The sequence below is a fragment of the Engystomops pustulosus genome, chromosome 9 (assembly GCF_040894005.1).
Source record: "Engystomops pustulosus chromosome 9, aEngPut4.maternal, whole genome shotgun sequence".
Classification (NCBI taxonomy): domain Eukaryota; kingdom Metazoa; phylum Chordata; class Amphibia; order Anura; family Leptodactylidae; genus Engystomops; species Engystomops pustulosus.
In genome coordinates, this window is record NC_092419.1 from 108,111,052 (window position 1) to 108,255,230 (window position 144,179).

The 144,179-nt window shown below is 46.1% G+C and overlaps 4 protein-coding genes across 10 annotated transcripts in view; 3 read left to right on the plus strand and 1 right to left on the minus strand.

Moving 5' to 3' along the window:
• Nucleotides 1-15,917: 15,917 nt before the first annotated feature.
• ABCA2 (ATP binding cassette subfamily A member 2) lies at nt 15,918-94,579 on the plus strand. Its single transcript, XM_072125475.1, has 48 exons — nt 15,918-16,224; nt 30,951-31,044; nt 36,627-36,738; nt 38,943-39,106; nt 39,307-39,428; nt 54,782-54,889; nt 56,724-56,906; nt 56,995-57,213; nt 57,506-57,840; nt 59,508-59,667; nt 62,015-62,143; nt 62,359-62,526; nt 62,614-62,710; nt 64,035-64,208; nt 64,534-64,636; nt 64,740-64,854; nt 64,941-65,131; nt 65,799-65,949; nt 66,518-66,722; nt 67,805-67,969; nt 68,062-68,242; nt 68,382-68,594; nt 71,001-71,197; nt 71,277-71,447; nt 71,547-71,713; nt 71,982-72,102; nt 72,183-72,458; nt 72,903-73,109; nt 74,177-74,279; nt 75,644-75,969; nt 81,029-81,245; nt 81,323-81,428; nt 81,502-81,674; nt 81,765-81,939; nt 88,189-88,304; nt 88,413-88,560; nt 88,635-88,758; nt 89,709-89,841; nt 90,411-90,531; nt 90,940-91,118; nt 91,222-91,363; nt 91,451-91,585; nt 91,687-91,790; nt 92,202-92,294; nt 92,420-92,522; nt 92,683-92,820; nt 93,247-93,453; nt 93,824-94,579. The coding sequence occupies exons 1-48, from the start codon at nt 16,159-16,161 to the stop codon at nt 93,857-93,859; spliced, it is 7,473 nt and encodes a 2,490-aa protein (XP_071981576.1). The 5' UTR covers nt 15,918-16,158; the 3' UTR covers nt 93,860-94,579.
• Nucleotides 94,580-97,464: 2,885 nt separating this feature from the next.
• On the plus strand, nt 97,465-112,744 carry CLIC3 (chloride intracellular channel 3). Its single transcript, XM_072125493.1, has 6 exons — nt 97,465-97,717; nt 108,514-108,623; nt 109,617-109,742; nt 109,942-110,048; nt 111,679-111,854; nt 112,078-112,744. Exons 1-6 carry the CDS (start codon nt 97,682-97,684, stop codon nt 112,237-112,239), a joined length of 717 nt encoding a protein of 238 aa, XP_071981594.1. The 5' UTR covers nt 97,465-97,681; the 3' UTR covers nt 112,240-112,744.
• PAXX (PAXX non-homologous end joining factor) lies at nt 112,727-122,478 on the minus strand. Its single transcript, XM_072125494.1, has 7 exons — nt 122,104-122,478; nt 120,322-120,382; nt 120,082-120,128; nt 119,795-119,985; nt 119,397-119,471; nt 119,023-119,116; nt 112,727-114,941 (listed from the first exon to the last, which is right to left on the minus strand). Exons 1-7 carry the CDS (start codon nt 122,202-122,204, stop codon nt 114,902-114,904), a joined length of 609 nt encoding a protein of 202 aa, XP_071981595.1. The 5' UTR covers nt 122,205-122,478; the 3' UTR covers nt 112,727-114,901.
• The window catches only part of LOC140077893 (uncharacterized), a 39,969-nt gene continuing 9,966 nt past the window's right edge, over nt 114,177-144,179 (plus strand). For 4 of the 7 annotated variants that reach the window (XM_072125483.1, XM_072125488.1, XM_072125489.1 and 1 more), the window contains exons 1-6: nt 114,177-114,262; nt 114,854-114,958; nt 123,731-123,955; nt 130,286-130,466; nt 139,519-139,750; nt 139,962-140,056. In XM_072125483.1, the coding sequence (XP_071981584.1) occupies nt 123,738-123,955; nt 130,286-130,466; nt 139,519-139,750; nt 139,962-140,056 (726 nt within the window). In that variant the 5' untranslated portion in view covers nt 114,177-114,262; nt 114,854-114,958; nt 123,731-123,737. Of the gene's footprint in view, nt 114,263-114,853; nt 114,959-122,026; nt 122,085-122,330; nt 122,494-122,608; nt 123,024-123,730; nt 123,956-130,285; nt 130,467-139,518; nt 139,751-139,961; nt 140,057-144,179 lie in introns of those variants that run through there. The other 3 variants (XM_072125486.1, XM_072125485.1, XM_072125484.1) reach the window with 3 other exon arrangements.

Consider the following 144,179-nt stretch of genomic DNA (forward strand, 5'->3'; position numbering starts at 1 on the left):
GAGCACAGCAGTGTGAGGTCTGATTACACATCTCTCCAGGGACAATACATAACACTGGCTGCAGAGAGCACAGAGAACAGCAGTGTGAGGTCTGATTACACATCTCTCCAGGGACAATACATAACACTGGCTGCAGAGAGCACAGAGCACAGCAGTGTGAGGTCTGATTACACATCTCTCCAGGGACAATACATAACACTGGCTGCAGAGAGAACAGAGCACAGCAGTGAGAGGTCTGATTACACATCTCTCCAGGGACAATACATAACGCTGGCTGCAGAGAGCACAGAGCACAGCAGTGTGAGGTCTGATTACACATCTCTCCAGGGACAGTACATAACACTGGCTGCAGAGAGCACAGAGCACAGCAGTGTGAGGTCTGATTACACATCTCTCCAGGGACAATACATAACACTGGCTGCAGAGAGCACAGAGCACAGCAGTGTGAGGTCTGATTACACATCTCTCCAGGGACATTACATAACACTGGCTGCAGAGAGCACAGAGCACAACAGTGTGAGGTCTGATTACACATCTCTCCAGGGACAATACATAACACTGGCTGCAGAGAGCACAGAGAACAGCAGTGTGAGGTCTGATTACACATCTCTCCAGGGACAATACATAACACTGGCTGCAGAGAGCACAGAGCACAGCAGTGTGAGGTCTGATTACACATCTCTCCAGGGACAATACATAACACTGGCTGCAGAGAGCACAGAGCACAGCAGTGTGAGGTCTGATTACACATCTCTCCAGGGACAATACATAACACTGGCTGCAGAGAGAACAGAGCACAGCAGTGAGAGGTCTGATTACACATCTCTCCAGGGACAATACATAACGCTGGCTGCAGAGAGCACAGAGCACAGCAGTGTGAGGTCTGATTACACATCTCTCCAGGGACAGTACATAACACTGGCTGCAGAGAGCACAGAGCACAGCAGTGTGAGGTCTGATTACACATCTCTCCAGGGACAATACATAACACTGGCTGCAGAGAGCACAGAGCACAGCAGTGTGAGGTCTGATTACCCATATCTCCAGGGACAATACATAACACTCGCTGCAGAGAGCACAGAGCACAGCAGTGTGAGGTCTGATTACACATCTCTCCAGGGACATTACATAACACTGGCTGCAGAGAGCACAGAGCACAGCAGTGTGAGGTCTGATTACACATCTCTCCAGGGACAATACATAACACTGGCTGCAGAGAGCACAGAGCACAGCAGTGTGAGGTCTGATTACACATCTCTCCAGGGACAATACATAACACTGGCTGCAGAGAGCACAGAGCACAGCAGTGTGAGGTCTGATTACACATCTCTCCAGGGACAATACATAACACTGGCTGCAGAGAGAACAGAGCACAGCAGTGAGAGGTCTGATTACACATCTCTCCAGGGACAATACATAACGCTGGCTGCAGAGAGCACAGAGCACAGCAGTGTGAGGTCTGATTACACATCTCTCCAGGGACAGTACATAACACTGGCTGCAGAGAGCACAGAGCACAGCAGTGTGAGGTCTGATTACACATCTCTCCAGGGACAATACATAACACTGGCTGCAGAGAGCACAGAGCACAGCAGTGTGAGGTCTGATTACACATCTCTCCAGGAACATTACATAACACTGGCTGCAGAGAGCACAGAGCACAACAGTGTGAGGTCTGATTACACATCTCTCCAGGGACAATACATAACACTGGCTGCAGAGAGCACAGAGAACAGCAGTGTGAGGTCTGATTACACATCTCTCCAGGGACAATACATAACACTGGCTGCAGAGAGCACAGAGCACAGCAGTGTGAGGTCTGATTACACATCTCTCCAGGGACAATACATAACACTGGCTGCAGAGAGCACAGAGCACAGCAGTGTGAGGTCTGATTACACATCTCTCCAGGGACAATACATAACACTGGCTGCAGAGAGAACAGAGCACAGCAGTGAGAGGTCTGATTACACATCTCTCCAGGGACAATACATAACGCTGGCTGCAGAGAGCACAGAGCACAGCAGTGTGAGGTCTGATTACACATCTCTCCAGGGACAGTACATAACACTGGCTGCAGAAAGCACAGAGCACAGCAGTGTGAGGTCTGATATCACATCTCTCCAGGGACAATACATAACACTGGCTGCAGAGAGCACAGAGCACAGCAGTGTGAGGTATGATTACACATCTCTCCACGGACAATACATAACACTGGCTGCAGAGAGCACAGAGCACAGCAGTGTGAGGTATGATTACACATCTGTCCAGGGACAATGCATAACACTGGCTGCAGAGAGCACAGAGCACAGCAGTGTGAGGTCTGATTACACATCTCTCCAGGGACAATACATAACACTGGCTGCAGAGAGCACAGAGCACAGCAGTGTGAGGTATGATTACACATCTCTCCAGGGACAATACATAACACTGGCTGCAGAGAGCACAGAGCACAGCAGTGTGAGGTCTGATTACACATCTCTCCAGGGACAGTACATAACACCAGCTGCAGAGAGCACAGAGCACAGCAGTGTTGCTTTTGCTTTTCTCACAGCTGGGTGCTGAAAATAACAACAGAAACATCCAAGGAAAGTCTACGTCTAGAATAAATGGTAACAGCCATAGCACACAATCTGATGTACATCCCCTTTAAGAGATGCATTTGCATGGCTTTGATGTGGTGGTGTATGCGCCCCTGCACGGTGCCCTACTGACCTCCAGGTGCTGGCTGTGGTTGGCATCTGTCACATAAACAGGAAATATAAAGTAGGTTATAGAGGGCGACAGCGCTGCTCCAGTAGGTGGGTGACAACTCGGGGACTTCCATGACCCACAACAGGAGACAATGAGCCAAGGAAGAAGCGGCTGAGCTCACAGCAGCCCCTGATATCATTGTATAACTCCCATCATCTGCAGTCCCACTCCTGCTCCAGTCACAGAAAACAGTCACTGAGGGGGTGGGGGTGGGGGGCAAACTACGTCCCCTAGTGGCCTAGCAGAGCTCGTGCAGTGCACTGTGTCTTGAGGTTTCCCAATTCACAAGACATCGCCTAGTGCAAGGGGAAACTTCTCAGAATGCAAATCATCAAACCCAACAAGGATTTCATCATGGCATTTGTACACCGCACCCCTGAAATACTCTGTGCTGCTGGGAGCATTAGTCTCTGTGACTCTTCCAGTCTCTGTATCTCTGGTACAACCTGCTGATGTCTCTCTGTGACTCTTCCAGTCTCTGTATCTCTGGTACAACCTGCTGATGTCTCTCTGTGACTCTTCCAGTCTCTGTATCTCTGGTACAACCTGCTGATGTCTCTCTGTGACTCTTCCAGTCTCTGTATCTCTGGTACAACCTGCTGATGTCTCTCTGTGACTCTTCCAGTCTCTGTATCTCTGGTACAACCTGCTGATGTCTCTCTGTGACTCTTCCAGTCTCTGTATCTCTGGTACAACCTGCTGATGTCTCTCTGTGACTCTTCCAGTCTCTGTATCTCTGGTACAACCTGCTGATGTCTCTCTGTGACTCTTCCAGTCTCTGTATCTCTGGTACAACCTGCTGATGTCTCTCTGTGACTCTTCCAGTCTCTGTATCTCTGGTACAACCTGCTGATGTCTCTCTGTGACTCTTCCAGTCTCTGTATCTCTGGTACAACCTGCTGATGTCTCTCTGTGACTCTTCCAGTCTCTGTATCTCTGGTACAACCTGCTGATGTCTCTGTGACTCTTCCAGTCTCTGTATCTCTGGTACAACCTGCTGATGTCTCTGTGACTCTTCCAGTCTGAGTATCTCTGGCTCCCAGCGGTAGATACAAATTCCAACAGCGTTACGTGATGAGCGTTTCCACGGCGCGGGATTACTTCCAAGGTGGTTTAAAATACAATTTATTAGCTTAAAACATGTGATAATAAAAAACAAATAAAGATAATTTCTCAGAACTACGCGTTTCGCGCTCGGACGGAGCACTTCATCTGGTTCATCTTCAGGGTCAAAAGTCTGAATTCTTCCCGGCTGCGGATGTTGGTCCTAGAAATGGGTCACGGATAGAGATGAGCGAGTATACTTGTCTGAGCTTGATGCTCGTCCAAGTATTAGAGTACTCGAAACGACTCGTTACTCGGACGAGTATCTCGCCGGCTCGAGATCGAGCATTTAGTTAACGAAACACAGTGAAGAATACAATGAAAACAAGTGAACACAGGATCATTTAAGTGAAGAACACATTGCAGATGTTCCGTACATCTGCTAACTTATCGGAAGACACAGGCGCCGCACGGTGTTCTTCACCATACAACCATGTTTTTTAAGTCAGTACAACACAACCTTGATCACATTCCTTCCCACAAGTCACATCACCAAAACATTCCTCTTCAGGTTATGAAAGGATCAAATCCTCATTGATTGAAATGTGTTATGTTTCACAATCAAGATAATGAAAAGAAATGGCCTCAGAGAATTTCAGCTCTAAAGATCATGGAAATTTCTAGAAAGTTCGGCACTGAATTACATAATTCATGTTACTCTTCCATATCAGGGCCTGCTGTCTACTTTATGTACACTAGATGGCAGCAATAACTGCATCCAGAATAATGAGGACAGAGAGTAATAGATTGTATCCCCCTGTACAGTCTCCTCTCCCCGGGGTGTAATGGCTGATAACAGAGAGTAATAGATTGTATCCCCCCCCTGTACAGTCTCCTCTCCCCGGGGTGTAATGGCTGATAACAGAGAGTAATAGATTGTATCCCCCCCCCCCCCTGTACAGTCTCCTCTCCCCGGGATGTAATGGCTGATAACAGAGAGTAATAGATTGTATCCCCCCTGTACAGTCTCCTCTCCCCAGGATGTAATGGCTGATAACAGAGAGTAATAGATTGTACCCCCCCTGTACAGTCTCCTCTCCCCGGGGTGTAATGGCTGATAACAGAGAGTAATAGATTGTATCCCCCTGTACAGTCTCCTCTCCCCAGGATGTAATGGCTGATAACAGAGAGTAATAGATTGTATCCCCCTGTACAGTCTCCTATCCCCGGGATGTAATGGCTGGTAACAGAGAGTAATAGATTGTATCCCCCCCTGTACAGTCTTCTCTCCCCGGGGTGTAATGGCTGATAACAGAGAGTAATAGATTGTATCCCCCCCTGTACAGTCTCCTCTCCCCGGGTGTAGTGGCTGATAACAGAGAGTAATAGATTGTATTCCCCCCCCGGTACAGTCTCCTCTCCCCAGGATGTAATGGCTGATAACAGAGAGTAATAGATTGTATCCCCCTGTACAGTCTCCTCTCCCCGGGATGTAATGGCTGATAACAGAGAGTAATAGATTGTATCCCCCTGTACAGTCTCCTCTCCCCGGGATGTAATGGCTGATAACAGAGAGTAATGGATTGTATCCCCCCCTGTACAGTCTCCTCTCCCCGGGATGTAATGGCTGATAACAGAGAGTAATAGATTGTATCCCCCCTGTACAGTCTCCTCTCCCCGGGATGTAATGGCTGATAACAGAGAGTAATAGATTGTATCCCCCCCCTGTACAGTCTCCTCTCCCTGGGATGTAATGGCTGATAACAGAGAGTAATAGATTGTATCCCCCCCCCCTGTACAGTCCCCTCTCCCCGGGATGTAATGGCTGATAACAGAGAGTAATAGATTGTATCCCCCCTGTACAGTCTCCTCTCCCCAGGATGTAATGGCTGATAACAGAGAGTAATAGATTGTATCCCCCCCCCCTGTACAGTCTCCTCTCCCCGGGATGTAATGGCTGATAACAGAGAGTAATAGATTGTATCCCCCCTGTACAGTCTCCTCTCCCCGGGTGTAGTGGCTGATAACAGAGAGTAATAGATTGTATCCCTCCCCTGTACAGTCTCCTCTCCCCAGGATGTAATGGCTGATAACAGAGAGTAATAGATTGTATCCCCCTGTACAGTCTCCTCTCCCCGGGATGTAATGGCTGATAACAGAGAGTAATAGATTGTATCCCCCCTGTACAGTCTCCTCTCCCCGGGATGTAATGGCTGATAACAGAGAGTAATAGATTGTATCCCCCCCCTGTACAGTCTCCTCTCCCTGGGATGTAATGGCTGATAACAGAGAGTAATAGATTGTATCCCCCCCCCCCTGTACAGTCCCCTCTCCCCGGGATGTAATGGCTGATAACAGAGAGTAATAGATTGTATCCCCCCTGTACAGTCTCCTCTCCCCAGGATGTAATGGCTGATAACAGAGAGTAATAGATTGTATCCCGCCCTGTACAGTCTTCCCTCCCCGGGGTGTAATGGCTGATAACAGAGAGTAATAGATTGTATCCCCCCCCCTGTACAGTCTCCTCTCCCCGGGATGTAATGGCTGATAACAGAGAGTAATAGATTGTATCCCCCCTGTACAGTCTCCTCTCCCCGGGTGTAGTGGCTGATAACAGAGAGTAATAGATTGTATCCCTCCCCTGTACAGTCTCCTCTCCCCAGGATGTAATGGCTGATAACAGAGAGTAATAGATTGTATCCCCCTGTACAGTCTCCTCTCCCCGGGATGTAATGGCTGATAACAGAGAGTAATAGATTGTATCCCCCTGTACAGTCTCCTCTCCCCGGGATGTAATGGCTGATAACAGAGAGTAATAGATTGTATCCCCCCTGTACAGTCTCCTCTCCCCGGGGTGTAATGGCTGATAACAGAGAGTAATAGATTGTATCCCCCCCTGTACAGTCTCCTCTCCCCGGGGTGTAATGGCTGATAACAGAGAGTAATAGATTGTATCCCCCTGTACAGTCTCCTCTTCCCGGGGTGTAATGGCTGATAACAGAGAGTAATAGATTGTATCCCCCTGTACAGTCTCCTCTCCCCGGGGTGTAACGGCTGATGACAGAGAGTAATAGATTGTATCCCCCCCTGTACAGTCTCCTCTCCCCGGGGTGTAATGGCTGATAACAGAGAGTAATAGATTGTATCCCCCCCCCTGTACAGTCTCCTCTCCCCGGGATGTAATGGCTGATAACAGAGAGTAATAGATTGTATCCCCCCTGTACAGTCTCCTCTCCCCGGGATGTAATGGCTGATAACAGAGAGTAATAGATTGTATCCCCCCTGTACAGTCTCCTCTCCCCAGGATGTAATGGCTGATAACAGAGAGTAATAGATTGTATCCCCCTGTACAGTCTCCTCTCCCCGGGATGTAATGGCTGATAACTGAGAGTAATAGATTGTATCCCCCCCTGTACAGTCTCCTCTCCCCGGGATGTAATGGCTGATAACAGAGAGTAATAGATTGTATCCCCCCCCCCCCCTGTACAGTCTCCTCTCCCCGGGGTGTAATGGCTGATAACAGAGAGTAATAGATTGTATCCCCCCCTGTACAGTCTCCTCTCCCCGGGATGTAATGGCTGATAACAGAGAGTAATAGATTGTACCCCCCTGTACAGTCTCCTCTCCCCGGGGTGTAATGGCTGATAACAGAGAGTAATAGATTGTATCCCCCTGTACAGTCTCCTCTCCCCGGGGTGTAATGGCTGATAACAGAGAGTAATAGATTGTATCCCCCCTGTACAGTCTCCTCTCCCCGGGGTGTAATGGCTGATAACAGAGAGTAATAGATTGTATACCCCCTGTACAGTCTCCTCTCCCCGGGGTGTAATGGCTGATAACAGAGAGTAATAGATTGTATCCCCCTGTACAGTCTCCTCTCCCCAGGATGTAATGGCTGATAACAGAGAGTAATAGATTGTATCCCCCCCTGTACAGTCTCCCCTCCCTGGGATGTAATGGCTGATAACAGAGAGTAATAGATTGTATCCCCCCTGTACAGTCTCCCCTCCCCGGGATGTAATGGCTGATAACAGAGAGTAATAGATTGTATCCCCCCTGTACAGTCTCCTCTCCCTGGGATGTAATGGCTGATAACAGAGAGTAATAGATTGTATCCCCCCCCCTGTACAGTCTCCTCTCCCTGGGATGTAATGGCTGATAACAGAGAGTAATAGATTGTATCCCCCCCTGTACAGTCTCCTCTCCCTGGGATGTAATGGCTGATAACAGAGAGTAATAGATTGTATCCCCCCCCCTGTACAGTCTCCTCTCCCTGGGATGTAATGGCTGATAACAGAGAGTAATAGATTGTATCCCCCTGTACAGTCTCCTCTCCCCGGGATGTAATGGCTGATAACAGAGAGTAATAGATTGTATCCCCCCCCTGTACAGTCTCCTCTCCCCGGGATGTAATGGCTGATAACAGAGAGTAATAGATTGTATTCCCCCTGTACAGTCTCCTCTCCCTGGGATGTAATGGCTGATAACAGAGAGTAATAGATTGTATCCCCCCCCTGTACAGTCTCCTCTCCCTGGGATGTAATGGCTGATAACAGAGAGCAATAGATTGTATCCCCCCTGTACAGTCTTTTCTCCCCAGGATGAAAAGGCTGATAACAGAGAGCAATAGATTGTATCCCCCTGTAAAATTTCCTCTTCCTGGGATGAAATGGCTGATAACAGAGAGTAATAGAAGGTATTCCCCTGGGTGCAGTATTGTACCCTTGTGATGAGGTTCTTGCCTTGTCCCTGTCTCTGGCCTGGTGCGTCTTCTTTGCATGCTGATTGGCTGGCTCATTAACATGCAGCAGAGGTTGGGCACTACCTGCCTTTATTTGCATATGAGACCAAAGTCCTGTCACCATGGAGCTGCACTCACATAACCCTCTCCTGAAACCCTCTGTGCTGCTGAGGACCCTGCTATTTCTCTTGTTAGCCACTTCACTCCATTGCCCTCCCCTTATCATGAGATAATGGGGACACATCAGTGTTCTTACAAGATTAACACAGTGTACTCCTGAAATACTCTGTGCTGCTGGGAATACCTCAAAACTGCACTAGAATCAAATGTGGTGCCAAAAACAACAGCATTTTCCTCTCACCACCTCTCCTCTACTCTCATCAGCATTGTCCCCCCACCACCTCTAATCTACACTCAGCAGCATTGTCCCCTCACCACCTCTCCTCTACTCTCATCAGCATTGTCCTCTCACCACCTCCCCTCCACTCTCATCAGCATTGTCCCCCCACCACCTCCCCTCTACTCTCATCAGCATTGTCTTCTCACCACCTCTCCTCTACTCTCATCAGCATTGTCCCCTCACCACCTCTCCTCTACTCTCATCAGCATTATCCCCTTACCACCTCCCCTTTACTCTTATCAGCATTGTCCTCTCACCATCTACCCTCTACTCTCATCAGCATTGTCCCCTCACCACCTCTCCTCTACTCTCATCAGCATTGTCCCCTCACCACCTCTCCTCTACTCTCATCAGCATTGTCTCCTTACCACCTCCCCTCTACTCTTATCAGCATTGTCCTCTCACCATCTACCCTCTACTCTCATCAGCATTGTCCCCTCACCAGCTCTCCTCTAATCTAATCAGCATTGTCCCCTCACCACCTCCCATCTACTCTCATCAGCATTGTCCTCTCACCACCTCCCTTCTACTCTCATCAGCATTGTCCCCTCACCACCTCTCCTCTACTCTCATCAGCATTGTCCTCTCACCACCTCTCCTCTACTCTCATCAGCATTGTCCCCTCACCACCTCTCCTCTACTCTCATCAGCATTGTCCCCTTACCACCTCCCCTCTACTCTTATCAGCATTGTCCTCTCACCATCTACCCTCTACTCTCATCAGCATTGTCCCTTCACCACCTCTCCTCTACTCTCATCAACATTGTCCCCTCACCACCTCTCCTCTACTCTCATCAGCATTGTCCCCTTACCACCTCCCCTCTACTCTTATCAGCATTGTCCTCTCACCATCTACCTTCCACTCTCATCAGCATTGTCCCCTCACCAGCTCTCCTCTACTCTCATCAGCATTGCCCCTCACCACCTCTCCTCTACTCTCATCAGCATTGTCCCCTCACCACCTCCCCTCTACTCTCATCAGCATTGTCCCCTCACCACCTCCCCTCTACTCTCATCAGCATTGCCCCTCACCACCTCTCCTCTACTCTCATCAGCATTGTCCCCCCATCACCTACCCTCTACTCTCATCAGCATTGTCCCCTCAGCACCTACCCTCTACTCTCATCAGCATTGTCCCCTCACCACTTCCCCTCTACTCTCATCAGCATTTCCTCTCACCACCTCCCCTCTACTCTCATCAGCATTGTCCTCTCACCACCTCCCCTATACTCTTATCAGCATTGTCCTCTCACCACCTGTCCTCTAATCTCAGCAGCATTGTCCCCTCAACACCTCCTCTCATCAATATTGTCCCCTCACCACTTCCCATCTACTGTCAGCAGCATTGTCCCCTCACCACCTCTCCTCTAGTCTCAGCAGCATTGTCCCCTCACCAACTCTCCTCTACTCTCATCAGCATTGTCCCCTCACCACCTCTCCTCTAGTCTCAGCAGCATTGTACCCTCACCACCTCTCCTCTTGTCTCAGCAGCATTATCCCCTCACCACCTCTCCTCTAGTCTCAGCAGCATTGTCCCCTCACCACCTCCCCTATACACTCATCAGCATTGTCCCCTCACCACCTCTCCTCTAGTCTCATCAGCATTGCTCATCACCTCAGCTCTACTCTCATTAGCTTTGTCCACTCATCACCTCCCCTCTACTCTCAGCAGCATTGTCCACTCATCACCTCCACTCTTTTTCCTCTACTCTCAGCAGCATTGTCCCCTCAGCACCTGCCCTGTACTCTAAGCATCATTGTGCCCACACCACCTCCCCTCTACTCTCATAAGTAATCTCCCGTCAGCACCTCCCTTCTACTCTCAGCAGGATTGTCCCCTCACCACCTCTCCTCTACTCTCTGCAGCATTGTCCCCTCACCACCTCCCCTCTACTCTCATCACCATTGTCCCCTCATCACCTCTCCTCTACTCTCAGCCGCATTGTCTCCTCACCACCTCTCCTCTACTCTCATCAGCTTTGTCCCCTCAGCACCTCCCTTCTACTCTCAGCAGCATTGTCCCCTCACCACCTCCCCTCTACTATCAGCAGCATTGTCCCCTCACCACCTCCCCTCTAGTTTAAGCAGCATTGTCCCCTCACCAACTCTCCTCTACTCTTATCAGCATTGTCCTCTCACCACCTCCCCTCTACTCTCAGCAGCATTGTCCCCACACCACCTCCCCTCTACTCTCATCAGCATTGTCCCCTCACCACCTCTCCTCTAGTTTCAGCAGCATTGTCCCCTCACCACCTCCTCTCATCAGAATTGTCCCCTCACCACCTCCCCTCTACTGTCAGCAGCATTGTCCCCTCACCACCTCTCCTCTACTCTCAGTAGCATTGTCCCCTCACCAACTCTCCTCTACTCTCATCAGCATTGTCCCCTCACCACCTCTCCTCTAGTCTCAGCAGCATTGTTCCCTCACCACCTCTCCTCTTGTCTCAGCAGCATTATCCCCTCACCACCTCTCCTCTACTCTCATTAGCATTTTCCCCTCACCACCTCCCATCTACTCTCATCAGCATTGTCCCCTCACTATCTACCCTCTACTCTCATCAGCATTGTCCCCTCATCACCTCCCCCCTACGCTCATCAGCATTGTCCCATCACCACCTCTCTTCTACTCTCATGAGTATTGTCCCCTCATCAACTACCCTCTACTCTCATCAGCATTGTCCCCTCACCACATATTTTCTACTCTCATCAGTATTGTCGCCTCACCACCTCTCCTCCAGTCTCATCAGCATTGTCCACTCATCACCTCCCCTCTACTCTCATCAGCTTTGTCCACTCACCACCTCCCCTCTACTTTCAGCAGCAATGTCCACTCATCACCTCCCCTCTATTCTCAGCATCATTGTCCCCACACCACCTCCCCTCTTTTTCCTCTACTCTCAGCAGCATTGTCCCCTCAGCACCTGCCCTGTATTCTAAGCATCATTGTGCCCACACCACCTCCCCTCTACTCTCATAAGCAATCTCCCGTCAGCACCTCCCTTCTACTCTCAGCAGCATTGTCACCTCACCACCTCCCCTCTAGTTTCAGCAGCATTGTCCACTCACCACCCCCCCTCTAGTTTCAGCAGCATTGTTTCCTCACCAACTCTCCTCTACTCTCATCACCATTGTCCCCTCACCACCTCTCCTCTACCCTCAGCAGCACTGTCCCCTCATCACCTCCCCTCTAGTTTCAGCAGCATTGTTCCCTCACCAACTCTCCTCTGCTCTCATCACCATTGTCCCCTCACCACCTCTCCTCTACCCTCAGCAGCACTGTCCCCTCATCACCTCTCCTCTACTCTCATCAGCATGGTCCCCTCAGCACCTCCCTTCTACTCTCAGCAGCATTATCCACTCACCACCTCTCCACTACTCTCATCAGCATTGTCCTCTTACCATCTCTCCTCTACTCTTATCAGCATTGCCCCTCACCACCTCCCCTCTACTCTCATCAGCATTGTCCCCTCACCACATATTTTCTACTCTCATCAGTATTGTCGCCTCACCACCTCTCCTCTACTCTCAGCAGCATTGTCCTCTCACCACCTCTCCTCTACTCTCTGCAGCATTGTCCCCTCAGCACCTCCCTTCTACTCTCATCAGCATTTTCCCCTCACCACCTCCCATCTACTCTCATCAGAATTGTCCCCTCACCATCTACCCTCTACTCTCATCAGCATTGTCCCCTCATCACCTCTCCTCTACTCTCAGCAGCATTGTCTCCTCTCCACCTCTTCTATACTCTCATCAGCATTGTTCCCTCACCACCTCCCCTCTACTCTCATCAGCATTGTCCCCTCACCACCTCCCCTCTACTCTCATCAGCATTGTCCCCTCACCACATCCCCCCTACTCTCACCAGCATTGTCCCATCACCACCTCTCTTCTACTCTCATGAGTATTGTCCCCTCATCACCTACCCTCTACTCTCATCAGCATTGTCCCTTCACCACATATTTTCTACTCTCATCAGTATTGTCGCCTCACCACCTCTCCTCTAGTCTCAGCAGCATTGTCCCCTCACCACGTCTCCTCTAGTCTCAGCAGCATTGTCCCCTCACCTCCTCTCCTCTACTCTCATCAGAATTGTCCACTCATCACCTCTCCTCTTTTTCCTCTACTCTCAGCATTATTGTCCCCTCAGCACCTGCCCTCTACTCTAAGCATCATTGTCCCTACACCACCTCCCCTCTACTCTCATCAGCAATCTCCCCTCAGCACCTCCCTTCTACTCCCATTAGCATTTTCCCCTCACCACCTCCCATCTACTCTTATCAGCATTGTCCCCTCACCATCTACCCTCTACTTTCATCAGCATTGTCACCTCATCACCTCTCCTCTACTCTCAGCAGCATTGTCTCCTCTCCTCCTCTTCTATACGCTCATCAGCATTGTTCCCTCACCACATCCCATCTACTCTCATCAGCATTGTCCCCTCACCACCTCCCCTCTACGCTCATCAGCATTGTTCCCTCACCACCTCCCATCTACTCTCATCACCATTGTCCCCTCACCACCTCCCCTCTACGCTCATCAGCATTGTCCCCTCACCACCTCCCATCTACTCTCATCAGCATTGTCCCCTCACCATCTACCCTCTACTCTCATCAGCATTGTCACCTCATCACCTCTCCTCTACTCTCATCAGCATTGTCCCCTCACCATCTACCCTCTACTCTCATCAGCATTGTCACCTCATCACCTCTCCTCTACTCTCAGCAGCATTGTCTCCTCTCCTCCTCTTCTATATGCTCATCAGCATTGTTCCCTCACCACCTCCCATCTACTCTAATCACCATTGTCCCCTCACCACCTCCCCTCTACGCTCATCAGCATTGTCCCCTCACCACCTCCCCTCTATGCTCATCAGCATTGTCCCCTCACCACCTCTCTTCTACTCTCATCAGTATTGCTAAGCTGTGTATCTAATCCTATCCTGTGTGATACTGTCTTCTGAGCTGTGTATCTAATCCTATCCTGTGTGATACTGTCTGCTGCGCTGTGTATCTAATCCTATCCTGTGTGATACGGTCTACTTAGCAATGTATCTAATCCTATCCTGTGTGATACGGTCTACTTAGCAATGTATCTAATACTATCCTGTGTGATACTGTCTATTTAGTGGTTTAGTTAACCTATCCTGTGTGATACTGTGTGATACTTTGCGATGTATCTAATCCTATCCTATTCGATACTGTCTACATAGCGGGATATCTAATCCTATCCTGTGTGATACTGACTGCTGAGCTGTGTATCTAATCCTATCCTGTGTGATACTGTCTGCTGAGCTGTGTATCTAATCCCATCATGTGTGATACTGTCTGCTGAGCTGTGTATCTAATCCTATCCTGTGTGATACTGCCTGCTGAGCTGTGTATCTAATCCTATCCTGTGTGATACTGTCTGCTGAGCAGTGTATCTAATCCTATCCTGTGGGTTACTGTCTGCTGAGCTGTCTATCTAATCCTATCCTGTGTGATACTGACTGCTGAGCTGTGTATCTAATCCTATCCTGTGTGATACTGTCTGCTGCGCTGTGTATCTAATCCTATCCTGTGTGATACTGTCTGCTGAGCTCTGTATCTAATCCTATCCTGTGTGATACTGTCTGCTGAGCTATGTATCTAATCCCATCCTGTGTGATACTGTCTGCTGAGCTGTGTATCTAATCCTATCCTGTGTGATACTGCCTGCTGAGCTGTGTATCTAATCCTATCCTGTGTGATACTGCCTGCTGAGCTGTGTATCTAATCCTATCCTGTGTGATACTGTCTTCTGAGCTGTGTATCTAATCCTATCCTGTGTGATACTGTCTGCTGCGCTGTGTATCTAATCCTATCCTGTGTGATACGGTCTACTTAGCAATGTATCTAATACTATCCTGTGTGATACTGTCTATTTAGTGGTTTAGTTAACCTATCCTGTGTGATACTGTGTGATACTTTGCGATGTATCTAATCCTATCCTATTCGATACTGTCTACATAGCGGGATATCTAATCCTATCCTGTGTGATACTGACTGCTGAGCTGTGTATCTAATCCCATCATGTGTGATACTGTCTGCTGAGCTGTGTATCTAATCCTATCCTGTGTGATACTGCCTGCTGAGCTGTGTATCTAATCCTATCCTGTGTGATACTGTCTGCTGAGCAGTGTATCTAATCCTATCCTGTGGGTTACTGTCTGCTGAGCTGTCTATCTAATCCTATCCTGTGTGATACTGTCTGCTGAGCTATGTATCTAATCCCATCCTGTGTGATACTGTCTGCTGAGCTGTGTATCTAATCCTATCCTGTGTGATACTGCCTGCTTAGCTGTGTATCTAATCCTATCCTGTGTGATACTGCCTGCTGAGCTGTGTATCTAATCCTATCCTGTGTGATACTGTCTTCTGAGCTGTGTATCTAATCCTATCCTGTGTGACACTGTCTGCTGCGCTGTGTATCTAATCCTATCCTGTGTGATACGGTCTACTTAGCAATGTATCTAATACTATCCTGTGTGATACTGCCTGCTGATCTGTGTATCTAATCCTATCCTGTGTGATACGGTCTACTTAGCAATGTATCTAATACTATCCTGTGTGATACTGTCTATTTAGTGGTTTAGTTAACCTATCCTGTGTGATACTGTGTGATACTTTGCGATGTATCTAATCCTATCCTATTCGATACTATCCACATAGCGGGATATCTAATCCTATTCTGTGTGATACTTTGTACTTAGTGTTGTATCTAATCCTATCCTGTGTGATACTTGTATCTAATCCCATCCTGTGTGATACTGTCTAGTTGCCGGTGTATCTAATCCCGTGCTGTATACTTCTTTTAGTATGACTGGATGAGTCTCTGTGGATGATCCTGTGACATGGTGACTGCAGAGGTAACAGCTGTCTGGTGAATGTGCGCCTGCCCCTTTAAGAGTGGGCGGGGCCATGTCAGGCTGGCAGGGGCTGTAACTCAATGCAGTAGAGGAGGAGGAGGCTGCAGGGAGATGATAACACAGCTGATTGCTGGGCAGCCGCAGACCCAGAGCCTGTGCCAGGGCCAGGCGGCACCGCTGGGGGCCCTGACCCGCTCACACCATACATTATTGCTTCATTGTGTCATGTATGTGAGGTCAGCGCCATGGATGGGGTCCTGCACGTCCCCCGCCTCTGAATAACCCCAGGCTGTAAGGGAGAAGACCCCCAGGGGGTCCCGGCGGGTGCAGACCATGGGCTTCCTGCACCAGCTGCACCTTTTGCTCTGGAAAAATGTCTCCCTGAAGCGGCGGAGCCCGGTGAGTAATGATAACCTTTATTTATATAGCACCAACATATTCTGTAGCGTTGTACACACACTGGGGGATGAGCCTGCAGAGGTGAGGGGTGACCCCAGAGGTGAGCGGTGACCCCAGAGGGCACCGGATGGGGTGATAGCTGTGGGTAACCGGCAGGGCCCACCGTGTGATGCATACAGGCACCGTCCAGGGGGGCGGCAGTGGCCTCCACTTACCCCAGGGGCTACTGCCGCCCGAGGCATAGCACCCGCCACCTCCTGCACTCTGCCCGCCACTTCCTGCTCTGTCCATGGTGTCACTTACCTGCTACTCACCTGTCACTGACCCCACACTGCACTCTCCCGCTGCCCCCCTGTCTCTGCTCTTATTCTGCTTCAGTGTTTTCACTGCACTTAAATCCCCATCCTGACATCTCTTACCACGCACTCTCTTTAACCCTTAATTTCTCTTTTACCCGCAATCTCTGCCCCCACTTTGTTGGGTCTAACACTTCACTCTCTGCTTGACCCTCACTGTCTCTTACCCAGCACTCTCTGCCTCACTCTGCTGTCTCTTACCCAGCACTCTCTGCCTCACTCTGCTGTCTCTTACCTGACCCTCTCTGCCTCACTCTGCTGTCTCTTACCCAGTGATCTCTGCTGTCTCTTCCCTGGCGCTCTCTGCCTCACTCTGCTGTCTCTTACCTGACCCTCTCTGCCTCACTGCGCTGTCTCTTACCTGACCCTCTCTGCCTCACTCTGCTGTCTCTTACCTGACCCTCTCTGCCTCACTCTGCTGTCTCTTACCCGGCGCTCTCAGCCTCACTCTGCTGTCTCTTACCCGGCGCTCTCAGCCTCACTCTGCTGTCTCTTACCCGGCGCTCTCAGCCTCACTCTGCTGTCTCTTACCCGGCGCTCTCTGCCTCACTCTGCTGTCTCTTACTCGGCGCTCTCTGCCTCACTCTGCTGTCTCTTCCCTGGCGCTCTCTGCCTCACTATGCTGTCTCTTACCCGGCGCTCTCTGCCTCACTCTGCTGTCTCTTACCTGGAGCTCTCAGCCTCACTCTGCTGTCTCTTACAAGGTGCTCTCTGCCTCACTCTGCTGTCTCTTACCTGGAGCTCTCAGCCTCACTCTGCTGTCTCTTACACGGTGCTCTCAGCCTCACTCTGCTGTCTCTTACACGGCACTCTCTGCTGTCTCTTCCCTGGCGCTCTCTCCCTCACTCTGCTGTCTCTTACCCGGTGCTCTCTGCTGTCTCTTCCCTGGCACTCTCTGCCTCACTCTACTGTCCATGTATTCTCCCTGTTGACACTTCTAGATCTTGTTGCCTTCTCCGTCTTCTTGAGGCTTGATTGCTGTCATCTGTTGCAGTCTCTTCTCATTGACTGTCACTTTTTTCTGTCTCTTACCTGTCATTCCCATACTGTTAGCTGTCTCTTTCATATCTACAGTTGTGCTGTCTCTTTTATGCTCATACTATATGAGCGGTCTCTCTGTTGCTGTCTCTTCTATGTCTATAGCTCAGCTGTCTCGTACCGGTCTATTCTCTTCCTGTCTTTTTATTTCCACCATGAAGGGGTTAAAGGCTATGGGGGGGTCTCCATTGATTTGGGGTGCAGGGGACCTATGGATGTCATTCGTTTCATGTATGCAGCTAGCTGCAGGGCTCCATCATTCATCTTCATTACCGTACACAGCCGCCCTGTCTATCCGCATTGGATTGCACACGTAGAGTGTAAGCTCATGAGACAAGGACATTGTGAGTGATACACGTCCTCCTCCGGCATCCGCCTGACACCCCGGACCCATCACTTGTCCTGTCGGCCATCTTTCTCTGTGTGGACCGGCATGTGGCCCCTTAGAGGTGTTCATGGGGGCCACTGGGAAAATAAAGGGGCCACAGTAGCATGACAAGGCCAGGATGATGGGGGTTATCTATTAGGGTGGGGGGGTCACATGAAATGCAACCACAATAATCCATCGCCTGTATATCCTCCATATAGTGCGGTCTCCAGTCTTCATGGCAGAGGGGAGGGTTTGTCACAGTGTGACAGTACATACAGACCCCCCCAGCTGTGATGCAGGAGGATCTCCAGTGGTTATGGTAGCAGATCTCCAGCTCTAGATAATACCCGGCCGTGATCAGGAGAGTGAATGACCCCCCCCCCCCCCAGATCAGCCCAGTGACACCGTGACTCAGATTGTGTAATGTGCACAGCGCTCTAACTGGGTCACTGCCAGGTACCTACACAAGGTATATATATATATCCTGCACTACCAACACGTATAACACAGATATAAAGAACAACTCATCCACAATCCCCAGGACCAGCAAAATAAGATCCAGGAAATACAATGTGACTTCTCATTATTCATTCTATAATACATCACGACCGCGCACAGATCTCATATTATCTGTATCCTGGGAGGAGCGAAGGTTCATTGTCAGCTCTGCTGTGTAATGTATGTACTGCCGCTACTATAATACTGCCCCCTATGTACAAGAATATAACTACTATAATACTGCCCCCTATGTACAGGAATATGACTACTATAATACTGCCCCCTATGTACAAGAATATAACTACTATAATACTGCCCTCTATGTACAGGAATATAACTACTATAATACTGCCCCCTATGTACAAGAATATAACTACTATAATACTGCCCCCTATGTACAGGAATATAACTACTATAATACTGCCCCCTATGTACAAGAATATAACTACTATAATACTGCCCCCTATGTACAGGAATATAACTACTATAATACTGCCCCCTATGTACAAGAATATAACTACTATAATACTGCCCCCTATGTACAAGAATATAACTACTATAATACTGCCCCCTATGTACAGGAATATGACTACTATAATACTGCCCCCTATGTACAAGAATATAACTACTATAATACTGCCCTCTATGTACAGGAATATAACTACTATAATACTGCCCCCTATGTACAAGAATATAACTACTATAATACTGCCCCCTATGTACAGGAATATAACTACTATAATACTGCCCCCTATGTACAAGAATATAACTACTATAATACTGCCCCCTATGTACAAGAATATAACTACTATAATACTGCCCCCTATGTACAGGAATATAACTACTATAACACTGCCCCCTATGTACTGGAATATAACTACTATAATACTGCCCCCTATGTACAAGAATATAACTACTATAATACTGCCCCCTATGTACAGGAATATAACTACTATAACACTGCCCCCTATGTACTGGAATATAACTACTATAATACTGCCCCCTATGTACAAGAATATAACTACTATAATACTGCCCGTATGTACAGGAATATAACTACTATAATACTGCCCCCTATGTACAAGAATATAACTACTATAATACTGCACCCTATGTACAGGAATATAACTACTATAACACTGCCCCCTATGTACAGGAATATAACTACTATAATACTGCCCCCTATGTACAAGAATATAACTACTATAATACTGCCCCCTATGTACAGGAATATAACTACTATAATACTGCCCCCTATGTACAAGAATATAACTACTATAATACTGCCCCCTATGTACAGGAATATAACTACTATAATACTGCCCCCTATGTACCGGAATATAACTACTATAATACTTCCCCCTATGTACAAGAATATAACTACTATAATACTGCCTCCTATGTACAGGAATATAACTACTATAATACTGCCCCCTATGTACAGGAATATAACTACTATAATACTTCCCCCTATGTACAGGAATATAACTACTATAATACTGCCCCCTATGTACAGGGATATAACTACTATAATACTGCCCCCTATGTACAGGAATATAACTACTATAATACTGCCCCCTATGTACAGGAATATAACTACTATAATACTGCCCCCTATGTACAGGAATATAACTACTATAATACTGCCCCCTATGTACAGGAATATAACTACTATAATACTGCCCCCTATGTACAGGAATATAACTACTATAATCCTGCCCCCTATGTACAGGAATATAACTACTATAATCCTGCCCCCTATGTACAAGAATATAACTACTATAATACTGCCCCCTATGTACAGGAATATAACTACTATAATACTGCCCCCTATGTACAGGAATATAACTACTATAATACTGCCCCCTATGTACAGGAATATAACTACTATAATACTGCCCCCTATGTACAGGAATATAACTACTATAATACTGCTCCCTATGTACAGGGATATAACTACTATAATACTGCCCCCTATGTACAGGAATATAACTACTATAATACTGCCCCCTATGTACAGGGATATAACTACTATAATACCGCCCCCTATGTACAGGAATATAACTACTATAATCCTGCCCCCTATGTACAAGAATATAACTACTATAATACTGCCCCCTATGTACAGGAATATAACTACTATAATACTGCCCCCTATGTACAGGAATATAACTACTATAATACTGCCCCCTATGTACAGGAATATAACTACTATAATACTGCCCCCTATGTACAGGAATATAACTACTATAATACTGCCCCCTATGTACAGGAATATAACTACTATAATACTGCCCCCTATGTACAAGAATATAACTACTATAATACTGCCCCCTATGTACAGGAATATAACTACTATAATACTGCCCTCTATGTACAGGAATATAACTACTATAATACTGCCCCCTATGTACAGGAATATAACTACTATAATACTGCTCCCTATGTACAGGGATATAACTACTATAATACTGCCCCCTATGTACAGGAATATAACTACTATAATACTGCCCCCTATGTACAGGAATATAACTACTATAATACTGCTCCCTATGTACAGGGATATAACTACTATAATACTGCCCCCTATGTACAGGAATATAACTACTATAATACTGCCCCCTATGTACAGGGATATAACTACTATAATACCGCCCCCTATGTACAGGAATATAACTACTATAATACTGCCCCCTATGTACAGGAATATAACTACTATAATACTGCCGCCTATGTACAGGAATATAACTACTATAATACTACCCCCTATGTACAGGAATATAACTACTATAATACTGCCCCCTATGTACAAGAATATAACTACTATAATACTGCCCCCTATGTACAGGAATATAACTACTATAATACTGCCCCCTATGTACAAGAATATAACTACTATAATACTGCCCCCTATGTACAGGAATATAACTACTATAATACTGCCCCCTATGTACAAGAATATAACTACTATAATACTGCCCCCTATGTACAAGAATATAACTACTATAATACTGCCCCCTATGTACAGGGATATCCTGTCTGCACAATCCTCTGGGAGGACTGTTACACTGCTATAACCCTGTCTTTGTTGTTGTTACATTATTGCACATGTCACTGAGGGTTCTCCAGGCTGCTTACAATTGCGCTGAAATCCTCTGCAGTGCTGTGAGCAGAGCATTTTTGCTATTATTTTGCATAGACTTTTCATTTTTGGCTTCGTTTATTAGGGGAACTCCTAGCGCTGATTCATGGTGATATTTGGATATGTGATCGCCCTGTCGGGTCAGGTGACGCCCTAACCTACAATCAGTGGATTACTGCGCTGTGTTATGTGCCTATTATATGATAGGGGGCGTCGCTGGGGCCATGTCATGTGAATATAGGGCTTATGGTTATGGCATTGATAAGGTGATAATCCCATCTGGTGCAGGAATTGTGCTGATATATGATATACTATTTAAAGGGCAGCATCACCTTTGCTGTAGACGTGATCTCCTCTATAATCCTTATGTTACCCATTATAACCATGTGTCCCCCATGTCTGGGGGACGTGTCAATCACCAGTTATTACCAATCAAAAAGCCCAAAAAGGTAGAATGGGGGCGCTATTGCATTAGAATCTATGGAAAGTCAGTGGTTAAAAGTGGTACTGCAAGCAATAGAAGTCCATGTGAATTGGAATGGCTGATGTAAACATAATGCACCCATCTTTCTAATGGAGAAGCTTAGCTCACCCAGCTTTCTTTGGCTTCTGAACGGCAACTATTTCAGTGGTCACCCATCTTTCCATAATCCAGGAAGGAAATGTTTTCAGTACTAAGCAGACTAACCAATCAGGGTTCTAATAAAGCTGGGAATCCCTGCTACAATTTTAACAACAGTAATATTGGCTTTCACCCTGCTTTCCCAGATCCCTAAATGGCAAAGGATCCGTATTATCATTATTATTAATCTAAAAAATCTGAGACTTTCCATTTTTTTAGAAAGCCAGAGGGTTTTGTGACAGCCATGTAAGTCGTTACTCAGCTTTTCTAGATTCCGGAATGGAAAATCAGAATCATAATGTGGCAACCCCTCAGCCATTTTTATTTCATTTAGTGCTCTAGGAAAGCTGGGTTGCAAGGCCTTTTTATCATTGTAATGGCGGCCATATTAGTGGTACCCAGCTTTACCAACATCCTGAATGGTAAATCTGCCTTATGATGCAGTGGACATTTATTTGCTTAAATTGCAAACAAACCTTTAAGAGTATTAAGAAAGCTGGGTATTGATCACTTACTGACAGCCATATTGGTGTACACCCAGCTTTTCCAGGTTCCTGGACAGGTAACTTGGTAATTCCCCTCCTTGCTTGTATCACTATATAACTAATTAGATAAGGAATTCAGGCTGGAGGAAAGTTGGGTGGGCTTCTCTGTGTTAAAGTGTATGGATTGTGCCTCAGCTTTCCCAGGCTTTGAATGGAAGAGATAACACTTTATAGCTAAGCTGATAAGGGATCAGGGCTGTAGGAAAGCTGGATGTGGATATTGCAGGTTCTGATGTCATGATATGAAATATTAATGTCCTCCTGGCGGTGTTTTCTTAAGCAGCCTTCTGGGACATGGCGGTTGTTTTTATAGCTGTTGACACCGCCTGCGCCCCCCAAGGGGGTCCCCCTGAGGGAAGGGACGTATAGTAACCGCGTTCTCGGGTCTATAGGGGCGCACATGTTTTTTTCATGCTGAAGAAACTGGAATGCTGTAGCTGGCAAATGTTGCATTGCTTTATATTTATCTGGTCTTTGGAAAGCTGGGTGATGATAAATAGTTTTGTACAATGTAGTATATGTCCGTATACATTATGCACTATGTGGCCTATATATGGCAGTACTATGTGGGTTGCATATGGCAGTATTATCTTGGCAGTATGTGGCAGTACTATGTGGGTTGCATATGGCAGTATTATCTTGGCAGTGTGTGGCAGTACTATGTGGGTTGCATTTGGCAGTATTATCTTGGCAGTATGTGGCAGTACTATGTGGGTTGCATATGGCAGTATTATCTTGGCAGTGTGTGGCAGTACTATGTGGGTTACATATGGCAGTATTATCTTGGCAGTGTGTGGTAGTAATATGTGGATTGTATATGGCAGTATTATCCTGGCAGTATGTGGCATTACTATGTGGGTTGCTTATGGCAGTATTATCTTGGCAGTATGTGGCAGTACTATGTGGGTTGTAAATGGCAGTATTATCTTGGCAGTGTGTGGCAGTACTATGTGGGTTGTATATGGCAGTATTATCTTGGCAGTGTGTGGCATTACTATGTGGGTTACATATGGCAATATTATCCTGGCAGTATGTGGCATTACTATGTGGGTTGCATGTGGCAGTATTATCTTGGCAGTGTGTGGCACTACTATGTGGGTTTTATATGGCAGTATTATCATGGCAGCTTGTGGCAGTACTATGTGGGTTGTATATGGCAGTATTATCTTGGCAGTACTATGTGGCTTGTATATGGCAATAGTATGTGGGTTGTTTATGGCAGTATTATCTTGGCATTGTGTGGCAGTAGTATGTGGGTTGTATATGGCAGTATTATCTTGGCAGTGTGTGGCAGTAGTATGTGGGTTGTATATGGCAGTATTATCTTGGCAGTAAGTGGCAGTACTATGTGGGTTGTATATGGCAATAGTATGTGGGTTGCTTATGGCAGTATTATCATGGCAGCGTGTGGCAGTACTATGTGGGTTGTGTATGGCAGTATTATCTTGGCAGTGTGTGGCAGTAGTATGTGGGTTGTATATGGAAGTATTATCTTGGCAGTGTGTGGCAGTAGTATGTGGGTTGTATATGGCAGTATTATCTTGGCAGTATGTGGCAGTACTATGTGGGTTGTATATGGAAATAGTTTGTGGGTTGCTTATGGCAGTATTATCTTGGCAGTGTGTGGCAGTAGTATGTGGGTTGCTTATGGCAGTATTATCTTGGCAGTGTGTGGCAGTAGTATGCGGGTTGCTTATGGCAGTATTATCTTGGCAGTGTGTGGCAGTAGTATGTGGGTTGTATATGGCAGTTTTATCTCGGCAGTGTGTAGCAGTAGTATGTGGGTTGTATATGGCAGTATTATCTTGGCAGTATGTGGCAGTAGTATGTGGGTTGTATATGGCAGTATTATTTTGGCAGTATGTGGCAGCACTATGTGGGTTGTATATGGCAGTATTATTTTGGCAGTATGTGGCAGCACTATGTGGGTTGTATATGGCAGTATTATTTTGGCAGTATGTGGCAGTACTATATGGGTTGTATATGGCAGTATTATTTTGGCAGTATGTGGCAGCACTATGTGGGTTGTATATGGCAGTATTATCTTGGCAGTGTGTGGCAGCACTATGTGGGTTGTATATGGCAGTATTATCTTGGCAGTGTGTGGCAGTACTATGTGGGTTGTATATGGCAATAGTATGTGGGTTGCTTATGGCAGTATTATTTTGGCAGTGTGTGGCAGTACTATGTGGGTTGTATATGGCAATAGTATGTGGGCTGTATATGGCAGTATTATTTTGGCAGTATGTGGCAGTACTATGTGTGTTGTATATGGCAGTATTATTTTGGCAGTATGTGGCAGTACTATGTGGGTTGTATATGGCAGTATTATTTTGGCAGTATGTGGCAGCACTATGTGGGTTGTATATGGCAGTATTATTTTGGCAGTATGTGGCAGCACTATGTGGGTTGTATATGGCAGTATTATTTTGGCAGTATGTGGCAGTACTATATGGTATGCTTGGGTCTCTGTATGTGTTGGTATTTTCCTCATTAGTGAAGGAGCTCCGCCACTGACACTCCAGCATGCTCTGGAAACTCAATTGATTAAGCTTCAATTGTAGAGCGATGAGTGATGAGAGCGCGGGGGATGTTGCAGGCCTGCGGACCCTCCTGATTTATTGGCTGCTTCATTGAAATCCAATGTTCCCAGCAGTGGGCGGATGATGAGGGGATAGCCTTGCTTCTAATTATCCTAATGTATATGACCGCCAATGTGTACACACCGCCAGTATACTGCGGGCTCCAGACTTTCATATTAATCACGTCCCCGTGCCTTTAAAGGGGTCTTCCCATCTTCAGCATTTTTAAGATGGAATATGCCATTTATGCAGATATCAGTGATGGGACCCTCATCCATTATTCTCAGCCCCTCTCTCTGTCTGCAGGACCTGACTTTAGATGGTTACACTGGACACCTTGTAATACTTAATTACTCCTGTGGTGGCGCTGTAGTATAATTGGGGCAGGGTATCTACATAGATTACATATGGTTTCCTCCAATAATTGGTTTATAGTTGGGGACCCTCCAATCAAAAAGTGATCATTAAAGATGGATGAATAGGAAAAGGTCCTCTCCGCTGGTCACATGACCACTGACAGCTTTTAGGACCCTTCCTTTTCCTGTCTAGGGGCAGGTCTTATTCCTTGTGACCCTCTAGGGCAGTGATGGCGAACCTTTTAGAGACTGAGTGCCCAAACTACAACCAAAATCCACTTACTTACCATGAAGTGCCAACATGGCATTTCACGCAGTACCTTATTGCTACCTGTTCTTCAACATCTTTCAATTGTATTGGCCGCCTGAGGCCACCAATACAGTTTAAAGAAGGTGGGCAAATTCAGAGCATCATTGTCCAGGAAGAATGGTGGGTCCAGCAGGAGGACCTTCAAAGACAATGCAGTTCTGTCAACACCTTCTCACTTTTCCCGCAGTTTCAAACAACCAATGAAGTGTCGCTTTAAAATAGCACTGTTGTTGCTTTGGAGTGCAGGAAGTTTTGGTGGACTTGGTCCTGTTTGGTGAAATTGGGGCGATGGCCTGAGTGCCCACAAAAAGGGCTCCGAGTGCCACCTCTGGCACCAGTGCCATAGGTTCGCCACCACTGCTCTAGGGTATTTGCTGTCACTTGCTGTCACATTGATACTGTAGCAATGTTGGTGCATAGTTTCGATTCTCTAATTCACAGGAACGGGTTCATTTAAACAACTCCCCACCCCCACTTGTTCCTGGAATTTGTATGCAGCAATGTTACTATTCCGCTGCAGGGAATAGAGGATATTTTGGGTAGAGTTCCCCTTTAACTCTGTGGTTGTTGAATGTTTGAGGAATTTGTTATAATTTGAACAAGGGATAAGGGATATTGAATGAAATTGAAGGACAATATTGGGGATATAAGACTTATATACATATAAGAACTCCAAGGGGATAAACAAAAGCCCCCATTCTGGTCCGCAGGGCGAGTTCCTTTTGTATGGTCCTGCTTTGTTGTGTGGTTGTGTTTCTCGGATAGAGAATATTATGGCGCAGATTGTGTCATCAAGGGAGACTCCGCTTAGTCCTGCACCCAGTCTCCACATCACCAGCACAAATGCCTCTCATGTCCGGAGTTTGTTACAATGTACCAGTGAAAGTATAGTGCATCAGCTACAATGTATCATTAGGTTTTATCATCTGGATGTAAACAAAAATGTTTCCTTTCGCAGACATCTTGAAAATGGTGAAGAATTGGGACATAGAGGAGCACATGGACTTGTGTCTCCTGTTACACTGAAACGCAGCATCAGCTGTAGGGTAACATGTGACTCGCGCTCCTTTATCCGCTCTTATAATGGTGCTTGGTGCTGGCTGGAGTTTCTAGAATTCCCTTTTCTTTCCCGGATAAAAGTGCCAGTGTTGGTGCCTGGGTGTTTATCGCAGTCGGCCCCTGATAATTGGCCCCTTGTTCTGTATAGGGCACACAGTCTAGACGTGGCACGCTCGCTGGGCAGCACAAGGCACAATGCCATATGTTTCATTATAGGAGTAGGGGTCCTGGTAGCTGGTGTAAATCCACAATGGAGCGACTTATGTTGTTTTATAGCAAGATGTGGGAAAGCTGGGTGACAACCAATATGGCCACCAACTCCTAGTGCTACATATGTCATTCAGGACACACCTGTGGAAGCTGTTCTGTGCCTGTGTAAAAATTAAGAAGTAATAAAGAGAAAATAATTTTGGGAATCCCGAGGCCCCGATTAAGTTGGCAATTTCTTGGATATATCTATTTCTGGGAAAGCTGGATACAAAAATCCCCAAATTGTAATTGCTATTGGATTATGTTCTAACACAGCTGGGCTCTGTACTGTCTGTATTAGATAGCCTCCCAGCCCTTCACTACTCCGCTGACTGCTGTAGTGTCCAACCAGAAGCTTACAGTTTTCTCTAAGATCTACAAGCGGCTGCAGAGAGCTAGGAGCACAGCAGTGTGAGTGCTATACTTCGTGAACTGCAGACCTCGAACGCTGAATGAGGTTGAAATGTAATTTTGCATGATTATTTTTGAATTAAGGAGGATAAAGCGGACGATATTTGATATTTTATCTTTTTGCATCCTTTTTTTTTCATTTCCTGCAGACTCTGCCCCCTGCTTCCGGGTACTGCACCTGTCTCCTGCCCCCCTCCTCTGTAGTGTAAATGGGTCATAGACTCCTGAGTACCAGCCGGTGTTTATCAGTGTGATTTGTCTCCTGTAGCCGGCGGGTGGAGGGGTGGCAGGACCTGGCTTCCTGCGTCACACACTGTCTGTGGGTGGAAATATCTCTGTGATCATTCTGCAGAGTCCTCCTGACTCCCAACATCTGCTCTCTATATATCGGCTTAGCATGCCGCCACATGGTGCACACAGACCCCAGAGTGCTGCATCACTGGAGGACATAGGTCCTACAGTTCTTTTATAAGGATTTTTGGGGTCTGTTCACACTACCCGAATCTGCTGTAAACTGTAATTTTTATCATAAAGATTTCAATAAAGTTTTGTCTTTGAGCTACTGCTGTAATGAAAAAAAACATGTCTGACGTCTTCCATAGACTGCATCACATATGTCGATGAGATTTGTTTGGTGTTGCACTTCACCCCTTTGGTTTTAGTGAAGATGCAGTACCAGAATTAACCCATGCACAGGGGTGGCGCTATTTTTAGAAGAAATCTGCATTTATTACATATACTGGTTCTCTAGGGAAGATTAAAGTAAGACCCTGCTCATCTATCAGCCCAAAACAGGGCAGAGAGTATCTAAGAGGTCACATTACAGAACATATGCCATCGATGGGTCAGAAAGAACAGCTCGCTGCATAATCCATGTGTCTCAGCGCGACCTCTAAGATATGAGACCGGCACCAAATCACATAATGAGAAGCTCTATGTCATGGCTGGACCCTACCCATACTCTGATGTCCCATAACGATGGTCATGAATTGAATGCGAGAGCCACAGTGAAGACTGACACCAAGAAATGGGAGACTGGGCATGGGGAGGGAGCTTACACCACCAACAACCCTACCTCTAATGACGGCCATTTTGGTTGCCGCCGTCCACTGTCTGTTACCCATAAAGGTGACTATGACTACAATATAAAAAGCCTGGGTTTGTTTTACATCATAAGGGAGTGGCGCAGGTTTTTACAGTTTTTATACGGCTGCCCTGGAGGTTAATACCAACTGTGGAGAAATCTTATGATGTTTACTGAAGGATGGGAACTGGCCGGATTATAACCAGGAAATGGGGAGACATGGGAGTCGCAGGAAGGTCACAGGCTGCAGCACAGAGTGTTTCAGGAGAGTGTTTTTGTTGGTTGTATTTGCTTCTTATAGCGCAGAGTATTTCAGGCAATGGTTGAGATTATCTTGTTGGAGGTCAGACTTTTTAGAAGGAGGCAAGGTGTGCAGCAGGACAGAGTATTTCAGGAGCGGTGTCTGACTAGTGACTAGTATGTGGCTGTATATGACCATCACAGTGATGTCCTGCAGCACAGAGCGTTTAAGGACATGGCTGGGCCGACGTCACAGACGTTTTTATATATTTGTACATTTCACCAGTGTCATGAGGCCAGCGATAGATGTTGTGGCACAGCGAGTCTTTATGGCCCCATAAACCCTCATGTATTGTCTATAGGATCAACATGATGGCCTCTTTATAGGACTGTAAAGCCCAGATGAAAATGGAAGAACCAGTATTTAATTACTGTGTTTGAGATTTACTTTGGGCTTGTACAAAACGGACCAAACCCATATTTGCAGCGAAGCCGTTGAAAACCTGCAACAAAAACAATTTAATTTGCCGATTTGACAGACAATGTATGTTCTATAGGAAACCTGCCCGCCATTTTGTTCATTATTTCTGTCCTCCCTTGGAGGAGCCAATAAGAGCCCTTGTTTTCTTTCTCCAGAGCAGTTCAGGATATGTAAGCTGAACTCTGATTGGTCACCATGGACAACAGGCCTTGTCTTTCTCTGAGTTTCCACACACAAGGCCTAGTACATTTTTATTTAAAGCCTGGAAAATGGGCAAAGTCCACCTCATCAAGAGTGTGGCAACAAGCGTGGCTCTATTTTTTACACTTTTTTTTTTTATTTTTTCAAAACTGGAGCAACTTGTGAACTGTGACCAATTTTAGGCACAAATAAGACCAAAAAGTGGCAATTTATAAGCCAATTGACCATTTTTAGTCGATTTGGGCACTTTATATCCCTAAAAGTGACATTTATTATGGCTTCGCTCTATTTATGAGGTTTCATACTTTGAGTTGCGCCATTTTGATAAATACCTTCTTTATTTGCTGTTGTTTTGCATAATGGTACCAAATATCATGCTCCTGATTGTGATTAGAGGTGGTAGAATAATATATAATGGTGATTCAAACTGTGAGGTCTGGATCAATCCAGAACAGATTGGGGCACATTTACTTACCCGGTCCAGTCGCGATCCCGCAGCGCATTGTCTGGCGGGATTCACTTAGATAGTGCGCCCGATATCCAGCAGGTGTCACTGCTGCGCTGAGGTCCGCTGGAGTTCACCTTCTTCTTCCTGGTGCATGTAAGTGTGGGATCTTGCGACACAAATCGTTTTTTAAATTACGCGTTTTTTCCAAATCCATCGGGTTGGCCGACGGCCACGCCCTCGATTTCTGTCGCGTGAAAGCCGGGGCCGATGCGCCACAATCTGATCTTGTGCGCCAAAATCCCGGGGCAATTTGGCGCAAAATATAAATATTCGGGAAACCCGACGAAAGTGCGGCGTTTGGACCCTTAGTGAATGAGCCCTAGTGTGTCCTTTTTTGTAGATTTTGTAAAGGTTATCTCTGCCGTATTGGTGGTTTTTACAAGAAGCTGATCTAATCTGGTAGGTAAAGTCCGTGTGACATGTGTATTTCCCTTACGGATCTATTTATGGGTCACCTAAACAACATCCTGACTGGGAAATGTTGCCGTCACAAGCCCTTTAGCAAAAGCATACATGGCTTATTATTAGAGCAAACATGGCTGCCCCAAGCTAGCGCCATCTATAATAATCCAGAACATTGGATAATCTGTCAATTTATTGGCAGATTAAGAGAATTGTACTATATACGTATAAGTCAGTGGTATCATTCATACTATGTTGTGTCTCTCTTGCAGTGGGTCCTGGCCTTCGAGATCTTCATCCCCCTGGTCCTGTTCTTCATCTTGCTGGGGCTACGCCAGAAGAAACCCACGATCCGTGTGAAAGAAGGTACGTCATCTGACCGCAGAGGCTTCAATGACCCTCGCTCGTGTCTCTGTCTCTGTCTTTATTGCAGGCACAATAAAGGAAATTCAGGTCAAAGCTCGCGGATGGAACGGCAAAGTAAAACCGCTTATCTGCCTTTGTTTCATTAATCAATGATTGGCACGCCGCCTGGCACCAGTGACCTGTATACACCAGCCGGTGCCACGCTGAGGGGGTGAAATAAAACCGACCCCAAATTACTTCTGGTCACAAAGCCTGGAGCATTTTCTGAAAAAAAATTGTAAAAAAATGTTATCATGAGCAGTTTCCACTTGTTACCACTGACTAGAATTCACTGTGACGCAAGTTACAGTAGGAATCGGCAAGTTATGTGACCCACCTGCCAATGGCGGCCATATTTGTTGGAGAACATAATAACATATAGTTTTTGTATTTTTATTTTTTTTCATTTGTTGCTATAGGCTATAGAATTTTTTTTTTTAAATTCAGTGACTATTTTTGATTTTTTTTTGTTTGCTTATCATGAGGACGTTTTTATAAGATCCATAGTGTTTAGAAACCCGTTTTATAACCTCCTTCCATCAATTTTCTGACATGAGATGGAATCATAGATGATTCACGTCTGCGGGGGAAGTTTTGTGGTGGTGATTCTCAGCATTAATTATGTGATGGAAGATGGCGGTGTATTTTATCCGCTGATATATTGGCAGCTGAGATGGGAAGTCCTGACCTTCACCAGGTAGAGCTATATGTCACGTATGTCAATGGCAGTGGAGCCCCTCATCTGTCTCTCTGTCTACTATATGAAGGCTACACATTGGTGGCCGCCATTTTGAACTACCTGAACCGCTTATTGAACCACAGCGCCCCCTGTGCTTTCATTAAAAATCAAGAAAAAGATAAATTCTGGGCTGGGCTGTTCTGGGCTAATTTCATTCACTGATGTGATGTAATCTCCACTTTTGTTCTTTTTCGTTGTGTACTTTTACTTCTTATAATGGCTTGTTACAATTTAAAACTAAATTTAAAATATTATGGTACATTACAAAATATGACTCCACAATTAGCAGCCATATTTTATTTTAACCATCCCTATTTGCTGGGATCATCTGTGATCTGTGTGGAAACCAGTCAGGAAGCGTTTCATTTGCATGCCAAAGGAAAAATACTGCATGTTTTTTGTTGTATGTTTAATATGTGACAGGGAAAGTCCTCCATAGTGAGAGACGCTCAGTGCTGCTGCACTGAAGATTATTATATAATTTTTATTATATAATTTTATATAATTATATAATTTTTTTTATGTATTAAAACACAATAAAACCTATATAAATTTATCATGCCTGTTATTGTACCAACCTTAAAGCATCATCCAGAAAATCAACTTTGAAGTGAGATGTAAATTGGTTGTATAAAGTCAAGGAGGCGGAGAGTTTAACACTGAAGTCAAGGTGGGGAACTCTGAACGCCTCCTCCTCTGTGATTGACATTCTCCATCGGACTCCAGGAGATCTGGTTAGTGATGTCTCTGGATGCAGGATGTCGATAACAGTGAAGGCGGCTTTCTGAGGAAGAGAGAGCTTGACTTCAGTGTTAAACTCTCCGCCTCCTTGACTTTAAAGTCAGATGTAAACTGGTTGTATAAAGTAGATTTTCTGGATGATGCCACCACACAGGGCCATGAAAGAAACACAATCTGGAAGGTGTTAAGCTGCTTGACATCATACTGCAAGTGTTTTATTAGGCCAATTTCTGCTGACCGGTTCCCTTTTAAAGAACCAATACTCTCCTAACCAAATCCGTGCTCCTGTTTTGGGGTTCTCATTGCTCCTTTTTTAATGCAAGGTTATAGGGCAGTTTGAACAGTGGAGTAATTTTTTGCATTCAGCAGCTGAAAGACTTCCTGACGTAGTTCTCCTTCCACAGCTTTGTTACAATGTGTCATTTTATCTACATGAATTAGAGAGAATTTGTGATACTCTGCTGGGATTGGGATAGGCAGTATGTATGGTGCAGGTAAATGGCGTTTTTAGCCTCTGCATCATATAAATAAGATGTAACGTTTTTATTTGTGTTTGATCATTATCATGGTCGACTTCTTATTTATTTGACTTTTTTTTTCTCCCTTTCCCATGCATTTATATTATTTTCATCCCTCCACATCACTGTCTGACTCCACATCGCATGCCGCAGTCTGTAAGTTGTCCGCTCTTATTTTGGGGATCAGTGTCATAGAGTTGCTTTGATTTGTAGCCATTCGCCTCCATGTCCAAGTCACCTGTGTGTCATCCCTATTAGAGCCATTCTCCGAGCTACAAACCCCACAATGGGGCATTACATGTTAGAATAACCTTCCAAACTGAAGAGAAACACAAAGGTGACAACATGGAGGTGTAGTGCTGCCTCTCCCGTCCTTATCACTCGCTTCTACATAACTCGATTATGTCTTCCTGACTAGAACATGACATCAGCCACCAGCCACGTGTTGTATCATTAGTATATAAGGGTGCTGATCCTCTGCTAGGTCCATGGGGCAAAGTACTGCTCCTGTGTATGACACATGCCATGTCATAGTACAGTGCAGGCAGTATATAGTAGTGCTCCTCTGCTGTGCAGGCAGTATATAGTAGTGCTCCCTCTGCTGTGCAGGCAGTATATAATAGTGCTCCCTCTGCTGTGCAGGCAGTATATAGTAGTGCTCCTCTGCTGTGCAGGCAGTATATAATAGTGCTCCCTCTGCTGTGCAGGCAGTATATAGTAGTGCTCCTCTGCTGTGCAGGCAGTATATAGTAGTGCTCCTCTGCTGTGCAGGCAGTATATAGTAGTGCTCCCTCTGCTGTGCAGGCAGTATATAATAGTGCTCCTCTGCTGTGCAGGCAGTATTTAGTAGTGCTCCCTCTGCTGTGCAGGCAGTATATAGTAGTGCTTCTCTGCTGTTCAGGCAGTATATAGTAGTGCTCCCTCTGCTGTGCAGGCAGTATATAGTAGTGCTCCCTCTGCTCTGCAGGCAGTATATAGTGGTGCAGGCATTATATAGTAGTGCTCCTCTGCTGTGCAGGCAGTATATAGTAGTGCTCCTCTGCTGTGCAGGCAGTATATAGTAGTGCTCCCTCTGCTGTGCAGGCAGTATATAGTAGTGCTCCTCTGCTGTGCAGGCAGTATATAGTAGTGCTCCCTCTGCTGTGCAGGCAGTATATAGTAGTGCTCCCTCTGCTGTGCAGGCAGTATATAGTAGTGCTTCTCTGCTGTGCAGGCAGTATATAGTAGTGCTCCCTCTGCTGTGCAGGTAGTATATAGTAGTGCTCCCTCTGCTGTGCAGGCAGTATATAGTAGTGCTCCCTCTGCTGTGCAGGCAGTATATAGTAGTGCTCCCTCTGCTCTGCAGGCAGTATATAGTAGTGCAGACAGTATATAGTAGTGCTTCTCTGCTGTGCAGGCAGTATATAGTAGTGCTTCTCTGCTGTGCAGGCAGTATATAGTAGTGCTCCCTCTGCTCTGCAGGCAGTATATAGTAGTGCAGACAGTATATAGTAGTGCTCCTCTGCTGTGCAGGCAGTATATAGTAGTGCTTCTCTGCTGTGCAGGCAGTATATAGTAGTGCTCCCTCTGCTGTGCAGGTAGTATATAGTAGTGCTCCCTCTGCTGTGCAGGCAGTATATAGTAGTGCTCCCTCTGCTCTGCAGGCAGTATATAGTAGTGCAGACAGTATATAGTAGTGCTTCTCTGCTGTGCAGGCAGTATATAGTAGTGCTCCCTCTGCTGTGCAGGTAGTATATAGTAGTGCTCCCTCTGCTGTGCAGGCAGTATATAGTAGTGCTCCCTCTGCTCTGCAGGCAGTATATAGTAGTGCAGACAGTATATAGTAGTGCTCCCTCTGCTGTGCAGGTAGTATATAGTAGTGCTTCTCTGCTGTGCAGGCAGTATATAGTAGTGCTCCTCTGCTGTGCAGGCAGTATATAGTAGTGCTCCTCTGCTGTGCAGGCAGTATATAGTAGTGCTCCTCTGCTGTGTAGGCAGTATATAGTAGTGCTCCTCTGCTGTGCAGGCAGTATATAGTAGTGCTCCCTCTGCTCTGCAGGCAGTATATAGTAGTGCTTCTCTGCTGTGCAGGCAGTATATAGTAGTGCTCCCTCTGCTGTGCAGGTAGTATATAGTAGTGCTCCCTCTGCTCTGCAGGCAGTATATAGTAGTGCAGGCAGTATATAGTAGTGCTCCTCTGCTGTGCAGGCAGTATATAGTAGTGCTCCCTCTGCTGTGCAGGCAGTATATAGTAGTGCTCCCTCTGCTGTGCAGGCAGTATATAGTAGTGCCCCTCTGCTGTGCAGGCAGTATATAGTAGTGCTCCCTCTGCTGTGCAGGCAGTATATAGTAGTGCTCCTCTGCTGTGCAGGCAGTATATAGTAGTGCTCCTCTGCTGTGCAGGCAGTATATAGTAGTGCTCCTCTGCTGTGCAGGCAGTATATAGTAGTGCTCCTCTGCTGTGCAGGCAGTATATAGTAGTGCTCCCTCTGCTGTGCAGGCAGTATATAGTAGTGCTTCTCTGCTGTGCAGGCAGTATATAGTAGTGCTCCTCTGCTGTGCAGGCAGTATATAGTAGTGCAGGCAGTATATAGTAGTGCTCCTCTGCTGTGCAGGCAGTATATAGTAGTGCTCCCTCTGCTGTGCAGGCAGTATATAGTAGTGCTCCTCTGCTGTGCAGGCAGTATATAGTAGTGCTCCTCTGCTGTGCAGGCAGTATACAGTAGTGCTCCCTCTGCTGTGCAGGCAGTATATAGTAGTGCTCCCTCTGCTGTGCAGGCAGTATATAGTAGTGCTCCTCTGCTGTGCAGGCAGTATATAGTAGTGCTCCCTCTGCTGTGCAGGCAGTATATAGTAGTGCTCCTCTGCTGTGCAGGCAGTATATAGTAGTGCTCCTCTGCTGTGCAGGCAGTATACAGTAGTGCTCCCTCTGCTGTGCAGGCAGTATATAGTAGTGCTCCCTCTGCTGTGCAGGCAGTATATAGTAGTGCTTCTCTGCTGTTCAGGCAGTATATAGTAGTGCTCCCTCTGCTGTGCAGGCAGTATATAGTAGTGCAGACAGTATATAGTAGTGCTTCTCTGCTGTGCAGGCAGTATATAGTAGTGCTCCCTCTGCTGTGCAGGCAGTATATAGTAGTGCAGGCAGTATATAGTAGTGCTCCTCTGCTGTGCAGGCAGTATATAGTAGTGCTCCCTCTGCTGTGCAGGCAGTATATAGTAGTGCAGACAGTATATAGTAGTGCTTCTCTGCTGTGCAGGCAGTATATAGTAGTGCTCCCTCTGCTGTGCAGGCAGTATATAGTAGTGCAGGCAGTATATAGTAGTGCTCCTCTGCTGTGCAGGCAGTATATAGTGGTGCTCCCTCTTTAGTCCCTGTCTAAGATACACTCTTACACGTCTAACCTATTAACCCCTCCGCTGCTGGTGCCTAGATGTGGGGTTTTGGTTGCGGTGTCTCCTCTGTAATAACCTCTCTGATATGACTAGTTGTCCCGCTGTCCTCCGGCCGGTGTCCTGTGTGTCCCCGCTGCCTGGGCCACTCTCTCACCTGTGTCCTGTCTCCCCAGCCTTCTACACTGCGGCACCCCTCACCTCCGCCGGGATCCTGCCCGTCATGCAGTCTCTGTGTCCCGATGGCCAGAGAGATGAGTACGGATTCCTGCAGTACACAAACTCCACGTGAGTAGTGACCGACCTGTGACTCCGAGCTCTCACCTTCCCTCTCACCGACTATTTATCTCCTGCAACTCTCCCTATTTCCAGAAAGCTGAGAAGTTTCCAAAAATATCCGTTCTCTTTATAGTTAGCAGCTCAGTATCACACATCATAGGCTAGTCACACAGGATAGGATTAGATACACAGCTCAGCAGTCAGTATCACACAGGGTAGGATTAGATACACAGCTCAGCAGTCAGTATCACACAGGATAGGATTAGATACACAGCTCAGCAGTCAGTATCACACAGGATAGGATTAGATACACAGCTCAGCAGTCAGTATCACACAGGGTAGGATTAGATACACAGCTCAGCAGTCAGTATCACACAGGGTAGGATTAGATACACAGCTCAGCAGTCAGTATCACACAGGATAGGATTAGATACACAGCTCAGCAGTCAGTATCACACAGGGTAGGATTAGATACACAGCTCAGCAGGCAGTATCACACAGGAGAGGATTAGATACACAGCTCAGCAGACAGTATCACACAGGGTAGGATTAGATACACAGCTCAACAGACAGTATCACACAGGATAGGATTAGATACACAGCTCAGCAGGCAGTATCACACAGGATAGGATTAGATACACAGCTCAGCAGGCAGTATCACACAGGATAGGATTAGATACACAGCTCAGCAGACTGTATCACACAGGGTAGGATTAGATACACAGCTCAGCAGACAGTATCACACAGGATAGGATTAGATACACAGCTCAGCAGACTGTATCACACAGGGTAGGATTAGATACACAGCTCAGCAGACAGTATCACACAGGGTAGGATTAGATACACAGCTCAGCAGACAGTATCACACAGGAGAGGATTAGATACACAGCTCAGCAGACAGTATCACACAGGGTAGGATTAGATACACAGCTCAACAGACAGTATCACACAGGATAGGATTAGATACACAGCTCAGCAGGCAGTATCACACAGGATAGGATTAGATACACAGCTCAGCAGGCAGTATCACACAGGGTAGGATTAGATACACAGCTCAGTAGGCAGTATCACACAGGGTAGGATTAGATACACAGCTCAGCAGACAGTATCACACAGGATAGGATTAGATACACAGCTCAGCAGACAGTATCACACAGGATGGGATTAGATACACAGCTCAGCAGGCGGTATCACACAGGATAGGATTAGATACACAGCTCAGCAGACAGGTATCACACAGGAGAGGATTAGATACACAGCTCAGCAGACAGTATCACACAGGATATGATCAGATACACAGCACAGCGGACAGTATCACACATGATGGGATTAGATACACAGCTCAGCAGACAGTATCACACAGGATAGGATTAGATACACAGCTCAGCAGACAGGTATCACACAGGAGAGGATTAGATACACAGCTCAGCAGACAGTATCACACAGGATATGATCAGATACACAGCTCAGCAGACAGTATCACACAGGACAGGATTAGATACACAGCACAGCAGACAGTATCACACATGATGGGATTAGATACACAGCTCAGCAGGCAGTATCACACAGGATAGGATTAGATACACAGCTCATCAGTCAGTATCACACAGGATAGGATTAGATACACAGCTCAGCAGGCAGTATCACACAGGATAGGATTAGATACACAGCTCAGCAGTCAGTATCACACAGGATAGGATTAGATACACAGCTCAGCAGACAGTATCACACAGGATAGGATTAGATACACAGCTCAGCAGTCAGTATCACACAGGATAGGATTAGATACACAGCTCAGCAGACAGTATCACACAGGATGGGATTAGATACACGGCTCAGCAGACAGTATCACACAGGATGGGATTAGATACACGGCTCAGCAGACAGTATCACACAAGATAGGATTAGATACACAGCTCAGCAGGCAGTATCACACAGGATAGGATTAGATACACAGCTCAGCAGACAGTATCACACAGGATAGGATTAGATACACAGCTCAGCAGTCAGTATCACACAGGATGGGATTAGATACACGGCTCAGCAGTCAGTATCACACATCATGGGATTAGATACATAGCGCAGCTATGTTGCAGTAATAATTGCACTGATCCTTCATGTAATCTGCAGGTATAGACACATAATTCCTTGTCTCATTGCTCTGACCTGCCTGATTAACCCTGAAGTGTCCGATGTGTCCCCATGTTGTGCAGGGTCACTCAGCTCCTGGAGCGGCTGACAGAAGTGGTGGAGAACAGTAACCTGTTTGATACGGAGCGTCCGGGGCTGGAGGACGAGCTGGAGTCTCTGAAGAGTCACCTGGAGTCTTTGAGCAGTGACCACAGCTCCCTGGAGAAGCACTTCCAGCGGCAGCCAGGTACATGGTCTGCAGATCTGCACCTGCACCCCCAGCCGGGCAGCCCAGGACACCGCCATCTGCTGCTCTGGATCCTTAATCTGCAAATTCCTTCCCCTTTCCTGCGTCCAGATGGAGAAATTCAGCAATTTATACAAAATACTACAAGCACATGATATCCCCTCCGCCGTGTAACCATGTTGTATCCGATCTGCTTTCAGGATTTACATTGGATTCAGTGGTGAAAAACAAGACAGATTTCCGGGAATTCCTCCAGTCCAATCTATCGTTGCCCAGTAATGTGGTGGATTTTTTGGCCGGCTCCAGTATAAATCTGCAAGAGGTAAAAGTGAGGATAAAGCAGCTCCATCCTCTCCTGACATAGTACATCTGTGACCCATCCTCTAGATCAGCACACTCCTCTCCAGACATAGTACATCTGTGTCTCATCCTCTAGATCAGCACACTCCTCTCCAGAAATACTCTGTACATCTGTGACCCATCCTCTAGATCAGCACACTCCTCTCCTGACATAGTACATCTGTGTCTCATCCTCTAGATCAGCACACTCCTCTCCAGAAATACTCTGCTCTTCTGTGTCTCATCCTCTAGATCAGCACACTCCTCTCCAGAAATACTCTGTACATCTGTGACCCATCCTCTAGATCAGCACACTCCTCTCCAGAAATACTCTGCTCTTCTGTGACCCATCCTCTAGATCAGCACACTCCTCTCCAGAAATATTCTGTACATCTGTGACCCAGCCTCTAGATCAGCACACTCCTCTCCAGAAATACTCTGTACATCTGTGACCCATCCTCTAGATCAGCACACTCCTCTCCAGAAATACTCTGCTCTTCTGTGACCCATCCTCTAGATCAGCACACTCCTCTCCTGAAATACTCTGTACATCTGTGACCCATCCCCTAGATCAGCACACTCCTCTCCAGAAATACTCTGTACATCTGTGACCCATCCTCTAGATCAGCACACTCCTCTCCAGAAATACTCTGCTCTTCTGTGACCCATCCTCTAGATCAGCACACTCCTCTCCTGAAATACTCTGCTCTTCTGTGACCCATCCTCTAGATCAGCACACTCCTCTACTGAAATACTCTGCTCTACTGTGACCCATCCTCTAGATCAGCACACTCCTCTCCAGAAATACTCTGTACATCTGTGACCCATCCTTTAGATCAGCACACTCCTCTCCAGAAATACTCTGCTCTTCTGTGACCCATCCTCTAGATCAGCACACTCCTCTCCAGAAATACTCTGCTCTTCTGTGACCCATCCTCTAGATCAGCACACTCCTCTCCAGAAATACTCTGTACATCTGTGACCCAGCCTCTAGATCAGCACACTCCTCTCCAGAAATACTCTGTACATCTGTGACCCATCCTCTAGATCAGCACACTCCTCTCCAGAAATACTCTGCTCTTCTGTGACCCATCCTCTAGATCAGCACACTCCTCTCCTGAAATACTCTGTACATCTGTCACCCAGCCTCTAGATCAGCACACTCCTCTCCAGAAATACTCTGCTCTTCTGTGACCCATCCTCTAGATCAGCACACTCCTCTCCTGAAATACTCTGCTCTTCTGTGACCCATCCTCTAGATCAGCACACTCCTCTACTGAAATACTCTGCTCTACTGTGACCCATCCTCTAGATCAGCACACTCCTCTCCTGAAATACTCTGTACATCTGTGACCCATCCTCTAGATCAGCACACTCCTCTCCTGACATAGTACATCTGTGTCTCATCCTCTAGATCAGCACACTCCTCTCCAGAAATACTCTGTACATCTGTGACCCATCCTCTAGATCAGCACACTCCTCTCCAGAAATACTCTGCTCTTCTGTGACCCATCCTCTAGATCAGCACACTCCTCTCCAGAAATACTCTGTACATCTGTGACCCATCCTCTAGATCAGCACACTCCTCTCCTGAAATACTCTGTACATCTGTGACCCAGCCTCTAGATCAGCACACTCCTCTCCAGAAATACTCTGTACATCTGTGACCCATCCTCTAGATCAGCACACTCCTCTCCAGAAATACTCTGCTCTTCTGTGACCCATCCTCTAGATCAGCACACTCCTCTCCAGAAATACTCTGCTCTTCTGTGACCCATACTCTAGATCAGCTCAATCCTCTCCTGAAATACTCTGCTCTTCTGTGACCCATCCTCTAGATCAGCACACTCCTATACTGAAATACTCTGCTCTTCTGTGACCCATCCTCTAGATCAGCACACTCCTCTCCAAAAATACTCTGTACATCTGTGACCCATCCTCTAGATCAGCACACTCCGATCCAGAAATACTCTGCTCTTCTGTGACCCATCCTCTAGATCAGCACACTCCTCTCCAGAAATACTCTGCTCTTCTGTGACCCATCCTCTAGATCAGCACACTCCTCTCCAGAAATACTCTGCTCTTCTGTGACCCATCCTCTAGATCAGCACACTCCTCTCCAGAAATACTCTGTACATCTGTGACCCATCCTCTAGATCAGCACACTCCTCTCCAGAAATACTCTGTACATCTGTGACCCATCCTCTAGATCAGCACACTCCTCTCCAGAAATACTCTGCTCTTCTGTGACCCATCCTCTAGATCAGCACACTCCTCTCCAGAAATACTCTGCTCTTCTGTGACCCATCCTCTAGATCAGCACACTCCTCTCCAGAAATACTCTGTACATCTGTGACCCATCCTCTAGATCAGCACACTCCTCTCCAGAAATACTCTGCTCTTCTGTGACCCATCCTCTAGATCAGCACACTCCTCTCCAGAAATACTCTGCTCTTCTGTGACCCATCCTCTAGATCAGCACACTCCTCTCCAGAAATACTCTGCTCTTCTGTGACCCATCCTCTAGATCAGCACACTCCTCTCCAGAAATACTCTGTACATCTGTGACCCATCCTCTAGATCAGCACACTCCTCTCCAGAAATACTCTGTACATCTGTGACCCATCCTCTAGATCAGCACACTCCTCTCCAGAAATACTCTGTACATCTGTGACCCATCCTCTAGATCAGCACACTCCTCTCCAGAAATACTCTGTACATCTGTGACCCATCCTCTAGATCAGCACACTCCTCTCCAGAAATACTCTGTACATCTGTGACCCATCCTCTAGATCAGCACACTCCTCTCCAGAAATACTCTGTACATCTGTGACCCATCCTCTAGATCAGCACACTCCTCTCCAGAATTACTCTGCTCTTCTGTGACCCATCCTCTAGATCAGCACACTCCTCTCCAGAAATACTCTGCTCTTCTGTGACCCATCCTCTAGATCAGCACACTCCTCTACTGAAATACTCTGCTCTACTGTGACCCATCCTCTAGATCAGCACACTCCTCTCCAGAAATACTCTGTACATCTGTGACCCATCCTCTAGATCAGCACACTCCTCTCCAGAAATACTCTGCTCTTCTGTGACCCATCCTCTAGATCAGCACACTCCTCTCCAGAAATACTCTGCTCTTCTGTGACCCATCCTCTAGATCAGCACACTCCTCTCCAGAAATACTCTGTACATCTGTGACCCATCCTCTAGATCAGCACACTCCTCTCCTGAAATACTCTGTACATCTGTGACCCAGCCTCTAGATCAGCACACTCCTCTCCAGAAATACTCTGTACATCTGTGACCCATCCTCTAGATCAGCACACTCCTCTCCAGAAATACTCTGCTCTTCTGTGACCCATCCTCTAGATCAGCACACTCCTCTCCTGAAATACTCTGTACATCTGTCACCCAGCCTCTAGATCAGCACACTCCTCTCCAGAAATACTCTGCTCTTCTGTGACCCATCCTCTAGATCAGCACACTCCTCTCCTGAAATACTCTGCTCTTCTGTGACCCATCCTCTAGATCAGCACACTCCTCTACTGAAATACTCTGCTCTACTGTGACCCATCCTCTAGATCAGCACACTCCTCTCCTGAAATACTCTGTACATCTGTGACCCATCCTCTAGATCAGCACACTCCTCTCCTGACATAGTACATCTGTGTCTCATCCTCTAGATCAGCACACTCCTCTCCAGAAATACTCTGTACATCTGTGACCCATCCTCTAGATCAGCACACTCCTCTCCAGAAATACTCTGCTCTTCTGTGACCCATCCTCTAGATCAGCACACTCCTCTCCAGAAATACTCTGTACATCTGTGACCCATCCTCTAGATCAGCACACTCCTCTCCTGAAATACTCTGTACATCTGTGACCCAGCCTCTAGATCAGCACACTCCTCTCCAGAAATACTCTGTACATCTGTGACCCATCCTCTAGATCAGCACACTCCTCTCCAGAAATACTCTGCTCTTCTGTGACCCATCCTCTAGATCAGCACACTCCTCTCCAGAAATACTCTGTACATCTGTGACCCATCCTCTAGATCAGCACACTCCTCTCCAGAAATACTCTGCTCTTCTGTGACCCATACTCTAGATCAGCTCAATCCTCTCCTGAAATACTCTGCTCTTCTGTGACCCATCCTCTAGATCAGCACACTCCTATACTGAAATACTCTGCTCTTCTGTGACCCATCCTCTAGATCAGCACACTCCTCTCCAAAAATACTCTGTACATCTGTGACCCATCCTCTAGATCAGCACACTCCGATCCAGAAATACTCTGCTCTTCTGTGACCCATCCTCTAGATCAGCACACTCCTCTCCAGAAATACTCTGCTCTTCTGTGACCCATCCTCTAGATCAGCACACTCCTCTCCAGAAATACTCTGCTCTTCTGTGACCCATCCTCTAGATCAGCACACTCCTCTCCAGAAATACTCTGCTCTTCTGTGACCCATCCTCTAGATCAGCACACTCCTCTCCAGAAATACTCTGTACATCTGTGACCCATCCTCTAGATCAGCACACTCCTCTCCAGAAATACTCTGTACATCTGTGACCCATCCTCTAGATCAGCACACTCCTCTCCAGAAATACTCTGTACATCTGTGACCCATCCTCTAGATCAGCACACTCCTCTCCAGAAATACTCTGCTCTTCTGTGACCCATCCTCTAGATCAGCACACTCCTCTCCAGAAATACTCTGTACATCTGTGACCCATCCTCTAGATCAGCACACTCCTCTCCAGAAATACTCTGTACATCTGTGACCCATCCTCTAGATCAGCACACTCCTCTCCAGAAATACTCTGCTCTTCTGTGACCCATCCTCTAGATCAGCACACTCCTCTCCAGAAATACTCTGCTCTTCTGTGACCCATCCTCTAGATCAGCGCACTCCTCTCCTGAAATACTCTGCTCTACTGTGACCCATCCTCTAGATCAGCACACTCCTATACTGAAATACTCTGCTCTTCTGTGACCCATCCTCTAGATCAGCACACTCCTCTCCAAAAATACTCTGTACATCTGTGACCCATCCTCTAGATCAGCACACTCCGATCCAGAAATACTCTGCTCTTCTGTGACCCATCCTCTAGATCAGCACACTCCTCTCCAGAAATACTCTGCTCTTCTGTGACCCATCCTCTAGATCAGCACACTCCTCTCCAGAAATACTCTGCTCTTCTGTGACCCATCCTCTAGATCAGCACACTCCTCTCCAGAAATACTCTGTACATCTGTGACCCATCCTCTAGATCAGCACACTCCTCTCCAGAAATACTCTGTACATCTGTGACCCATCCTCTAGATCAGCACACTCCTCTCCAGAAATACTCTGCTCTTCTGTGACCCATCCTCTAGATCAGCACACTCCTCTCCAGAAATACTCTGCTCTTCTGTGACCCATCCTCTAGATCAGCACACTCCTCTCCTGAAATACTCTGTACATCTGTGACCCAGCCTCTAGATCAGCACACTCCTCTCCAGAAATACTCTGCTCTTCTGTGACCCATCCTCTAGATCAGCACACTCCTCTCCAGAAATACTCTGCTCTTCTGTGACCCATCCTCTAGATCAGCACACTCCTCTCCAGAAATACTCTGTACATCTGTGACCCATCCTCTAGATCAGCACACTCCTCTCCAGAAATACTCTGTACATCTGTGACCCATCCTCTAGATCAGCACACTCCTCTCCAGAAATACTCTGTACATCTGTGACCCATCCTCTAGATCAGCACACTCCTCTCCAGAAATACTCTGCTCTTCTGTGACCCATCCTCTAGATCAGCACACTCCTCTCCAGAAATACTCTGTACATCTGTGACCCATCCTCTAGATCAGCACACTCCTCTCCAGAAATACTCTGTACATCTGTGACCCATCCTCTAGATCAGCACACTCCTCTCCAGAAATACTCTGCTCTTCTGTGACCCATCCTCTAGATCAGCGCACTCCTCTCCTGAAATACTCTGCTCTACTGTGACCCATCCTCTAGATCAGCACACTCCTCTCCTGAAATACTCTGCTCTACTGTGACCCATCCTCTAGATCAGCACACTCCTCTCCTGAAATACTCTGCTCTTCTGTGACCCAGCCTCTAGATCAGCACACTCCTCTCCTGAAATACTCTGCTCTTCTGTGACCCATCCTCTAGATCAGCACACTCCTCTCCTGAAATACTCTGCTCTACTGTGACCCAGCCTCTAGATCAGCACACTCCTCTCCAGAAATACTCTGCTCTACTGTGTCCCATCCTCTAGATCAGCACACTCCTCTCCTGAAATACTCTGCTCTACTGTGTCCCATCCTCTAGATCAGCACACTCCTCTCCTGAAATACTCTGTACATCTGTCACCCAGCCTCTAGATCAGCACACTCCTCTCCAGAAATACTCTGCTCTTCTGTGACCCAGCCTCTAGATCAGCACACTCCTCTCCTGAAATACTCTGTACATCTGTGTCCCAGCCTCTAGATCAGCACACTCCTCTCCTGAAATACTCTGCTCTTCTGTGACCCATCCTCTAGATCAGCACACTCCTCTCCTGAAATACTCTGCTCTACTGTGACCCATCCTCTAGATCAGCACACTCCTCTCCTGAAATACTCTGCTCTACTGTGACCCATCCTCTAGATCAGCACACTCCTCTCCTGAAATACTCTGTACATCTGTGACCCAGCCTCTAGATCAGCACACTCCTCTCCAGAAATACTCTGCTCTACTGTGTCCCATCCTCTAGATCAGCACACTCCTCTCCTGAAATACTCTGCTCTACTGTGTCCCATCCTCTAGATCAGCACACTCCTCTCCTGAAATACTCTGTACATCTGTCACCCAGCCTCTAGATCAGCACACTCCTCTCCAGAAATACTCTGCTCTTCTGTGACCCATCCTCTAGATCAGCACACTCCTCTCCAGAAATACTCTGCTCTACTGTGACCCATCCTCTAGATCAGCACACTCCTCTCCTGAAATACTCTGCTCTACTGTGTCCCATCCTCTAGATCAGCACACTCCTCTCCAGAAATACTCTGTACATCTGTGACCCATCCTCTAGATCAGCACACTCCTCTCCTGAAATACTCTGCTCTTCTGTGTCCCATCCTCTAGATCAGCACACTCCTCTCCTGAAATACTTTGTACATCTGTGACCCATCCTCTAGATCAGCGCACTCCTCTCCTGAAATACTCTGTGCTTCTGTGACCCATCCCCTAGATCAGCACACTCCTCCAGAAATACTCTGCTCTACTGTGTCCCATCCTCTAGATCAGCACACTCCTCTCCTGAAATACTCTGTACATCTGTGACCCATCCTCTAGATCAGCACACTCCTCTCCTGAAATACTCTGCTCTACTGTGTCCCATCCTCTAGATCAGCACACTCCTCTCCAGAAATACTCTGTACATCTGTGACCCATCCTCTAGATCAGCACACTCCTCTCCAGAAATACTCTGCTCTTCTGTGACCCGTCCTCTAGATCAGCACACTCCTCTCCTGAAATACTCTGCTCCTTTGTGATCCATCCTCTAGATCAGCACACTCCTCTCCTGAAATACTCTGTACATCTGTGACCCATCCTCTAGATCAGCACACTCCTCTCCTGAAATACTCTGTACATCTGTGACCCATCCTCTAGATCAGCACACTCCTCTCCAGAAATACTCTGCTCTTCTGTGACCCATCCTCTAGATCAGCACACTCCTCTCCAGAAATACTCTGTACATCTGTGACCCATCCTCTAGATCAGCACACTCCTCTCCAGAAATACTCTGCTCTTCTGTGACCCATCCTCTAGATCAGCACACTCCTCTCCAGAAATACTCTGTACATCTGTGACCCATCCTCTAGATCAGCACACTCCTCTCCAGAAATACTCTGCTCTTCTGTGACCCGTCCTCTAGATCAGCACACTCCTCTCCTGAAATACTCTGCTCCTTTGTGATCCATCCTCTAGATCAGCACACTCCTCTCCTGAAATACTCTGTACATCTGTGACCCATCCTCTAGATCAGCACACTCCTCTCCTGAAATACTCTGTACATCTGTGACCCATCCTCTAGATCAGCACACTCCTCTCCAGAAATACTCTGCTCTTCTGTGACCCATCCTCTAGATCAGCACACTCCTCTCCAGAAATACTCTGTACATCTGTGACCCATCCTCTAGATCAGCACACTCCTCTCCAGAAATACTCTGTACATCTGTGACCCATCCTCTAGATCAGCACACTCCTCTCCAGAAATACTCTGTACATCTGTGACCCATCCTCTAGATCAGCACACTCCTCTCCAGAAATACTCTGTACATCTGTGACCCATCCTCTAGATCAGCACACTCCTCTCCAGAAATACTCTGCTCTTCTGTGACCCATCCTCTAGATCAGCACACTCCTCTCCAGAAATACTCTGTACATCTGTGACCCATCCTCTAGATCAGCACACTCCTCTCCAGAAATACTCTGTACATCTGTGACCCATCCTCTAGATCAGCACACTCCTCTCCAGAAATACTCTGTACATCTGTGACCCATCCTCTAGATCAGCACACTCCTCTCCAGAAATACTCTGCTCTACTGTGACCCATCCTCTAGATCAGCACACTCCTCTCCAGAAATACTCTGCTCTTCTGTGACCCATCCTCTAGATCAGCACACTCCTCTCCTGAAATACTCTGCTCTTCTGTGACCCATCCTCTAGATCAGCACACTCCTCTCCTGAAATACTCTGCTCTTCTGTGACCCATCCTCTAGATCAGCACACTCCTCTCCTGAAATACTCTGCTCTACTGTGACCCATCCTCTAGATCAGCACACTCCTCTCCTGAAATACTCTGTACATCTGTGACCCAGCCTCTAGATCAGCACACTCCTCTCCTGAAATACACTGCTCTACTGTGACCCATCCTCTAGATCAGCACACTCCTCTCCTGAAATACTCTGCTCTACTGTGTCCCATCCTCTAGATCAGCACACTCCTCTCCAGAAATACTCTGTACATCTGTGACCCATCCTCTAGATCAGCACACTCCTCTCCTGAAATACACTGCTCTTCTGTGACCCATCCTCTAGATCAGCACACTCCTCTCCTGAAATACTCTGCTCTACTGTGTCCCATCCTCTAGATCAGCACACTCCTCTCCAGAAATACTCTGTACATCTGTGACCCATCCTCTAGATCAGCACACTCCTCTCCAGAAATACTCTGCTCTTCTGTGACCCGTCCTCTAGATCAGCACACTCCTCTCCTGAAATACTCTGCTCCTTTGTGATCCATCCTCTAGATCAGCACACTCCTCTCCTGAAATACTCTGTACATCTGTGACCCATCCTCTAGATCAGCACACTCCTCTCCAGAAATACTCTGCTCTTCTGTGACCCATCCTCTAGATCAGCACACTCCTCTCCAGAAATACTCTGTACATCTGTGACCCATCCTCTAGATCAGCACACTCCTCTCCAGAAATACTCTGCTCTTCTGTGACCCATCCTCTAGATCAGCACACTCCTCTCCAGAAATACTCTGTACATCTGTGACCCATCCTCTAGATCAGCACACTCCTCTCCAGAAATACTCTGTACATCTGTGACCCATCCTCTAGATCAGCACACTCCTCTCCAGAAATACTCTGCTCTTCTGTGACCCATCCTCTAGATCAGCACACTCCTCTCCAGAAATACTCTGTACATCTGTGACCCATCCTCTAGATCAGCACACTCCTCTCCAGAAATACTCTGCTCTTCTGTGACCCATCCTCTAGATCAGCACACTCCTCTCCAGAAATACTCTGCTCTTCTGTGACCCATCCTCTAGATCAGCGCACTCCTCTCCTGAAATACTCTGCTCTACTGTGACCCAGCCTCTAGATCAGCACACTCCTCTCCTGAAATACTCTGCTCTTCTGTGACCCATCCCCTAGATCAGCACACTCCTCTCCTGAAATACTCTGCTCTACTGTGACCCATCCTCCAGATCAGCACACTCCTCTCCAGAAATACTCTGTACATCTGTGACCCATCCTCTAGATCAGCACACTCCTCTCCAGAAATACTCTGCTCTTCTGTGACCCATCCTCTAGATCAGCACACTCCTCTCCTGAAATACTCTGTACATCTGTCACCCAGCCTCTAGATCAGCACACTCCTCTCCAGAAATACTCTGCTCTTCTGTGACCCAGCCTCTAGATCAGCACACTCCTCTCCAGAAATACTCTGTACATCTGTGACCCATCCTCTAGATCAGCACACTCCTCTCCTGAAATACTCTGCTCTTCTGTGACCCATCCTCTAGATCAGCACACTCCTCTCCTGAAATACTCTGCTCTACTGTGTCCCATCCTCTAGATCAGCACACTCCTCTCCAGAAATACTCTGTACATCTGTGACCCATCCTCTAGATCAGCACACTCCTCTCCAGAAATACTCTGCTCTTCTGTGACCCGTCCTCTAGATCAGCACACTCCTCTCCTGAAATACTCTGCTCCTTTGTGATCCATCCTCTAGATCAGCACACTCCTCTCCTGAAATACTCTGTACATCTGTGACCCATCCTCTAGATCAGCACACTCCTCTCCAGAAATACTCTGCTCTTCTGTGACCCATCCTCTAGATCAGCACACTCCTCTCCAGAAATACTCTGTACATCTGTGACCCATCCTCTAGATCAGCACACTCCTCTCCAGAAATACTCTGCTCTTCTGTGACCCATCCTCTAGATCAGCACACTCCTCTCCAGAAATACTCTGTACATCTGTGACCCATCCTCTAGATCAGCACACTCCTCTCCAGAAATACTCTGTACATCTGTGACCCATCCTCTAGATCAGCACACTCCTCTCCAGAAATACTCTGCTCTTCTGTGACCCATCCTCTAGATCAGCACACTCCTCTCCAGAAATACTCTGTACATCTGTGACCCATCCTCTAGATCAGCACACTCCTCTCCAGAAATACTCTGCTCTTCTGTGACCCATCCTCTAGATCAGCACACTCCTCTCCAGAAATACTCTGCTCTTCTGTGACCCATCCTCTAGATCAGCGCACTCCTCTCCTGAAATACTCTGCTCTACTGTGACCCAGCCTCTAGATCAGCACACTCCTCTCCTGAAATACTCTGCTCTTCTGTGACCCATCCCCTAGATCAGCACACTCCTCTCCTGAAATACTCTGCTCTACTGTGACCCATCCTCCAGATCAGCACACTCCTCTCCAGAAATACTCTGTACATCTGTGTCCCAGCCTCTAGATCAGCACACTCCTCTCCTGAAATACTCTGTGCTTCTGTGACCCATCCCCTAGATCAGCACACTCCTCTCCAGAAATACTCTGCTCTTCTGTGACCCATCCTCTAGATCAGCACACTCCTCTCCTGAAATACTCTGTACATCTGTCACCCAGCCTCTAGATCAGCACACTCCTCTCCAGAAATACTCTGCTCTTCTGTGACCCAGCCTCTAGATCAGCACACTCCTCTCCTGAAATACTCTGTACATCTGTGTCCCAGCCTCTAGATCAGCACACTCCTCTCCTGAAATACTCTGCTCTTCTGTGACCCATCCTCTAGATCAGCACACTCCTCTCCAGAAATACTCTGTACATCTGTGACCCATCCTCTAGATCAGCACACTCCTCTCCTGAAATACTCTGCTCTTCTGTGACCCATCCTCTAGATCAGCACACTCCTCTCCTGAAATACTCTGTACATCTGTGACCCATCCTCTAGATCAGCACACTCCTCTCCTGAAATACTCTGCTCTACTGTGACCCATCCTCTAGATCAGCACACTCCTCTCCAGAAATACTCTGCTCTTCTGTGACCCATCCTCTAGATCAGCACACTCCTCTCCAGAAATACTCTGTACATCTGTGACCCATCCTCTAGATCAGCACACTCCTCTCCAGAAATACTCTGTACATCTGTGACCCATCCTCTAGATCAGCACACTCCTCTCCAGAAATACTCTGCTCTTCTGTGACCCATCCTCTAGATCAGCACACTCCTCTCCAGAAATACTCTGTACATCTGTGACCCATCCTCTAGATCAGCACACTCCTCTCCAGAAATACTCTGTACATCTGTGACCCATCCTCTAGATCAGCACACTCCTCTCCAGAAATACTCTGCTCTTCTGTGACCCATCCTCTAGATCAGCACACTCCTCTCCAGAAATACTCTGTACATCTGTGACCCATCCTCTAGATCAGCACACTCCTCTCCAGAAATACTCTGCTCTTCTGTGACCCATCCTCTAGATCAGCACACTCCTCTCCAGAAATACTCTGTACATCTGTGACCCATCCTCTAGATCAGCACACTCCTCTCCAGAAATACTCTGTACATCTGTGACCCATCCTCTAGATCAGCACACTCCTCTCCAGAAATACTCTGCTCTTCTGTGACCCATCCTCTAGATCAGCACACTCCTCTCCAGAAATACTCTGTACATCTGTGACCCATCCTCTAGATCAGCACACTCCTCTCCAGAAATACTCTGCTCTTCTGTGACCCATCCTCTAGATCAGCACACTCCTCTCCAGAAATACTCTGCTCTTCTGTGACCCATCCTCTAGATCAGCGCACTCCTCTCCTGAAATACTCTGCTCTACTGTGACCCAGCCTCTAGATCAGCACACTCCTCTCCTGAAATACTCTGCTCTTCTGTGACCCATCCCCTAGATCAGCACACTCCTCTCCTGAAATACTCTGCTCTACTGTGACCCATCCTCCAGATCAGCACACTCCTCTCCAGAAATACTCTGTACATCTGTGTCCCAGCCTCTAGATCAGCACACTCCTCTCCTGAAATACTCTGTGCTTCTGTGACCCATCCCCTAGATCAGCACACTCCTCTCCAGAAATACTCTGCTCTTCTGTGACCCATCCTCTAGATCAGCACACTCCTCTCCTGAAATACTCTGTACATCTGTCACCCAGCCTCTAGATCAGCACACTCCTCTCCAGAAATACTCTGCTCTTCTGTGACCCAGCCTCTAGATCAGCACACTCCTCTCCTGAAATACTCTGTACATCTGTGTCCCAGCCTCTAGATCAGCACACTCCTCTCCTGAAATACTCTGCTCTTCTGTGACCCATCCTCTAGATCAGCACACTCCTCTCCTGAAATACTCTGCTCTACTGTGACCCATCCTCTAGATCAGCACACTCCTCTCCAGAAATACTCTGTACATCTGTGACCCATCCTCTAGATCAGCACACTCCTCTCCAGAAATACTCTGTACATCTGTGACCCATCCTCTAGATCAGCACACTCCTCTCCTGAAATACTCTGCTCTTCTGTGACCCATCCTCTAGATCAGCACACTCCTCTCCTGAAATACTCTGTACATCTGTGACCCATCCTCTAGATCAGCACACTCCTCTCCTGAAATACTCTGCTCTACTGTGACCCATCCTCTAGATCAGCACACTCCTCTCCAGAAATACTCTGTACATCTGTGACCCATCCTCTAGATCAGCACACTCCTCTCCAGAAATACTCTGTACATCTGTGACCCATCCTCTAGATCAGCACACTCCTCTCCAGAAATACTCTGCTCTTCTGTGACCCATCCTCTAGATCAGCACACTCCTCTCCAGAAATACTCTGTACATCTGTGACCCATCCTCTAGATCAGCACACTCCTCTCCAGAAATACTCTGTACATCTGTGACCCATCCTCTAGATCAGCACACTCCTCTCCAGAAATACTCTGCTCTTCTGTGACCCATCCTCTAGATCAGCACACTCCTCTCCAGAAATACTCTGTACATCTGTGACCCATCCTCTAGATCAGCACACTCCTCTCCAGAAATACTCTGCTCTTCTGTGACCCATCCTCTAGATCAGCACACTCCTCTCCAGAAATACTCTGTACATCTGTGACCCATCCTCTAGATCAGCACACTCCTCTCCAGAAATACTCTGTACATCTGTGACCCATCCTCTAGATCAGCACACTCCTCTCCAGAAATACTCTGCTCTTCTGTGACCCATCCTCTAGATCAGCACACTCCTCTCCAGAAATACTCTGTACATCTGTGACCCATCCTCTAGATCAGCACACTCCTCTCCAGAAATACTCTGCTCTTCTGTGACCCATCCTCTAGATCAGCACACTCCTCTCCAGAAATACTCTGCTCTTCTGTGACCCATCCTCTAGATCAGCGCACTCCTCTCCTGAAATACTCTGCTCTACTGTGACCCAGCCTCTAGATCAGCACACTCCTCTCCTGAAATACTCTGCTCTTCTGTGACCCATCCCCTAGATCAGCACACTCCTCTCCTGAAATACTCTGCTCTACTGTGACCCATCCTCCAGATCAGCACACTCCTCTCCAGAAATACTCTGTACATCTGTGTCCCAGCCTCTAGATCAGCACACTCCTCTCCTGAAATACTCTGTGCTTCTGTGACCCATCCCCTAGATCAGCACACTCCTCTCCAGAAATACTCTGCTCTTCTGTGACCCATCCTCTAGATCAGCACACTCCTCTCCTGAAATACTCTGTACATCTGTCACCCAGCCTCTAGATCAGCACACTCCTCTCCAGAAATACTCTGCTCTTCTGTGACCCAGCCTCTAGATCAGCACACTCCTCTCCTGAAATACTCTGTACATCTGTGTCCCAGCCTCTAGATCAGCACACTCCTCTCCTGAAATACTCTGCTCTTCTGTGACCCATCCTCTAGATCAGCACACTCCTCTCCTGAAATACTCTGCTCTACTGTGACCCATCCTCTAGATCAGCACACTCCTCTCCAGAAATACTCTGTACATCTGTGACCCATCCTCTAGATCAGCACACTCCTCTCCAGAAATACTCTGTACATCTGTGACCCATCCTCTAGATCAGCACACTCCTCTCCTGAAATACTCTGCTCTTCTGTGACCCATCCTCTAGATCAGCACACTCCTCTCCTGAAATACTCTGTACATCTGTGACCCATCCTCTAGATCAGCACACTCCTCTCCTGAAATACTCTGCTCTACTGTGACCCATCCTCTAGATCAGCACACTCCTCTCCTGAAATACTCTGTGCTTCTGTGACCCATCCCCTAGATCAGCACACTCCTCTCCTGAAATACTCTGTACATCTGTGACCCATCCCCTAGATCAGCACACTCCTCTCCTGAAATACTGTGCTCTTCTGTCTTCTATCCTATTTTGTTTTGGTGTAATACCCTTCCCCTTCCACCACCTTAATCTCATCCCCTCTCTCCTTCTCCTGAAATACTTTGTGCTGCGGGAGATCGTGCTTAGTCAGTGATCTCCTTGACATTGCCCCATCTCATGTCTCCCACTTGTCTCCTCAGGTTTACCGCTTGCTCTTTAGCTCTCCTCACTTGTCGTCTGATGATTTGGCAGCTAAGAGCCCCTGGGACGCAGCCACATCAACGGGAGGACAGATCTTCAGTCTCCATGTGAGTGTTCTCCACTGCTACCCAGGGACAGGACCAGCTCCTCAGAAAGGGGGGAGCCGGGCCTATATGAACCTGGAGACCACCTGAAATGTGACATGCAGCAGCAGGACTGTGATATATGGATTTATATTGCAGGATTGTAGCTTCTCCAAGTGCACTGGTGTGCTCTTAGCTTGTTCTATTGAGCGGCTCTACATCCCCTCCACTTTGAGTGACTGATGCAGTATTTAAACATAAACTTGTTGCAGCTTTTACGGAGAGTAAAAGAGAGTAGAGGGGCTACTAAGCAGAGAGAGACATTCCCTCAGTGCACTTGGAGAAGTTACAGTCCTGGAATATAAGTCCATATATCACAGTACAGCTGCTACTAATAATATACATTACACATCTCTCCAGGGACAGTACATGACACTGGCTGCACAGAGCACAGCAGTGTGAGGTCTGATTACACATCTCTCCAGGGATACTACATAACACTGGCTGCAGAGAGCACAGAGCACAGCAGTGTGAGGTCTGATTACACATCTATCCAGAGACAATACATAACACTGGCTGCAGAGGGCACAAGGCACAGCAGTGTGAGGTCTGATTACACATCTCTCCAGAGACAATACATAACACTGGCTGCAGAGAGCACAGCAGTGTGAGGTCTGATTACACATCTCTCCGGGGACAATACATAACACTGGCTGCAGAGAGCACAGCAGTGTGAGGTATGATTACACATCTCTCCAGAAACAATACATAACACTGGCTGCAGAGAGCACAGCAGTGTGAGGTCTGACTACACATCTCTCCAGGGACAATACATAACACTGGCTGCAGAGAGCACAGCAGTGTGAGGACTGATTACACATCTCTCCAGACACAGTACATAACGCTGGCTGCAGAGAGCACAGAGCACAGCAGTGTGAGGTATAGTTACACATCTCTCCAGTGACAATACATAACACTGGCTGCAGAGAGCACAGAGCACAGCAGTGTGAGGTATAATTACACATCTCTCCAGAAACAATACATAACACTGGCTGCGGGGAGTACAGAGCACAGCAGTGTGAGGTCTGATTACACATCTCTCCAGGGACAATACATAACACTGGCTGCAGAATGCACAGAGCACAGCAGTGTGAGGACTGATTACACATCTCTCCAGACACAGTACATAACACTGGCTGCAGAGAGCACAGAGCACAGCAGTGTGAGGTATAGTTACACATCTCTCCAGGGACAATACATAACACTGGCTGCAGAGAGCACAGGGCACAGCAGTGTGAGGAATGATTACACATCTCTCCAGTGACAATACATAACACTGGCTGCAGAGAGCACAGAGCACAGCAGTGTGAGGTATAATTACACGTCTCTCCAGAAACAATACATAACACTGGCTGCGGGGAGTACAGAGCACAGCAGTGTGAGGTCTGATTACACATCTCTCCAGGGACAATACATAACACTGGCTGCAGAGAGCACAGCAGTGTGAGGTCTGATTACACATCTCTCCAGTGACAATACATAACACTGGCTGCAGAGAGCACAGAGCACAGCAGTGTGAGGTATAATTACACGTCTCTCCAGAAACAATACATAACACTGGCTGCGGGGAGTACAGAGCACAGCAGTGTGAGGTCTGATTACACATCTCTCCAGGGACAATACATAACACTGGCTGCGGGGAGTACAGAGCACAGCAGTGTGAGGTCTGATTACACATCTCTCCGGGGAGAAAACATAATATTGGCTGCAGTCTGCATGGTCCCTTTTTATAACTTTGTATTAAGCCAATATTTTCTGCATATTGCAAATTGTATCTCTGCTTCTCGTATTTCTGTAGGGAAATATTCTAGGCAAATGGAAGTCTTTCCAGGAAGGGTTAATTCACAAGGCTCTCCAGGATCCTCTGAAGTCTGGCCACAGATTGGCACTCCTGAGGCTTCTGACCCTTGCACTTGGCCTGGCCATCCCCAATGCCTCATCTGAAAGCTACGACCCTCAGGCAATGGTGAAGGAGCTGGAGGTACTGCTTATGTGCCGCCATCCTGACCACGCAGGATATGACCTCTCTTTCACCATAAGTTATTAAGGAGCATCTCTTTTTTTTTTAGGAAATTCTCTTCACTCCAAAAGAGCTGGAGTCCCTGACTTGTGAAGGGAGTCTGGACCAGCTCGGAAGTATCCTTGGCGTATCCGAAGTCAAGCGATCCTTGTTGACTTCCTATAAGAACATTGTATGTGCTGGCGGGGAGCCGGCTCGTATGGAACGTTTCCAAGAACTGGCATCAGAACTGAAGGAACAGGTGGATGTACACAAAACTGTCAGCCGGGTAAGTGTCCCTCATTACACCCACCATCTGTTATATGAGAGCTATAACCTAGAGCTCCAGCCTTGTACTATTGTGGAACTACACCTCCCAGTCAGCGGCCGTCCAAGCATGTTGGGAGTTGTAGTTTGGGTCCACTAAGGATCACTGCCCTTTGGATATCTGCAGCTAGAGATTTAGTAATTTTCTTAGGTCCTATAATGGATGATGATAAGAGCTCTTGAGCTTTAGTAAAGACTAAGAGAAGCAGAATATTAGGAGAGATGTAATGTTTGTGTAACCACAATGATTTCAGCTCCATCTCGACGAGGTTAACGCTACAGAAACCCAGCACCAACTGCGCTCTCTCCTGGAGGATCTGGTGCAAGTGGAGAAAATCCTTAAGGATGTGGATATACTTTCTGCTCTGGCCAAGCTGCTACCCAAAGGAGCCTGCGCTAGCAAAACCAACCCAACACCAGTAAACTCCACCAACTGGAACTTCAACACAACCAGCAATACCAACTCCACCGGAGAAGAAGAGGGGAGAGTCCAGGAGAGCGAGGCCGATGCAGAAAACCCCCGCAGCCAGTTCTCAGCCTTTGTTCAGCTTTGGGCCGGTCTGCAGCCCATCCTCTGTGGTATCAACCGGTCAGTATCCTGCACGCCACATCCATCATGTCCTCATGTATTACCAGTCATGCTAAACAAATCTTACCTGCACCTTCAGCCCGTGCTTATCTAGCTGATTGCTAGTATGAAAATCTGGGGCCTGTTCACCTAGTGGAATGGAGCGGCAGGGCAGTAGCTCAGAATGGTACGACGTTCATTAGCAGGAACTTCTCCAGCATTTAATTCTATATCCCAAGCATATCCAGCACATTTGGAACAGTCCCTTTAAGAATATTCCAATGCCTGCTCCGTCATTACCACATTCCTGGATATCATTGGGATCCCACTTATTGGTCATACTTTGTTTTTGGTCTGTGGAGACTCCTTAAAGGGGGTTTCCATCTTTTTTTATTGATGTCCTAGCCGTAGGACATCAGACCAGTGGCGGTGTGATGACCCCAACCAATTTGGTTCACTTGCCTCCTAGCCTGGACTAAACACAGAATTTGGAGTTGGCACCTGGTAACTGCAGCGCAGCGCCTCACCACTACTCAGTGAATGGCACTGTTTTCCCTACTCCATTCTGTGCACTGGAGGCAGCTAGAGTAAACTGCTTGGTGGGGTCAGAAGTGTTGGACCTCACAGATCTGATTTTGATGACTTCTCTTATTGGCTACTGCCCCCCTAACAAATCTCAAATTGATAAAGTTATGGGGCGTTATATAATGCCATCACCTTATCTTGTGTGATCTCAGCCCCACAGCTGTGCAGGAAGCTGCATATGGTAAGATTCATGTGAAAGTTGTTGTGCTGCCATTCCCTGCACCGCAGGTGATGATAGTATATCTTAGTCATTTGCCATCTCTTCAAGTAAATGTCAATCTGCAAACCTGCGAACCAAATGTTCATCCCCATATCATCTCCAATAGCATCAGCTAGATGCCAAGATTTAGACAAGTTGTCTGACATAGATCAGGCCCCATATTAAATTTAAAAAATATTATAAAAAAACTAATAGAAGCCAAAGAAAGATGAGAGGTAATGAAAGAGCAGGGACCGTGTATCTGGTGACTGAATGGTAGAGCCATAGACATTAACACGGTCGCTGTGGCTTTGCTGCTTCTTGTTTTGGGAAGGGCTACAAGAAAAGTGCCTGGAGCCTAGATGTCCGATATATGGAGGAACCAAATTGTTATAACATTGATAGGACCCAGCTTGGCCAAGACTATCCCTCCTCTTATGCTGAGTAACATTGTAGCAGACTTGGGCATCCTTCTCCTCATACAATAGGTGTCCTCTATGTTAAAGGACATCTACCACCAGGATGAAGGATTGTAAACCAAGCTCACTAATATACTGGTGTGTGCCCCCTCTGACAGGATCTGCTCTTCACTTTCGCTTTTTATGAACTGGTTTTCACAAAAAAGGCTTTAAAAATGATGCAAATGAGTTTGTGGGGCTTCAGGCTCCATAGGTGTTAATGGAGCCTTGAGCCCCTTAGGCTCATTTGCATAATTTTAAGTCCTTTGGTAGATTGGTGGTAGGTTTCCTTTAAATACAACTTTACAGTGAAGATTTATTGACTGTAACCTTTAAACATGTAGGAATGTGTCCTGTAATACAAAGCCACATATTCCCCACCCAAATCACAAAACCTGTATACCCATCACGCTGTCACCACTGAGCCTCATCTACTTGTATTCCAGAACCATTGAGCCAGAAGCCTTGAAACGAGGGAACATGAGCTCCTTGGGCTTCACCAGCAAAGAGCAGAGGAACCTGGGGCTTCTTGTGCACCTCATGACCAGCAACCCCAAAATCCTTTATTCCCCTGTGGGAACGGAAGTGGACAAAGTCATCCGCAAGGTGAGAGGATCGCTATGGGTCTTGGTTGTCTCTATAACATAAAGGATGAGGATAGGTTCATGGAGGCTAAAGTGCAGGGTTTGTTATACTTGCAGACATGTCATCCCAGGATGTGTAGGCCTCCTCCTCCTTCCTGTGGTTTGTCATCTGTGCACTTGACTTGTGTCTGGATTGACTGACAATTTACAGATGAGCATAACCACCCCTGGCCAATCATAACCACCCCTGGCCAATCATAGCCGCGGATTAGCTGGCAATACTGCAGTATGTCCGGGTCCAAGTACAGAACCCAAATGGAAACATAAGGTCCACTCTTCTCAATCGGGAGCCGATTAATACTGCCATGGGCTCTGGGCTGTATGAATATTATAGCCCCTACAAGTATGGAATCACTTCCTACATCTGGTACTAGATTCTAGCATCTTGAGGAATGGAGGATGTGTCCCTTCTGCTGCTTTCCGGACCTTTGGAGGACCTTCAAAGGTCCTGAAATGGCTCTTGTGTACATGTGTATTGAGAGCAGGAACAGATGTTTTAGGGTTTTATGGATGAAGGTCCTTTTCAGAATAAAATCTGGTGGGTGGTTTGGTCTCCGGGCTGCCGCCCAAACTGCCTACATTATAATCCACTGCTGGGTGAAATATATTTTGAGATCACCCTCTGGGGGGGGGAAGAAAATGAGATTGATGCTAATTTAAAAGGCGCTCCTGAGGATTGCACTAAACCCCTGAAGCGTCACACATTAAAGAAATGTCAATAATCCTGCCAGCAATTCACTAAAATTGTTAAGTTGGAAAAAAAAAATTTTTATTAGTCATATCATAGAGAAAGACAACTTACCTAAAATAGTCATCGCAATCCAAATACATCTTTTTAACCCTGTAACAGTTGTACTATATAAAAGTAGGAATCCAGAAATCACCAATCCTAAAGAAGTAATGAAGAACGTGTTAGGACGTCATTGAATTGTATGTGACCTCCTCGCGTCTTCGCACTATGCATTCCCATTTCTCAAGTCAGTGGGGAACATTTACTAAGGGTCCAAATCGCTTTTTTTCTCCGCCGGGTTTCCCGAACTTTTCTGTTTTGCGCTGAATTGCCCCGGGATTTTGGCACACGCGATCGGATTATGGTGCATCGGTGCCGGCTTTCACGCGACAGAAATCGGGGGCCGTGCCCAACGGAAAACCCGACGGATTCGGGAAAACCGTGGAATTTAAAAAACTAATTGTGTCGCAAAAACACTCACATGCACCGGGAATAGGTTGGTGAACTCCGGTGGACCTCGGCGCAGCAGCGACACCTGGTGGACATTGGGCGCACTACCTTGGTGAATCGCTGGAAGACCCGAATCCTCGTCGGAGAACGCGCCGTTGGATCGCGACAGGAGCGGGTAAGTAAATGACCCCCAGTGGGTTTAAATCTCTCTAGTGAACTCCCATTATATACCATCTAGTGTACTGGAACTTACACGGTACAGTGAGAATCTCATCATCAGTAACATGGTGATTGCTACATTTGTGCCATTTCTGAAAAAAAGTTTTTAGCTCTGACATTTGCTCTTCTACTGTACAATGTAATTTAGGTTACCAGGTAACACTCACTTGATTGTACTTTTACAGATTTATCTTGTAATCTATGATAAAGAATGGAGAGAGAGAATTCCTAACTAGGACAGACACTTCTTTTGTGACATCGCTCAATTTGGAATTACATATGAGTCTGTCCGGGGGATGCCAAATTCAGCTTGCAAATTGTTCAATGTTTATGTGACATTTATGTATTGTTGTATAACATGAAGACCTTTATTTATCCACCTGGAGAACAGGGAGCAAGTTTGTTCCCATAGCAGGAGATATCTTGGTATTTGGATAGAGAGACCATCATTCTTCATCATTTCCTCCAGCTCTGGTATCTCCAAGTAACGGGAAAAGTTTTGCTCTTTGTGGCATGTTGTGTCACGGTAACTGAATTGGAGACCTCCCGCTAGTTCTTTATCTGAATAATAAGAGGTATCATGTAGGCAGTCCAGAAAGCCTCACAATGGCGGCTACATTGTATCCCCTTAAGTGTGGAACATTTACTCCTCTCTTATCCATGGGTAACTGCACTTTATTTAGGGCAATTTGCAGGTGTTTACCTGCCCATATAAAATCAATCTGATTCGAACAAGACTTTCTCCAGCTGAGACATAAGCAATAGAATATTATCTGTGAATGCGGCTATTTTCACCTCATTTTACCTTCAAAGCCGGAGTCATTCTGTAACTTTTTGATGAGTGGTTACAAAGCCGTATGGAACAATAGAAGCGAAAGCAGACATTCATGTGACTCTTGTTTCCTTACAGGCCAATGAGACGTTTGCATTTGTGGGTAACGTAACACAATACGCCCGGATGTGGATGAACATCTCGGCGGAGATCCGCAGCCTGTTGGAGGATGGGATGCTGCAGCAGCGGATACAGCGGCTGCAAGAGGTGGGTGACAAGATGTCTTCTAGGGTCCTGATCCTTGTAGTAACAAGGGAGTGACATAAGAAGATCAGACAGTCCGATGCAATCACTTCTTGCCCAAGGATTTCGGTTAGATATCCTCAGCATCTGTCGCAGCCGTGTTTTGCAGGACCTCCGGTGCTCGTCTCTTGTCTTCCTGTCATTGTGACTCTCGCGCTGTCTGATTTAATTTCTCGCAGGTCACCAGCTACCTCCAGAAGCTTCCAGAGTTCCAGAACGGATCAGACGGTGAGCTGCTCCGCCAGGTCCTCAGCTCCAACTTCACAGCCATAAATGTCAGCACATTACTGCAACAGCTGGACACCATCGACAATGCAGCTTGTGGATGGACGCACTTTATGTCCAAGGTGGGAGAGAGGTCTCGGAATAGGGGCTTATGTCCATGTCCTGCCGGTTATGTAATAGTATTCACATTTGTTCTTTTTCTCACATAGGTCAGTGTAGACATCTTTAAGGGGTTCCCCAATGAGGACAGCATAGTGAATTACACCCTGAACCAGGCATATCAGGACAATGTCACAGTCTTTGCAAGTAAGTCTGTACAATATGCAGAAACTGGGTGATACCGTCTTTCTATTATATTTGATACCCTGCTCGGATGCTGTTTGGTTCTTTTCTTTGTAACTTCTGGTATATTAGCAGTGACATGTCAGGGTCCTGCATCCTTTTTTTTTTATAATGGAACATAATGGGGCTCATTTACTTACCCGGTCCAGTCGCGATCCCGCGGCGCGTTGTCTGACGTGGATTTGGGTCTGCTGGGATTCACTAAGGTCGTGCACTCGATATCCAGCAGGTCCGCCGGAGTTCACCTTCTTCTTCCTAGTGCATGTGAGAGCGTGTCTTGCGACACAAATCGTTTTTTTTTAATTCTGTGGTTTCTCCGAATCCGTCGGGTGGCACAACGGCCACGCCCCCGGATTTCTGTCGTGTGAAAGCTGACGCCGATCCGCCACAATCCGATCGCGTGTACCAAAAATCCAGGGCAATTCGGCACAAAAGGGCGCAAATCGGAAATATTCAGGAAAACCCGACTGAACTGCGGCCGCAGGACCCTTAGTAAATGAGCCCCACTGACTCTAATAGACATATACTATCATTCTAAGTATTTGATGATATATTCCTTTAGATGGAAGCATTCAAAACTATACATGTATGCTGTACAATGTCATGTTCCTATGTATCGGAATATGATTTGTATCGCTGATTTTTTTATTTGTGGCCTCCTGGATCTTCAGTGGAAATAAGACAGCCCCAGTCTAAATAGCGGTACAGGCAGTTCCCAGGTTACGTACAAGATAGGTTCTGTAGGTTTCTTCTTAAGTTGAATGTGTATGTAAGTCGGAACTGTATATTTTATAATTGTAACCCCATTTTTTTTTGGTCTCTGTGACAATTGGATTTTAAAAATGTTGGATTGTCATAAGAATCAGGATTAACAATAAATCTTCATTACAGGCTCCTGCGATAACTGTTACAGCTGATTATTAAGCCTAAGACTAAAGTACAATAAATTACCTACATCCAGAGGTTTGTTTAAAACTAAGGGTTGTCTGTAAGTCGGGTGTTCTTAAGGAGGGGACCGCCTGTACTTATGCCTGTAAAGAAGAATTAACCTGTAACTCAATGGTCGGGGTTTCTGACATCTGTAAGAAGGTCTTTGGTTTAGGACTAGGTGAATAGATGGTGACATCCCAAAGGTTAGATTGCTGGGTATCCCTTAGTGCAAATGCATGAAAAACCAGGCCTATTGAAACGTCTGTTGTGTGCCATATAGGGACACTGAACACCATAGAGAAGCTGTTGACATGTGAATTTTTAAATAACTGAGTCTTGGTGATCATTTGTTTTGTAGGTGTCATTTTCCAAACCAAACCAGATGGTTCCCTCCCGCCTCATGTCATGTACAAGATCAGACAAAATTCTAGTTTTACAGAAAAAACCAATGAAATCCGTCGGGCCTACTGGAGACCGGGACCCAACACCGGAGGCCGCTTCTACTTCCTTTACGGCTTTGTCTGGATACAAGGTCATTATTGTCATGTTCATTCTATTTCCTATGCTATATCCTATTATTAAGGCTTGATGTCACTGAAAGAGAACATTCCTGTTCGGCTTTCTTCACCGGTGCATGAGCCGTTCCCTGTGACATATTGACCTGCTCATAACAGGTTTTCAATTGCAGTAAACAAGAATGTTTTCCATTAAAGGGGTAAAGCAGAGATCTTAAAAATGTGCTATGATTTGCAACGCAAAGAAAGAATGCATTAAAAAGATAAATAACTTCTCATATCATGTGTATAGAAGCAGAAAACAATATCCGCAGTGATAAAATGTAACATTTTGTATCACAGACATGATGGAGAGAGCCATAATCAACACCATTGTTGGGCACGATGTAGTGGAACCTGGAAACTACGTGCAGATTTTTCCATATCCGTGTTACACGCGTGATGAGTAAGTATGTTTTTTTTTCTTTTTAACCGAATATTACTATTATTATATATTAGGTTCTCATATTTTGGAAGATAATTGAATGTTATTAATTATTCGACCACAGCTTCCTGTTTGTGATTGAGCACATGATGCCGCTGTGTATGGTCATCTCCTGGGTGTACTCTGTGGCTATGATGATCCAACACATTGTAGCCGAGAAGGAGCATCGTCTGAAAGAGGTAATGACTGTGTATGATGATAGATGCCTCCTCCAATGTTGTGTTTGCCTTGTCATCCATGTCCTGCTATCCCCCCTCCTCCCCAGGTGATGAAGATGATGGGTCTCAATAACGCTGTGCACTGGGTGGCCTGGTTTATCACAGGCTTTGTACAGCTCTCCATCTCTGTGACCGCTCTCACCGGTATCCTGAAATACGGCCAAGTTCTCATGCACAGCAATGTGTTCATCATCTGGCTCTTCCTCTCAATCTACGCTGTGGCCACCATCATGTTTTGGTGAGTATTAGATAATTGGGAGCTAATAGTTTGATTTACTTGGGATTCACAACAGATATGCAGCTTCTGTGTTCTCTGGTGGCTGATGTAGGGGAAGGTAGAGACCTTATACATGACACAGCATCTGGTTAAAGGAAATCTACCACCAGGATGAAGGATTGTAAACCAAGCACACTTACATACTGGTGTGCGCCCCTCTGGAAGGATCTCTTCTTCTTTTAGATTTTATCCCCTGGTTTTTAAAAAAAAAAAGTTTTTACAATTATGCAAATGACCCTAAGGGGCTCTGGGATCAATAGGGGTTAAACGGCATCTACCACCAGGTTGAAAGACTGTATGCAAATGAGACTGATGGGCTCCAGGCTCCAATAACACCTGTTAAGCCTGGAGCTCTGCAGGCTCATTTGCATACAGTTATTCATACTGGTGGTAGATGCCCTCTAATGGAGCCTGGAGCCCCTCAGGCTCATTTGCACAATTTTTTTAAACCCTTGTTTCTTAAAAACAATAGCATAAGAAGATCCTGCCAGAGCGAGCACACACCAGTATGTCAGTGTGCTTGGTTTACAGACCTTGATCCTGGTGGTAGATGTCCTTTTAAATCCATAATTGTAGGTGCATGGCTATATTATTTCTGAAATATAATGTTGCATTTACATCTCTGCAGCTTCCTGGTGTCAGTACTGTACTCCAAGGCTAAACTGGCCTCTGCCTGTGGTGGAATCATCTACTTCCTCAGCTACGTTCCCTATATGTATGTAGCTATCAGGGAAGAAGTGGCACATGATAAAATCACTGCCTTTGAAAAGTGCATCGCTGTAAGTGCTTGACCAGATTTAGCATTTGCATTGTACATGACCTCTCATCTATGTTGTTGCCTATTTCTGCTGCATAGCAATAAGAGTAGATGCCAACTATGCAAACACTGTGATAATATTAGTGAATATGGTCACACTAAAGTCCTAGGGTCCACTTCTGCTAAGAGTTTGTATGTTCTCCCCGTGTTTGCCTGGGTTTCCTCTGGGTCCTCCGGTTTCCTCCCACACTCCAAAACCTACTGGTAGGTTCATTAAATTGTGAGCCCCATTGGGGACAGGGACCGATTTGGCAAACTCTGTGTAATCTGTGTGCGCATCATGGATGTGGCAGCTTGCACCAGGGAAGAATATGTAATATCATTAGGTACAATGTAGGACTATAACAAAGGGATCTTATGTTGTGCAATTACATGAAACCATATGCCCCTAGCAACGAAAAAAAAAATTAATGAATTTTGTTAAAGAAACCCATTAAGTATTTATGTGAGACCAGTATTTACTCTCTTATGCCATGGCTACTATTTCTCATCCCTTTTTATGGTTTCTTATTGTTCTTCCACCTTTACAGTCACTCATGTCCACCACCGCCTTTGGCCTCGGCTCCAAGTACTTTGCTCTGTATGAGGTTGCAGGGGTCGGGATACAGTGGAAAACATTCAGTCAGTCTCCAGTGGAAGGCGACGACTTCAACCTTATGCTGTCCATGATGATGCTGATAATTGACGCCGTGGTATACGGGATTCTGACCTGGTACATTGAAGCCGTTCACCCAGGTAATGGCATCTGTAATATTCCTATTGTGCCATATGTTATTGTTGCAGATGTCACTCTGTAACTGATTGGTGTTGAAATCTGCAGTAATTATGTGGCACAATGCACCAAAAAATCCACATGTAATAGAGGCAGATCCTGTATGTTAGCAATCTCGTTAATCCAGCTTCAATCCACCGAAGTCGGGCGTTGTTTTCAAATAAAAACTTTCTTTATTGAAGTCATATAAAAATGATTGGACATAACATTGTGTAATCTCCAACGCGTTTTAACATATCTTACTGTGAGTTTATCTTTCACAAATGGAAATTGTATAGCAACCAAAAGGAAAAAGACGTGCAGCACTCACCGGTCACAGGGGGAATGTTCACTTTATTGAGGAAAACAGTTCATGGCAGGGAGGATGCACGCCACGCCAAGGTGACGGGCCGTTTCGCGCAATGTGTGCTTTCTCAAACCTCGGGAAATGGAAATTGTATGTCTTTTTTTCAATTAAGGACACGATCAACACGAACGCGACAGCTTTGTAATAAGTGATTACTTACCGCAAGCGATCTTCAACACCTTGCTGTCGCTTCCGTGTATGATCATGTGTTCGGGTTACCTTGACTACAACGCAATTATGCATGTGTTGGATCACGTGGTTCCCATACTGAGTGCAACGTTGTATCCGGCCGTCTTATTGTGATACACGCCCCTTGAGGGCGTGATCTAACCCTCACCTGTGTCCCACACTCACTATAAAATGTTTAATGTTACCATTCTATGTTATCCATGATTAAGGGCGCAACCGGCGCCTGAAACGCGTTGGAGATTACACAATGTTATGTCCAACAATTTTTATATGACTTCAATAAAGAAAGTTTTTATTTGAAAACAACTGGATTGAAGCTGGATTAACGATATTGCTATTGACCAGACTCAAGTGGAGTGAGGTTCCGTGCTCTCCAACCAATTGGCGGTTCACATACGTGGTAGGAGCTGACACCAAGTTTTTGTATGCAATATTAGATCCAATGATTTTGCCAAATTGGAAGTCTTAGACATTTGTACACAAATAAGTAAAATGTTATATATATTCCAGGCATGTATGGACTCCCTCGCCCCTGGTACTTTCCCTTCCAGCGATCCTATTGGCTTGGAAGTGGACGTATAGAAACTTGGGAATGGTCCTGGCCATGGTCCCGTCCAACCCGTCTAAGCATCATGGAAGAAGACCAAGCCTGCGCAATGGAGAGTCGAAGACTTGGTATGTGTCATCCTAGCACCAGATGTATTGTGCAGGGGATGGACCTAAGTGATTAGAATTGAATCTTCTTTTTACATTTTTGACCCTGTCAGAGGAGACCCGTGGCATAGAAGAGGAGCCCAATCATCTCCCGCTCGTTGTATGTATTGATAAGCTTACAAAAATCTACAAGACTGGGAAAAAACTGGCACTGAACAAACTGAGCCTAAATCTACATGAGAACCAGGTGGTGTCTTTCCTAGGACACAATGGAGCTGGAAAAACCACCACCATGTAAGTAACCGTTATCCTTCATCCAATGACCTTATTAGGCTGATTCCTGGATTTGTACAATTCTGCTATTTGCTATGGAATTACCACAGTTTGGCTATAGCTTTGTCTGAACTCACCCCAAGACTCTCTGTCTGTGCAGGTCTATCCTCACCGGTCTGTTCCCACCAACCTCGGGTTCAGCCACCATCTATGGACATGATATCCGTACAGAAATGAATGAAATACGGAAAAGTTTGGGGATGTGTCCTCAGCACAACGTGCTCTTTGACAAACTGACAGTAGAAGAACATCTTTGGTTCTACTCCCGACTGAAGGGCATGGCCGAGGAGGAAATACGCAAGGAGATGGACAAGTACGTACTGAGAAATTTCACTTTTCTCCATGACTGTATGTGGGGGATTATGGATAAAGGAACATGGCACACGTCCGTAGTCTTTTTGTCTTTCTTTTAATTCAAGTGCTTTATATACATCTCCACCATTTACTTATATGGATATGAGCAAAGCAGATCACATTAGCAATTTGTTTAGGTCTATCCGACCTTTTTCAAGCTAGAGCTGAAACACGTTAAGGTCCTGCTATAGTATGGGTGGAGGAGAGAGCTAGCACGACCCTAATGTGTTTCAGATCTAGCTTGACAAAGGTCGGATAGACCAAAATTTCGTGCTAATGTGATCTGTTTTCCTCATATCCAAATTTATGAAGTTAATGGTGGAGATGTATATAAAGCACTGGTATATAATCACTTGAATTAAAAGAAAAACAAAAACACTATGGACGTGTACTATGTTCCTTTATTCATGTTATTTGGCCTGAGAACCCGACAAAAACACCTCCCTACAAGTATGCAGTGTGGTACCTGTTTCTCAAATTTATGTGGGGGCTTAGTGACCGCAGCTTTGCCTGTGATGTTTTAAAGGGAACCTGTCACCAGGGACCTAATTTTCACTAAAGACAGGTTGCAGGAGCCCATTACACCCGCATTGCACATCTGCCTTTTATTAGCATTTGCATTACTATATAATTATGTGTTATAACTTACCTCGCATCCTTACAAAATCCTGGGGTAGTCACAGGGGTTGGGCTTTGGTTTGGATGCATTTCAAAAAACAACATGTGCCTTGTCTGTGTTACTCACTCCTCAGATCGTAGCCCCCACCTTTTGTGCTTCTGTACAGCTCCTCCTCCTGCTCCTTCTCAGAGGTCACAGTCTGGTCAGCCTGACATCAGTAAGGGAGGGACAAGCTGTACAGGAGCACAAAGATGGAGGCAGCCTGCAGATCAGACAAGTCACATGTTGTATTTTGAAATGCATCCAAACCAAAGCCCAACCACTGTGACTACCCCGGGATTTTGTCAGGATGCAAATGTAAGTTATAACACACAATTATATTGTAAAGCAAACACTTAGAAAAGGTAGAGAGGCAGATGTGCACTGCAGGTGTCATGGGCTTCTGTAATCTGTTTTTAGTGAAAATGAGGTCCCTAGTGACAGGTTCCCTTAAGAAGCAGACATTGGGGGTCATTTACTAAGGGCCCAAATCGCGATTTTACGGCGGGTTACCCAAATTTTTCCATTTTGCGCCGATTTTCCCTGAATTGCCCCGGGTTTTTGCCCTTTGCATCTGCTGTGCGTGTTTGCACTAGGTCAGGGCAGATTTGCCAAGTGATTGGCTGATGTAGCAAAAAGGACAATGCTCTTAGTGGCAATTTTTTTGTTTAATCATTACATATCAGAAGCATCAGTAGTGTTTTTGTCTCATTTCTGCTTAGGTACCTCCATTGCTTTATTCACCTTCCCCATTTGGTCTCCCCTGAAATATCTACTGACTTGTGATGGAGGAAATGAATAAACCAATGGAGGCCTCCATATCAGAAAATTCTGTATATTAGTTGTGTTTTCTGAGTGCAGGGTCACTTTAAGTGCAAAATATTTTATTGCCAAGTGTGAATGTAGCTTATAGGAGTGTTCCCATTTCAGCAAGTACGGTAATTGATATTGTTTGAATAGTGAAAAGTTATAAATATTTCCAATATACTTTCTGTATCAATTCCTCACGGTTTTCTACATCTCTGCTTGCTGTTTCTCTGTAGAGGAAGCTTCATTGTTTACTTCCAGTTATAACCTACATCTCTGATTACTCTCTATGATACTAACTATTTTTTGTCCACTGGAAGTACACATAGAAGCTTTCTGTAGAATGACAGCAAGCAGAGATCTAGAAAATCATGAGGATTTGATACAGAATGTATATTGGTGAATTGTATAAATTTTCATCATACAAAAAAATTGAAATTTATTTCCCGAAGTGGGATTAACCCTTTAAGCAGAGATGGAGGGGGATGTATCATACATTACTTTGCTATTACATTTCCTATTGTCCCCAGTGCAGATTAGGATAAGTTTCCATGAATCACTTTTACTTCTGTAATTGTTTTCGTGATGTTGATGCCAAATGATCTCTGTGATTTGTTTAAGGGTTCAATAATTCAGTAGATAATGGAAGCAGCAGACAGATCATTGAGATTTATCTGCAGCTCTGACATATCAGTAGATAGAGGCAATTAGAAGGATATTGACATAGTGGCAGGGGAAATTTCATCCATTGGATGTTTGCCACCAGTGATAGATAGAGCCGAGTAATTGTGGTGGATCTTATGCGCAATTCTTCATTCACTGATCACTAACCTAGAATTTACTAATCCTCATCACATATATGACATAACATTTGTTACACCCATATCATCTTTACTTTAGGATGATTGAAGACTTGGAACTATCAAATAAACGTCATTCCCTGGTCCAGACCCTATCGGGAGGAATGAAGAGGAAGCTTTCTGTGGCAATCGCTTTTGTAGGTGGCTCCAAAGCTGTGATATTAGATGAGCCGACAGCCGGCGTGGACCCCTATGCTAGGAGGGCCATATGGGATCTCATTCTCAAGTACAAGCAAGGTAAATAGTCAGGAAAGTTTCAGCGTACAGTTACATTGTGTTCAGCAGTGTTGGCTGATGACCATTCACTATCCCTTAGGCCGCACAATCCTCCTCTCCACCCATCACATGGATGAAGCCGATCTTCTTGGGGACCGCATTGCTATCATTTCTCATGGGAAGCTGAAATGTTGCGGTTCTCCGCTGTTTCTGAAGAGCACCTATGGAGATGGCTACAAGTTAACAGTGGTGAAAAAGCAGTGTAGCCCAGGTTAGTGATAGAACTTACCTCCTATTGCCCCAGGGGCAATTGTAGGATTTTGTATCTTATTATTATAATGTCTTGTCTCTTCTTCTATCCTCTCTTCAGATAATGGCTCAACCTCCTGTGTCAGCCCCTGTTCAGAACCACGTGTGTCTCAGTTTATTAAGAAATACGTGGCCTCCTGTCTCCTGGTGTCTGATACAAATACTGAGCTGTCCTATATCCTCCCCAGTGAGTCCGTCAGGAAGGGCTGTTTTGAGCGTCTCTTCCAGGTATTTGATTTAAGAGCACTAATATTCCAATATACTCCATTCACATTACATTTGAGCCACCCATCAGACATATAGCCTTGGTCAAAACCATTGCTATATGTGAATAAGGTCCTATGGATAGGTCTCAGGAGTTTTCCTAGCAAACGCAAAATGGACAGAGCCAAGTACTTGCATTCTGCCATCAAGTGGATTGTGGCAATCTCTTTCCAATGAGACCATCTTCCATGCATTATGGTCCTGACCCATGTTGTTTAATCTCTCCCGCCAGCACCTGGAGCAGAGCCTCGGCGACCTCGATTTAACCAGTTTCGGACTGATGGACACCACCTTGGAAGAAGTTTTCCTCAAGGTGTCAGAAGAAGACCAGTCTCTGGAAAACAGTGATGCAGGTTTGTCCCAGAATATCAGATAGACTTAGAATCAGAAGCGATATATACAAGTGAACTAATGCCAACCACTCGCCTTGTAGATATGAAGGAGTCTAAGAAAGACACTTTGAGGCCGGTTATTCAGACAGACAATGATCCTTCATCCTTCACTGAGCCAGAAGACAAACCTGAAGTAGAACTCAACAATTTTGCATCAGGGATTTACCCGGGTCAGTCCCCTGGTTCTCTGCGTTCTGGTTCTTCCTCTTCTGTGGGGTCTGTGAGAGGAGAAGAAGGTGGAGCGTATGCCGAATTCTATGGTGACTACTCGCCGCTGTTTGATACTTCACAGGATGCGGAGAACCTAAGCCTGCACGGTAAGTGAATTAAAAGACGCATCATTCATAATACTCTAATAATAATAATCTCCAAGACACATAAAAAGGTCACTGGTCACAAGATCCAGATGGTGAATGAATAGAGAGGAGACTTGCATGTACAAACACTTCTGCATCCAACTAGCGGGATTAGGAACCCAAGAGGTCTGACTCCATCTGTCAGGAGATGCGGCAAAACATCTAAGGCTGCATTCACACACACATGTGGCGTACAGTGCTGTAATACGGGAAAAGACGTGTCCTATCTTTTCCCGGGCACTTAACGTTATGTTGCCGCACGCGCGCTGCACCGTACTGTGCCACGTGCCCATTGCTGGCCTATGGGGGACACCTGTACCGTGGCCATATATACGTCCCCCAACAGTCGTGTGAATATAGCCTTAGATTGGAATGCCCCTTTAATGATATTTTGTTGGTTTGCAGATCCAGAGGAAGAGGAGCAGGTGCTGGACGGACAGGGCAGCTACAAGCTGGAAGGCTCCTGGCTGAAGTTACGCCAATTCCACGGGCTGATTGTGAAACGTTTCCACTGTGCCAAAAGGAACACCAAAGCCCTCTTCTCCCAAATCCTGCTCCCTGCGTTCTTCGTATGCGTCGCCATGACTGTAGCATTATCTGTGCCTGAAATTGGTAAGTGTTACTTCCATTTCTTTCTACGGTTTTCGCACCGATGCTGATGATAATAATGATAATAATAATCTTTATTTATATAGCGGCATCAAATTCTGTGGCGCCCTACAGATTATGGAAGAGATATACAAATAAAATAGGATATTGCAAAGTAATAACAGCCATACGAAGCAGATATGTACCGGTATTCCTTAGCGAAAGTATCTGATAACAGGGTCATGAAAACCCGGTGCTACTAATCCTCTGAAGTGTCCCATGTGAACATGCTCCTAGTGCACATGCTCCACCAGCACTGCATTCACTTCTATGGGACTGCAGGAGATGGCTGTCTCTGGGGCACTCTGAAGTATTTGGACCCCTAGAGATCGTACTCATTGGGGCTTATTTACTAAGGGTCCACGGCCGTATTTTCGTCAGATTTTCCGACGTTTTCGGATTTTGCGCGGCTGTGACAGGTATTTAACTTGGGATTGTGTCGCACGCGATCGTATTGTGGCGCACCTGATCGGTTTCTGGCGCAGCTGTTCTGCTTCCATACAACAGAAATGGGGGGGGGGAGGGGGAAGACAATCCGACTGATTCAGACTGAGCTCGGGATTTTACTTTAAAATTGTATAGCAAGCCAAGCCCTTACATGCAAGAAGGTGAACTCTGGGGACCTGAGCGGGGAAGCAACACATGCAGAATATCAGTCACGCAATCTTAGTGGCTCCCCGCACAGCGCATTATACACGGACAATGCACTTACATGCACCAGGAAGAAGAAGGTGAACTCCAGGGACCTGAGCGGGGAAGCCACACATGCAGGATATCGGGCGCACGATCTTAGTGAATCGCGGCACAGTGCATTATACATGGACAATGCACTTTCTGTGAGCTCCTCCAGACGGGTAAGTAAATGTGCCCCAGTATATGGATAGGGTATAAGTTTAATCAGTGGGAAATCCCCATTATATCACATTTGTGAATAATTTCCATGAGCTCACACTATTATAGGCTGTGGTTGCATTCGTCTTCATGTATCATGCACAGACGTTATTCTGTTTATCTGTGTGTTTCTCCATCAGGTGATCTCCCGCCGCTGATACTTTCACCATCCCAGTACCACAACTATACTCAGCCCAAGGGTAACTTTGTACCTTATGCTAATGAAGAGCAGCCGGAGTACAGGTGAGACAAACATTGTGCTCATTAAACTTTAGGAGAACCTGTCCCCAGGGATCCCCCACAAACTACACACGGTACCGTTAAGGTGCATTTATCCATGGGATTAGAGACAGAATTCTTGTGAAAAATACTTTAATTGATGCCCTCTGTTGCAGTCATGGAGGCAGGGAGCTGCAGCATACAGTCAAGCTACCCCACCCTCTTCACACTGAAAAGAATTCCTGAGGGAGGGGTGAGGAAGAAGTTGATTTCTCTTCACACAGACGGCTAACCCCCACCTTCCTGAGGGAGTGGTTAATGATGTAGCAGAACCGAGTAATACAAAGCTACTGTCTCTCTCACATTCTCCTCACCCCTCCCTTAGGAATTCTCTTCAGCAGTGTCAGGCATAGTAGCTTAACTGTATACTGCAGCTCCCCGCCTTCATGACTCGATAGAGGATATCAATAAAAGTCTTCTTTAGGAGAATGGTGGCTCTAATGTATAAAGACATCTAAAAGGTAATGGCCCATATTTATCAATAGTGAGGCAAACTGCACTAAGTTCGGGGTGGGGCGGATTATTAAATATTGGGGCACCCTGCACTGCTCAGGAAGTGTGCACCATCTTTTTTTAGGTTCACTTTTAACATACAACATGTGATACACTTCTGTCGCAAATGAGAAATGAGTCGCAAACTCTAACTAAGCAGTAACACACGTCGGACGCCAGACAGCCGCGACACAAAACCTTGCACAAACACTTCTTAAATGTGCAACATCCAAAGACGTTCCTTTCACTGAGTCAGACAGCAAACTGGCGCAGTCAGAATAAGAGATCCCCAGCCTCTGTTCGTGTTGTGTGGGGGGTGTCACTGGTGACCGGATCTCTTTAAAGGAAATCAAAATCTATCAAAAGGTTATTCATGGCCTCCTTCCTTTTAAAATTATGCTATTGAGCCAGATGGGCTTTGGGGGGCATTACCAGAGGCCCTCTGTACTATATCTTCAGACTGTTACACTGGGCAGGAGAACTTTCCCTCCCACTGTGTGCAGAAACTTCCTCTGCTGCCATGAGATTACACCAGGCAGAGGGACGAGAAGGGCCGAGAGGTAGACAGTATAACAGCCTGTGAAACTGCAGCACGGAGGGGATCTGGTAACACCCTCAGAGCCCTTCCAGCTCATGAGTGTAGAAGGAAGTATATAAGAAGATACCACAGTCACCTGTGCTTGATCTTATAGTTAGATTTCCTACATCATTCTCGTAGTATCAGGATTCCACTCCTTGTGTATTGATGGGCCCATCAGTGTATAGAATATTACAACCTCCCGCTGACCTAGATGATTACTATGTGTGTACTAGTATGTTGTCTCTTGTAATCCCAGGCTGAAGCTGTCCCCAGACGCCAGCCCTCAGATGCTTGTGAACACTTTCTACCTACCTTCTGGTATCGGAGCCACCTGCGTCCTAAAGACGGCATTTAACAGCACCCTGGATCAGCTGGTGCAGTCCCTTAACCTAAACAGCAACGAGTCCAAGATGCTGGCAGCCCAGTACTTTGATGCCATGTGCGTGGACTCCTTTACCCAGGGGCTCCCACTGTCCAACTTTGTACCCCCACCGCCCTCCCCGGCCCCCTCAGAGTACCCGACGGAGGAGGATCTGGCTCACCTGTGGAATGCCACCACCTACTCACCACCCTCTGTACCTGGTAAGGAAATATACACCTGCCGACCATGCAGCACCCACAGGGTTAAATAGCAGCACATGATGAGAAACGATAAGAATTCACCTGAAGCCGTTTTGTTTATGGTTCATTCTTCTTGAAAAGCGAAATATACGTTGAAGACTCCTCCAGGCTACTGGGTCCTACTTACCTACGTAGATCTGGTTCCTGTTATGTGACCTGTTTCATGCTACAGAGCAACACCTTAAAGGGAACCTGACAGCCAACGTGACCATGCAGACTACAGCCAGTGTTATGTCCCTGGAGAGATGTGTAATCATAGCTCTGTGTATGTTGTTAGTAGCAGCAGGGCTGTGATATATGGATTTATATTCTAGGATTGGAGCTAGAGGAGTCCTCACACTGCTCTTTGCATCCAATGTTATGTATTGTCCTTGAAGAGATGTGTAATCATACTTTTGTATAGGTTGGAAGCAGCAGCAGGACTGTTATATTTATATTCCAGGATTGTAGCTGCCCCAAGTGCACTGGGGGTGTTCCCTCACACTGCTGCGCTATGTGTAGCCACTGTTAGGTTTTGTTCCTGGAGAGATGTGCAATCATACCTTTGTGCAGGGTCGGACTGGGGTGCCAAGGGCCCACCAGTGAAATTAATTCTGGGGGCCCACCAGCTGCTTCATGGATACGTGCGAGCCACCCCCATGTATATTTTCATTGCGTTTCTAAACGTGCTGGAAATGCACGGTGTGAATGCAGCCTGTGGCCATGTTCACACATTGCGTTTTTTGTTGCATAATGAACGCTTTGGAAAGACGATCTGTTCCTCTTCCATTTGAATGCAGGTCTTTTTGCCATTAAGCACACAAACTTTAAGTTTCTACAACAAAAAAAAAACGGAGCCCACACAACAAAAAAAAACGGAGCCCACAGAAGTGAATGAGAACGTGTACAACAATGCTGCAGAAAACAAGCCTCAGGCCGCGTTCACACGTACCACTAGGCGTCCGTTCATAACGCAACGCTAGCGCACAGGGGGTGTTCCTCGGCCCGAACGCACATGCGTTTCCAGAGAAACGCATGTGATCAGCTTATCAATCGCGTTCGGGCCGAGGACCGCCTAGTGGTACGTGTGACCGCAGCCTCACTTTTTGTTTTTTGACAAGTTTTAACGGCAAGGGAGGGGCTTTGCCAGAACACATATGAGATTCTACTGAAACACTTTTGTTCTGCAATGAGCCCCTCCCTGTTGCGATTTTAATTAAAACAGATCAAGAACTGCAACGTGTGAATTGGGCCTGACGCTTGTTATCTGCCTGTGGATAGGGCCTAACTTGTCTTTGTGGGAAAACCCCATTAAGACATTTTTTCTTTGTACCAAAGGTTTGCATTTTTTATATAAAAACTGAATAAAATCTTTATGAATTTGGTGTCCTCTTGATCACACTTACCCAAGGAATTAAGGGGAGGTATGATTTGGGGCGCACAGTGAAAGCCATACATACGTAGCCCACAAGAAAATGGCACAAGTACGTTTTTTTGGTCAATTTTACCGCATTGGGATTTTTTTCCCGCTTTCCAGTACACGGTATAGAATATTAAATACCATCACTAGGAAGGACAATTTGTTATGCAGAAAACAAGCCCCATACAGCTCTGTACATGGAAATAACACAGTTATGGATTTATAAAGACGGGGAGGTAAAAATGGAAAATCAAAGATGAAAATGGTCTGGCCTTCAACCCTTTAAGGATAAATATTCTATGCAGTGTACTAGGATGCTGGAGAAAAATTCCAAATGTGGTATAAATGACAAAAAAAGTTGCATTATTTTTATTACAGGCTCCGTTTCACAACTTTCACACACCTCTTACTTTTTGAAACTTTGATGTACGGAGCTGGAGAAGCTGACATTTTCAGTGATATCAGTGCATTGAAATGGTGATGAATCTGCAATTTGGACACCATGATGGATGGGGGGGGGGGGGGTAATAATGAGGCTGCAGTCACACATAAGGCGGGCTATGCTAGTAATACTGAGGCTGGGGTCACCCGTAACGCGGGCTATGCTGGTAATACTGAGGCTGGGGTCACACGTAACGTGGGATATGCCCGTAATACTGAGGCTGCGGTCACATGTAACGCGGGGTCTGCTGGTAATGCTGAGGCTGCGGTCACATGTAACGCGGGGTATGCTGGTAATACTGAGGCTGCGGTCACATGTAACGCGGGGTATGCTGGTAATACTGAGGCTACGGTCACACGTAACGCGGAGTATGCTGGTAATACTGAGGCTGCGATCACACGTAACACGGGGTATGCTGGTAATACTGAGGCTGGGGTCACCCGTAACGCGGGCTATGCTGGTAATACTGAGGCTGGGGTCACACGTAACGTGGGATATGCCCGTAATACTGAGGCTGCGGTCACATGTAACGCGGGGTCTGCTGGTAATGCTGAGGCTGCGGTCACATGTAACGCGGGGTATGCTGGTAATACTGAGGCTGCAGTCACATGTAACGCAGGGTATACTGGTAATACTGAGGCTGCGGTCACACGTAACGCGGAGTATGCTGGTAATACTGAGGCTGCGATCACACGTAACACGGGGTATGCTGGTAATACTGAGGCTGCGGTCACACATAACGCAGGGTATGCTGGTAATACTGAGGCTGCGGTCACACATAACGCAGGGTATGCTGATAATACTGAGGCTGCGGTCACACATAACGCAGGGTATACTGATAATACAGAGGCTGCGGTCACACCTAACACGGGGTATGCTGGTAATACTAAGGCTGCAGTCACACGTAACGTGGGGTATGCTGGTAATACTGAGGCTGGAGTCACACGTAACGCGGGGTATGCTGGTAATACTGAGGCTGCGGTCACACGTAACTCGGGGTATGCTGGTAATACAGAGGCTGCAGTCACACGTAACGCGGGGTATGCTGGTAATACTGAGGCTGCGGTCACACGTAACGCGGGGTATGCTGATAATACTGAGGCTGCGGTCACACATAACGCGGGGTATGCTGGTAATACTGAGGCTGGGGTCACACGTAACGTGGGATATGCCCGTAATACTGAGGCTGCGGTCACATGTAACGCGGGGTATACTGGTAATACTAAGGCTGCGGTCACATGTAACGCGGGGTATGCTGGTAATACTGAGGCTGCGGTTACACCTAACACGGGGTATGCTGGTAATACAGAGGCTGCGGTCACACGTAACGCAAGGTATGCTGGTAATACTGAGGCTGCGGTCACACGTAACGCAAGGTATGCTGGTAATACTGAGGCTGCGGTCACACGTAACGCGGGGTATGCTGGTAATACTGAGGCTGCGGTCACACGTAACGCGGGGTATGCTGGTAATACTGAGGCTGCGGTCACACGTAACGCGGGGTATGCTGGTAATACTGAGGCTGTGGTCACATGTAATGCGGGGTATGCTGGTAATACTGAGGCTGCGGTCACACGTAACGCGGGATATGCTGGTAATACTGAGGCTGCGGTCACATGTAACGCGGGATATGCTGGTAATACTGAGGCTGCGGTCACATGTAACGCGGGATATGCTGGTAATACTGAGGCTGCGGTCACACCTAACACGGGGTATGCTGGTAATACAGAGGCTGCAGTCACACGTAACGCGGGGTATGCTGGTAATACTGAGGCTGCGGTCACACGTAACGCGGGGTATGCTGGTAATACTGAGGCTGTGGTCACATGTAACGCTTCCTCCAGCCCTGGCATTTGGACAATACAAGACACTGCATGCGTCACATGCGTTTGCATAGAAGCACATCCTGCCCCACAGTTCACTTTCATTCCATTTCTAAACAGTCAGCACGTTACGTGTGATATCAATCCTTATTCTGCATCAATACTTAATACAGTCAACTTTCAGCATCTCATTCAACTGCTGGGAGTTGTAGTTCTTGAGTCCACTGTTATTCTATATGTATGTACACATTGTAGTGATGTAATGAGCTGCACTGTGTGTGTGTAAATGTGATGCACTTTTATTTTGTACCTTTTTCTTGTGCTGAAAGCCATCAGCAGCTCCTCATCCATCCTGAGCTCCTGCACATGAGTGCAGCCTGTGCTGTGCCAGGGGGAGGACACTCCAGCAGCAGCTGCTAGCTGATTGGTGGCCCCTGATGTCTGTCATGACCAGGAGGAAGGGGGCCCACTGTGACTACTAGGGGGCTCATGTCCTCTGGTCTGTAATTAGTGACATCTCACTGTCTGCTCCTCCAGTGAATCAGGGGCCATGTTCTCCTGCAGTGATGCAGGGGCTGAGGCTCAGTGCAGGGAGGAGGAAATGTCTCACTCACTGCCCCAGCGCTGCTGTGGGAAGAGCAGAGAACCTGTCTCTCCCTCCTGCAGGATGTCATAGTCCCCCCTGCTGCCCCCCTCCTCCAGCCTCAGCTGAATGTGCCTGCTAGCAGACACAGATAGGAGATGGTGACTCATGATAAGGGCCCACCGGGGGTTTGACCGGTATCCCGGCAGGCCAGTCCGAGCCTGCCTTTGTGTATGTTATTAGCAGCAGGACTGTGATATATGGATTTATATTCCAGGATTGTAGCTGCTCCAAGTGCACTGGGGGGGGGGGGGGTGCTCTCACACTGCAGTGCTCTGTGCAGCCACTGTTAGGTATTGTCCCTGGAGAGATGTGCAATCATACCTTTGTGTATGTTAGTAGCAGCAGGACTATCATATGGATTATATTCCAGGATTGTAGCTTCTCCACGTGGGGGGGGAGTCCTCACTTCTGCGTTCTTGGCTCTTTGCATTGTGTTCCTACACCATACTGCTGGCAGCAACTGCATATAGTATTCAACCAGAGGCCTGCTAAAGCAAAGGTAGTGAGCGGAGGGGCTGTAGAGAAGTGCAGTGCAGAGAGCTAAGAGCACAGCAGTGTGAGGACAACACTTCCATTTTCCTTATGTTTATATTAATGCTGTATGGAAACCTTTACTAGACCTAAAATCTACAATTGAAAGGTCGCCTTCAAGTCACATTGCTGTAGTGTACTATCACTTGTGTCACAGTTTGCCTTGTCTTGTCTTGCAGAAGACCTCACCACCACCACCGCATCCCTACCCCGACGTATCCATGAGCCTGTCCGCTGTACGTGCTCCATGCAAGGTACAGGCTTCTCATGTCCCAGTGGGGTCGGGGGTCACCCTCCACTAATGAAGGTTGTCACTGGGGACATCATGGTGGACATCAGTGGACGGAACGTGAGTGAATACCTCTTATATACCTCGGATCGATTCAGACTACACAGGTAAGTCGTCGTGCACCAAATATGAGCTATTTATATATATATATATACTCCTATAAGACATTTTTAATCAATCGTAGATATGGGGCAGTGACATTTGGAAATGTGCAGAAATCTATCCCAGCATCCTTTGGGACAAAGGCGCCTCCCATGTTACGGAAGATTGCAGTGCGACACACGGCGCAGGTCAGGTTATTTCACGTGTCTGACAAATATCTGACAAACGTGATTGTGTACCAACCAATACTCCTTTTATTAGGCATTTTACAACAATAAGGGATACCACAGCATGCCCACCTACCTCAACGCCCTGAATAACGCCATCCTGAGGGCCAACTTACCTGCATCCAAGGGAAACCGCGCCGCTTATGGGATCACAGTCACCAATCACCCCATGAACAAGACCAGTGCCAGTCTATCCTTGGACTACCTGTAAGTCAATGATAATCTTCACCAATACTTATGGTCTGTAATCTCCCCATCTTCCTATCATCTCACATCCTCCATTTGTCCGTGTTTTAGGTTACAAGGTACAGACGTGGTGATCGCAATATTCATCATTGTTGCAATGTCCTTTGTTCCTGCGAGTTTTGTTGTGTTCCTCGTAGCTGAAAAATCAACTAAGGCAAAGCATCTGCAGTTTGTCAGTGGCTGCAACCCTGTCATCTACTGGCTGGCCAATTACGTATGGGACATGGTAAGTTATAGCTATGTACTGTACTATTACTTCTACTGCTTCTATAGAGACTACTATAATACTGCCCCCTATGTACAAGGATATAACTACTATAATACTGCCCCCTATGTACAAGGATATAACTACTATAATACTGCCCCCTATGTACAAGAATATAACTACTATAATAATGCCCCCTATGTACAGGAATATAACTACTATAATACTGCCCCCTATGTACAGGAATATAACTACTATAATACTGCCTCCTATGTACAGGGATATAACTACTATAATACTGCCCCCTATGTACAGGAATATAACTACTATAATGCTGCTCCCTATGTACAAGAATATAACTACTGTAATACTGCCCCCTATGTACAGGAATATAACTACTATAACACTGCCCCCTATGTACAGGAATATAACTACTATAATACTGCCCCCTATGTACAGGAATATAACTACTATAATACTGCCCCCTATGTACAAGAATATAACTACTATAATACTGCCTCCTATGTACAAGAATATAACTACTATAATACTGCCCCCTATGTACAGGAATATAACTACTATAATACTGCCTCCTATGTACAAGAATATAACTACTATAATACTGCCCCCTATGTACAAGAATATAACTACTATAATACTGCCCCCTATGTACAGGAATATAACTACTATAATACTGCCCCCTATGTACAAGAATATAACTACTATAATACTGCCCCCTATGTACAAGAATATAACTACTATAACACTGCCCCCTATGTACAGGAATATAACTACTATAATACTGCCCCCTATGTACAAGAATATAACTACTATAATACTGCCCCCTATGTACAGGAATATAACTACTATAATACTGCCCCCTATGTACAGGAATGTAACTACTATAATACTGCCCCCTATGTACAAGAATATAACTACTATAATACTGCCCCCTATGTACAAGAATATAACTACTATAATACTGCCCCCTATGTACAGGAATATAACTACTATAATACTGCCTCCTATGTACAAGAATATAACTACTATAATACTGACCCCTATGTACAGGAATATAACTACTATAATACTGCCCCCTATGTACAGGAATATAACTACTATAATACTGCCCCTATGTACAGGAATATAACTACTATAATACTGCCCCCTATGTACAAGAATATAACTACTATAATACTGCCCCCTATGTACAAGAATATAACTACTATAATACTGCCCCCTATGTACAGGAATATAACTACTATAATACTGCCTCCTATGTACAAGAATATAACTACTATAATACTGCCCCCTATGTACAGGAATATAACTACTATAATACTGCCCCCTATGTACAGGAATATAACTACTATAATACTGCCCCCTATGTACAGGAATATAACTACTATAATACTGCCCCTATGTACAGGAATATAACTACTATAATACTGCCCCCTATGTACAAGAATATAACTACTATAATACTGCCCCCTATGTACAAGAATATAACTACTATAATACTGCCCCCTATGAACAGGAATATAACTACTATAATACTGCCCCCTATGTACAAGAATATAACTACTATAATACTGCCCCCTATGTACAAGAATATAACTACTATAATACTGCCCCCTATGTACAGGAGTATAACTACTCTAATACTGCCCCCTATGTACAAGAATATAGCTACTATAATACTGCCCCCTATGTACAAGAATATAGCTACTATAATACTGCCCCCTATGTACAAGAATATAACTACTATAATACTGCCCCCTATGTACAAGAATATAACTACTATAATACTGCCCCCTATGTACAGGAGTATAAATACTATAATACTGCCCCCTATGTACAAGAATATGACTACTATAATACTGCCCCCTATGTACAAGAATATAACTACTATAATACTGCCCCCTATGTACAGGAATATAACTACTATAATACTGCCCCCTATGTACAGGAATGTAACTACTATAATACTGCCCCCTATGTACAAGAATATAACTACTATAATACTGCCCCCTATGTACAAGAATATAACTACTATAATACTGCCCCCTATGTACAGGAATATAACTACTATAATACTGCCTCCTATGTACAAGAATATAACTACTATAATACTGACCCCTATGTACAGGAATATAACTACTATAATACTGCCCCCTATGTACAGGAATATAACTACTATAATACTGCCCCTATGTACAGGAATATAACTACTATAATACTGCCCCCTATGTACAAGAATATAACTACTATAATACTGCCTCCTATGTACAAGAATATAACTACTATAATACTGCCCCCTATGTACAGGAATATAACTACTATAATACTGCCCCCTATGTACAGTAATATAACTACTATAATACTGCCCCCTATGTACAGGAATATAACTACTATAATACTGCCCCTATGTACAGGAATATAACTACTATAATACTGCCCCCTATGTACAAGAATATAACTACTATAATACTGCCCCCTATGTACAAGAATATAACTACTATAATACTGCCCCCTATGTACAGGAATATAACTACTATAATACTGCCCCCTATGTACAAGAATATAACTACTATAATACTGCCCCCTATGTACAAGAATATAACTACTATAATACTGCCCCCTATGTACAGGAGTATAACTACTCTAATACTGCCCCCTATGTACAAGAATATAGCTACTATAATACTGCCCCCTATGTACAAGAATATAGCTACTATAATACTGCCCCCTATGTACAAGAATATAACTACTATAATACTGCCCCCTATGTACAAGAATATAACTACTATAATACTGCCCCCTATGTACAGGAGTATAAATACTATAATACTGCCCCCTATGTACAAGAATATGACTACTATAATACTGCCCCCTATGTACAAGAATATAACTACTATAATACTGCCCCCTATTTACAAGAATATAACTACTATAATACTGCCCCCTATGTACAAGAATATAACTACTATAATACTGCCCCCTATGTACAAGAATATAACTACTATAATACTGCCCCCTATGTACAGGAATATAACTACTATAATACTGCTCCCTATGTACAAGAATATAACTACTATAATACTGCTCCCTGTGTACAAGAATATAACAACTATACTACTGCCCCCTATGTACAAGAATATAACTACTATAATACTGCCCCCTATGTACAGGAATATAACTACTATAATACTGCCCCCTATGTACAGGAGTATAACTACTATAATACTGCCCCCTATGTACAAGAATATAACTACTATAATACTGCTCCCTATGTACAAGAATATAACTACTATAATACTGCTCCCTATGTACAAGAATATAACTACTATAATACTGCTCCCTGTGTACAAGAATATAACAACTATACTACTGCCCCCTATGTACAAGAATATAACTACTATAATACTGCCCCTATGTACAGGAATATAACTACTATAATACTGCCGCTATGTACAAGAATATAACTACTATAATACTGCTCCCTAAGTACAAGAATATAACTACTATAATACTGCTCCCTATGTACAGGAATATAACTACTATAATACTGCCCCCTATGTACAGGAATATAACTACTATAATACTGCCCCCTATGTACAGGAATATAACTACTATAATACTGCCCCCTATGTACAAGAATATAACTACTATAATACTGCCCCCTATGTACAAGAATATAACTACTATAATACTGCCCCTATGTACAGGAATATAACTACTATAATACTGCCCCTATGTACAGGATTATAACTACTATAATATTGCTCCCTATGTACAAGAATATAACTACTATAATACTGCCCCCTATGTACAGGAATATAACTACTATAATACTGCCTCCTATGTACAGGAATATAACTACTATAATACTGCCCCCTATGTACAGGAATATAACTACTATAATACTGCCCCCTATGTACAGGAATATAACTACTATAATACTGCCCCCTAAGTACAAGAATATAACTACTATAATACTGCCCCCTATGTACAGGAATATAACTACTATAATACTGCTCCCTATGTACAAGAATATAACTACTATAATACTGCTCCCTGTGTACAAGAATATAACAACTATACTACTGCCCCCTATGTACAAGAATATAACTACTATAATACTGCCCCCTATGTACAGGAATATAACTACTATAATACTGCCCCCTATGTACAGGAATATAACTACTATAATACTGCCCCCTAAGTACAAGAATATAACTACTATAATACTGCCCCCTATGTACAGGAATATAACTACTATAATACTGCCTCCTATGTACAGGAATATAACTACTATAATACTGCCTCCTATGTACAAGAATTCAACTACTATAATACTTCCCCTATGTACAGGAATATAACTACTATAATACTGCCCCCTATGTACAGGAATATAACTACTATTATACTGCCTCCTATGTACAGGAATATAACTACTATAATACTGCCCCCTATGTACAAGAATATAACTACTATAATACTGCCCCCTATGTACAAGAATATAACTACTATAATACTGCCCCCTATGTACAAGAATATAACTACTATAATACTGCCCCCTATGTACAGGAATATAACTACTATAATACTGCCCCTATGTACAGGAATATAACTACTATAATACTGCCCCCTATGTACAGGATTATAACTACTATAATACTGCCCCTATGTACAAGAATATAACTACTATAATACTGCCCCCTATGTACAGGAATATAACTACTATAATACTGCCTCCTATGTACAGGAATATAACTACTATAATACTGCCTCCTATGTACAAGAATTCAACTACTATAATACTTCCCCTATGTACAGGAATATAACTACTATAATACTTCCCCTATGTACAGGAATATAACTACTATAATACTGCCCCCTATGTACAGGAATATAACTACTATAATACTGCCCCCTATGTACAAGAATATAACTACTATAATACTGCCCCCTATGTACAAGAATATAACTACTATAATACTGCCCCCTATGTACAGGAATATAACTACTATAATACTGCCCCTATGTACAGGAATATAACTACTATAATACTGCCCCTATGTACAGGAATATAACTACTATAATACTGCCCCCTATGTACAGGATTATAACTACTATAATACTGCCCCTATGTACAGGATTATAACTACTATAATATTGCTCCCTATGTACAAGAATATAACTACTATAATACTGCCCCTATGTACAGGAATATAACTACTATAATACTGCCCCCCTATGTACAAGAATATAACTACTATAATACTGCCCCCTATGTACAGGAATATAACTACTATAATACTGCTCCCTATGTACAAGAATATAACTACTATAATACTGCCCCCTATGTACAGGAATATAACTACTATTATACTGCCTCCTATGTACAGGAATATAACTACTATAATACTGCCTCCTATGTACAGGAATATAACTACTATAATACTGCCTCCTATGTACAAGAATACAACTACTATAATACTTCCCCTATGTACAGGAATATAACTACTATAATACTGCCCCCTATGTACAGGAATATAACTACTATTATACTGCCTCCTATGTACAGGAATATAACTACTATAATACTGCCTCCTATGTACAAGAATATAACTACTATAATACTACCCCCTATGTACAGGAATATAACTACTATAATAATGCCCCCTATGTACAAGAATATAACTACTATAATACTGCCCCCTATGTACAGGAATATAACTACTATAATACTGCCCCCTATGTACAGGAATATAACTACTATAATACTGCCCCCTATGTACAAGAATATAACTACTATAATACTGCCCCCTATGTACAAGAATATAACTACTATAATACTGCCCCCTATGTACAAGAATATAACTACTATAATACTGCCCCCTATGTACAAGAATATAACTACTATAATACTGCCCCCTATGTACAAGAATATAACTACTATAATACTGCCCCCTATGTACAAGAATATAACTACTATAATACTGCCCCCTATGTACAGGAATATAACTACTATAATACTGCCCCCTATGTACAGGAATATAACTACTATAATACTGCCTCCTATGTACAGGAATATAACTACTATAATACTGCCCCCTATGTACAAGAATATAACTACTATAATACTGCCTCCTATGTACAAGAATATGACTACTATAATACTGCCCCCTATGTACAGGAATATAACTACTATAATACACACACTATAATAATGTGACAGTAGACTTTTACATTTGTCTTTTTCAGCTGAATTATCTGGTTCCCGCCACTTGCTGTATCATTATCCTTTTTGTGTTTGACCTTCCTGCATATACATCTCCTACCAACTTCCCAGCAGTTCTCTCCCTCTTCTTATTGTACGGGTGAGTCCCATCACCGGACATGTGGACATTCATGGATTATAGATATAAGCTGTAGGCCGCTACCTGTGATTACAGTGATTACTTTTGCGCTATTATTGTATCTCTCAGCTGGTCTATAACCCCCATCATGTATCCGGCCTCCTTCTGGTTTGAGGTGCCCAGCACTGCCTATGTCTTCCTCATTGTCATCAATCTGTTCATTGGCATCACCGCCACCGTGGCCACCTTCCTGCTGCAGCTGTTCGAACACGATAAGGTAGGTGACAACTTAGGTGACAACTGCGTATATCACGGGGTCACTTGTTGACGTTTCCTTGTCTTCCCCTTCAGGACTTGAAGTTAGTTAACAGTTACCTCAAGAGCTGCTTCCTCATCTTCCCCAACTACAACCTGGGGCACGGACTCATGGAAATGGCCTACAACGAGTATATCAATGAGTATTACGCGAAGATCGGTAAGGATTCGGACCACCAGAACCACATCTTGTGATTGACATCCTTTCATATACTCCATTCACTTCCAAAGCTGCATCCACGCTTCATCCGGCTCCTGCGTCCATTTCTGTATAATGTGGGAGATATACTGTACACAATGGGGCAGATTTACTTACCCGGTCCATTCGCAATCCAGCGGCACGTTCTCTGCGCTGGATTCGGGTCCGGCTCGGATTTATTAAGGCAGTTCGTCCGACGTCCACCAGGTGGTGCTGCTGCGCTGAAGTTCCCTGCAACGCACTGGAGGTCACCGAGCCGGGCTGAGTGAAGGTAAGCGCAAGCTCTGCGACACTTTTTTTGTTTAAAATGCGGCGGTTTTTCCGAATCCGTCGGGTTTCCGTTCGGCCACACCCCCGATTTCCGTTGCGTGCATGCCAGCGCCGGTGGGCCACAATCCGATCGCGTGCGCCAAAATCCCGGGGCAATTCAGGGAAAATCGGCGCAAATCGGAAATATTTGGGTAACACGTCGGGAAAACACGAATCGGCCCCTTAGTAAATGACCCCCTGTGCGTTAGCTTAGTGTGTCTACATCTCCCATGATGCAACATGTATCTAGATTAGAGACTTGTTACAATTCTTTTAAGGAATGAGAATGGATAATGTATCTTTTCCCCAGGTACGGAGCAGTACGGTGCTGCACCGTACCACTCCCGTAGGGCGCCATGCGCCCATTGCCGTCTATGGGGGATGTATATCAGCTATATATACGTCGGCCATATATACGCCCCCCATGTGGCAGTGTGAATGTAGCCTTAGTACACAAACAATTGCTGCAGTGGATGCATGTAGTTGCTCCATAAGCCATGCCTCATCCACGCCAAGCCACGTGTCTTGTTGGCAATTGTCTAAAACGCTTAATAAGAGTACAAATTGGTTAATCCCCCTGGTTTTGTCTTTTGCCTCTTCAGGACAGTTTGATAAGATGAAGTCACCGTTTGAGTGGGATATCGTCACCCGAGGGCTGGTGGCCATGACCATAGAAGGTTTTGTTGGATTCTTCATCACAATTATGTGCCAGTATAACTTCTTCCGGAAACCTCAGTAAGTATTTGGCTACTATCACCCTCCAATTTGTCACTGCTATACATCACCTGACGCTATACACATAAGTTGTTAGGGGTAGGGGTCTTACCAGGCAGTGCTAGGCCTTATGGTCCCACTGTTCTTTAAAGGTCACATCAAGTTATCCCCTATGCACTGGCCAGTGGATAACTTCATGTTAATCCATCCTAGGTAATCCTGAGTATGGGGTCTTGTACCCCCAAGTAAATGGAGTCATTCCTTTCTTTCATTCGCTTCTAAGGGATTTCCTATATGGCAGCGGGTTATGCAGCATGGTGGTTCCTCCTCCAATGGTTGGAGGCTTTGATCAGGTAGCATAGACCTTCTTAACCTTGGAGAAGTGAAGTGTCGTATGCCATGAATATTCACCTGCTGTATAGAAATATTTGGCTGCTAAAATCCAACATGTGACGACTCCGTAACATCCTTCATGTTCACTCATTAAAGTCGCTGACTAGTGTAATGTCCTGTGCCCCCTACAGCAGTATCTACTGTGTACTGATTAGTCTGTGGTCACCACCACTTACTGTATGTCTCTATCCCTAAAGGCGTCTCCCCATTTCTAACAAACCCATTGAGGATGACGACATCGATGTGGCCAACGAGCGGCAGAGAGTATTACGTGGAGGAGCAGATAATGACATGTTAAAGATAGAGAATCTGACAAAGGTAACAGCCTTACCTTAAACTTGGCTTTATTATACTCCAGCCACATCCAAACCTGCCTACAAAAGTCCACCCAGCTACAATCTGGAGACGTACATCATCTAGTTCTGGGCAGCATCTTGTGGAAAGTCTGCAGAGTCCGCATAAGACAGTAATCCAGTAGGGTCCTGAATGCAGCTCTGGGTGTAATTGGAGTAAATGAGCGAATCCAAATGCTGCAGGATTGTTGCATAAATCTCTTTATCGCTACTGGAATTCATGTAGCAAAAACAAAATGGATTTTTAAGTTGACAAATTTCTGCAACAGATCTCCAGAAATCTTGAAATACTTCCGGATCGCTACAGAAGTTTGTACATTTTTGCACTTCGCCGAATGATACAATGTAATAACGTGTATATGTTTGACTTCAGGTGTATAAATCACGTAAGATGGGCCGCATCCTCGCCGTCGATCGTCTCTGTGTTGGGGTGCAGCCTGGTGAATGTTTCGGACTTCTCGGAGTAAATGGAGCTGGGAAGACCACCACCTTCAAGATGCTGACAGGGGACGAGAGCACGACGGGGGGAGAGGCTTTCATCAATGGTCACAGGTACCTGGATGATAGATATTCTGCATTACATGACTGTTTGGACTGGAATCTGCCATTATCCAAGATTATAAACCTGACCTGGACCTTTCTTCTTGTGTGGCAGCATTTTGAAGGAGCTTCTTCAGGTGCAGCAGAGCATTGGGTATTGTCCGCAGTTTGATGCATTATTCGATGAATTGACTGCCCAGGAGCACCTGGAGCTGTACACCCGGCTCAGGGGGATCCCATGGAAAGATGAGGAAAGGGTGAGTGCCGCACCTCATGTCACTACCTAAGATTGGCTTTTTACATTTTTACACCTTTCAAAAACAATTTTTTTTCTCCCATGCCAGGTGGTAAAATGGGCACTGGAGAAACTGGAGTTGACCCAATATGCGGACAAACCAGCCGGAACCTACAGCGGTGGCAACAAGAGGAAACTGTCTACAGCCATTGCTCTTATCGGCTACCCATCCTTCATCTTCCTGGTCAGATATAGATCACGACAGATGTTATTTCTCTGCATGATTATAGTTACAGCGTCATGAATGCTAAGCAATGACCATAATCGAATATTTACAATTTTTAGGATGAACCCACAACTGGAATGGACCCCAAAGCTCGCCGTTTCCTATGGAACCTAATCCTGGATATTATCAAAACGGGGAGGTCTCTGGTGCTGACATCACACAGGTACAGAGGGCGTCACGTCATATAAGTGCACAAGTATAACTAACCTCACTGCAGATGATTTCCCCTCATATTCCCTTTATAGACCAATATTCTGGGGATTATGTTACAGGGGGTTTTTTTTTTTAGCACAACATTGTGTAATAAACTTTATACTAGAATACTTGAGACCTAAAACAACTTCATAGATAGTCTACCTACATTTTTTAGGTCAGTAGGAGAAAGGGGGCAATAGCAGACAAAATCTGACAACACAGGGATTGTTTGTAGTCTGTTACTATGGAGACATTGAGGGATACGATCTGTAGTCAACAGTAGTTTAAAAGAGATTTCGTCTCTTATTTTAGATGCAATGAAACCAAATATCTGGAAGCCCTTATATTAGACATTAACCAATGCTCCTTCTCTTCCCAGCATGGAGGAGTGTGAAGCTCTCTGCACTCGGCTGGCGATTATGGTCAATGGGCGTCTCAAATGCCTGGGCAGCATCCAGCATCTGAAAAACAGGTGAGACAATATTTCTCCCCAATAGGAAGGGAGGCACCGGGAATAATAGCTTGAATTTCTTGAATAGCCAGATATGTCCCTGTGCAATAAGTATCTAAATATAAAAATGTCCTCATGTGTTACAGATTTGGTGATGGATATATGATTACGGTGAGAATGAAATCCAGCATTAACGTTAAGGAAGTCGTGCGGTTCTTCAACAGGAACTTCCCAGAAGCTATTCTCAAAGTAAGTGCAATGGTCACCTCCGCTCAGTCTGGGGCTCCATGTCTAGCACCCACCTACATAACTTGTATACAGGGATAGAGAAAAGTGATTCCTATATCTGATTCCTATCTTGCTGGTGGTATGTGGCATGTTATTCACATGACATGTGTGTCACTTGCAGGAAAGACACCACACCAAGGTCCAGTACCAGCTGAAGTCTGAACAAGTATCTCTAGCCCAGGTCTTCAGTAAGATGGAGCAGGTGGTGGACGTGCTGGGGATCGAGGATTACTCCGTCAGCCAGACTACACTGGACAATGTAAGTGAGACAGACATCTTCCTATACATCTGACCCACCCAGAGACAGGGCTGCCCATAATGCAACTCCTGGAGATGCAACCACTGAATAGTCAAAATCTACATCCACCCTTCCCCATGTGCATTCAATCGTATCATTATACTCAGGGCACCTATATGAAATAGGAATCATTGGAGTCCATCCTCTAAGACGTAATTTAGCTTGGGGCTCCAAAGGGATCTAATAAGCAATTTTCATTGTTCCCTTACATATAAAATCACTACCATGCAAACTATAATTGCCAGCTTCCCCATAAATGTGGTGTTTTATGACACTCCAATGGCTGCCAGCCACTGCTTATCCCAAAGCTGATTACACCTTGCACATACACCATCGCTTTGTGTCAACTGTCATTGAATGGTAATCTTTGCTATATCTCTTGTGCAGGTTTTTGTCAATTTTGCCAAGAAGCAGAGCGATAATCTGGAGCAGCAAGAGGCAAACCCTAGTAACACCGTTCCATCCCCCATGGAGAGGGTCCTGAGCCTCCTGCGACCCCGGAGCACCCCCACTGAACTGCGGGCCCTGGTGGTAGAAGAGCCAGAAGACCTAGAGACCGATGACGAAGGCCTGATCAGCTTTGAGGAGGAGAGGGTAAGAGCCCCATCTCCTTATATACTATATTTTCACATAAATTAGGATTTTAAAGCGAGGTCTTACTGTTGCAGCACAAGCATGCAGTCACTCGTGTCCGCGTCTTGCCTTCATAGCAGCCAGCCATAGATTATACGTCTCCCCTTCCACTCTCCATGCCTGTGGTCACCTCTGTTCATCACGTAGCCCATTCAAGTGAGTGGGGTTGAGCTGCAATACCAAAGATAGCCACTATATAATGTACAGCGTTCATCTTGGTGAGCAGTAAAGAGACCACAAAGCCTGTCTTCAACCAGAAGATCCTCAATGACCTTTTTATGCTATTGAGCCAGAATTTAAATTATGGTCTTCCATATTTGTTTCCCCGCAGGCTCAGCTGTCCTTCAATACAGACACGCTCTGCTGAGAAGACGCCTTCATTCTGCTCTGCACAGCAGTAACACCCAATACGCTGGAGACCACTGGCCCATTTGTATCATATCCTCCAAATCAAGCTGGGGGTTGTGCGGAAGGCTCATCCACCATGCTGGACAGCTGTGTATACAGCAGACGCCGACCTGGAGGCCGTGCATACCACTGTCCATGCATAGGGGGCGCCGCTCTGACGTGGACGGAGGGAAAGGACTCCATAACTGCTTTACAACGGCTGGGACCATAGCTATGACTGTATGTAGCCATGGGCCCCCATAAGCAGAGACTAGCATCTGCTTGGGCCAGTGAGCGGACGGGACTGGCTCCAGCAGAGGATTCTCTTATAAGGAATGTATCTACATCACGCTGAAGACAGGGGGCGCCACTGTCCTTGGGGCACTTTTATTTTCAGGACATTGGCAGCAGACGTGGTGCTCTGCTCTGTGGGCATTACATTGTACAGATTTCTTTTGTTTTGCTGTTTTTCGTGCTGATGTCCCCCCTTTATCCCGTCTCTTTGTGCAATATCAATGTGCCAACCACTGTATATAGTGTCGCTGCAGAGGGCGCTCACCGCCAGCAGGTACCCTTGTGGCTGTTTTTAGGAACTGCACTGCCAAAAAACGGATCATGTATGTTGTATATAATGCTTTTCTTTGTGTTTTTCCTTTATTTTCAAAACCTGCAAATTAAATGACCAAATATGTGCACTTTACTACGTGGTTGTCTCCCATGTGAGTACATGAGAGGTAGGTAGGGATAGAAGGTGAGTAACACCAGATGCTGATCTGTAGACTCTTCATAGACAGACCGGGCCCCCAGGGGCTGCTACTTTTAGGTTACAGCAATTGCAATAATTGCATTATTCTATGTATTTGTGCTATGACCTATCCTTCCTTACAACAGAGATTGCCTGCACAAGAAACCTACAGCACAGAAGTCGTATGCAAACTACTACTCCCAGCATGCTGCATTCATGCTGAATAAGAGTGCTGGAAGTTGTCAATTTTGCTGCTGTAATTATTGTATAATTAGTCATTTAGTTTCACTGCTGATGGTACTGTTCTTATATACTGTATCTAGTTTCACTGCTGGTGGTACTGTTCTTATACACTGTATCTAGTTTCACTGCTGGTGGTACTGTTCTTATATACTGTATCTAGTTTCAATGCTGGTGGTACTGTTCTTATACACTGTATCTAGTTTCACTGCTGGTGGTACTGTTCTTATACACTGTATCTAGTTTCACTGCTGGTGGTACTGTTCTTATACACTGTATCTAGTTTCACTGCTGGTGGTACTGTTCTTATACACTGTATCTAGTTTCACTGCTGGTGGTACTGTTCTTATACACTGTATCTAGTTTCACTGCTGGTGGTACTGTTCTTATACACTGTATCTAGTTTCACTGCTGGTGGTACTGTTCTTATACACTGTATCTAGTTTCACTGCTGGTGGTACTGTTCTTATACACTGTATCTAGTTTCAATGCTGGTGGTACTGTTCTTATACACTGTATCTAGTTTCAATGCTGGTGGTACTGTTCTTATACACTGTATCTAGTTTCAATGCTGGTGGTACTGTTCTTATACACTGTATCTAGTTTCACTGCTGGTGGTACTGTTCTTATACACTGTATCTAGTTTCACTGCTGGTGGTACTGTTCTTATACACTGTATCTAGTTTCACTGCTGGTGGTACTGTTCTTATACACTGTATCTAGTTTCACTGCTGGTGGTACTGTTCTTATACACTGTATCTAGTTTCACTGCTGGTGGTACTGTTCTTATACACTGTATCTAGTTTCACTGCTGGTGGTACTGTTCTTATACACTGTATCTAGTTTCACTGCTGGTGGTACTGTTCTTATACACTGTATCTAGTTTCACTGCTGGTGGTACTGTTCTTATACACTGTATCTAGTTTCACTGCTGGTGGTACTGTTCTTATACACTGTATCTAGTTTCACTGCTGGTGGTACTGTTCTTATACACTGTATCTAGTTTCACTGCTGGTGGTACTGTTCTTATACACTGTATCTAGTTTCACTGCTGGTGGTACTGTTCTTATACACTGTATCTAGTTTCACTGCTGGTGGTACTGTTCTTATACACTGTATCTAGTTTCACTGCTGGTGGTACTGTTCTTATACACTGTATCTAGTTTCACTGCGTTATTACTTCCAGCAAGTGTTCAAGCAGTTCAGGCATCTAATACCAGATCCCCCGCAGCAGCCACTCACAATCACTATCTGACCAGGTGAGCTGGCCATTACAACAATGTCAATTACAGCCTTGATATACTACAGAGAGCGCCACCCCTTGTCATAGTCTGTGTCCAGAATTGCAGGTTATCCAAGTAAACATTGATCACAGACTAATACACAAGGGGGCGCTGTTTCTGGAATAAAGAACTATACTTTCTAATCTTATTAATCCCTTAAAGTATAAAAGTTCCCCTCCTGTAGCTCTGATTGAAGGGGGAAGCGACATTCTGTCTGTTGACAAGAGCTCGTAAAATCCACACCCCATGTATATGTAACCTCACGTTTTGTTCTTCGTGTACTTTGATCTGTGTGGAGAATTAGAAGAACATTTTATTGTTCAAGGGGAGACTCCAGAAAGCGAGGCCAGTCACTTCTCCGTTGTTTAGTTATTTCACTAATGTACAATACTGCCTGTAGTACTGTTGTCTTCCTATGACCCCCACCACGTCTCCTGGTATCTGCTCCATGCTGTGGACACTGTGCTGACAGACACATCTTCTTCCCACAGCCATCCTGCATTACCTGAGCAATTTTCTGTGAGTTGTAGACACTACCTCATGTTACCACTAGGGGTAAGAGCTGTGACAAAAACAACCAAAAAGTATAAGAACCGAAAAATGGTCTGTGGTCCCCACCTATAGAACCGTTCCTTATATGAGTTGCCTTGCTAATTGCTGATCAAGTTTTCTCATAATCAACCTTATTTTTAATTGCAAAAAATGACAATTTAAAAAAATCTAGAAAATTTATAAAATGGACAACTCCTTCCCGCACGAAACAGGAAAGCTACGATACAATGTTTCCATATCCAGAACACTACAGTCCTGCCACAATGTGTAGGGTTATAACTACTAGAATACTGTTGCTGGGCGGTGGCGGTCACGCTGAATACATTTGTTTAATCATCTGTATGGGACGTCTTCCATAGACATCTCTGCACCATTTATATTGTCACATTCTCAGACACTTGAAGCTTAGAAATTGTAATAATTTTGGCCTCAATTTTTTTCTGCTATAGAGCTCTAAAGCTGAACACCGCTTTGTGATTTAGGGTTATTCTGCAAAACCCTATAACCATATTATAAGACATTGGACTTGTAAAGTGCAACTGCTACTATAGCGCCCCCTGTGTTTGCATAGGTGCAGTGCAGGGGATCCACATTTTGTGCACGCCTCATGTCCTGGATTGTTCGTTGCTGACCACAGATAACACCCAAATCTGCAGGTTTCTGTGATGTAGCAGTTATATGTCATGGGCAGGTTTCGGGGTAGGGATGTGTGCTGGGATGACTGGTATTTGGGGTGGTCAGGACATGATGTATGATTGGAATGAATGATCAAATGTGCATTAGAAGACGCAATGTCAGGAAGAGCATCTGTGACTGACGTGTGACAGGGAGGAATGCGGTTTGTGCAGCTTTAATTGGAAAGGGAGTGTCGCCCAATCCCTCACAGCAGAGAAAACCAGAGGCGAGGATCACACCTGCAGAGGCGAGATCAGAGACCGACAGACCGCGGCCGCCACCAGGGATCACCCGTACCCACAGCACAATGGTGGATGAACCCAAGATTGAGCTCTTCGTCAAGGTAAACCAATATCCGCCCTGGTCTTCAGAGTATTACACCCGCAGGACAGGGCTGCATTGTATCTTAATAATCACTAAAACCGTGTATGATGTGAAGTAGATCATTAGACAGTGTCACTAAGTTGCTTTGATGGAGCACAGATGCTTAGATAGTATCTCTGATTGCTCGGGCAGTGCATGTTGCAGGTGTAAGGTGTTCAATAGGTATCAGGTGTTTATGGGTTAATAATTTGGGCACCCGCTGTCTATTCACTAGAATAAAGTCACCGTACGATCTGTCCGCAGAAGCTTGTCTGCAGGTGAGGGCTTAACAGCAGATGTTTATATCCCAAGCAGAGTAAAAGTAATTTACACTGAGATAAAGGTCAGAAAGAGAATAAATGTAACCTTTACCACGAGACGGCTCCGATCTCTAATGTAAATGTGATCTCTCTGGATGGACCGAAGAATTTACTTTGTTTTTAAACTTGTTACCATCATCAAATTATTATTATCATTATGAACTATATTTTAACCAACATTTTGGAAACATCAAGTTTCCAAAGATTTTGCCAAAAAGTCCAACTAAAAGGGAAGACCTGTTTACATATGAACTTCTAAAATATCACCCCCTATGTGCAAGAATATAACTACTATAATACTGCCCCCTATGTACAAGAATATAACTACTATAATACTGCCCCTATGTACAGGAATATAACTACTATAATACTGCTCCCTATGTACAGGGATATAACTACTATAATACTGCCCCCTATGTACAGGAATATAACTACTATAATACTGCCCCCTATGTACAAGACTATAACTACTATAATACTGCCCCCTATGTACAAGAATATAACTACTATAATACTGCCCCCTATGTACAGGAATATAACTACTATAATACTGCCCCCTATGTACAGGAATATAACTACTATAATACTGCTCCCTATGTACAGGGATATAACTACTATAATACTGCTTCCTATGTACAGGAATATAACTACTATAATACTGCCCCTATGTACAGGAATATAACTACTATAATACTGCCCCCTATGTATAAGAATATAACTACTATAATACTGTCCCCTATGTACAGGAATATAACTACTATAATACTGCCCCCTATGTACAGGAATATAACTACTATAATACTGCCCCCAATGTACAAGAATATAATTACTATAATACTGCCCCCTATGTACAAGAATATAACTACTATAATACTGCCCCCTATGTACAAGATTATAACTACTATAATACTGCCCCCTATGTACAGGAATATAACTACTGTAATACTGCCCCCTATGTACAAGAATATAACTACTGTAATACTGCCCCCTATGTACAGGAATATAACTAATATAATACTGTTCCCTATGTACAAGAATATAACTACTATAATACTGCCCCCTATGTACAAGAATATATCTACTATAATACTGTCCCCTATGTACAAGAATATAACTACTATAATACTGCCCCCTATGTACAAGAATATAACTACTATAATACTGCCCCCTATGTACAAGAATATAACTACTATAATACTGCCCCCTATGTACAAGAATATAACTACTATAATACTGCCCCCTATGTACAAGAATATAACTACAATAATACTGCCCCCTATGTACAGGACTATAACTACTATAATACTGCCCCCTATGTACAAGAATATAACTACTATAATACTGCCCCCTATGTACAGGAATATAACTACAATAATACTGCCCCCTATGTACAGGACTATAACTACTATAATACTTCCCCCTATGTGCAGGGATATAACTACTATAATACTGCCCCCTATGTACAGGGATATAACTACTATAATACTGCCCCCTATGTACAGGAATATAACTACTATAATACTGCCCCCTATGTACAGGAATATAACTACTATAATACTGCCCCCTATGTGCAGGGATATAACTACTATAATACTGCCCCCTATGTACAGGGATATAACTACTATAATACTGCCCCCTATGTACAAGAATATAACTACTATAATACTGCCCCCTATGCACAAGAATATAACTACTATAATACTGCCCCCTATGTACAAGAATATAACTACTATAATACTGCCCCCTATGTACAGGAATATAACTACTATAATACTGCCCCCTATGTACAAGAATATAACTACTATAATACTGTCCCCTATGTACAGGAATATAACTACTGTAATACTGTCCCCTATGTACAGGAATATAACTACTATAATACTGCCCCCTATGTACAAGAATATAACTACTATAATACTGCTCCCTATGTACAGGAATATAACTAATATAATACTGTTCCCTATGTACAAGAATATAACTACTATAATACTGCCCCTATGTACAAGAATATAACTATTATAATACTGCCCCCTATGTACAAGAATATAACTACTATAATACTGCCCCCTATGTACAAGAATATAACTACTATAATACTGTCCCTCTATGTACAAGATTATAACTACTATAATACTGCCCCTATGTACAGGAATATAACTACTATAATACTGCCCCTATGTACAGGAATATAACTACTATAATACTGCCCCCTATGTACAAGAATATAACTACTATAATACTGCCCCCTATGTACAAGACTATAACTACTATAATACTGCCCCCTATGTACAAGAATATAACTACTATAATACTGCCCCCTATGTACAAGAATATAACTACTATAAGACTGCCCCCTATGTACAAGAATATAACTACTATAATACTGCCCCCTATGTACAAGAATATAACTACTATAATACTGCCCCCTATGTACAAGAATATAACTACTATAAGACTGCCCCCTATGTACAAGAATATAACTACTATAATACTGCCCCCTATGTACAGGAATATAACTACTATAATACTGCCCCCTATGTACAAGAATATAACTACTATAATACTGCCCCCTATGTACAGGAATATAACTACTATAATACTGCCTCCTATGTACAAGAATATAACTACTATAATACTGCCCCCTATGTACAAGAATATAACTACTATAATACTGCCCCCTATGTACAGGAATATAACTACTATAATACTGCCTCCTATGTACAAGAATATAACTACTATAATACTGCCCCCTATGTACAAGAATATAACTACTATAATACTGCCCCCTATGTACAGGAATATAACTACTATAATACTGCCCCCTATGTACAAGAATATAACTACTATAAGACTGCCCCCTATGTACAGGAATATAACTACTATAATACTGCCCCCTATGTACAAGAATATAACTACTATAAGACTGCCCCCTATGTACAAGAATATAACTACTATAATACTGCCCCCTATGTACAAGACTATAACTACTATAATACTGCCCCCTATGTACAAGAATATAACTACTATAATACTGCCCCCTATGTACAAGAATATAACTACTATAAGACTGCCCCCTATGTACAAGAATATAACTACTATAATACTGCCCCCTATGTACAGGAATATAACTACTATAATACTGCCCCCTATGTACAAGAATATAACTACTATAATACTGCCCCCTATGTACAGGAATATAACTACTATAATACTGCCTCCTATGTACAAGAATATAACTACTATAATACTGCCCCCTATGTACAAGAATATAACTACTATAATACTGCCCCCTATGTACAGGAATATAACTACTATAATACTGCCCCCTATGTACAAGAATATAACTACTATAAGACTGCCCCCTATGTACAGGAATATAACTACTATAATACTGCCCCCTATGTACAGTGATATAACTACTATAATACTGCCCCTATGTACAGGAATATAACTACTATAATACTGCCCCTATGTACAGTGATATAACTACTATAATACTGCCCCCTATGTACAGAAATATAACTACTATAAGACTGCCCCCTATGTACAGGAATATAACTACTATAATACTGCCCCCTATGTACAAGAATATAACTACTATAATACTGCCCCCTATGTACAGGAATATAACTACTATAATACTGCCCCTATGTACAGGAATATAACTACTATAATACTGCCCCCTATGTACAAGAATATAACTACTATAATACTGCCCCCTATGTACAGGAATATAACTACTATAATACTGTCCCCTATGTACAGGAATATAACTACTATAATACTGCCCCCTATGTACAGGAATATAACTACTATAGTACTGCCCCCTATGTACAAGAATATAACTACTATAATACTGCCCCCTATGTACAGGAATATAACTACTATAATACTGCCCCCTATGTACAAGAATATAACTACTATAATACTGCCCCCTATGTACAGGAATATAACTACTATAATACTGCCCCCTATGTACAAGAATATAACTACTATAAGACTGCCCCCTATGTACAGGAATATAACTACTATAATACTGCCCCCTATGTACAGTGATATAACTACTATAATACTGCCCCTATGTACAGGAATATAACTACTATAATACTGCCCCTATGTACAGTGATATAACTACTATAATACTGCCCCCTATGTACAGAAATATAACTACTATAAGACTGCCCCCTATGTACAGGAATATAACTACTATAATACTGCCCCCTATGTACAAGAATATAACTACTATAATACTGCCCCCTATGTACAGGAATATAACTACTATAATACTGCCCCTATGTACAGGAATATAACTACTATAATACTGCCCCCTATGTACAAGAATATAACTACTATAATACTGCCCCCTATGTACAGGAATATAACTACTATAATACTGTCCCCTATGTACAGGAATATAACTACTATAATACTGCCCCCTATGTACAGGAATATAACTACTATAGTACTGCCCCCTATGTACAAGAATATAACTACTATAATACTGCCCCTATGTACAGTGATATAACTACTATAATACTGCCCCTATGTACAGGAATATAACTACTATAATACTGCCCCTATGTACAGGAATATAACTACTATAATACTGCCCCCTATGTACAGGAATATAACTACTATAATACTGCCCCCTATGTACAAGAATATAACTGCTATAATACTGCTCCCTATGTACAAGAATATAACTACTATAATACTGCCCCCTATGTACAGGAATATAACTGCTATAATACTGCTCCCTATGTACAAGAATATAACTACTATAATACTGCCCCCTATGTACAAGAATATAACTACTATAATACTGCCCCCTATGTACAGGGATATAACTACTATAATACTGCCCCCTATGTACAGGGATATAACTACTATAATACTGCCCCCTATGTACAATAATATGAAGCAGCCATTGTCCTCCCTTGTGTGGGTATCCAGTCTCTGTTGATACTTGGGGGATCATTCATCATCCTGCGAGCTCCTGACAGCAGTAATTGTTAGTTGAGCTCTGACTTTTGTAACTTCAAAGTTTTTGTAACAATTGTGAACATGTAATTATAAGCCTGGGTTTCCTGTGCTCCTGAGCTGGGTCGTCTTGTCCCTTTTCTTCTGTACAGGATTAGGGCATTGGTGACAGGTGAGAGGTGACATCTCTGTGTCTTCTGCTCTCTGGTAAAATCTCTAGGAATCTGAATGGACAGAACTGCTCCATCCAATGCTCTTCTGTACACAAGCAGCAATGAAAGTGGTTCCTATTGCTTCCTCATTTGTCTTTTGGCTGAGATTTTGGTGTTATGGGGGGGGGGGGGTAGGTCCAGGTATAGTTGTCATAGGGGCAGTGTAGTCTTTGCTATAAGTTGTATAGGAGAGGCCTCCTGGATGTTTCATTCATTTCTTACTTCCAAATATTTTCACCCTGATTTCCTATTGCTAAATGTTTGGGACCAGTTTTTGAGTGAATGAGATGCAGACAGAGACCTGGATTTTATAAGATTGTGGTGGAGGGCAGGTCCGGGGGCAGCCGGTGCCAGCTCAGGGTGTGGTGGATGTAATTAAAAATGACGCCACTAATTAAATGAGTCACCGGAAAAATTATCTCTGGGAATTAAAAACCTCATTGTCCTCTGGCTTCTCCTTTCACAAACCCTGTAGTTCACCATAGGAAACTTTTTGGACCCCCCCAATACGACAGCACAATAGAAAAACACATCGACTGAGTCCTATGTCGCGGGCTGGCCACATTACAAGAATGGGACTCCTTGCATCATATTGATCTATGATGCAAGGAGTCGATGCTTCATCTCTAAACAGCAGGAGGGGGCAACAGGGAGTCTCTTCCCTGTATAAGGAGACCTGTACTAAAAACAATACACTACCGGGCCTGGTATATACTTAGCATTTGGGCACCCCAAAGTTACGTCTGAATTGTGCCCCTATTTTTCAGAGCTCCTCCCACATCAGCATAAATGTATTCCTGTATAAAATTCAGCAGGGTTAAAGGTGTGTCCTTATTTTATAAAATGATACCAGAACTTCTGCAGTCTCCTATTCAAGCAAATGGGAATGGCTGCAGTTCCATGCATGGCCAGGGGTGGTGCCGTACAGAGGGAAATTAGATGGTGTCTCACCCCCATTTCCCCATCATTCTCAAAAAAAGAGTTACCAGACGTCTTTTTAGATATAACATGGTGATATGCTATACCATACAATAGGAATTCCCCTTTAAGAGGCCTGAAAACAGGTTTCTGTAGTCACAGAGCAATGCATTTTGGGGGATCAGATAACATTATACAGCAGCAACTGAGCGGATAGGCCACTTGACTGACAACAAGGTGGAGCCAAGCTAATGCTTCCTTCCAGAAATAAAAAGCAAAATAATAACATAGCATAATTTATTGACCAGAGCTCTATTGCCTCAGACTTCCCTCAAAACTAATGTTACCTACAGTCACCACCAGAGGGAGCTTACTGCATACTTTGTGGTTACTGAGATCTCCCTCTAGTGGTGGCTGTGGGCAGGCAGAATTTTATTCTTTAAAGGGGTATTCTGGATTTCAAGTTAAAAATAGCTAAAAAGACCCCCTAATACTCAAGTGAAAAAGAGGTAGGCCAGCAATGGATCCCACTCCCAATGCCCCAACTTTATGTTATTAGCTCCACCCCTATATTATTGGGACTATCCCCTATGTCACTAGTTCCACTTGTACATCATAGGATATCGCCTATGTCACTAGCTTCACCCCAACATCACTGGGACCACTCCTCCATCATCAGTTCCACCCCTTCATCCATTAGACCCCCCCTCTGTCATCAGCTCCACCCCTATATACAATTGGACCCATCCCCTTTTTCATTAGCTCCACCTCTACATCATTGAGACCACTCCCTACATCTTGAGCTCCGCCCCTACATCGAAACCACTCCCTTTGTCCCCAGTTCCACCCCTACATCACTAAACTAAGACCACTCCCTACGTCCTCAGCTCCACCCCTACATCACTGAGAACACTCCCTATGTCCTCAGCTGCACACCTACATCATTGAGATCAGGACAGAGACCTTGTCTTCAACTCCCTACATCTTTAGCCTCCTCCATCATTGGTACCACCTACAATCAGCAAATGAGACCACCCTGGTATTATTAGGACCTCCCCCTTTCCAGGTGGTAGATTTGCCAACTCGTATTCCCACAAAGACAAGTTTCTTAAATGTACTCAGGATAACAAAATAACACATTCTCTAATTCACGGTTATTAACAAACATACAGCATTTCACAGATATAATTCAAACCTGTCTTTATACAATTTTGGTTGTCCCTAGACCCAACCCTGTATCTTCTGAGTTTAGGGTTGGGAAGGCATCTTGCCCTTATATCTGATGCTGCACTGAGCTCTCTACCTCCAGCCCACACCCTGAATTGCAGAACGAGCTCCCACTGACACCCAAACACAGCACATCACATTGTGGGGGGAGTAAAAAAAACTTTAAGTTACAGGCGGATAAGATCTTTATCCAGGGGAGGGTAGGGTGGTATATAGCAGAGCTGTGTGTGTTATAGGTGAGTTAGCAGAGCTGAAAGTGTCATTGTGTTTTATATCCATCTCATGGATCTCATCATCTCATCATCTCTCTATGCGTCAGATACTGGTACAATGTTCAGAAGCTAAATAAAAGTGTATATAAACCTGGACCCTGATAATCTAAGCACATTGTCAGCTCACAGCACCGAGGTATCATGAAGTGTCTGCTCAGAGTCCCCGCTCACACTCTGGTCTACACTGACCATCACTGAGTGATAGGCGCTAAAACAGCAATAACACTGTAGAGTAAAGGGTAAAAAAAATTATATTTTTTGTGTAAACATTACTAGAGGGTTGAAATTTGAGAATTTTCTTTCATGGGCAAAACCCCTTTAAGGAGTATTTATCTGGAGCCTCCTGAAAGTTTTAGGGGAGTTGACACGTACGGTCTAAGTTAACCTTGTCATGTAGGGTGAATAGTGCCCCCGGGGGCTGCACATACCGGCCCCAGGCAGCCTCCACATCTTATACCCCAGCTCTACAACCATCCAATGGCACTTGCCTACACTCCGCAGATACCAACCCGTCTGGTTTATCTGGTAAATCCGGCGGCTGCCCCATCAGTATTTCCACATAAGCGCGGCCAGCACCCACGGGTGGGACTGATAGGTGTGAACTTGCACAAAAATCTTGTTTGTTTATTGCGGAGAGCGGAGGCAAGTCATTCATCATGTGGGTTAACAATTACACAATGTCTACAACACAAGTAGCCGCCCCTCCGGATACTTGTCATTCCTCCACTCTTCATCACAAAATTCCTGATGTCTCAAGAGCCTCAGCAAAACCGCCATGGCCTTCAGGATTGTCCGGCCGCTCCGAATAAAGTTTTTGTAATAACTTTATTAATATTCTACATACGATGGGGTCCAACGACATTTTTAAATATTGCACCTACAAACTTTATTTTCTTGATGTTTTATGTGATTGAGAAAAATTGAGAATCAGGTAATGAGCCATGTAGCGTGCACATGTATTCGCCCCTCTGTGTCAGTACTTTTTAGGACCACCTGTAGCTGCAGTCACAGGTCTGAAGGAAGGGGTCTCTCCCAGCTTTGCACATCTAGAATTTGCAGAATGGCTCTAGTTCAATCACTTTCAGGACTGGAACTAAGAATTTGGAGACCCCTGACTATCAACTTTTGTAGACCATTTCCCACACATTAGTTTCCCATCTTGCAATGCAGTGTAGTAATCTTGATCTAAGACTAAAATGGGCCATGGCTTGTAAAGAGATTGTGGCCTCCCTAATGATGTAGAGTCATAGAACCAAGATTATTACATAGATACATTAATGGAACCAAGCTTACTGCATAGACACAGTACTAAAACCAAGCTTACTGCATAGACACAGTACTAAAACCAAGCTTACTGCGTAGACGCAGTACTAAAACCAAGCTTACTGCATAGACGCAGTACTAAAACCAAGCTTACTGCATAGACACAGTACTAAAACCAAGCTTACTGCATAGACACAGTACTAAAACCAAGCTTACTGCATAGACACAGTACTAAAACCAAGCTTACTGCGTAGACGCAGTACTAAAACCAAGCTTACTGCGTAGACGCAGTACTAAAACCAAGCTTACTGCGTAGACGCAGTACTAAAACCAAGCTTACTGCGTAGACGCAGTACTAAAACCAAGCTTACTGCGTAGACGCAGTACTAAAACCAAGCTTACTGCGTAGACGCAGTACTAAAACCAAGCTTACTGCGTAGACGCAGTACTAAAACCAAGCTTACTGCGTAGACGCAGTACTAAAACCAAGCTTACTGCGTAGACGCAGTACTAAAACCAAGCTTACTGCGTAGACGCAGTACTAAAACCAAGCTTACTGCGTAGACGCAGTACTAAAACCAAGCTTACTGCGTAGACGCAGTACTAAAACCAAGCTTACTGCATAGACACAGTACTAAAACCAAGCTTACTGCATAGACACAGTACTAAAACCAAGCTTACTGCATAGACACTGTACTAAAACCAAGCTTACTGCATAGACACAGTATTAAAACCAAGCTTACTGCATAGACACAGTACTAAAACTAAGCTTACTGCATAGACACAGTACTAAAACCAAGCTTACCACAAACATAAATATGGTGACATATGATGTCTTTGACCGGTAGAGCCTCAAACTTTATACTGTTCTGCTTCTCCTGTAGAGTTCACTATTATGCCACACAGTAGCCAAAATAGTCACTAAACCCCCACATTAGTGAAAATAGTAACAGTGCTCCCCTATTGTAGCCAATAAAATGAAAGTGACCACAGTAGCCAAATTGTAGATCACAGGAACCATATTGCAATGCCTTCCACAGTAGCCTATATAGTCACATTGTGCCCCACAGTAGCCTATATAGTCACATTGTGCCCCACAGTAGCCTATATAGTCACATTGTGCCCCACAGTAGCCTATATAGTCACATTGTGCCCCACAGTAGCCTATATAGTCACACTGTGCCCCACAGTAGCCTATATAGTCACATTGTGCCCCACAGTAGCCATGTTTACCCCCACAGTAGCCAAATCACAGTGGCCTTGAAAAGCATTTTAATTTACAAAAATTTGGAAAAGCGTGTCTTTTTTTTCTGCTCTCTATTTGATATTTATTAATTTGTGGCTGTAATATTTAAAACTGAGGAAAAGTTCAAGTGGTATAAAGACTCAGATACAGTGCAATCCACTGTATCTGAGAGCGAATGACAGGCTGAACTTTACTTCTAGTAACTTATAGAACACCAAAGGAAGAATCACTATCAGGCCCTAAACTAGGCGTAACACTGAGTTTATCAGCTTCCCTAGTCATATTATATGTTTTTTACTTTCTTTTTTTTGCTTTATTTGTGCATTATTATTTTCTAGTCAAGCGAAGATGGTGAAAGTATCGGAGCAAATCCATTCTCACAACGTCTATCCATGATCCTGATGTCTAAAGGATGCACCTTCACACTGAACACTGTGGACATGAAGAGGTGAATGCAGCAAAGGGTCTAATATCGGCATATAATATATACATATATATATAAATATTTATATTGTATACACTATAATACAACCCCCTATGTACAAGAATACAACTACTATAATACTGCCCCCTATGTACAAGAATATAACTACTATAATACTGCCCCCTATGTACAAGAATATAACTACTATAATACTGTCCCCTATGTACAAGAATATAACTACTATAATACTGCCCCCTATGTACAAGAATATAACTACTATAATACTGCCCCCTATGTACAAGAATATAACTACTATAGTACTGCCCCCTATGTACAGGAATAAAACTCCTATAATACAGCCCCCTATGTACAGGAATAAAACTCCTATAATACTGCCCCCTATGTACAGGAATAAAACTCCTATAATACTGCCCCCTATGTACAAGAATATAACTACTATAATACTGCCCCCTATGTACAAGAATATAACTACTATAATACTGCCCCCTATGTACAAGAATATAACTACTATAATACTGCCCCCTATGTACAAGAATATAACTACTATAGTACTGCCCCCTATGTACAGGAATAAAACTCCTATAATACAGCCCCCTATGTACAGGAATAAAACTCCTATAATACTGCCCCCTATGTACAGGAATAAAACTCCTATAATACTGCCCCCTATGTACAAGAATATAACTACTATAATACTGCCCCCTATGTACAAGAATATAACTACTATAATACTGCCCCCTATGTACAAGAATATAACTACTATAATACTGCCCCCTATGTACAAGAATATAACTACTATAATACTGCCCCCTATGTACAGGGATATAACTACTATAATACTGCCCCCTATGTACAAGAATATAACTACTATAATACTGCCCTCTATGTACAGGAATATAACTACTATAATACTGCCCTCTATGTACAGGAATATAACTACTGCAGTGATTTAATAGACTACAGTACAGAGTATAACCTATGCTCTCCTTTATTCAGGTGTCCAGATGCCTTGAAGGAGTTGGCTCCAGGAACACAACCCCCATTCCTCATTTATAATGGTGAAGTCAAAACAGATGTCAACAAGATTGAAGAATTTCTGGAGGAAAAGCTGACAGCACCGCGGTATGAGGGGTTTATTTTGAGGCTAATAATAATAAGATTACAAAGCGCTATACAGAGCTTGCAAAATCGGTTAATGATGTTACATTATAGTTTATTTTGGGTTATGATCCTGTGTATTCTTTTCCATACATCACCCCCAGAGGTTGTACGGTATAACCTCCTCTGCATAGAGAAATACTAATGACCCTTCACCTTCTAGATATCCATGTATGACACCCAAACACAAGGAATCAAACACGGCTGGGAATGACGTCTTCCAAAAATTCTCTGCATACATCAAGAATCAAGTCCCCGCACAGGATGACCGTGAGTACCCGACGTAAACCAAGTAGCTGAATAACTGACCCATCCATTAGGGGTCAATCTTTGTTACCCTTGAAAATGAAGGGCTTAGGTGTTACTGGAACGCACACGTTGACAGTTGGATACATTGCCACCCTCATGCATGTGGCTGTACCGTCATGGCCATAAGTTTGGAGACTGATGTTAATTGTTACAAAGTCTCCTGCATCAGGTGTTATAATGGTAATTTGCATATTCTCCAGAATGTTATACAGAGCGATCAGCTTAACAGCAATTAATTGCAAACTCAATATTTGCCTAGAAAATGAACTTTTTCCCCCAAAACACATTTCACCTTCATTGCAGGCGCCTTAGGCGGAGCAGCAGCCATGGTGTCAGCGATGTCTCCAGTAACACAGGTGCGGGGGCTGATGAGAACAGGGCTGGAGATCAATCTATCAGGATTAAGTAACAATCACACCCCTGGACACTTTACAAGGAGGCTGGTGCTTGGCATCATTGTTTCTCTTCTGTTAACCATGGTTATCTCTAAAGAAACCCGTGCAGTCATCATTGCACTGCACAAAACTGGCCGAACAGGGAAGAGTATCGCAGCTAGAAAGATTGCACCTCAGTCACCAATCTATCGCATCATCAAGGAATCCAAGTAGAGAGGCTCCATTGTTACCAAAAAGGCTCCAGGAGCCCAAGAAGGACCAGCAAGCGCCAGGAGCGTCTCTTACAAGTGTCTCAGCTTGGGGATGGGGCTCCCAGCAGTGCAGAGCTCAGGAATGGCAGCAGCAGGTGTGAGGCATCTGCACGCACTGTGACACTGCAGAGACTCCTGGAGCAAGGCCAGGTGTCCAGGAGGGCAGCACAGAAGCCACTTCTCTCCAGAAACCATCAGGGACAGACTGATATTCTGCAGGAGGTACAGGGAGTGGACGCTGAGGACTGGGGAAAGTCATTGGGGTAGATTTACTTACCCGGTCCATTCACGATCCGGCGGCGCGTTCTCTGCGGTGGATTCGGGTCCGGCTGGGATTCATTAAGGCAGTTCCTCCGACATCCACCAGCTGCTGCACTGAAAAGCATCGGAACGCACTCAAGTTCGCCTGCCTATTCCTAGTGAAGTTAAGTGCAAGCTCCGCGACACTTTTCTTTTTTTAAATGTGGCGGTTTTTCCGAATCCGTCGGGTTTTTCTTTCGGCCATGCCCCCCCATTTCCGTTGTGCACATGCCAGCGCCGATCGCGTGCGCCAAAATCCCGGGGCAATTTAGGGGAAATCGGCGCAAAACGGAAATATTCGGGTAACGCGTCGGGAAAAAGCGCATCGTCTCTGATGAATCCCCTTTCCGATTGTTTGTAAAAAACCAGAGGGCAACAGATCTTGTGAAAATATAAGATTTGTGTCATTCTCAAAACTTATGGCCATGACTGTATTCCATATGACTATTTGTACTGTGTAATGCAATATTATATTTGTATATGCCGCCTGTGATTTGTACAGCGCTACTGAATATGTTGGCGCCATACAAATAAAGATTATTAAGTGGTACTGCAAACCCAAACGCAGCTTTTTCAGGCTGTGCCATGTCCTAGCTCTTGTGATGAGAACACCCCTTTAATAGGTCATCCACCTTTTTTTTCCAGATCTACAAAAGAATTTGCTGAGGTCGCTATTGAAATTAGACCTTTACCTGAAGAACCCCCTACCATATGAGCTTTGCAGGGACCCCAAAATGACCGTCTCAAAAAGGAAGTTCCTGGACGGAGATAACTTGACCTTGCCCGACTGTAACCTGCTGCCCAAACTCCACATCATCAATGTAAGTGAGATGTCTCCTTCCACTGGATCCTGCTGGGATCATGTAGGACTTGTGCTTGCTCTGGGGTTGCCATGGTAGTATCAATAGATGAACACGGCCTGAACTTCCTGTCATGTGATCGTACATGCAGGGATTCCTTTCTTGTTGCTATGGCAGCCTAAGAGCAAGTACAAATTAAACAAGCATAAGCTTTCCTTGACCCCTATATTCATTCTACCTACAGATTGTGTGCTGCCAATACAGAGGGTTTGAGATCCCCAAGGACCTGCAGGGTATCTCCCGATATCTCGCAAACGCTGAGGAACAGAAAGCTTTCAAGTACACCTGCCCCCACTCCAGCGAGATCATCCTCTTCTACCGGGATGTGGTCAGAAAGATGCCCTAAAACTGGACAGACTCAAATGTGACACATCGTAATCCATCCTCCTGTGCAGAATCGAGTGCGAGTCGACCGCCATCCACTACCGAAGAGACATTATAGAGCATACAGGGCACTGACTTTTATATAGGTATCCTAGGTTGTGGACCTGTGATATGTGTGGCCCAGGGGGTACACACCTTGTCTCTAGGGGTTCCCCACACCATATGCATACAGAGGACCCACAATCTCCCGATGGTTATTTTAGTAAATACTTGTATCCCACAATCATAGCCAAATCTTCTCTCCATCATTAAGCCCCTGAAAATGTATGAATTACTTGTACATTTCCCTTGTCAATACGGCAGGTCCCTGCACAATTGTCCGATTGTAAAGAGATTACCCCACGTTTCCAGGAGGAAAAACTCAATTTAAAAAAATGGATTCTATGGAGGAAAACTAAAGAAAACGCTGTCACCACTTTCCTCAAATGTATTTTATTTAAAAAAAAAAAAAAAAAAAAACATAAAAACATCAGTATGGAAATATAAATATAGTCATTTTTATACACCTTAACTTTTTTTTCATTTTATAAAAACTGGCACTCAGACTTCCCAACCATTTACTGTTATTGACTACAACTCCCAACATGCTATAATAATGAAAAAAATCATATGTCTCTTCTTGCCAGTACCAGTTTTTAGTATGAAAGCTTGCAATACTGTTAAAAAAAAGTTAATTTATGATATACAGTTTGCCATGTCTTTTGAGATCAGTTTTGTTTACCAAGAAACAAAAAGTTCTCAAAATGGCTGCCAGCGCCTGCAAAAGTGGTGATTGGTGGCCTGCACCCGCTCCCCCCCCCTCCCTTCATACATTGTGTACAGTAACAGGAGCCATCTTGTAGCTTTATATTATAGAAAGTCATTAAAGGGGTATTCCCATTTCAGCAAATTAATGTTATTGTTTGTATCATGAAAAGTTACAGAAAGTATATTTGAAAATTTTATATCGATTCCTCATGGGTTTTTCTAGATCTCTGTTTGCTGTCATTCTGTCAAAAGCTTCTATGTTTACTGCCATTGGACAGAAATCTGACCATGGTCACAAAGGTGCACGGCTCATTAGTAGCACAGAGATCAGTGTGTTATAACAAGCCGTGCACCTGTGTGACCATGGTCAGATTTCTGTCCACTGGCAGCAAACTTAGAAGCTTTCTATAACAGGACAGCAAGCAGAGATCTAAAAAAAAAACATGAGGAATCGATACAGAAAGTATCTTTGAAAATTGTCCAAATTTTCATGATACAAACAATAACATTAATTTGCTGAAATGGGAATACCCCTTTAAGCGCTAATGTTTGAACTGACTGATAACAAAATGGCCGCCGTTGCCTACAGCAGAAGTAATTGGTAATTTGCTCCGTCCCCTCCTGCACATCAATAGCAGCCATCTTGTAAGAAAGACATTAAAGTGCTAAATTATAGACTCTTGCATGACAAATCAGCCGCTGTTGTCACTTCACATTGATTTCAGCTCTGCAGGTTTACACCATTAAATAGCAGCAGCTTCACATAAGACTTGAGCTACAAGAGGTGATTATTTAGCACAATTGATGCATTCTGTGTAGCAAAAGCCAAAGTTATTAAAAAATGTATTTAGAAGTTGTTTTTTTCACACTGTCCTATAATATATATGGAGTTTATTTAACTATTTACTTGGTAAAAACTGTAAATGTAAATAAAATTTTTCAAAAAGTCATGTGACTGGGACTCGCCAGATAACAACAAAAATCTATAAAATCGGATTATCATTATTTTAATTTAATTAAAAATTAAATTAAAACTGCACTGGGCCTCAGAAAGTGAGGTTGCTATAGCTTTTCATAGCAACCAATCACATTCCAGCTGTCATATTTCTAGGACCATTTAGAAAATGAGAGAAGTGATGTGATTGGCTGCTCTGCTACAAGTCATGTCAGCAGTACTGGTTTCCTCACAGGAGGTGGAAGCCATTTTATGTTCAGAACAAAACGTCATGTCCACTCACGTGAGGGAATTTTTCTCGTGTTTTTACAATAGAAGTGGAGAGTCACAAGATTTTATGTGATTACTACATGAATATGATGTGGCTCCTGTATATTTCCCTTTCAGGCTCAGGGCTTCCTCATCCTCACAATAAAACATTCTATATACACACACAAATGTAATGGTTTCTCAGTGAAGCTTATATCAGAAAAAAAAAGATGTCTTTTTCTCCAAGAAACAGCGCCACATCTGTTCGCAGGCTGCGTCTGGTATTGCTTAGGGCTAGCGAAGTGAATGCAGCGCCAGACTATGCCTGCATATAGGTGTGGCGCTGTTTCCTAGAGAAACAAGACGTGTTTCTAGTCTACATAATGTAGATTGAAGAGTCATTAGTTTCTGTGTGGCCCTTCAGCCTAAAAAAAAGTCCAGAGCAATTGATGACCATTGCAAAAATGTGTATTTTTATAAATCTTTGCCCCATAGGGAAGCACTAAGGTTGTGGTAAAACCTTCATTTTGCTGGGATTCATGGACGACAAAATGTCTCTATGACGGTTTCTCCAATAAACATAAATAATTTCTACTTTCTTCACTTCATAATTCATTTTATCCAGAGCCCTCATCCACAAGACTAAGATGGAGACCTCTTCCTGCACACGTCTTTAGGATTCTTCAAAATCGACCCCCTTGGCCTCCTTTTTGCTATAAAGAAAGATCAGGTTTGTGTTATTATTCCGTGTGAAGTAAAGTTTCTAAGTGCAGCCTGAGGTAAAGAATGGAGACACTATAGACTTACATGGAACACAGACTTACATAGAATATAGTCTTTTATAGAACATAGACATATAGAATATAGTCTTTTATAGAACATAGACATATAGAATATAGTCTTTTATAGAACATAGACATATAGAATATAGTCTTTTATAGAACATAGACATATAGAATATAGTCTTTTATAGAACATAGACATATAGAATATAGTCTTTTATAGAACATAGACATATAGAATATAGTCTTTTATAGAACATAGACATATAGAATATAGTCTTTTATAGAACATAGACATATAGAATATAGTCTTTTATAGAACATAGACATATAGAATATAGTCTTTTATAGAACATAGACATATAGAATATAGTCTTTTATAGAACATAGACATATAGAATATAGTCTTTTATAGAACATAGACATATAGAATATAGTCTTTTATAGAACATAGACATATAGAACATAGACTTATATAGAATACAGACTTATGGGCCCACATTTGCTAAGCTCTGTGCGCCAGTTTTCTGCCAGACTTTGTTCGTTCTTTTCAGTGCAAACTGCTTGTACAGGTCTTTAACCCCTTTCCGCTCTGCATCCGAGAGCTGATGCCGGTTCACCTCAAGATCTGAGCCGAACCGGCATCGGAACACACTGGGTGCCGGCTATAACAAGTGGGCTCCGATCGCAGGTGCTTAACCCGGTAAATGCCGCGGTCAGCATTTAACTTGCCTTTGGGGGATCTTACGCCCACAATGCACCAACACCCCCCAAACCCCAGCCCCCCCCCCCCCCCCCCCGTGCCATCTGATCGTTGCTATGGCACCCCTGGGGTCCGATCAGCCTGTAGGCAGTGCCTGTAAGATGGCGTCTATGCATGTGCATAGGCTGACACTGCTTATACACTGCAATACATCAGTATTGCAGAGTATTATCATGAACAAGCAATCCGGTGATGCATGTCCCATGTTGGAAACAGTAAAAAAAAAATTGAAAAAAATTTTCAATAAAAAATAAAACAAATTAATAAAAATGCCCGAAACCCATAACATATAAAGAGACCTATAACACAAAAAAAAAGTCTAAATCGTAACAAACTCCACATATATAGTATAACCGCGTCCATAACAACCCGTAGAAGATAATTATATCATTATTGAACCCGCACGATAAACGCTGTAAAAAAAAGAAAAAAACTATTAAAAAAACCTGCCAAAAATTGGGATTTTTACCTATTGAATCCCACAAAAAAATGCAATAAAAAGTGATCAAAAAAACATATGTACTCCAGAACGATACTGGTGCAAAGTACAACATGTCCCGCAAAAAACCAAGCCAACAACCAGCTCCGCAGCCAAAAAAAGTTAAATTTTTATGCCACTTGGAAGACGCCAATGCAAAAATGATAGATTTTTCCCCACATTAGGGTTTTATTTGGCAAATCTAGTAAAACATAAGAAAAATTATCTAAGTCTGGAATCCCCATAGAACAGTGGTGGCGAACCTATGGCACGGGTGCCAGAGGCGGCACTCGGAGCCCTTTCTGTGGGCACCTGGGCCATCGCCTCAGCGCACCAGACAGGACTCAAAGAATCTTCCTGCAGTTCCAAGCAACTTAAAAGATGCTGCTTCCGGTCATATTTTGATACTTACTTCACTACTTGGGACTGTAGGAAGAGGGAGAATAAATAGACAGGGCCGAATTATCTTTGGAGGACCTGCTGCTGGCCCCTACAGGTCTACAGAGGGACGCTGGAAAGAAGCTAAAATGATGCAAATTTTCCATTATTCTACTGTGTTGCTGTCCTCAGGAGGCCAATATGGTTGTTGAAGAACAAGGAGCAGTAAGTTTATTTTTGATTGGCACCTCACGATAAATAAGGGGGGTTTTGGGTGTCTTTTTGGGCACTCGGCCGCTAAAAGGTTTGCCATCACTGCCATAGGCTTAGGCTATACGGTAAACATCAAAAAAAAAAAAAAGTTAAAAAATCCAATACAGAATTGATGCTTTTCTACTCCTGACCTCAAAAAAAAGTTCCTTAATTTTCAACAAAAAAAAATTCCATCACATACGAAAAGGCTAAAATTTTATAGCCTACCAAAGGGGCCAATGAGGAAACTAAAATCCTGGCAGCTGCAGGGTGCTCCTTCCTTTCTGCGCCTCGCTGTGCCCCCATAAAACAAGTAACGTCCACATGTGGGGGGTCTCTGTACTTGGGAGAAATTGCTGAAAAAATTTTATGGTGGGTTTTCTCTTTTTATCTTTTGGAAATGTGTACATTTTAGGGCTAAATGAAGGTATAACCGGCACAATTTGACCATTCTAAATTTCACCTCCATTTTGATGTAATTACTATGAAGATCTCAAGGGGTTAACAATCTTCCTAAAAGCTGTTTGTGATAGTTTGAGGGGTGGGTTGGTTATATAGGGGGTTTTGATGTTGAATATGTAAAATTTCAGCCACAATTTACCACTAAAATGAAGCGCAACATGTGAGGAAAAAAACATCTCAGAATCGTTTTGATGGGTAACAGTGTTCAAACGTTATAACCATATAAAGCGACGCAGGTCAGAATCCAAAAAAAATGGGGCTGAGCCTTAAGCTGTAAAATGGCTGCGTCCTTAAGAGTTGTCCGGGCTACATCTGCGTTGCACACGACCGTTCTGTGGCGCGGCTGCGCTATTCCTTGTCCGACACAACTTCCTGCATTTAAAGGGGCGTTCTGGTGCACAGTCGGACCGTGCGCCAGATTTATCATGCCACGTCCGACAGAAATGTGTCATGCGCCCCATGTTAACCCCTTAAGGACGCAGGGTTTTTTCGCTAATTTCTCACTCTCCTCCTTCAAAAGTCCATAACTTTCTCATTTTTCCGTGTACAGACCTGTGTGAGGCTTATTTTGTGCGTAACAAATTTTACTTTCCCGTAATGTTATTTATTTTAACATGCCGTGTACTGTTCTTGTGGGCTCAGTTTTTACCACTTTGACTGTGCGCTCCAAATAACACCTCAGCTTTATTCTTTGGTTCGGTGCGATCGCGGTGATACGAAATTTATATAGGTTCTATTGTGTTTTAATACATTTTCAAAAATTAAACGAATGTGTACAATGTGACGCTAATAACTTTTTCATACTTTGGCGCACGGAGCTGGGGGAGGGGTCTTTTTTTGCGAAATGAGGCTATGTTTTCATTGCTATCATTTTGAGGTCTGTGCGACATTTTGATAATTTTTTATTACATTTTTTTATGTGATGTAAAAAGGTGTAAAAGTCGCATTTCGGACATTTGGGCGCTATTTCCCGCCTCGGAGGTCACCGCCGGCCGTAACCGGTTTTATATTTTGATAGATCGGGCATTTTGGGACGCGGCGATAACTATTATGTTTGTGATTTTTACTGTTTATTATGTTTTATATCAGTTCTAGGGAAAGGGGGGTGATTTGAATTTTTAATATTGTATTCATTTTTTTATTTCTTAAACTTTTTTACTTTTTTTTTTTTTTCACTATTTCTTAGACCATCTAGGGTACATTAATCCTAGATGGTCAGATTGCTCCTACCATATACTGCAATACTTCTGTATAATACTTCTGTATAATACTTCTGTATTGCAATATATGGCATTTTTGCAGCTCATTCATTACAATGCGTCACTGGCTCAGCCCGTGAGCCCTCTTCATACATTCCCTGTACCGCGTTAAGGGGTTAAAGGTGCACCAAAAAAGTGGCGCAATCTGTCCGGGCAGTGCAGGGGGCACCAGATTAATGAAGAACGGGTGCCACAAATCCTGAATTTGGCGCCCCCTGCACAATACACAGGTAACTGCACATAGTACACACTGCACAGTTCTTAGTACATCTCCCCGGTGGAGTATGTGTATACACATAGACCATAACCATCACAACCAGAAGACAGCACGCCATTCTTTACACTGCAGGTTGCACACAGACTTTCCCTTTAAGTTCATGAGCCCCTATGTGAATGTAAAGACACGAGACATGATATTACCGCTTAGAGCCGGGATTAATGAGCGATTCTCCTGGAAGTCTCTTCTTCACCCGCGCTGAAGACCCCCCTAAACCCTTTTTTCGAGGGTCGACATCTGCAAACACACAGAAAATAAGAAAAAAACATTTGCTGAAAGGAGTTCAGCTATTTCTGTTCCAGGGAAAGCTGGGTCATGTCAGAGCTGCTGCTATTATAGGGCCCGCAAATGTCCCCCATCTTTCCCAGGATCCCGAAGGGCAATACAAGCTCTAGGTAGAAAGCAGGGAGATCACTGCACAGACACATTCCAGGTGGTGGAGCCACAATAGCAGCCATCTTGGAAGTCACACAACCTTTCCAGACACAAAAAAAATGTAATTGTTTTCTATATTCACCTGGAATGAGCAGCAGATGGTTCCTTTGGGATTGCTTCACGGGACTGGCAGAAGCAGCAGCGCTGCCCTCCCGATCTGAAATTACATTAATATTGTATTGCAGCTTTTACTCTAGTCACATCCAGAGCTGCATACACAGATCCAATTTGAACACAGCATCTGCTGCAAAAATACACTATATATACTCTTCACCAGCAGAGGGCAGCAAAGAAGCAGAATTGTGAATGCAGCTCTGACTGTCCGTATAGTTTTATCCATAGTATGTTGATAATTAATGATTTTATAACATTATATATTTGGCATCCATAGAGCTCCAAAGAAAATGGCCTGTATTACCATGTTATACATAGATGTAGAGGCGATGAAGCAGATATTATTAGTATAAATGGAGACTGTACCTTTTAGTTGCGCCTCTAAGCTCCTCACACAATCTGACAAGTCGAATAACACCTCCTGCACCTGCGCCCGTGCCTCTGAGATTGGGAGCTTCAGTAGGTCCAGGGTCACTTTCCCAGAATCCACCTGGAAGGTCAGCGTGGCAATGCTGCCCTGCACGTCCAGGACTGGGGCGCTGTTCTGAAACTTTTCCCTATAGGTAGACAATCCCCCCCACCCCAATTATCCAGTGTCCCAAATCAGATCATTTATCCATTATACCAAGAGGTGAGAAACAATAAGAAATTACCGTAGTTTGTCCACCAGCTCGCGTGATGTCACGTTACGAACCGCGTCCTAAAATACAGAAGTCACATGTTAGGAATCGTCAGGTGCAGAATGATGTCACTTCTGTAACAATATCACTTATATCTGGGGAGAATGATGTCATCCGTGTCACATGACTAGGATGAAGTAATGGATCGATGAAATATGTCATCAGACCAATGAGATTTACCTCTATAACATAAGCCCCTGGCATCACCCTTACCCAGTCCTCCAGGGCCTCCTCTACGGGGTCCGTCCTCCACACTTCATTACCATTAGTCACACTATACAGAGACAAAAAGGGAAGATAAGAAATGGATAAATTACTAATAAAAAGGCCACAGATCAAATAATCCAAACCCCAAATCAACGCACCCCATCCATATATACAGGACACATCCCCAACATATACAGAACCCCCATAGAGAAAAGAGAAGCACAAGTACGAATGTAGACCCTCCATCAGAATCTGTGAATGGATACTAGACCCCAGACCACAGTCTCTGAACGTATAGACTCTGAACCCCTAAACAATAGAGCAATGAGACCCCAGACCAAAACCCCTGAGCAATGAGACCCCAGACCAAACCCCCTGAGCAATAAGACTTCCAGACCAAACCCCCTGAGCAATAAGACTTCCAGACCAAACCCCCTGAGCAATGAGACCCCAGACCAAACCCCCTGAGCAATGAGACCCCAGACCAAAACCCCTGAGCAATGAGACCCCAGACCAAACCCCCTGAGCAATGAGACCCCAGACCAAACCCCCTGAGCAATAAGACTTCCAGACCAAACCCCCTGAGCAATGAGACCCCAGACTAAAACCGCTGAGCAATGAGACCCCCAGACCAAAACCGCTGAGCAATGAGACCCCAGACCAAAACCCCTGAGCAATGAGACCCCAGACCAAAACCCCTGAGCAATGAGACCCCAGACCAAACCCCCTGAGCAATGAGACCCCAGACTAAAACCGCTGAGCAATGAGACCCCCAGACCAAAACCGCTGAGCAATGAGACCCCAGACCAAAACCGCTGAGCAATGAGACCCCAGACCAAACCCCCTGAGCAATGAGACCCCAGACTAAAACCGCTGAGCAATGAGACCCCCAGACCAAAACCGCTGAGCAATGAGACCCCAGACCAAAACCGCTGAGCAATGAGACCCCAGACCAAAACTGCTGAGCAATGAGACCCCCAGACCAAAACCGCTGAGCAATGAGACCCCAGACCAAAACCGCTGAGCAATGAGACCCCAGACCAAAACCGCTGAGCAATGAGACCCCAGACCAAAACCGCTGAGCAATGAGACCCCAGACCAAACCCCCTGAGCAATGAGACCCCAGACCAAATCCCCTAAACAAATAGAGACCGCCAGACCAAATTCCTGTAACAAAGAGACCCCCAGACCAAATCCCTTGAACATTATTCACACTGTTAAATCTAGAATATAAAACGCATTCTGCCCTGAAAGCGTTAATATTTGTATTTCCTAGACAAGAGGAGCTATTGACAAAAACCAAGCTTTATTTATAAATATATAAATAACAAGTTCTACAAATATGTGACATTAAAAACAATAACTAATAATGAGCCCCCGGCTGTGATCTGCAGTCGTCTCTATAGACAAAGGGCCGGACAAAGATTGTGGGGGTCTACATGACAGCACCATGAGAGCTGCCCCTAATCAGCTTCATCATAGTGCCTTGTAACTTAAAGGGATTGTCCACTTATCCATATGAGAGGGTGGTCCACACCGTACAGCCCCATTAACCCCATATACGCATCAGGTTTATGTCACATGACTGGTGCCCTTTAAATTTAAGGGTCATGTGATACATATCCATTCTGTGATACATTGTATAGCCCTAAAGATTCTGATCATTTTAACTCTTTGCACTATTTTTGCGGATCTATGCAACATGGACTAGGAACAGCAAAGGGTTAATCATCTCTACAACAAACATGGCCGCCTCCATGACCCCAGAGGTAGGTGGGCATCACTTACTGTATCCTGGTGCTGGTGCCCGTCTGTATCCTGGTGAGGCACAGGTATCGCTGGTTGGCATGGCTGGCAGTGCACAAGGGGCACCAGGGCTCCGCGTCCATTGTGGGCTCAGGCTTCCTGGAGCAGGAGGAGTCCAAGAAATGATGGGAGTGCTCTGCACATGGGAGGAGGAGGGGACTGCGGGGTTAACACTTAAAATCCCTTTAACAATAGGAGGGCTGGAAAGTTTTGGCCTGGGGGGTGCTATTTGTAAGGAGCTGACCCCTGGCATTGTCAGTGACCCCAATAGACACAATGAGAGGCAAAGGATTTATTATTCATCTAAATCGTCTCTAAAACTTCTATTTTTGTATCAGTCGGACCTGACCGACACCAGAACCTGACCCTGAGGTATGTTCACACAGGGCAGAATATCTAAAGGATTTATTCTGGGGGAATATCTGCAAAAGGTACAAATTCTGCAAACCGGAGACAGCGCCGCTCCATGGAACAGGTTGTGTCTGGTATTGCGGCAAGAAAAAGAGCTGCGATACCAGACACAACCATGGACAGGAGGGGGGCACTGTTTAAAGAAGACTTCAAAAATGTTTTTTTTCCTATAAGGCTTTGTAGTGTTTCCTCTTATATTTTTTAGCATTCAGGAGTCTGGGAAAGCTGGGTGACAAATACGTTTTGAGGGTGGATTTTAAGATTAAGAACAGTTGATACAGTTGTATCAACAAAGGGCTTGGAGGGAGTTTGTGGCTGCAGTGGGGAGGGCAGCAGCGCTATTTGGGGTGGGAACAGAGCTCCTCCCGGAGGAAGCCGCTCACCGCTGATTGGAGAAGCTCAAAGTAAACTCATTAATCCTTGTAACAAAACCAAACACTCCAAAGAGACTGTAGCCGAGCCACTAGACGCCTGAGGAGGAGCGACCGCAGGTAAGGGGGCTCTGCCGTCTCATACATCGCCGCAAACCCCCCCCAAAAAATACATGGACAGTCCCTTAATCCAAAATCCAGAAAATCTTCCAATACTTTCTGCTCCAAAATGACGAATTTCACAAAATCGGAAGCACGGAGGACGCCGCTTCACCTTGACTTCCCGAAAAACTTAAATAGATTGACTGGTGCTTTTGATTTTGGATTAAAGGAATTGTACATAGATCCCCCTGGTACTTGTACTAGATACAGTCACATGAGGCTGATGGAGGGCACAATGGAATGGATGATACCCTGCCACCCCCCAAGGATATGGCCGGCTGTGGTCGCTCCGTGAATCCCGTATCGTGTGCCAGATTTCATGGACGGGACTCCATGCATCATAGTGATATATAATCATGATCCATGCATCATAGTGATACATAATCAGGAATACAGTTCCTATATTTCATATATCATGGTTGTGTACGGCCGGCAATTATATGTCTCCTGAGATGTTTCCTCTATCCCTATTGAAATGATGAGCTGAGTGTGCATGTTTATAGGGGGTTGGAAGGAATAGCCCAACCCCTGACTTTATAATGGGGTTTATATGGCATCATTCATACATGGGGGATTTCTCCTTATACATAGGACTATATGTAGGTGAATATACCGCCTGTAGCTATATACTCCCGTCTTCTCACCCTGTATACTCCCTCTGTCAGGCTCCTCATGGTGACAGAAGAGCTAACAATCCAGACCCCTGTCATGGACACCCTATTGCCCCGGCTCCTCTCCCCGCTGCCGGACGAGGTGCAGGACTGTGTGGCCCTGATGATGGACCAGGTACAGAGTCAATGTGAGGAGCTGCTGGAGGCGCTGATAAAGGATCCACAGTGTGATCAGTACCTGGCAGCCCTGTGCAAGCTCCTGCACACCACTAATGTACGGTAAGCCCTAATAATAACGACATATGGTGCATAAAAGGATGACCGGAGAGTAAACCGGTTCTGTATTATCCACTGCACAGATGTGGCCGTGCCCCAATAATACCGACATATGGCGCTGACATAAATGGAGAGTAAACCTGTAGCTTCAAACAACCCCACAATTCCTGCATAGCACTATTGTACGGTATTATGTACTGCACGTATATGGCTGTGCCCTAATAATACCGACATATGGTGCATAAAAGGATGACCGGAGAGTAAACCTGTAGCTTCAAACAACCCCACAGTGCCCACACAGCACTACTGCATGGACACAGCCGTGCCCTAATAATACCGACATATGGTGCATAAAAGGATGACCGGAGAGTAAACCTGTAGCTTCAAACAACCCCACAATTCCTGCACAGCACTATTGTACGGTATTATGTACTGCACGTATATGGCTGTGCCCCAATAATACCGACATATGGTGCTGACGTAAATGGAGAGTAAACCTGTAGCCTCAAACAGCCCCACAGTGCCCACACAGGACTACTGTACAGTATTATCTACCGCATGGACACAGCCGAGCCCTAAATATAACGACATATGGCGCATAAAAGGATGACCGGAGAGTAAACCTCTGGCCTTAAACCACCCCACAGGCCATTGTAAGTTAATTGTAGGTGACCCTCGCAGGTAAGTTACATAAAGGAGCACATTATCCGGATATAAAGTTACCATCGCCCCTGTAATCAGCCACATACAGACTGCCGCTCAGTGCCAGTAAGCTGCCAGTCAGCGCGTTACACTCAGGCTCTTATTCCAGGGTTTCGGTGACTTCCATAGACCGCGCAGTGAGTGTACACAAGGTACAGCCGGGGATCAGAGTATAATGGCTGCACATAATACATCCGCAGGGTAAACACTCAGGAAGCATGACAGATCCTCAGCAACCAGCCCCAAATAAATCCAGGGAGAAGCAAACACCTCCCGGCCCACAGCCCATCAGGGACAATGACACTTGTTTTATTACCTCATTGTATTTCAGGTCATTGATAAGCTGGATAGTATCTATAGCAGTGATGGCGAACCTTTTAGAGCCTGAGTGCCCAAATTTTAACCAAAAGCCACTTATTTATTGCAAAGTGCCAGCACAGCAACTTATTTCTCCTTGTTCTTTGACAAGTTTCAATCGTTCAGCCTCCTAAAAACACCAACGCAGTTGAAAGGAGGAGGGCAAATTCATCTATCATTGTAGGAAGATTCTGCAGGAAGATTCTTTGAGTTCTGTCTGGTGAACTTCATGCTGGGGTGATGGCCTGGGTGCCCACACAGAGGGCTCCGAGTGCCGCCTCTGGCACCAGTGCCATAGGTTCGCCACCACTGATCTATAGTATAGCCCTTATATCCGCTACTACAACTCCCAGCATGCCCTGACAACTGCCCTCAACACAGGACGGACACAGCAACCATACTGATCTGATGATCGGTCAGAAATAGGCGGCCCCTCCCCTGTGCCCTATACTGCTACAGCTATTACTCAGAGCACAGCAGTGTGAGGTCTGATTACATATCTCTCCAGGGACAATACATAACACTGGCGGCAGAGAGCACAGAGCACAGCAGTGTGAGGTCTGATTACACATCTCTCCAGGGACAATACATAACACTGGCTGCAGAGAGCACAGAGCACAGCAGTGTGAGGTATGATTACACATCTCTCCAGGGACAATACATAACACTGGCTGCAGAGAGCACAGCAGTGTGAGGTCTGATTACACATCTCTCCAGGGACAATACATAACGCTGGCTGCAGAGGGCACAGGGCACAGCAGTGTGAGGTCTGATTACACATCTCTCCAGGGACAATACATAACACTGGCTGCAGAGAGCACAGAGCACAGCAGTGTGAGGTCTGATTACACATCTCTCCAGGGACAATACATAACACTGGCTGCAGAGAGCACAGAGCACAGCAGTGTGAGGTATTATTACACATCTCTCCAGAGACAATACATAACACTGGCTGCAGAGAGCACAGAGCACAGCATTGTGAGGTCTGATTACACATCTCTCCAGGGACAATACATAACACTGGCTGCAGAGAGCACAGAGCACAGCAGTGTGAGGTCTGATTACACATCTCTCCAGGGACAATACATAACACTGGCTGCAGAGAGCACAGAGCACAGCAGTGTGAGGTCTGATTACACATCTCTCCAGGGACCATACATAACACTGGCTGCAGAGAGCACAGAGCACAGCAGTGTGAGGTCTGATTACACATCTCTCCAGGGACAATACATAACACTGGCTGCAGAGAGCACAGCAGTGTGAGGTCTGATTACACATCTCTCCAGGGACAATACATAACACTGGCTGCAGAGAGCACAGAGCACAGCAGTGTGAGGTCTGATTACACATCTCTCCAGGGACAATACATAACACTGGCTGCAGAGAGCACAGAGCACAGCAGTGTGAGGTCTGATTACACATCTCTCCAGGGACAATACATAACACTGGCTGCAGAGAGCACAGAGCACAGCAGTGTGAGGTCTGATTACACATCTCTCCAGGGACAATACATAACACTGGCTGCAGAGAGCACAGAGCACAGCAGTGTGAGGTCTGATTACACATCTCTCCAGGGACAATACATAACACTGGCTGCAGAGAGCACAGAGCACAGCAGTGTGAGGTATTATTACACATCTCTCCAGAGACAATACATAACACTGGCTGCAGAGAGCACAGAGCACAGCAGTGTGAGGTCTGATTACACATCTCTCCAGGGACAATACATAACACTGGCTGCAGAGAGCACAGAGCACAGCAGTGTGAGGTCTGATTACACATCTCTCCAGGGACAATACATAACACTGGCTGCAGAGAGCACAGAGCACAGCAGTGTGAGGTCTGATTACACATCTCTCCAGGGACAATACATAACACTGGCTGCAGAGAGCACAGAGCACAGCAGTGTGAGGTCTGATTACACATCTCTCCAGGGACAATACATAACACTGGCTGCAGAGAGCACAGCAGTGTGAGGTCTGATTACACATCTCTCCAGGGACAATACATAACACTGGCTGCAGAGAGCACAGAGCACAGCAGTGTGAGGTCTGATTACACATCTCTCCAGGGACAATACATAACACTGGCTGCAGAGAGCACAGAGCACAGCAGTGTGAGGTCTGATTACACATCTCTCCAGGGACAATACATAACACTGGCTGCAGAGAGCACAGAGCACAGCAGTGTGAGGTCTGATTACACATCTATCCAGGGACAATACATAACGCTGGCTGCAGAGGGCACAGGGCACAGCAGTGTGAGGTCTGATTACAAATCTCTCCAGGGACAATACATAACACTGGCTGCAGAGAGCACAGAGCACAGAGCACAGCAGTGTGAGGTCTGATTACACATCTCTCCAGGGACAATACATAACACTGGCTGCAGAGAGCACAGAGCACAGCAGTGTGAGGTATTATTACACATCTCTCCAGAGACAATACATAACACTGGCTGCAGAGAGCACAGAGCACAGCAGTGTGAGGTCTGATTACACATCTATCCAGGGACAATACATAACGCTGGCTGCAGAGGGCACAGGGCACAGCAGTGTGAGGTCTGATTACACATCTCTCCAGGGACAATACATAACACTGGCTGCAGAGAGCACAGAGCACAGCAGTGTGAGGTCTGATTACACATCTCTCCAGGGACAATACATAACACTGGCTGCAGAGAGCACAGCAGTGTGAGGTCTGATTACACATCTCTCCAGGGACAATACATAACACTGGCTGCAGAGAGCACAGAGCACAGCAGTGTGAGGTCTGATTACACATCTCTCCAGGGACAATACATAACACTGGCTGCAGAGAGCACAGAGCACAGCAGTGTGAGGTCTCATTACACATCTCTCCAGGGACAATACATAACACTGGCTGCAGAGAGCACAGAGCACAGCAGTGTGAGGTCTGATTACACATCTCTCCAGGGACAATACATAACACTGGCTGCAGAGAACACAGCAGTGTGAGGTCTGATTACACATCTCTCCAGGGACAGTACATAACACTGGCTGCAGAGAGCACAGAGCACAGCAGTGTGAGGTCTGATTACACATCTATCCAGGGACAATACATAACGCTGGCTGCAGAGGGCACAGGGCACAGCAGTGTGAGGTCTGATTACACATCTCTCCAGGGACAATACATAACACTGGATGCAGAGAGCACAGAGCACAGCAGTGTGAGGTCTGATTACACATCTCTCCAGGGACAATACATAACACTGGCTGCAGAGAGCACAGAGCACAGCAGTGTGAGGTCTGATGACACATCTCTCCAGGGACAATACATAACACTGGCTGCAGAGAGCACAGAGCACAGCAGTGTGAGGTATTATTACACATCTCTCCAGAGACAATACATAACACTGGCTGCAGAGAGCACAGAGCACAGCAGTGTGAGGTCTGATTACACATCTCTCCAGGGACAATACATAACACTGGCTGCAGAGAGCACAGAGCACAGCAGTGTGAGGTCTGATTACACATCTCTCCAGGGACAATACATAACACTGGCTGCAGAGAGCACAGCAGTGTGAGGTCTGATTACACATCTCTCCAGGGACAGTACATAACACTGGCTGCAGAGAGCACAGAGCACAGCAGTGTGAGGTCTGATTACACATCTATCCAGGGACAATACATAAGGCTGGCTGCAGAGGGCACAGGGCACAGCAGTGTGAGGTCTGATTACACATCTCTCCAGGGACAATACATAACACTGGCTGCAGAGAGCACAGAGCACAGCAGTGTGAGGTCTGATGACACATCTCTCCAGGGACAATACATAACACTGGCTGCAGAGAGCACAGAGCACAGCAGTGTGAGGTATTATTACACATCTCTCCAGAGACAATACATAACACTGGCTGCAGAGAGCACAGAGCACAGCAGTGTGAGGTCTGATTACACATCTCTCCAGGGACAATACATAACACTGGCTGCAGAGAGCACAGAGCACAGCAGTGTGAGGTCTGATTACACATCTCTCCAGGGACAATACATAACACTGGCTGCAGAGAGCACAGAGCACAGCAGTGTGAGGTCTCATTACACATCTCTCCAGGGACAATACATAACACTGGCTGCAGAGAGCAGAGCACAGCAGTGTGAGGTCTGATTACACATCTCTCCAGGGACAATACATAACACTGGCTGCAGAGAGCACAGCAGTGTGAGGTCTGATTACACATCTCTCCAGGGACAGTACATAACACTGGCTGCAGAGAGCACAGAGCACAGCAGTGTGAGGTCTGATTACACATCTATCCAGGGACAATACATAACGCTGGCTGCAGAGGGCACAGGGCACAGCAGTGTGAGGTCTGATTACACATCTCTCCAGGGACAATACATAACACTGGCTGCAGAGAGCACAGAGCACAGCAGTGTGAGGTCTGATTACACATCTCTCCAGGGACAATACATAACACTGGCTGCACAGAGCACAGCAGTGTGAGGTCTGATTACACATCTCTCCAGGGATAATACATAACACTGGCTGCAGAGAGCACAGAGCACAGCAGTGTGAGGTCTGATTACACATCTCTCCAGGGATAATACATAACACTGGCTGCAGAGAGCACAGAGCACAGCAGTGTGAGGTCTGATTACACATCTCTCCAGGGACAATACATAACACTGGCTGCAGAGAGCACAGAGCACAGCAGTGTGAGGTCTGATTACACATCTCTCCAGGGACAATACATAACACTGGCTGCACAGAGCACAGCAGTGTGAGGTCTGATTACACATCTCTCCAGGGATAATACATAACACTGGCTGCAGAGAGCACAGAGCACAGCAGTGTGAGGTCTCATTACACATCTCTCCAGGGACAATACATAACACTGGCTGTATGATCACATGCATACTCTGTACTTGCTATAGTCCAGTTCTTTTCCATTCCCCTGGGTCCTGTGTTGTGTTGTTATTACTGTACAGCCAGGGATTAGTGAGTAGTCTCTGCGGTTTCTGTGTTGTTTACATGGCTGCTGTGTGTAGTCCACGTGCTGCTGGCAGTGCTCCATTCCTGGCTCCACAAGTCTCCGTTTGCTTACAGAAGTGTTTCCCCAGTAACTGGCAAGCGGAGCCGGACTCCCTGTCCCTACATCCGCTGTGCCTGATCCTGGGCACACAGTAATAATGGGCCCCCTATGACATGACCTGGGGGTGCTGGCTATAACCCGTCCTGACAGCTGCTACATTATAGGCAGTATATAGCGCTGTATACTGTGTGTAATAAGTCCTGACTCCTGTCCCTGCAGGCTCTGCAGTAATGTCGCCTACATTCTTGGCACCGTGGCCGAAGACCCCGTAGTAGCTGACATGTTGGTGAATTTGGCAGAAAGAGCGACAGACTGGGATCTGCTGGGGAGACTGGGAGCCATGCTACTGTGGGAGGACGCAGAATCCGTAATGAACGCTGCTGGCGCCCTGGGAACACTGGTGAGAGATGAGCAGTGTCTGAACTGTGCCATAGACGTCACTGTGTACAACAAATACAATCAAAAATAAACTTACAAAACCTCCTGGCCTAGCCACACACACTCACCACACACTCAGCATGAGAACAACCAAAACCCTCACACAGTCCCACCACCTAATTTTTTTTTTTTTAATATATATATATTTTTTTTTTTTCCCATAAATAACTAAAGAATACACAGCAAAAAAAAGACATAAAACAGGAAATAAAAACATTAAATATAACTAACTAAATCCCACGCCCATCACCCTCCCACCCAGACACTGGTCTAACGTCCAAAGTTTGCGCTATATAGTCCAGACCAGTGCCCAGGATCTTATAGTCCAAATCCCGTCCACCCCCCTCCCAACCTAACACCCTAACACCAACACCCCAAAACCAACCAGCCTATATACACAAGAACTATAACTACATAAATACACACTGTACACAAGATACAAACACATTAAACAAATCAACATAACAAAACCAAACCACATAAAGCCCAGGTTCGGCGCCTGCAAGCCCTACATCACTACACGCTCAGATACAAAACAAAAATCTACTATGCAGCATCAGCCCCAACACCAGGAGTGGAGATGACAGACTAAGGGACACTAAAGGAGAACCCCCTCCAAAGGAGAGAGGCCCTCCCCGTGCCCAGCCTCTCATACTCCAGAGAGCGCACCTTCACCAGGTCACCCAGAATGTTCCTAACCACCTCATCCACCGGGAGGATTTTACGCTGCGTCGATACTAAACACCGTGCGTTCCACGTGTGGTACCTGACCACTAGGCTAACTAGGAATAACGTGCATCGGTCCCGGCCACCCAGGCCTCTGAATGCTCCATAGGCCCACTCCGCATAGGAGAGACCGGCCAACCCGGGCCAATGGATGGAAGCGCCCACCCGGTTGTACACCTCTATGTTAAAGGGGCACTGAAGCAGGAAGTGGTCCATGCTCTCCAGCAGGCCACCGCACTCCTCCCGGGGACAACCCCTTTCCTCAGAGCTCCTACACTTCAGATTGTCCCTCACACACAGCTTTCCATGGAAGCAGCGCCAAGTCACGTCCCAAAACTTCAAGGGGATCCTGATGGAATTCAATAAACTCAAACCCACCCCCAGATCCCGACTTGGGCAATCCCTGAGGGCCAGAGGCTTCTGGAAATGGGTCAACAGAACCCTCTTGTCAAGGAGCTTCCTCGACATGGTCCTGATCTCCCACATTCCCAGACCCCACCGGCAAATCACCTTCAGAACCGGGGTAGCGTAAGCCGGAAGATGCCCATGCGGTGTACGGAGATCCTTCACTTGCCCTCCTGTCTCCCATTCCTGGAAGAAAGGCCGAAACCATCCCCTGCAGGAGTATACCCACGGAGGAGCCCTCTCTTTCCAGAGGTTTGCTACATTGATCTTAAGAAAGGTATTCACTAGGAACACCACAGGGTTGACCATACACAACCCTCCTTGTCTCCTCGTGCGGTAAGTAATCTCCCTCTTGATAAGGTTCAGCCTATTCCCCCATAACAGCTGGAAGAACAGACTGTAGACCCGAGTCCAGAGGGGCTCTGGCAACATGCACAGACTGCCCAGATATATCAGCAATGGGAGCATGTAGGTTTTAATCAGGTTAACCCTTTCTCTGAGGGTCAAAGACCAACCCTTCCACTGGTCCACCTTCTGAGCGGCGATCTTAAGCCTGCCGTCCCAGTTTTGCATGGGGTAATCCCCCTGGCCAAATTCGATGCCGAGAACTTTGGCAGAGTCCTGGGGCCCTGGAAGAGTGTCCGGGAGATCAAAGCCTGGACCTCCCTCTCCCAGCCAGAGACTCTCACACTTATCCCGGTTGATCTTGGACCCAGAAGCCTCTGAGTAGCGGTCAACCTCTGACATCACCCATTGCGCCTCCCCTCCCGAGGACACGAAAACGGTGACATCATCAGCATACGCTACCACCCTTAGAGTGGCTTCCGGTGCTGCCCGATCCATCCCGACTCCCACCAACGGCCCACGATCAACCCTCCTAAGGAATGGGTCAATCGCGAACACGTATAAAAGTGGGCTCAGAGGACAACCCTGGCGAACACCAGACCCGACCTCAAAAGAGCGGCCAATCCAACCGTTCACAAGCGGGAAACTCTCTGCCCCTGCGTACAAAACTTTCAGCCAATTGACAAACTCCCCCGGCAGGCCATACCTCAGAAGGACAGACCAGAGGTACTCGTGGTTAACCCGATCAAACGCTTTTGCCTGATCCAAGGACAGCAAGTACCCCTTCCAGTTACCAGCCCTGCCCTGCTCCACTGCCTCCCGGACACAAAGCACAGCACTAAATGTACTGCGGCCTGGAACAGAGCAGTGCTGGGTCCCCGAAAGGAGCCGGGGCGCAAACTGCACCAGCCGATTAAACAGCACCTTTGCCAAAACCTTTCTGTCCGTATTGAGAAGCGCTATGGGACGCCAGTTCTCAACACGAGATCGGTCCTTACTCTTTGACAGGATGATCAGGGCTGACCTCCTCATTGACTTCGGCAGAGTGCCCGAGGAAAGACACTCATTGAATACCTCAGTCAAGAGGGGAACCAAGGCGTCCTGAAAGGTCTTATAAAACTCAGATGTTAAGCCATCCGGACCTGGCGATTTCTTGAGGGCGAGCCCTTCAATCGCCAGGCTGACTTCCTCTTCCCTGATCATCTCTGTCAAAACATGAAGAGAGGGGTCTACTCCTGGCTCAGGGACAGTTTCAGCCAGGAAAGCCGACATCACATCCCGATCTAGATCCCTCCTGCCCAAGAGGTGTGAGTAGAAGGATCTGACGACCTCCAGAATCCCTGATCTGGACCTTTTCAGGGATCCCGTACTGTCAACCAGTCCCGTGACAACTTTACCATTCACTGACATCTTGCAGTTCCTGTAAGGGTCGGGCGAGCGGTATTTCCCGTAATCCCTCTCAAAAACCAAAGATGCGTGTCTATCGTACTGACACCTCTTCAGCAAGGATTTCACTCGGGAGATGTCCTCACGACTACCTCCAGTCGAGACGAGATGCTCGAATTTCCTCCTCAGGCCCTGATACAGGCGGTACCTGTCCAGGCTCCTGAGGCTCGAGAGCTGGCGGAAGAATCTCGCCACCCTTTTCTTGAGCATCTCCCACCACTCTGACTTACTGCTACAAAGGCCCAGCAATGGTACCTGGCTCTGAAGAAAGTCCTCAAAGGATTGTCTTATCTCCGCTTCTTCCAGGAGAGACGAATTGAGCTTCCAGTAGCCTCTTCCCATCCGGGGGGTCTCTGTAACATTCAGAGAAAACAAAATTAGACAGTGGTCGGAGAACTCCACCTCAACAACGGACACTGCTGAAGAAATGGCTTCCTCCTTTAAATAAAACCTGTCTATTCTAGACCTGCAGCTACCCCTATAATAGGTGAACCCCGCGTGGCCTGGGGTGTGCCGGATGTGGACATCCACCAGGCGAGCCTCACTAGCTATGCTATTAAGAGCGACGCTATCATAAGTCAGCTTGTCTCTGGAACCTCCCCTATCCTGGGACCTCGTGACAGCATTGAAGTCCCCTCCAAAGACCACCTGCCGACTTGTAAAAAGGTAGGGCTTGATCCTCATAAAGAGACACTTCCTGTCCCACTTGGACTGGGGACCATAGATGTTAATTAGGCGAAGTTCTTGTCCCTTCATGAGGACATCAAGGATCAGGCACCTCCCCATTTCTAACTCAATAACTCGTCGGCATTCTACCGGCGCGGTAAAAAGGACCGCCACTCCGCTATACGGCTCGGCCGCAAGAGACCAGTAGGAAGGCCCGTGTCTCCATTCCCTCTTAGCTTTAAACACGGCCGCCAAATCCGGCAGCCTGGTCTCCTGCAAAAATAAAATTTCGGCTTCAACGCGGCCGAGAAAATCAAAGGCCGCAAATCTAGCCGCATCAGACTTAATGCTGGCGACATTAATGGACACCAGCGTCAACGGAGTGGGTGCCGCCATCATGAGTGATTGAGTTAGACGGCTTTCTTTTTACCCATCTTACCACCACCCTCGGGAAATGAACACCCCCTTTTTAGACATATTGTGGTGTCCATCTCCCGCACCTCTGATGCTTCAGGGGCAGATCCAGGACCTGCCCCCTCATCCTCGTCTCCAGACTCTGGGCCAGTCTCCCCTCCTGAGGACCCTGACTCCCCAGGGGGAGACTCGGCACCCCCTGCAGGCTCCGCCACCTCTGGCCCTTCACCCTCAGCCCCTCCATCGGCAGGAGAGGCTCCATCCAGGGCCAGGAATCGATTTGAAAGTTCGACCAGCGGGGGGTCGGTTGCTCCTTCCTTGGGTACCTTAGTCAGGGTGGGAGAAGATCTTACACCTCCCTTCTTTTTACCCTTTTTCTTCTTTTTGGCGCCACGCTTACGCTTTTCCTCTAGCCACGCCCTATTATCCTCGTCCATACTCTCATAATGGGAGGAGTCTGAGGACGTGGCACCCTCCTCTCTCTCGATCCTCCTGACCTCCTCATCCAGTACATCATCCCCTGGGGCCTCAGCGACAGGTGAGGTCTCCAGGAGAGCGCCAGAGGTTGTCCCAGCAGCCCGAGACTCCCCCCCGCTCTCTCTCCTGTTGACGCTTCTCTAGACGCCTTAGCTGGGCAGGCGTCTTTTTCCTGTCTTTCTTCCCTGGCCCCTCCATTCCTCCGCCTCTGCTAGTCCCCTCCCCAGCAGATTCAGCCTCATGGCTTTCGTCCGCTGAGGCTGAGCCCGCATTAGCGACGGAAAGAGGACAACGACTGTACGGGTGACCGAGATCACCACACAGGTTACACCTAATCTGCCCTGTACAGGATGCAGCGAGATGGCCGACACCCCCACACAACGCACACTTCTGCACGGTGCAGTTTGCGCTGAAATGTGTGGGGTCACCGCATCTGTGACACAGCCTAGGCTGCCCCCGGTAGAAGATCAGGATCCGATCCCTCCCCAGGAAGGCTGATGAAGGGATGTGGGCGACTGAGTTACCTGAACGCCTCAACTTCACCATGAAGGTCCAGGCCCCTGACCAGATACCATACTCATCTCTATTTTTCTCGGGTACTCCCAGTACCTCTCCATAACGATTCATCCAGGTCATGATGTCAAAGCAAGATAGTGATTCGTTACGGGTAAGAACGGTCACTTTCTTGAGTTCGCTCTGGCGGGACACTGCTTGCACAGCAAAGTCCCGCCACTCGGGCTCGTTGTATCTCAGCTCATAGTTGGACCAGAAGAGCTCAAGCCCCTCCGGCCGAACAAAGCTGACATCAAACTCAGATGTACCATAGGGATGGATCAAGGCAAAGATGTCAGCCGCCTTGAAGTCCATCTTCAGCAGCAGCTCAACTACCCGTGCCCGAGGGGGACACACATCACTGCCACGCCACCGAAGACGGACCACATTCCTACGGTTAGCACCCGGCCCGGTTGTCGGGAGCGACCATGATGTCTCCCTGCCTCTTTGCTCTCGGAAGGCAGACAGGCCGTGCCTCTCTATCCAAAACGACAAATCAACCTCCTGCCCCGCTACATTGATCGTCCTTTCTCCCTTCTGTAAGGCCTGCAGGAGGCGCCGTTGCAAAAAGCCGTCCCCAGAGCCCAGAGACGAGGATGATGGACCCCTACTTCCCCCAGCAGCGACACTGGCATAGCTCTTAATAGGGGCCGCCACTGGGGGAGCAACCGGACCAACCCCTGCACCCACCACATTAATACTACCCACCTCCATGCCACTCGCACCACCAGTCACTCCATCACTCACTCCCATAACTGGTAACGGTTCTGCACCACTCACTCCACTCACACCAGCCACCACAACATTACTGACACCATTCACACTGGCTGGACCAGCAACAACATCAGGGGACATGACCACCTCCGCATCTTCGGGCACAAGGGACGGGGGTCCCCTCGCAGAGCATCGCCCAAAGGGGACCCCAACTCTTGTCACACTTGTGCCCTCCGCATCATCGGTAGCAGATGTTATTTTGCTTTTCCTGGGGCTTGGAAACAATCGCCGCTGCTCTTTAGCCGGTGTGAGGCGCCGCTGATCTCCGGTCTGCACAGAATTATCATTATCCCCAACACCGACACAAAACAGTACTTTCTGTTTGGGAGGTCCTGAGCTCTCAGCCTCAGCGACCCCTCCACACTGCCGCCGCCCCTCAACTGGGTGATCAGCGGCAACAGCATGAAGAGGCGCCGAGGCACGAAGAGGCACCGAGGCACCGGAAGCTGCCACCAGTGCCGGGCTATCCCCCCCTCCCACTGGGGGACGCACCACAGCACCGGATTTTGTTGGTATCGCCACATCCGAGCTGCCCTTACTGTCCGGCCTTGCGGCCGATGCCTCCCCTGCTCCCCCACTGTTACCACAAACAGAGACGGAGCCCATCGCCACATCAGATGTCACACCTGTAATCTCCCTGCACCTTTGCACCGGGTCCACAGCAGAACTCGGGGGGGTTTGGGTAGCAGGGCTTGCACAGTGAGCTGACCCTGCGCTTTGCCCGGGGGGGTGTACAGGGAGGGGGGTAAAGATGAAACGTACCTCTTCTTGCTGCTTTGGCCTGGTCTTCTTACTCTTCCTCCGGCTGCTCCCCCCAGCGGCTTCCTCTGGGAGTTCATCACCAAACGAAAAGTTCTCCATGCGCACTGGGGACTCGAGCAGCCGGATCTCCGCCATGAGCGCCCCTCCCTGGCTGCCGGTGTCACTGTCCTCCCCCGAGCGAGGTGTTACTGCTGGCTGTCCTGCAGGGGGCCCACTGCACGAGGCCTGCTGATCTTCCTGCAGGCCTCCAGGTGGGAACTGCTGCTCGTTATCATCATCATCATCATCCTCCTCCTCCACCTGGCTCACAGGCTGCAACCCCATCAGCCTTTGCTCTCTGGTATCAGCCATCTGAGCAAATCGGTCATCATTAATCAGTTTTTCCTTAAACGGTCCGCTGTTATCACAAATAAAGGTCTTTCTTTTTGTCAGCTTGTCAATCTCTGCCTTTAGGTGTTTAATCTCTCCTTTAACCTCCGTCTTGCGCTTCTTTGGCGCCGTGTTCGCCCTGGCGCGGGCACATCGCAGCTCCTCCCGGAGCCTCCTGATGGTCTTGGTCGCCTCTTCGTACTCACAGAGGTGGCTCTGGACCCGGGAGGCATAGGTGGACAAAGACTCCCGGGGTCCCTGCACCGCCCAGCCTCCCCCCGCATGGTCAGCCTTACCTCTGTGAGCACTCCGCTTCATAGCTCCAGCCCCGGAAGGACCGCTCTCACCCGCACCATCATGGACATCCAGGTTCTTGCTGCGCCGCCTCACACCGGACTCAGGGGGAGCAGGAGCAGTATTACTACGACTCCTGGTGGAACGTCTCACCCCTGAGTCCTCCATAGCACTGGCCGGTTCCTGGCTACCCCTGCCCCCCGCCGGCCTGGCCCGGGAAGCAGGAGCCTGGGGCTTGCCGCTCTGGCTCATGCCTGGAAACCCACCCCCTCCCTGGGAAGGGAGAGAGCAGGCCCCAGGTGGAGGTGGATTATTCCTGGAGCTCAGAGCAGCAGCAGCACACAGCCTCTCACAGCAACAGACAGAGCTTAACGATGTAACGAGCTCCAGAGATGCACTCACTATCTGCTGCTGGTGCAGTCACTGTGTACATACATGACATTACTTATCCTGTACTGATCCTGAGTTACATCCTGTATTATACTCCAGAGATGCACTCACTATCTGCTGCTGGTGCAATCACTGTGTACATACATGACATTACTTATCCTGTACTGATCCTGAGTTACATCCTGTATTATACTCCAGAGCTGCACTCACTATTCTGCTGCTGGTGCAGTCACTGTGTACATACATGACATTACTTATCCTGTACTGATCCTGAGTTACACCCTGTATTATACCCCAGAGCTGCACTCACTATTCTGCTGCTGGTGCAGTCACTGTGTACATACATGACATTACTTATCCTGTACTGATCCTGAGTTACATCCTGTATTATACCCCAGAGCTGCACTCACTATTCTGCTGCTGGTGCAGTCACTGTGTACATACATGACATTACTTATCCTGTACTGATCCTGAGTTACATCCTGTATTATATCCCAGAGCTGCACTCACTATTCTGCTGCTGGTGCAGTCACTGTGTACATACATGACATTACTTATCCTGTACTGATCCTGAGTTACATCCTGTATTATACTCCAGAGCTGCACTCACTATTCTGCTGCTGGTGCAGTCACTGTGTACATATATGACATTACTTATCCTGTACTGATCCTGATTTACATCCTGTATTATCCCCCAGAGCTGCACTCACTATTCTGCTGCTGGTGCAGTCACTGTGTACATACATGACATTACTTATCCTGTACTGATCCTGAGTTACATCCTGTATTATACCCCAGAGCTGCACTCACTATTCTGCTGCTGGTGCAGTCACTGTGTACATACATGACATTACTTATCCTGTACTGATCCTGAGTTACATCCTGTATTATACCCCAGAGCTGTACTCACTATTCTGCTGCTGGTGCAGTCACTGTGTACATACATGACATTACTTATCCTGTACTCATCCTGAGTTACATCCTGTATTATACTCCGGAGCTGCACTCACTATTCTGCTGCTGGTGCAGTCACTGTGTATATACATGACATTACTTATCCTGTACTCATCCTGAGTTACATCCTGTATTATACTCCAGAGCTGCACTCTGGATCCTGTGTTGCTATAAGAGAAGTACATATTAGTTTTGTGGTTGCATCAATGACTCGTTATCAGGACTATTCAGGTTTACTTTGGCGTCTTGTTCCATGACTCCACTACAGATGATATTACAGGATCTGGTGTTCTGTGTAGAGTTAGGAGGGAAGAGGATGTACTATGGCAGTGTTCACACCTATGTCACGGTTTCTTTTACCTTATTAAAATCATCTTGTATATTCTTGATATAGATGGAGGGGGAGGCCGGGGATTGATGGATTTCATGTTATTCCTCAGGCAGAGAACAGTCATGGCAGACGTTGGCTCCTCTCTTCTGCAGAATCAGACTTCATCATAGAGAACATCACAAAGCTCTTGGATTCTCCCAATGACTGGACTGCTAGTAACTGCGCCCTGGTGCTGGCCCGTATCTCCATGTGCCAGGAGGGGTGCGCACGGCTACTGGAGCACCCCAAATCTGCCCTGATATTAAAGAAGATCATCTCTTCCCTCCATGTGGATGAGGCAGGTGAGTCCAGAGACCCCCATCAGCTCAGTCAGTGATAGGGTCTTATCTATTGAGCCCTCGGAGGTGGTGGACGTGGAATGTTCAGGGTCTGGGATGATTCCTACAGGATTCTACTAGGGGTAACATTGTATCAGGGACGACATTCTGCAGCCATATTATGGATGTGGATGGCGGGGCCCCCAGTCATGGCTTCATGTCCTCTCCCCTCCAGGCTGTGGGCTGAATGCAGCTTTTACTCTGGGACGACTGTGTGACACGGACACTGGGAGGAGACGGGTGCTGGCCCTGGAGGAAGCCGACAACATGGTGAGTGCACTAACTGTGTCAGGGCTCCCGTGTCCTCTGTCCCTCTCCGTGTCCTCTGTCCCTCTCCTCTGTCCCTCTCCGTGTCCTCTGCCCCTCTCCCTGTCAGGGCTCCCCTGTCCTCTGTCCCTCTCCCTGTCAGGGCTCCCCTGTCCTCTGTCCCTCTCCCTGTCAGGGCTCCCCTGTCCTCTGTCCCTCTCCCTGTCAGGGCTCCCCTGTCCTCTGACCCTCTCCCTGTCAGGGCTCCCCTGTCCTCTGACCCTCTCCCTGTCAGGGCTCCCCTGTCCTCTGACCCTCTCCCTGTCAGGGCTCCCCTGTCCTCTGACCCTCTCCCTGTCAGGGCTCCCCTGTCCTCTGACCCTCTCCCTGTCAGGGCTCCCCTGTCCTCTGACCCTCTCCCTGTCAGGGCTCCCCTGTCCTCTGTCCCTCTCCCTGTCAGGGCTCCCCTGTCCTCTGTCCCTCTCCCTGTCAGGGCTCCCCTGTCCTCTGTCCCTCTCCCTGTCAGGGCTCCCGTGTCCTCTGTCCCTCTCCGTGTCCTCTGTCCCTCTCCCCGTCAGGGCTCCCCTGTCCTCTGTCCCTCTCCGTGTCCTCTGTCCCTCTCCCTGTCAGGGCTCCCCTGTCCTCTGTCCCTCTCCGTGTCCTCTGTCCCTCTCCGTGTCCTCTGTCCCTCTCCCTGTCAGGGCTCCCCTGTCCTCTGTCCCTCTCCCTGTCAGGGCTCCCCTGTCCTCTGTCCCTCTCCCTGTCAGGGCTCCCCTGTCCTCTGACCCTCTCCCTGTCAGGGCTCCCCTGTCCTCTGACCCTCTCCCTGTCAGGGCTCCCCTGTCCTCTGACCCTCTCCCTGTCAGGGCTCCCCTGTCCTCTGTCCCTCTCCCTGTCAGGGCTCCCCTGTCCTCTGTCCCTCTCCCTGTCAGGGCTCCCCTGTCCTCTGTCCCTCTCCCTGTCAGGGCTCCCCTGTCCTCTGTCCCTCTCCCTGTCAGGGCTCCCCTGTCCTCTGTCCCTCTCCCTGTCAGGGCTCCCCTGTCCTCTGTCCCTCTCCCTGTCAGGGCTCCCGTGTCCTCTGTCCCTCTCCCTGTCAGGGCTCCCGTGTCCTCTGTCCCTCTCCGTGTCCTCTGTCCCTCTCCGTGTCCTCTGTCCCTCTCCGTGTCCTCTGTCCCTCTCCCCGTCAGGGCTCCCCTGTCCTCTGTCCCTCTCCGTGTCCTCTGTCCCTCTCCCCGTCAGGGCTCCCCTGTCCTCTTTCCCTCTCCGTGTCCTCTGTCCCTCTCCCCGTCAGGGCTCCCCTGTCCTCTGTCCCTCTCCGTGTCCTCTGTCCCTCTCCCCGTCAGGGCTCCCCTGTCCTCTGTCCCTCTCCGTGTCCTCTGTCCCTCTCCCCGTCAGGGCTCCCCTGTCCTCTGTCCCTCTCCGTGTCCTCTGTCCCTCTCCCCGTCAGGGCTCCCCTGTCCTCTGTCCCTCTCCCTGTCAGGGCTCCCCTGTCCTCTGTCCCTCTCCCCGTCAGGGCTCCCCTGTCCTCTGTCCCTCTCCGTGTCCTCTGTCCCTCTCCCCGTCAGGGCTCCCCTGTCCTCTGTCCCTCTCCGTGTCCTCTGTCCCTCTCCCTGTCAGGGCTCCCCTGTCCTCTGTCCCTCTCCCTGTCAGGGCTCCCCTGTCCTCTGTCCCTCTCCCTGTCAGGGCTCCCGTGTCCTCTGTCCCTCTCCCTGTCAGGGCTCCCGTGTCCTCTGTCCCTCTCCGTGTCCTCTGTCCCTCTCCATGTCCTCTGTCCCTCTCCGTGTCCTCTGTCCCTCTCCCCGTCAGGGCTCCCCTGTCCTCTGTCCCTCTCCGTGTCCTCTGTCCCTCTCCCCGTCAGGGCTCCCCTGTCCTCTTTCCCTCTCCGTGTCCTCTGTCCCTCTCCCCGTCAGGGCTCCCCTGTCCTCTGTCCCTCTCCGTGTCCTCTGTCCCTCTCCCCGTCAGGGCTCCCCTGTCCTCTGTCCCTCTCCGTGTCCTCTGTCCCTCTCCCCGTCAGGGCTCCCCTGTCCTCTGTCCCTCTCCGTGTCCTCTGTCCCTCTCCCCGTCAGGGCTCCCCTGTCCTCTGTCCCTCTCCCTGTCAGGGCTCCCCTGTCCTCTGTCCCTCTCCGTGTCCTCTGTCCCTCTCCCCGTCAGGGCTCCCCTGTCCTCTGTCCCTCTCCGTGTCCTCTGTCCCTCTCCCCGTCAGGGCTCCCCTGTCCTCTGTCCCTCTCCGTGTCCTCTGTCCCTCTCCCCGTCAGGGCTCCCCTGTCCTCTGTCCCTCTCCCTGTCAGGGCTCCCCTGTCCTCTGTCCCTCTCCCCGTCAGGGCTCCCCTGTCCTCTGTCCCTCTCCGTGTCCTCTGTCCCTCTCCCCGTCAGGGCTCCCCTGTCCTCTGTCCCTCTCCGTGTCCTCTGTCCCTCTCCCTGTCAGGGCTCCCCTGTCCTCTGTCCCTCTCCCTGTCAGGGCTCCCCTGTCCTCTGTCCCTCTCCCTGTCAGGGCTCCCGTGTCCTCTGTCCCTCTCCCTGTCAGGGCTCCCGTGTCCTCTGTCCGGCTCCCGTGTCCTCTGTCCCTCTCCGTGTCCTCTGTCCCTCTCCGTGTCCTCTGTCCCTCTCCGTGTCCTCTGTCCCTCTCCCCGTCAGGGCTCCCCTGTCCTCTGTCCCTCTCCGTGTCCTCTGTCCCTCTCCCCGTCAGGGCTCCCCTGTCCTCTTTCCCTCTCCGTGTCCTCTGTCCCTCTCCCCGTCAGGGCTCCCCTGTCCTCTGTCCCTCTCCGTGTCCTCTGTCCCTCTCCCCGTCAGGGCTCCCCTGTCCTCTGTCCCTCTCCGTGTCCTCTGTCCCTCTCCCCGTCAGGGCTCCCCTGTCCTCTGTCCCTCTCCGTGTCCTCTGTCCCTCTCCCCGTCAGGGCTCCCCTGTCCTCTGTCCCTCTCCCTGTCAGGGCTCCCCTGTCCTCTGTCCCTCTCCCTGTCAGGGCTCCCCTGTCCTCTGTCCCTCTCCCTGTCAGGGCTCCCCTGTCCTCTGTCCCTCTCCCTGTCAGGGCTCGCCTGTCCTCTGTCCCTCTCCCTGTCAGGGCTCCCCTGTCCTCTTTCCCTCTCCGTGTCCTCTGTCCCTCTCCCCGTCAGGGCTCCCCTGTCCTCTGTCCCTCTCCGTGTCCTCTGTCCCTCTCCCTGTCAGGGCTCCCCTGTCCTCTGTCCCTCTCCATGTCCTCTGTCCCTCTCCGTGTCCTCTGTCCCTCTCCCTGTCAGGGCTCCCCTGTCCTCTGTCCCTCTCCTCTGTCCCTCTCCGTGTCCTCTGTCCCTCTCCCTGTCAGGGCTCCCCTGTCCTCTGTCCCTCTCCTCTGTCCCTCTCCGTGTCCTCTGTCCCTCTCCCTGTCAGGGCTCCCCTGTCCTCTGTCCCTCTCCCTGTCAGGGCTCCCCTGTCCTCTGTCCCTCTCCCTGTCAGGGCTCCCCTGTCTTCTGACCCTCTCCCTGTCAGGGCTCCCCTGTCCTCTGACCCTCTCCCTGTCAGGGCTCCCCTGTCCTCTGTCCCTCTCCCTGTCAGGGCTCCCCTGTCTTCTGACCCTCTCCGTGTCCTCTGTCCCTCTCCCCGTCAGGGCTCCCCTGTCCTCTTTCCCTCTCCGTGTCCTCTGTCCCTCTCCCCGTCAGGGCTCCCCTGTCCTCTGTCCCTCTCCGTGTCCTCTGTCCCTCTCCCCGTCAGGGCTCCCCTGTCCTCTGTCCCTCTCCGTGTCCTCTGTCCCTCTCCCCGTCAGGGCTCCCCTGTCCTCTGTCCCTCTCCGTGTCCTCTGTCCCTCTCCCCGTCAGGGCTCCCCTGTCCTCTGTCCCTCTCCCTGTCAGGGCTCCCCTGTCCTCTGTCCCTCTCCGTGTCCTCTGTCCCTCTCCCCGTCAGGGCTCCCCTGTCCTCTGTCCCTCTCCGTGTCCTCTGTCCCTCTCCCCGTCAGGGCTCCCCTGTCCTCTGTCCCTCTCCGTGTCCTCTGTCCCTCTCCCCGTCAGGGCTCCCCTGTCCTCTGTCCCTCTCCCTGTCAGGGCTCCCCTGTCCTCTGTCCCTCTCCCCGTCAGGGCTCCCCTGTCCTCTGTCCCTCTCCGTGTCCTCTGTCCCTCTCCCCGTCAGGGCTCCCCTGTCCTCTGTCCCTCTCCGTGTCCTCTGTCCCTCTCCCTGTCA

Excerpts from the sequence above, each read along its gene's own strand:
- ABCA2 (XM_072125475.1), top strand. The coding sequence starts at position 16,159 with ATGGGCTTCCTGCACCAGCTGCACCTTTTGCTCTGGAAAAATGTCTCC. Across the intron at positions 71,448-71,546 it reads GAAAAAGCAGTGTAGCCCAG|ATAATGGCTCAACCTCCTGT; the intron begins GTTAGTGATAGA and ends TCCTCTCTTCAG. Across the intron at positions 81,429-81,501 it reads CAGTGCGACACACGGCGCAG|GCATTTTACAACAATAAGGG; the intron begins GTCAGGTTATTT and ends TCCTTTTATTAG.
- CLIC3 (XM_072125493.1), top strand. The coding sequence starts at position 97,682 with ATGGTGGATGAACCCAAGATTGAGCTCTTCGTCAAG. Across the intron at positions 108,624-109,616 it reads AACACTGTGGACATGAAGAG|GTGTCCAGATGCCTTGAAGG; the intron begins GTGAATGCAGCA and ends TCCTTTATTCAG. Across the intron at positions 110,049-111,678 it reads AGTCCCCGCACAGGATGACC|ATCTACAAAAGAATTTGCTG; the intron begins GTGAGTACCCGA and ends TTTTTTTTCCAG.
- PAXX (XM_072125494.1), bottom strand. The coding sequence starts at position 122,204 with ATGGACGCGGAGCCCTGGTGCCCCTTGTGCACTGCCAGCCATGCCAAC. Across the intron at positions 120,383-122,103 it reads GGCACCAGCACCAGGATACA|TGTGACTAATGGTAATGAAG; the intron begins GTAAGTGATGCC and ends GTCTCTGTATAG. Across the intron at positions 119,117-119,396 it reads CCATCTGCTGCTCATTCCAG|ATGTCGACCCTCGAAAAAAG; the intron begins GTGAATATAGAA and ends GTGTGTTTGCAG.